Source organism: Eptatretus burgeri, chromosome 18 (genome assembly GCF_056783735.1).
Source record: "Eptatretus burgeri isolate ZD-2024b chromosome 18, Ebu_testis_v1, whole genome shotgun sequence".
NCBI lineage: Eukaryota > Metazoa > Chordata > Myxini > Myxiniformes > Myxinidae > Eptatretus > Eptatretus burgeri.
The window spans coordinates 17,068,886-17,213,064 of record NC_140978.1 but is presented as its reverse complement, the minus strand read 5'-3'; positions in this window follow the sequence as shown (position 1 = coordinate 17,213,064).

Sequence of the window (144,179 nt, the reverse complement as noted above, 5' to 3'; positions counted from 1 at the left end):
TGGCGCCCCGGGCCCCCGCACCAAGCAGGCGCACCCGTGCCCACTACTCTATCCCGGCCCCCCATGGGCCCATGGCCTACCGCGGCCGACTAGCCTGGTGCCCGGGGTACCCACTCAGCGATACTCACCTTTCGCAGCCACACTCCCAAGCCCGTCAACAGGGCTCCTGCACCCCTCCAAATGGGTCTCGATCCTACTTTCCCACCAACAACAAAACGACCTCCATTTTTCAATTTGACTAACCCAGCTAACTCACTTTACTCTGACCCCGGGGTCCCTTGGGCGGGAGTCACTCCTCCCCCCAATCACTCATCGCACCATGCATTCCCCATTCACTCCATACACACAGACCCGCTGGCCTCACTCACTCACAAAGCACATGCTTCCACTTCACTCACCAACTCTTCAACACACACACCACTGAACTCTGCCATCCTTCTAACTACATCCCCTAACTAACTCGTGCTCCCACGTCGTCCCTTAAACTACAGCACGTTCCTTTTAACCTACGTAGCTAAACTACGTCCCCTCTACACATCCACAAGTCTGTCACTGTCTCCTAACTCAAAAATTCATTTTATTTCCCAACCTAAATCTGGCTACAATCCCTCTAACTAATCCATTCCACGGGCCCCATGAGGACTTACCCCTGCCCCATGGAGCCGGTCTAGCTAAGCTAACCCTTCCCCCTAACTAGTTTCCATCCTGTGCCCCGGTAAGGGGGTCTTCCACCCCTTGCCCAGGAATCCTGTGCACCCGAAAGTGAGGCTTGTTTTTTTTTTTTTTTTCATGCGCAGCACCTGCGCGGCAACTCAGAGCTCGCGCACTTTGCACCTGCCCGTGACGTCATGCAGCTGCATGTGTTCCTCGTCCCTCCTTGGACGGTACCATCCGGCAGAGATACCCCTCCTGCCGGATTCCAACCACACGTGCAGCCATGACGTCACCGTGCGCAAAAAAAAAAAAAAACACAAGCCCCACGTCTCGAGGGGTTCCCCACGCGAACACATGTGCTTTGCCCGTTGGAGCTTAACACACACGATCGCGTGGAGAACCCGTCCGGTCCAAATCCATTTACCTGCCTAAACTTTGTCCGTCCGCGGGATCGGCAAATCCACCGCGTGCGTTTCCGGACCGGGACTTCACTCTCGCAAGCGAGCACGTGGCGGTCTCGTGCGTTGCACAGCACGAACCGCGTGCTCACTGCTGGGTGAACCCGGCACGGTCCCCGGAACAACTACAGCCGCTACTCGGCTTTCTTTCTTCTGTCGCCGTCGTCGTCGCCATTCGACCCACGCACACCTGCGTGTTACGACGCACACAGTCCACTCCATCACATTCACACCGGGAGACGCGGCTGCGTGCTCCCGCATGCCAACCGACATCTCCCTCACATACCGCTAACTCACACACACGGCCTCCCTTGCACTCGGCCGTTCACTCACGCGTGCCTCACGACTCACACAAACCATATTACTCACACACGCGGGGGCACTCAACCGCTGTGCCTCATCCACACACCGTGCCTCACTCATACACGCGGGGGCACTCAACCGCGGTGCCTCATCCACACACCGTGCCTCACTCATACACGCGGGGGCACTCAACCGCGCGCCTCATCCACACACCGTGCCTCACTCACACACGGTCCCTCATCCACACATGGCGTGCTGGGAAGCACGTACTCCGGCACCATCGCCACCACACCACTCACACACGGGGTCGCCTCCACACACGGGGACGCACTCACACCTTGCACCACACACACAGGGACAACCACACTGGGGATTCGTGTCCCCACAAGGGTCTCCGGGGCCTCTATACCCCCCAAGCTCTCCAAGCACCCGTTCGCAGCACTCCTCCCCTCAACCTCGCAAAGCACGACCGAACTCACCTGGTCGTGACTCTCCTCAAGGGGGCATACTCCCTCCCCTCGTTCGTGGAGGAGGCCATCCAGGTGCTCGCACTGGGTCCCTACACACTCCGTGAGCTCACCCCCATTGTCCTCCACTCCCTCCGTGTGTGTGTGCGCGTCACTTACCCCGTCTTCATCGTGTTTATTGGTCTCTGCTTCTTTCTGGCGTCTTTCCCTTATCTTTATGTAGGTCAACCTTGCTTTCTCTTTAAGTCGCTCCCGTCCTTCCCTGTTTTTCACTCCTTGCTCTTTCACGATCTCCGCGTACCTCATCCTTGCTCTCCGTATTAATTGTTCTTTTCTCTCCCTCGCAATTACTTTCACCTCGTCTCTTGTCTCCCGAATTACTTTTTCCTTACCCGCCTCCACCGCGGGCCTGTCAGCCGTTGCACCCCCTTCCAGCTCGTTCGTTCCGACACGTGGAGTCGCCATTTTAAGTTCCCTGCTCACGGCCTTCATGCCCGCCTGCAGGCATCGGCCCATGTTCTGCGTCTCACCCCGTAGTTCTTTCATTTCTTTTTTCATTTGCTTGCCCATGCTTTTCATTTCGTTTATAAATTCATTTGCGTTTGCATCCATTTTCGCTGTCATTGCCACCAGCATGGCGAATAGCTGAGCCATGTCGGGTGCGCTTGGGTGAGCCGTTTCGGCAAGGGTCGGCGGGTTTTGGTGGAGAGGGGGGGGGAGGTGTCATACACCGCGGCCGCTGCCGCTCCTATTTCGGGCTCTGGGTTCAGTTGGGCGAGTCCGTGTTCCTGCACAATCAACATTTCCTGCTCGGGGATTCCATCCTGGACCATGGATTCTACACATTCTACATCCATTTCTAATACCCCCGGCTCCCGCTCGCCTTGAGACGCCATCTTGCTTCTCTTAAAGGGTTAATTTCGCTCGCTCGTAATTTGGAGGGAATCGGGGGTCGCTTCTCTCACCCCTGGACCGATTCCCGTGAATTTAGCCGGAGACAGGAGAGCCTGTTTTCCTGTTCTCCGATACCAGTGCCGCGAGGAGGGCGATGAATTTGTATCGCACGACCTGACACCAGTGTTGCGGTTTCACGCCCGCCGGCGTGCCGACGGCCACGTAACTCGAATCGCGGCACGTCGCCCACCGGACGGACAATCCAGTCGTGACCCTCTCGGACTAACGCCGGGAACCAGTCACGGGTGGACCTTTCGGTCTCACCGCGATCGAGCCAATCAGCCCCGCGTGGGATAGGGTTGCTCGCCAAATTCGACCTACCTAAGTACCCACGCGGAGGGTAGACCGGGCGATCGCACCTCGCCGCAGGTCGACTTCGGACACGGGCCACTTAAGCGACCCGTTCCGTACTATCAGAATAACCGAGCGGTGTTATCGTCGACCTCGACGGTTCGATTAATTATCGGGCGTATTCAGCCCACTACCAACCCTTTACGTGAAGCAAGATGAGGATTCAATGGAGGAAAAGACGAAGCGAAGTGGGAAACAGTTCAACACAAAGCACATTTATTCGCGGCACACGGGAAGCACACACATTCAATTCCACCAAAAGCACATAGAAAAAACACAATGCAATTTACACAAAAAGCAAATGTAAAAACGAAAACACAATGCAGAGCTAATACCGACTACCGAGCACACGGCAACACTTATACAATTCTACTTCGCAGACGGCGCCGACAACACATACCCAAAACCAAGGAAAAGAATACCCTCAAGGATGAGGCGGGCCTGAGGCCGAGACCGGGTCGCGCCTATCCGTCTGGTGATGAGACGCGGAGCGGCGATGGCGCCTCAACTCCGCGGGCCTCGCGGACAGTGTCTGGTAGGGGGTGGGAAAGGGGCCCCCTTGGTCGCACTATCTCAGCGCGGGGGGAAACAGGAGGGGGTTGCTGATGCTCGGGGTATAGAGGATTTTTATTATCCCGCGACGAGCGTCTCCACCTCGGCCAGGTCGCGCTGTCGGCCTCCCTGGGGTGCAGCTCCCGACGCGAGCACCCCCTCGTCTGGTGTCGCTGCCTTTCCACAGCTCCGTCCCCTCCATTCCGACTCCAACGCACACGACGACCAGCTCCTTCTTGCCAACTCCACCGCCCGCGAAGTCTTGACTCTCTGTTTCCGACTTTCCTACTCTCCTACTCTCCGCCTCTGGACTCCCCTACTCTCCGCCTCTGGACTCTCCTACTCTCCGCCTCTGGACTCCCCTACTCTCCGCCTCTGGACTCTCCTACTCTCCGCCTCTGGACTCTCTGGACTGACGAACACGGTCCTTTTATCCGCCCCGTAGCTTCGCCCTCTCATCTTTGACCCCCTCCCTTCGACCTTTCACCTCGCTCCCCATTGGCCTGAGAAAAAGTGGGCGTGAAGGCTTTTTGATCCATAAATTTGCATATATCGATCGCCCTGGGGGCGGGGCCAATTCGCTCCTCGCTCACCGATTGGACGGCAAAAAGTGGGCGTGTGTCGTTTTTGATCCATTTTTGAAGCACAAAATCCGTGATTTTGTACACGCTGTTCGGCGCGCGCCCTGCACGAGTCCAACACCGGTACCCACAGCGGGGCAAGAACGGTGGCGATGCGACGGTTGCGAGGTGTGACGGGAAGGTCGTGGCGGTTGTGGTGAAGTGGCGTTGTGGTTGGTGGTTGATGTTGTGGTTGTGGTGGTAATCATGGCGGTTGGTCCAAAATAAAGATAGCAAAAGAAAAACGGCTATCCTGAAGAGTCGCAGCACGCATAAATGACATGTATTCCCACTAGACAACGGGTTTGGGCCTAACTACACATGTACTTACCGAGATACCTCACCTAAGGGACCTGAATGGTGGTTTGCGAATTTGGTAACCACAACAATATCTTCAATGTTAGAATCATTTAGGTTTTTTTGAAGTTTAAATAAACCGATTATATCTTCTTTTTGAAGACCACCATTAAAACCTTGTGAGAGAAGTTGATACTCTGGTTGAAAAATCGACTTTGTGAAAAGTATTAAATTATCATAATCTAAAAAGTTGGGAGTCAGGAACATCTTCAAAAGTAAGCAGGTTTTTCCACATCCACTTAAAACCATCTATGAGACATCTTAATGAATTTGGAAGATTTTTATGATTGTTAAATTTTATCTTATTTTCCCAAATGGGTAAAAAACTCATTCATTTATATATTTGGAAAACAGGTTATTTAATTTATTGTTGGCTTTTTTAGAAACTCTATATTTTATCCTAAGTTCAGGTTTAATTTCAAGATAATCCTGTATTTTATTTATGCAATATATTGTGTTGATATTTCCCTGAAAATCACATCCATGAATAATATAAAACAACAATCCTTTGAAAATTTCTCGAATACGTTCAGTATCTTCCCTTGTAAGGAAAGGTGTGTTATCACCCTCATACTTTACATTCATTTCTCTAATCAATCTTGTAAAGTAATTCATTTTTGGTCTAAATCTAAAAGAATTTTCCTTTTAAAATTTTTTATTATCATTAATTAGAAGATAATCACAAAATATACATTGTTTATAGGCTTTTGACTCTGTGTTTAATCCCTGTCTTTCACACGCAGGACAATTCTCAAATTTGTCATATGGAGAAGCAGGGAAGTCTATCTTATTTATAAAGTAAAACTTTACTTAAACTGAAATTCATCTTCGATACTTTCAGAGTCATCTATAAAACTACTTTCATAACTATCGTTTGAATGCAAATTCTCGGTATCATAATCACTCTCATAATCTTCAAAATCTTCAGTTGAATCTTGACTCATATTTAATTCGTAGAAAAAAACATTACCATCGATATCTATAAACTTTTTTTCATTAACAGATTCAACTGCTACATTTTTTTCTATTAAAGGTAATTTTAAAATGATCCTTAAATACTATTGAACGAAATGTCATTTCACCTGATATATTAACATCCTTTATTTCATCAGGATTTACATCTTTAGGGTTGTTGAAAAAAGTACAAATTTCTCCTTGCATATTACTGATGGTCTTATCTTTTCTTTCTAAAGCTTCATCCATTAGGTTTATATTTTTTGATACTTTTTCTTGTTTCATTGCTTTTTCTTCTTTTGAATATATTACCAGAAGTAGAGGAGAAACTTTTGTTAGAGATACTTTAATTGAGGTTCTTCCAGGTATACTAAAAACCCTTCCACTGATGGAAATTGAAGAACTCATATTATTTACCATAATTGTTTTTATCCAATATTATGTTATGTTGACCTTTGTTCAATTTTACATCCTTGACATATTTCTCAGTATCTTTAACAAATGAAGAGATTGATTGAAACTTGTCTTTTGTTTCTTGAAACATTGTATTTATTAAGTGAAAAAAGTTGGAGGATAAAGTTGTTTTAAGCACAGATTCACCTGTATAATAAACGAAATTTTCATCAAGAAAATTGTCGTTTAAGCAAAGTTTTATTATATTAATACGGTGAATACAACGTACTGCGATGTTTGCAATCACGAATATAAACATTATAAAAAACACCTCCGAACCAACAAACACACATTTAATCTATTTCATCAAATATCTCCTCTTGAGTTGGAAAGAAAACATTGTGATATCAGCTCAAAGGATGTTTTGAAGACTAGTTATAAGAATCACCTTCAATCACAAAAACACAAGAAAAATTAGTTTAAAGTAAAGGGAGACTATTATATTGAAAACACTGATGGGGCATTTAAAGGGCATATAAAAATAAGATTTTTCAACTTGGAGAACCCGCTCCATCATCACTAGCTGAATCAATTGATATAGTGAAACCTGATGTTGATAAAGTTCTTAAAAAGACATTAAAAGAAATGAAAACTTTAAAGTTTTATATGGGAGTGAAAATTAATATGAAAAGACAAGATGAAGAAGAAAGTCCTTATATGAGAACAGATCTTCATTTTTTAACATCATTTCAAGATTTTTTGAAGAACTATCAAGACAAGAGGAGGATGTTGACAATATAGTGGTAGGAAGTGGATTTAATATTTTAAAAAATCATCTTTTTAGATATGCACATTCTAAAATCAAACCCTCTTAAAGCTTCTTCTTATATTGAATTAACAAAATAAATTTAACTAAAAAAGGCAGTTGTTAATATTAAGAACAAAGATAATAAATGTTTTCTCTGGTCTGTTCTTGCTCACTTACATCCACCAAATTGTAATTCGGAAAGAGTAAAACAATATATGAAATATGAGAATACCTTGGAAATTAAAGATTTTAAATTCCCAATGCCACTAACAGATATTCCTAAATTTGAGAAAAAGAATAATCTTTCTATTAATGTATATGGATTAACGGATACAAACAAAGTTCAAATATTAAAAATTTCAAACAACAAGAAAGATGAAGAAACACATTAATCTTTTATATTTTAGTGTTGGAAAGAATTCACATTACACATACATCAATAATTTATCAAGATTAATCTCTTCTCAGGTATTCAGAACAGCAAACAAAATATATCCTTGTAAGCGATGTCTTAATTCAATTCATACAAAATAACGATGAGAACAACATTCAAAATATTGTAGTAATCATAACTCAGCTGTAATTACAATGCCTAAACCTGGTGAAAAGATTTCTTTTGAAGATTATAATAAATCTATCATGCACCCATTTGTGATATACGCTGATTTTGAATGTATCCTAAAAAAGATAAATACTGCTTCTCCTTAACCAAATGAATCACATACAAATAAATATCAAAAACATATTCCTTGTGGTTTCTGTTATTATATCAAATCATCTGTTGGAGAAAAGTAGAATAAACTTGAACATTGTAGTGGAAAAAAAGCTTCACAAGAGTTTGTAAAACGATTAGAAAAGGATTGTATAAGACTAACTAAATTAATGAAAGAAACAAATGAACCGATGAAATTAACGAAAGAAGAAAAATTAGAATTTAGAAAGAACAATATCTGTCATATTTGTGAGGAGGAAATTGAGGAGTCTAAAGTTAGGGATCATTGTCATCTTACTGGTAAATAGAGAGGTCCCGCTCATTCCTGTTGTCATCTTAATTATAAATTTCCTTCTTTTATTCCAGTCTTTCTTCACAACAGCGCCAACTATGACACACATCTATTTATAAATGAACTTTCAAAAACACCAGGGAATATTTTTGCCATCACAAAAACAAGTCAAAAGTATATTTCGTTTTCAAAAATGATATTCACAAAACCTTTAACTCGTATTAGGTTTCTAGATTCTTACAAGTTTATGGGAACACCACTAGCCGACCTTGCATCAAATCTAAGCTCCATGGGCTCTTTTCCAAATCTTAATTCATTCTTTCCAAAAGAGGAAATTCTAACTAAAGAGGAAATTCAGATTAAAGAGAGAATTTAAAGTAAAGAGGAAATTCTAATAAATGAGGAAATTAATGAAGATGAAATTCTAATTATAAAGAAAATTCAAACAATGAATGAAATTCTAACTAAAGAGGAAATTCTGATTAAAGAGGGAATTCTAACTGGAGAGGAAATTCAAACAAGGAATAAAATTCAAAGTAAAGAGAAAATTCTTACAAGTAAGGGAATTTATCCTTTTGATTATATGGATTCATTTATGAGATTTAAAGAAACACGACTTCCTTCAAAAGAAAGTTTCTATAATAACCTTTATGAAAAGGAGATCAGTGATAAGGAATATAAACACGCACAAGAAATTTGGAAAATATTTAAGATAAAGAACCTTGGAGAATATCATGATTTGTATCTAAAAACAAATGTTGTATTGTAAGCTGATGTGTTTGAAGCTTTTAGATCACTCTGTCATAATATAAATTGTTATGGATTAGATCCTGCCCACTATTTCACAGCTCCTGGTTTAGCTTGGAGTGCAATGTTGAAAATGACTAAACAAGATATAGATTTAATCAGTGATGTAGATATGCTTTTGATGATTGAGAAGTCTAAGAGAGGTGGAATATCACAAGTATGTTCAAAAAGATATGCTAAAGCAAATAATAAATATCTTCCAAATTATGATAGAGAAAAAGATAGTAATTATTTGATGTATTTTGATGCTAATAATTTGTATGGATGGGTAATGTCTCAATCTCTGCCGTATGGTGAATTAGAGTGGGTGGAAGAAAAGGATTATGAAAAGGCTTTGATGAATATTGTTATTTCTTCTCAAGAGGAATTGAATGAGGAAGAAGAAGGTTATTATCTTGAAGTTGATTTGAGGTACCCGAGTGATCTTCATAATAAGCATAAAGACCTTCCTTTTGCATGCGAGAAAGAAACCCCAAAAAAAGAATGGTTAAGTGATTATCATAAAAGTTTTAATATTAAAGGCAAATCAACAGAAAAGTTATTAACAACATTATATGATAAAGAAGGATATGTTTTGCATGAGAGAAGCTTGAAACAGTTTTTGAGAGAAGGATTGAGATTAGCTAAAATTCATAGAGTTTTAAAATAAAAACAAAGTCCTTGGATGAGAAAGTATATTAAATTCAATACAGATATGAGAACAAATACAAAAAGTAAAATTTGAAGGGGAATTCTATAAATTGATGAATAATGCTGTGTTTGCAAAGACAATGGAGAATGTGAGAAACATGCACAACATTAGATTTTTTTATTTTTATTTTTTTGTATACCTTGTCGAGGCTCGTATGAGAGCTAACACACAACTCACATCAAGGGGGCATGAGACAAGAGGGGCGGGAGTGGAAGGGACAAAACAGTGGGGAACAGACACATTAGGTGAACTGTGGAAGGGAGAGGGATGGGGATGGGACGGGGAACATGGCGAAGAGAAGATGGACATTACAGGGACTTTCAGGAAGGAAAGCAGGGGAATTGAAGGAAGTGGGCTTGGGTGGATTATCGGGGGTAGATAAGATCGAGGGTTTGGATGGGGGAAGATAAGAGGTGGTGGTGAACAGGTGTTTTGAAAGCCTGGAGGAAAGAATGGGAAAGAATAGAGTGAGGAAGTTTATTCCAAAGGCGGGATAAAAAGAGGAATGAAAGAGTGAAGATGAGCAGCGATTCGTGATTTTGGTAGTTTTACCAGAAGGGGGTTGTTGGCGGACCTTGAGCGCCCTGTGGAAATGTGGTGGGGACAAATCGCAGAGAGAGCAGGGGGGGCAAGGCTGGAGAGGAGTCGGTAGAAGACAGAAAGACCACCGACCAACTTGCGGTGATTGAGTGAGAGGCACAAAGACTCAGCTTCATTGCGGGAGATGCCGATGATCTTAAATGCCCTGGTTTCGACAACGTGAAGCCGAGAAAGGTGGGAGGCAGGAGCACCAGCCCATAGGGGAGAGCAGTACTCCATCAGGCTACGGCCAAAAGCTTTGTAAGTGGTCAGGAGCTCAAGAGGGCCGAGGAAGGACTTTGCACGACGGAGGATTCCCAGCTGGCGACTGGCTTTTGAGGCGAGGTTGATAATGTGACTTTCCCAGGAAAGGTCATGGCAGATAGTGAGACCCAGAAGCTTGAAAGAAAAGACTTCTTCGAGAGGATTGTTGAGAAAGTGGATGGGGGGGTTTTCTAAATGGTCTTTTCGAAGAGACATAGTGAGAGTGTGAGATTTGTCTGGATTGAAAGACATGTTCCACGTGTTGGACCAGTTTGTGATTTTATCCAGATCTGCAGTGAGCGAAGAAGCTGCTGCTTGCCGGTCTGAGGGATGACAGATGGTACGGCAGAGGGTGGAGTCGTCGGCAAAGAGAAATAGAGGATTTTCCAGAGAGTCGGAGAGATCATTGATGAAAACCAGAAAAATAACAGGGCCCAGAACGCTACTTTGAGGAACTCCAGCCACCACAGGAAGAGGGGATGAAAGAACTCCATTTAGGGCCACACTTTGACTGCGACAGGAGAGGAAATCTGCGAGCCATGAGTGGAGATGGCCTTGAATACCATGGGAAGAGAGTTTGGTGAGTAGTGCAGGGTGCCAGACTGTGTCAAAAGCACGTGATATGTCCAGGGATACGGCTCGGATTTCCTGTCTGGCATTGAGGACCTCCATCCATTTATGGGAGAGCAGAAGCAGCATATCCAGGGTAGAGTGACCTGGTCTGAAACCAAATTGATGATCGGAAATCAAGCCATTGGAGAAGAGGAAGGATTTCATGTCTGAAGCTATGATGAATTCCATAACCTTGCTGATGATTGGGAGAAGGCTGATTGGTCTGTCATTTTAGGGATCTGTTTTTGCACCTTTTTTATGCAGGGCAATGATGTTAGCAGATTTCCAAGCAGATGGCAGATGACTTTTGGCAAATTAGAGGGTGAATGGAACAGAGAGAGGGTGAGCAAGAGCAGAAGAGCAGGCTTTGAGGACACGTGGGCTGATACCGTCTGGACCGGTTGCAGAATCTGACTCGAGGTTTGAAAGCAAGCTCTCCACCTTGTCAGGAGAAAAGGATACTGAGTCCAGGGACGGTTGTGTGCGACTGGGTAAAGTGGGTAGAGAAAGTGATGTGTTTAGGACACAAGATTGAGCTGCAAACACCGAGTTTAGACATTCAGCTTTATCACGTGTGGTATCAGCAGTGTGGCCATTTGAGGTAAGGGAGGGATGGAGGGGGAACATACACCAGAAACAGATTTGATTAAACGCCACCAGGATTTTGAGGGGGGGGGGAGAGGTTTGAGAGTTCAGACTTGAGATGAGAAAGATGTTGTTTTCTGGCTCTCCTGAGAGTAGATACACACTTGTTCCGAGCTTTGTGGAAGGAACTTAGATTGCCCTTAGTTGGGTTTGCTTTCCATGAGGCAAAGGCAAGTTGTTTCAGGACAACTGCCACGCCACAAGCTTCAGTAAACCAAGGGCAGGAGGAAGGGTAGGACAACTGAACACGAGACGGGATAAATCTGTGCATGAAGAGAGCAAGTTTCTTTGAACGAATTCCCAGGATGAGTTGATGTTTGAGAAAGTAGTGATAGGAGAGCAGTCTGTAAGTTTGATGGATGCTCGGAGACCCTGCCAGTCGGCTTGAGTGAAATGCCAGACTCGACAGCGGTGAGGTGGTTCTCTGATAACAGCCAGAGAGATGTCCACTTTGACAAGGACGTGGTCAGAAGAACCGATTGGAGCGAAGGAAGAACAGCAGACATTGTCAGGGAAATTTGTCAAAATCAGATCCAGAAGAGATGGAGTACCATTGCTGTGTGTGTGTTCTTGGAAAGATTTGCAACATCTTGGAAAGAAGCTTCTAGATTGATAAATAAACCAAGTTTTAAGAGAGAAGAGGTTTTTTCAGAGAACTTTTCTGCTATTCATATGGAAAAGGAAAGTGTTGTAATGGATAAACCAATTTATATTGGAACAGCAGTTCTTGATTTATCAAAGATATTTATGTATGATTATTTGTATAATAGCTTAAAGAAAGACTATGGTGAAAATGTTTCATTGTTGTATGTGGACACTAATAGTTTTATCCTAGATATAAAAACTGATGATGTTTATAAAGATATGAAGAAAATATTGGAGTCTATGATACAAGTAATTTTAGTAAGAAGAGTGAGTTATTTTCAAAAAAGAATGAAAAGGTTATTGGTAAGTTTAAGGATGAGTTGGGTGGAAAAGTAATGAGTGAGTTTATTGGATTGAGAGCAAAGGCATATGCTTATAAGTATGGTGATCAGATTGATAAGAGGTTGAAGGGAATAAAGAAATATGTAATAAGGAAATCAATAACTTTTAGAAATTATTATAATTGTTTGATGAATCAGAAAGAAGAATATAGGAAAATGAATACAATAAGAAGTTATAAACATAAGATATATAGTGAAGAAATAAATAAAAAGGCATTAGGAGCCTTTGATGATGAGATTTATTTTAGATCATGGAACAGATTGTGTTCCATATTGATATTGTATGATAGAGTGAATATTTAATCATAGAGTATATAGAATACAATATGGGTTCGGGTTTTTAAGGGCTACAGCCGTCTTTTTCACAATATATAAATGGTCGAACCAAGTATTAATCAAACTAAAGAGTGGAGAAAATCTCAGTCTTGGTATATAAATGGAAAACATAATGAATGTGAAAAATATCAAATAACTTTTATTGAAAAAAATAACTAAAACAAAGGTAAATAAAACAAATAAGCGAATCAATTTAAAAACTTGTAAGTTAGAGGATGTAAAGAAAATAATAAATATCCTTGAATGGACTGAAAACTTTGATGGTTATCAATTGAACAATGGAAAAATAATTTACTACAATATCAAAATGATATGCAACTCAGGAGGTGGTCAGATGAGATCATTAAGAGAAGAATATCATCTCATAATGACACAAAAGGGGTATCTTGAAAAATATAAAGATTCAAATGTTTTATTTTTCAATATTTTAGATGGGGATTATTGTGCAAAAAAATTTCAACTATTGAAGGAATTTGAGAATGAACAAATCTTTATAGGTTCAATGAGTGAGCTAAACATTATGCACTGGTTATTTGAAAAAGAGTGTCCCTAGGCTTATATGTTTCAGATATTTCTTCAGAATCACCTTTAACAAATCACATTACTACTTTGCTACTTGAACAAATCTTTATCTTATTGCATTGGTTATTTGAATGAAGTTCCCCTTGGTTAAAAGGGGAGACAAATAAATATACCTTGAGATAAAAAGGGGGTTTACGTTTTAGGGGAAAAAAATACAAATCGCTGAAAATCCCCCATTCATTTACATGGGGAAAAGTGAGCCAGAATCAGTATATTCATCCTACTGTCATGGATATTCAAAAACATACTTCAAAATCAACGATTAAACTTAAAAATAACTACAAGGTTGATTTCACAATTGATAATTCATTTAGAGAGTTATTGGGTTTCTCCTCAAAAAAGATTGAAACTAATGGGATGTTTTACAGTGATAATGCCATTCAAATATCCTCAGGAATAAATTCAGTATTAATTCACTGTGATTTGATTGATGGTGCTTATAATGATAGAATAAGAACAAATACAATATTTTCATTCAGCGCAACTCAACCCCAATTGGTTATAAATTAATTATGGAACCCAAAAATCTGGTTCATCAACATGTGTCAGGAAAAACCATATACAGATTAAATTTTAGGATAAACGACCAAGATAATTGTATGATTTCTATTAATGGAGAAGTTATATCCATCAGAATTCACCTTCGTGAAGTTTTCCAATAAATAAATAAGATTGTAATTGTGAGGAAACAGGAGTTGGGAAAATATAAACTAATTACAGGGGACGGGATGTTCCTTTCTCCATACTACAAGGGTGAAGGTATGTATCTTGGTAGAGGATACTATAAACCTAAGAGACAAAGGGGTGTCGGACATCGATTTAGAGGAGATGGGATAATTTATACTCTAATGGGTATTGGTTCAACTGCTTCTGCTGTGGGAAATGTAGCAGGTGCTCTAAAGAGTATAAAAGGTGCCCAAAATGAATCTCATAAATTACAAGCAATAAAATAAATTGAGAAAGGCAAAACTCAATTGTCTCCCCAAGAAGGACAGAAAATAATTCAAATACTTAGTCAGGGTTTCAAAAGTTTTTACATCTTTTTTTTCCGAAATAAATGCAAGTATGGAAGCAATTCATAGTATCTATGATTTGGATGATACTATTATCTTCTCAATCTCTACTAAAAAAGAAGATTACTTCAAGGTAAATGCAATAACTGGAACAGACTGGAATGCAAATGGTACTAAAAGTTTTGAAATAAATAATCAACAAACTTAATTGAATATATCCTAAAGTTTCTTGTTGTGTAAATTTACATTCACTAAGGCTGGGAATAACACAAACGCTACACTCATCAATGATTTCTTCTGGAAAATGTTTGATAGTCTTCATTTGTACATTGGAACATAAGAAGTTGAAGCGATTGATTATGTCTCTGCAATGTCTGAAATGATGAAATCTACACTATATTCATTCAGTGATAGAATGGGAAAGGAGGCTGTTGTAGGTTTTATTCCTGATATGTCAACGGGAACAAACACAGACCCTGGATATAGGCAAAAGAAAGGAATGTATCATGATGATACAAAAGCAGTGAATAGTTTTACTGTGGCAGTTCCACTTAAAGGTATATTTGGATTTTGTGATCATGATAAAGTTCTGTATGGCCTTAAAATTAGATTTCAACTACAAAGGATAAATAATGAAAAAAGATTACTTTTTGATGTTGGTAATGCTTTTGGTGATCAGAATAAATTTGTAATTGATGAAATGAGTTGGTCTATTAGTGAATATTCTCATAATCTTAAAACAGAAGAGATGTTGAATAGAAGACTTAACTCAAAGAAACCACTCAATGTATCATACCTTAAAAGATGTCAACACGTTAAACTAAATCAAACCACGTACACGTGGAATTTGGGTGTTCTGGAAGGAAAGCCACGATATCTGTGGATCATTTTTAAAAAAAAAAAACAGATGGTGATACTGCTACTGATAAGCATAATGCATTGAGTGATAATGTAAAGGTGAAACAACTTCGTGTTTCTCTTGATGGAACATTTTATCCACGAGATCGATTGGAAATTAATTGGGAAAAAATGATTTTGCTGAAGCATACAAGTCTTACCAAAAGGTGTGTGAAAGTAATGGAAATAAAGACCCTATTTTGGATATGACAGCATTTAAAGGTTTGTATACAAGCTATGCGTTTGATCTGAGTGCTCAAAAGGAAACTATAAAGTCTAATCGAGTGGATACTTCCCTATGCATTGAAAGAGGAGAGAGTGAAGAAGTTGACACATATTGTTTGCTTTTGGAAGAAACAGAATTACAGATTAATGCAGATAATGGTGTTCTAATTCGTCTCACCTAATTTTTTTGTAAAATAAATGAGTGGTAAAGTACCAACTGGTGTATATGTTAATCAAATCAATCTTCATAAACTATCATCTTGTGTTCAAATTCAAAAGCCTTGTATGATTAATGTTAATACAATTCAGAGAAAAGGAGCAGTGAGAATTGATATTTTGCTCACAAGAGAACAGGTTAAAATCTTGAACGATACTGGCTCACTTAAAATTAAAATGAGAAAAACCAATGTTGAAAAAATATTCAATAAGAGAGACGAGTGGAGGATTTCTCCCATTTCTAATTCCTTTATTTGCTAGTTTAAGTGTGGTTGGAGTATTGACGGGTGGTATTTCATCAGCGCTGAAAACTGCCAACGAAAGGAAGGCTCAACTCCGGGCTCAAAAAGAATTGGAAAGATATAACAAAGAGTTGGAGAAACAAATTAGTGGAAATGGTGTAATTGTAGATTTTGCTGAAAAACTTAAAATTTGCATAAAAGCACCAAATTTGTACACATGTAGAATAATGTATTCCGAACAATTCTAGATATGGAACCACCCGAGATTGTGCCTTGGTCAGCTTCGGCGAACATTTTGAAAATGGCCTTCATTCTACCTTTGCGAAATTGGTGATATTCTCTTATTTTCTTATTGTATTGATGGTAGATATAAGGAAAGTGTAAAATTCAGTAAATTGACCATGAAAAGGTGTATTCAAATATTATGAGCCAGTATTTTCGGTAAAAAAGCCATTATTTGATTTGTAAATTGCTGCTCTCCTGAAACTTTTCACTGAAAAGTACCCATTATTGCCTGGAGAACAAGAGTCCAATGATATTCATCACATTAAATGGGATTGGAATCAATAAAAATTGCATTATAGATGACATACTTTACTCTATTTTGAAAAGGGAACTGATAATCGTGATAATAACAAACCCAGAAAATGTAGTAAAATTATTGCACACTTCACTTTGAAGCGGCTACGGTTTACTGTCTACTATCATTCTACCAGAACACATGGTGGACTCATACATCAGTCTCGTAAAATATGAGTTTCTGAGCTCAAGTGCACTGGCTCTGGATCAAGAACTCAACACTTTTACAAGCAATGCGACTTTGCATTTGCACATTCTAAGCTTGGCCGATATCTCAGTCTGTGTCTACTGCGTCTGTCTACTAGTATTTCCTTCACAAGCACACAGTCCAGTGCATTGCAGATTAGCCTTATTACTTTTGCAGCGGGTTCTACAGCCTTTTTTGCAGCTGCACGACACCAGCTCGAAGCAGCTTTTTGAAGCTTCAGGAAGTGTGGTCCAGAGCGGTTCTTAGGACCCATCCTCTGTTTGCCGCTAGCCCCAGCTTGTTGGTGATGGAAGCACGGGTCGAGGGACCAAGACCTGCCCCCAGACATAGCCAATCTGGAAGACTGATCTCTTCACATGCTGTTCCAAAGCATCGTAGGTAGGTGGGATACGCTGGACGGAGTTGCTCTTGGCGAAAAGTTTCTTTCTGGCCTCGTTGATGTCGGTATATGGACTGGTGTGGTCATAGAGGAGCACCACAAACCTTTCAATGCAGTGCATTGTGTCATCCTGGATGTTGACTGGCGTGGTGTTCAGGGTCACAAGAGAATCTGTCAGTTCTGGAAACGAGTTCCATGTGGCCCAGGCAGATTTCTTCCCATGCCCCACGAATGCTGATACCGTGTCACATCCAGTCATGGCGTGGAAGATAGGGAGGGCACGTGCCTTCTGTGGACCGAGGGAGGCAGCTATTTCATGAGCAAGGATGTAGCGGTAGTTCTTGCCCGTCCCAAAGGTAATTCAGAGATCATCCATGCATGGTAGTGCCTGGGCTAGCATCACCACCAAGACGACGTCGGTGTCTACGGTTCGAACTTGAATCTGACGGTGGTCATGTTCTGCAGCATGGGACACATGTAGCATGATGCGAGTATCCCAGATAGCGAACATATTTCGCTCTGACCCCACGACATGACACTAATCGCCCACACCGAAATTGGCACGCGAATCATCCCACACAAACCCCTGGGCCATGACCTGGCGACTGGCTGAGTGTCCCGCATGCCCGCTCGGGTGTCCGACCAGCACCGATGAATGTGCCCGCTCCGTGCATGCCAACGTGACCTGCACTGTACATTTCCCGGCTTGATCGCAGCTTTGCTGGCCATCGAGACGAGAAGACGTTCGCCATCCATGGAGAATCAGCTGCTGCCAGCGAGGGCCGAAGATACATTGTTATGGATAAATCCATGCATGTTTTCTGAGCGGCACGGATCCACCTTAGAGCACATTCCATACAGAGCACATGGTTCAGCCATTACGCACGTGGCCAGTACTCGCGTTCGCACGAATCTGCTGGAGAATGCGTGGGGTGAACACTAATATGGGTCAAATATTTGGTTGAAAAGGAACACGCCGCTTTTACTCCGCGCACTCGTATCCCACCTAACATGGCGTGGAGTTGCCTTTATCCACCTCCGTATGTGTTTCTTGCAGCGTGGACGTCATACTGGTTGTGTTTCCTGTGTTGTGAAAAATGCCATCCTTGCAGCCTCTTAAGAGGTATTCAGTTGTATGCCTTTTTAATGCAACCGGCAATCTTCCCCAGATCATTGGAAGCTTGAGTCGATAATCCCGCACTGCAAAGCACAATGTGTGACTTGCTGCACACGTTGGGTTTTGGGCTCGCTTTGGAACGAGGGCTCTGCACCGTGAGTTGTTTCCTCGCAGCGGCGGCACATGCGCTGGCCTCCATGAGGGCCCACCTCACAGCGAAGGTGCACGGGGCTCAGATTTACCTCAGGAATAATCAGAAGAGTAGAGTAGAAACGAAATGAAGAAAAAAATGATGTAAGCAAACCTAGCTATGAGATAATCGCAACGCACTCCATTGTTGTCCCGCTAGACAAAAGGAAAGGGACTATCTACACATATAATGGAATAACTGTCTTGGGACCATGTGGTTCCGAAAACCGCATCAATATGTATATATATACATATGTATATATATATATATATATATATATATATATATAATTTATGAATTAATGAGTAAAGAAAAATTAATGAGTCACGACACACACAAATTATATACAGTATATATATAAAAAAAATGATAAAAAAGAAAGATTTTTACATCATTAAGAAACGACATTCTGGAACCCAGTACCCTGTGTATGTGTATATATATATATATATATATATATATATATATATATATATATATATATATATATATATATATATATATATATATATATATATATATATATATATATATATATATATATATATATATATATATATATATATATATATATATATATATATATATATATATATATATATATATATATATATATATATATATATATACAGTGGGGAGAACAAGTATTTGATACACTGCCGATTTTGCAGGTTTTCCCACTTATAAAGTACGTCGAGGACTGTAATTTTTATCATAGGTACAGTTCAACTGTGAAAGATGGAATCTAAAACAAAAATCATGAAAATCACATTGTATGATTTTTAAATAATTAATTTGCATTTTATTGCATGAAATAGTATTTGATCACCTACCAACCAGTAAGAATTCCGACTCTCACAGACCTGTTTGTTTTGTCTTTAAGAAGCCCTCCCATTCTCCACTCATTACCTGTATTAACTGCACCTGTTTGAAGTAGTTATCTGCATAAAAGATAGCTGTCCACACTCAATCAATCAGACTCTAACCTCTCCACAATGGGCAAGACCAGAGAGTTGTCTAAGGACATCAGGGACAAAATTGTAGACATGCACAAGGCTGGGATGGGCTACAGGACAATACGCAAGCAGCTTGGTGAGAAGGCAACAACTGTTGGTGCAATTATTAGAAAATGGAAGAAGTTCAAGATAACAGTCAATCTCCCTCGGTCTGGGGCTCCATGCAAGATCTCACCTCGTGGAGCCTTAATGATCATGAGAAAGGTGAGGGATCAGCTGAGAACTACACGGCAGGACCTGGTCAATGACCTGAAGAGAGCTGGGACCACAGTATCAAAGAAAACCATAAGTAACACACTACGCCGTCATGGATTAAAATCCGACAGCGCACGCAAGGTCCCTCTGCTCAAGCCAGCGCATGTCCATGCCCGTCTGAAGTTTGCCAATGACCATCTGGATGATCCAGAGGAGGAATGGGAGAAGGTCATGTGGTCTGATGAGACCAAAATAGAGCTTTTTGGTTTAATCTCCACTCGCCGTGTTTGGAGGAAGAAGAAGGATGAGTACAACCCCAAGAACACCATCCCAACCGTGAAGCATGGAGGTGGAAACATCATTCTTTGGGGATGCTTTTCTGCAAAGGGGACAGGACCACTGCACCGTATTGAGAGGAGGATGGATGGGGCCATGTATCGCGAGATCTTGGCCAACAACCTACTTCCCTCAACAAGAGCAATGAAGATGGGGCGTGGCTGGGTCTTCCAGCATGACAACGACCCGAAACACAGCCAGGGCAACTAAGAAGTGGCTCCGTAAGAAGCATCTCAAGGTCCTGGAGTGGCCTAGCCAGTCTCCAGACCTGACCCCAATATAAAATCTTTGGAGGGAGCTGAAAGTCTGTGTTGCCCAGCGACAGCCCCGAAACCTGAAGGATCTGGAGAAGATCTGTATGGAGGAGTGGGCCAAAATCCCTGCTGCAGTCTGTGCAAACCTGGTTAAGAACAACAGGAAACGTCTGATCTCTGTAATTGCAAACAAATGTTTCTGTACCAAATATTAAGTTCTGTTTTTCTGATGTATCAAATACTTATTTCATGCAATAAAATGCAAATTAATTATTGAAAAATCATACAATGTGATTTTCCGGATTTTTGTTTTAGATTCCGTCTTTCACAGTTGAAGTGTACCGATGATAAAAATTACAGACCTCGACGTGCTTTGTAAGTGGGAAAACCTGCAAAATCGGCAGTGTATCAAATACTTGTTCTCCACACTGTATATATACACATTGCGACGGATTTCAGAATCGATCAACGTTGACTTTCTACGAAAGTTCTTTCATTCAAATGGTTACTCCAACAGTTTTGTGAGCAAGTTAATGTGGAGTAGGGTAAACGGCGATTCCACACAACCGAAACCAAAGTTCTGGCCCTTCCATATGTGACCAACATATGGGAAGCTTCCACTCACCTGTTGGTCCAGTTTGAAATCGGCAACGTACATCGTCCTGAGGCTGCCATGAAACGCAGGATCACGCAACCCGAGATCGATTGAATCGAGAGGACAAATCATACGTCATTTATAAAATGCATTGCAGCAACTGTGCAGCCCATTACATTGGAGAGGCCTCTAAGAGACCAAAAACAAGGCCAGATGAACACCAGTTAGCAGTACGAAGAAAGGATCCACCCTCCCAGGTGGCAATGCACAGTATCGGCCAAGACCGTCAATTCATGTTCACTGAGGCTAAATTGATGGGATAAACGAACAAGAGAACGTCCAGACAGCTGCAAGAAACATGGTATTCGAATGACAATTCAATTAATAGACATATCGATTTACAGTTCGGCATATCAAGCATTACGTCATCAGCTCAAATATCCGTAAACACGCCACACATGCTAATAACCCCGAGAACTTTCACAAAACGTATCAAGGAAGTAATTTGGAGTAATCAGTTAATTAATAAAGTGATGCCAATCCAGATGATGAATCTCTCAACGTTATATATAAATGGCACCGTATGTGGTTTTTTTTAAACCTACGTGTATGTATACGAATGTATATATGTATGTGTATATATATATATATATATATATATATATATATATATATATATATATATATATATATATATATATATATATATATATATATATATATATATATATATATATATATATATATATATATATATATTGTTACGAATTTGAAATTCAATCGTACACAACATACAGGTTCCCTTAGTCAGCTATGTCGAAAAGTGCATGTTCCCCAGATAGCTCACCTACCATTGTTTAAATGTTCAGAGATCGATTAGATGCGCTGCGGATCCATTTAATAGTTAGGGAACGAAACAATGGAGACGTCTCTCCCCCTCTTCTGCAAATTAGCTATGAGATAATCTATGAGATATGAGATATGATAAGCTATGAGATATGATAGAGGAAGAAGAACCTTGCCATTCCGTGACGTCAGCAACTCCCTCCCACCCGTATTTGAGCGGGGGGGGGGGGTGGATCACGAGGGCATGAGTCATGCCGGGTGCGGGGGAGGGGGTGAAAAGATTAAAGAGGACATCTTTTCTTTGTTCAAAAAGAGTCTCGTGAAAGTCCCGTATAAAGAGTTCGTGGGAGTCCCGTGGTAGGGCTGAGTTCGTGGGCGTCCCGTGGTAGGGCTGAGTTTGTGGGCTGAGTTTGTGTGAGTCCCGTGGCTGAGTTCGTGAAGAGTCCCGTTCTGAGTCCCGTGTGCAGAGTTCGGGTGCTGAGTCCCGCGGGAGGAGTAAGCTTTTTTGCTTCGGAGAGAGCAGTCTTTCAGCCGTCGGATCCTGCTTGGCTTGCTTGGTAGAGAACATTGTACTTTACGGTACTTCTACATATCGACGGTCCCCTGTGCCAGTGCGCATGCGCAGCCTGAGCCGGAGCCAGGGATGTTGTGGGCGTTTCAACCTATTCAATACTTGTTTGATTATTGTCGTTCCATGCTTATAAAGTGGTCGAACAAATTGAACTCTGTTCTTATTTATAACCAAACAACTTGATGCAGTCGAGTAAAGATCGTCGGTGCTGAGGAGGACAGGACTGGGTGAAAACGGACCACGAGAACGTCAACAGTGAGTTTGTATTTCTCGGGTACTGTTCCCAATCTTCGCCCCCAGGACACTGTACACACGTGTGCATCACCGAAAATAGAACGTTTACTCCAGAATAACTGTTCCTATGGCGCCGGTGGAAACAGAGTGCCCGATCGAGGGTTGTGACTATATGGCTACACATGCAGAGGCGGCAGTGGTGGCGGCCATGCTGAGTATACACGCCACTGTGCACGTCGCCGCCCCCAGGGCGGCGAGCTCGAATGCCAAGATGTAGAAACTCAAGCGTCCCTCCATAGCACTGGCCGGAACGGGCGAGGCCTGGTCGTACTTCATAACCCGCTAGGGCTAATACAAAACAGGTACTAAGCTTGTCGGACCCGACATAGTCGTGCAGCTCCTGGAGTGCTGTGAGGAGGAGCTGAGAAAGGACCTCAGTCACGCGGTGGGTAGGAGCCTCGTGGGCAGCGATGAAGAAGACGTCCTCGCCGCCATGAAGGCGCTCGCCGTCCGGACGGAGAACACGATGGTCGCTCGAGTGGCCCTGTCTAACATGCTGCAGAGACACGAGGAGCCCGTCCGGTCGTTCCACGCCCGCATCAAGGGGCAGGCGGACGCGTGCAAGTATGAAATGAAGTGCACCAAGGCGGGGTGCGATCAGGTCAACGATTTCACGGAAGAGATATTGCGCAATGTGGTTGCCCATGGCATCGCGGACCAAGCAATACAACTTGACCTACTCGGTTAGAAGAACCAGGACATGCCATTAAAGGACATGATAGAGTATATCGAGACCAAAGAGTCTGGAAAACGCTCGGCATCGCGCCTGCTTGACACTCAGAGCACGGACGCGATCAGTAGTTCGTATCGGCGGCGAAGGCAACAGGACGTCCGCGCCAGAGTAGGAGCCAGGCCGGAAAAACCGAAGGCCAAGCCCGAAGGAGTATGCATCTACTGCGGCGAGGTGGGCCACGGCAAAACGCCTCAATGGCGCGCCAGACGCGCCGAGTGCCCCGGATACGGTAAAAAGTGCTGGAAGTGTGACCGCCAGAATCACCTCGACAAGGCGTGCCTGGGCGGCCGATCGGCAAGACCCCCATCTAAGGAGACCGACGGGATGTACGACGAGCAGACGGCAGCCTTCGTCGAGCTATGCACGGTCACCATGGCCAGCACAGAGGATGAAATGCGCACGCTTCCCCTCGCTCACCACCTGTACGATGATATGTGCGATAAGTGGATGAAACGCATATCCGACCCGCAGCCATACGTCAACCTCACTCTCACCAACAAGCGCGAGGATTACAAAGCGCTGGGTTTTAACCTCCTGAAACACACCCGCGCGGTAACCCTACCCGCTATGGCAGACACGGGGTGCCAGAGCTGCCTGATCGGCATTAAAGTCGTCCAACAAATGGGCCTGAGTACTGATGACCTCATACCTGTATCCATGACCATGAAGGCCGCAAACAACAAAGGAATTCGTATCCTCGGAGCCGTGGTAGTCAGATTCGCCGGTAACAGTGACGACGCTCGGAGATTGGAGACGCGCCAAATCGCGTACATGACGGACTCTTCAGACCACATATTCCTCTCCCGCGCGGCCTGCATGGACCTGGGAATGATCTCGGACAGATTCCCGACACTCGGAGAGGTGAATCTGACGACCTCGGAATTGTGCGACTGCCCGCGACGCGCGGAGCCGCCGACCAAGCCGACCGCACTCCCCATGCCAGCGACCGAGGCCAACAGAGAGGCACTGCAGTCACATTTACTCAGGATGTATGCTCAGAGCACATTCAACACGTGCCCACACCAGCTACTACCGAGAATGACCGGCCCGCCACTACGTCTTATGCTCAGTGAGAACGCGACACCGGTTGCCCATCACACTCCCATCTCCGTGGCCATACATTGGCAAGATGAGGTAAAAGCGTAAAAGCAGGCCTCGACCAGGACGTTCGGCTCGGCGTGTTGGAGGAAGTACCCATCGGCACGCCGGTGACATGGTGTCACTGCATGGTAATTTGCGCGAAAAAGAATGGCAAGCCGCGACGCACCGTCGACTTTCAGGCCTTGAACAAGCATGCGTTCCGCGAGACCCACCACACCCAATCCCCGTTCCACCAGGTGAGACGCGTACCTAACGGGAAGCGCAAGACAGTATTCGACGCATGGAATGGTTACCATAGCGTTCGCCTACACGAGGACGACCGCCACAAGACGACCTTCATCACTCCATGGGGGCGCTACCGGTACCTATCTGCCCCACAAGGGTATATGGCATCGGGGGACGGGTACTCACGACGATACGATGAGATCGTCGCGGACATTGGTAACAAGACCAAGTGCGTAGATGACACGCTACTATGGTCAGACACGATTGAGGGGAGCTACTTCCAGGCGGTCCAATGGCTGGATATATGCGGCCGGAATGGAATCATCCTCAACCGGAGAAGTTTGTCTTCAGCGCACCCACGGTGGACTTCGTGGGCTTCACCATCGCCATGACCGATGTGCGACCGTGCAGCCGCTACCTGGAAGTAATCCACGATTTCCCACAACCGCGTTACATCACCGACGTCAGATCGTGGTTTGGGCTTGTCAACCAGGTGGCATACGCCTTTAGTATGGCAGAACGAATGCAACCATTCCGGAAGCTCCTGAAAAGTGGAGAACGCTTCCAGTGGTCCATGGAGTTAGAGGACATATTCCGCGAGTCGAAAGACGTGATCGTACAAGAAATCGAACACGGTGTCCGCATATTTGACAAAACTAAGCCAACATGCATCGCCATGGACTGGTCGAAGGAGGGAATCGGATTCTGGTTGCTTCAAAAGCACTGCCGATGCGTGCCAGTTAGACCATTCTGCTGCACTGATGGATGGAAAATAACCCTGGTCGGCAGCAGATTTACACACGCGACAGAATCCAGATACGCACCCATAGAGGGCGAGGCTCTCGCAGTCGCGGACGCCTTGGACAAGGCGCGCTACTTCGTACTGGGCTGCGAGAACCTGATCGTTGCGGTAGACCACAAACCACTGCTGAAACTCCTTTCGGACAGAGCACTTGACGACATACCCAACCCCCGCCTCAGGAACCTCAAGGAGAAGACCCTGCGTTATCGCTTCCACATCATACATATCCCGGGCATGAAGAACAAGGCGGCAGATGCCATGTCGCGCAGGCCGGTTGGCACCACGCGACCTCCACTCATGAACCTTCCAGATGACAATGCCACCATAGCGACCCACCTCCAACCAAGCACGCACACCGACGTCCTGTCTCTCCTACGCCAAACTGAGCCGGAGTATGACGACGACGTCGAGGAGGACAACCTGGCATGGTGCGCCGCGGGCCTCGAATCATTGCGATCAGTAACATGGGATCACGTCAGGGAAGCCACCAGCAGCGATGGCGATATGCACATATTGGAGGGAATGACAATGAACGGCATCCCCGACTCAAAAATCGAGATGCCAGAGACAATTCGCGACTATCTCCAGTACCGCGAGAACATTACATCGACAGATGGAGTGATCCTATACAAGGACCGAGTAGTCATACCACCCTCACTCCGCGGAGATGTGCTGAGCGCCCTACACGCTGCCCACCAGGGCGTATCAATGATGACCGCCCGCGCAGAATCGTGTGTATTCTGGCCAGGCATGTCGGCCGACATCAGCGCCACTCAGAAAAACTGCGAACACTGCCACCGGATGGCACCATCACAGCCTGGAGCGCCACCAACTCCACCTATCCCGGTCGTTTACCCCTTTCAGGCAGTGTGCTCGGACTTCTTTGTACACAGGGGTGCACACTACCTTGTGACGGTGGACAGATACTCGAACTGGCCGATCATCTCAAAGTCGACGGGTGGCGCCGCCGGACTCATAAACCACTTACGTCGCGCCTTCGTGACATACGGGACACCAGAAGAGCTCGCATCGGATGGGGGACCGGAGTTCACCTCCACCGAGACCAGGTCATTCCTGCACAGATGGGGCGTACACCACCGCTTGTCATCGGTGGCCTTCCCTCACAGCAACTGTCGCGCGGAGATTGGAATTAAGACAATGAAACGACTTATCATGGACAACACCAGCCCCCAGGGAGAACTTGACACTGACGCTGTGCAGAGAGTGATACTACAATATCGGAACACGCCTGACCCTGACATGAAGATCTCCCCGGCAATGTATGTCTTTGGCTGCCCGATACGCGATTTCATCCCAATTATCCCCGGGAAGTACAGACCGCACGACACTTGGCATGAGACCCTGAAAGCGAGGGAGGAGGCCCTCCGCAAACGTCATATCCGCACAGCCGACACCTGGGCAGAACACACCAAACGCCTTCCGCCACTTGCTGTAGGGGACCTAGTCCACGTACAGAACCAGACAGGATTCCACCCAAAAAAATGAGACAAGACAGGCAGTATCGTGGAGGTACGCCAACACGACCAATACGTGATCAAGATCGACGGCTCGGGCAGAGTTACACTTCGGAACAGGAAATTCCTGCGCAAGTTTAGCCCAGTTCGCAATGACCAGCTGCCACCCCGGTCTATCTATGATGATCTAGCAACCCGCATCACTGTACCTGCACCCATTGTAACACCGCAACTGCCTGACCTCGACAGCGAACCCGTGACATCTGCGACGCCAACGGGGCCTACGCCAGCACTGACGTCAGTATGCACACCCCGGCGCAAGACGACACCCGTTTCAGACACGCCAGCAGCACCAGGACGAGGCGCACCGAGGCGCGTGATCCTTCAGACGCCACCATCGGCCCCTGAAACCCCGAGAGCCCCATCCCCACTGGGGCCCGATGTGACACCACCAGCACCAGCAATAGGTCAACGCCGATCCACCAGAGCGACCAGCGTGCCTGCCTGGCATAAGGACTCTTCAGACCACATATTCCTCTCCCGAGCGGCCTGCGTGGACCTGGGAATGATCTCGGACAGATTCCCGACACTCGGAGAGGTGAATCTGACGACCTCGGAATTGTGCGACTGCCCGCGACACGCGGAGCCGCCGACCAAGCCGACCGCACTCCCCATGCCAGCGACCGAGGCCAACAGAGAGGCACTACAGTCACATTTACTCAGGATGTATGCTCAGAATGGCAGCCAACTGCGAACACTCTATGGAATAGTCACACGATGGGCGAGATAAACTTTTGTTCATTCATTAAACTTAATATTTTCTCAGCCTTTATCTATTAACATAATAAAGACTCGGAGGGAGATAGAGAACATTGTACTTTACGGTACTTCTACATATCGACGGTCCCCTGTGCCAGTACGCATGCGCAGCCTGAGCCGGAGCCAGGGATGTTGTGGGCGTTTCAAGCTGTTCAACACTTGTTTGATTATTGTCGTTCCACGCTAATAAAGTGGTCGAACAAATTGAACTCTGTTCTTATTTACTTGGCTTGAGGCCTTCGGAAGCTTTTTGCTTCGGCTGGCTCAGTGAGCTTCGGCTGCTGCTTTGTTTTGGAAGGAACTTGAGCCGGTTGTTCGGCTCGAGCTGCGAGTGGAGGCTTCTTCCTCCTCTTCCTCTTGGTTCGTGGAGCTTTTCGTTCTCCATTTTGTTTCCCGGCTTGGTGCGACGCGTCGGCCTCTTCTTGGAGTTGGTTCCTCGGGGAAGCGACGCATCGACAGGAAGGATCGGCGCCTCATCTCAGCGGCACGTGTTGAGAAGCGCGGGAGGATTCGCGGGAACTCGGGAAGGATCGCGGCGATTTGGATCCAGCTCGCTCTCGCTGGAGCCCGGGTCCGGACAAGTTGAAGACCACACGAGGTGGAAAGGTTCGAGTCAAGCTCTGAGTTTCAGCTCACCTGTCCTCCGAGCTGGAGCTCGTGATTAAAGACCTTAGACACCGTTTCTTGTCTGTGTGTCTGTGTGTGTCCGTGTCTGTGTGTGTGTGTGTGTGTACGTGTGTGTCTGTGTGTGTCCGTGTCTGTGTGTGTGTGTACGTGTGTGTCTGTGTACGTGTGTGTCTGTGGGCCCGTCGAATAAGTAAGAACTGCTGTGAAGTGTAAGTGACTGTACATAATAAGTAGACGGTTGTAGTTCTTTTGTCGTGCTTTTGTTGCTTGTATAATTGCATTGGTGTTTTGCCTTATTTAATTGCATAAGTGTTTCATTATAATAAATGTCCTTGTGTGGATGTAAACTGCTCGTTGCGTCCATTCCCTCATTGACTGAACATTTCGTGTTTTGGGAGTTAGAAAGCCGTTGGTTTGCCGTAATAGGGGGACATTTGGACCGACGGTTCTCGGCGATTACGCCGCTCGGAATCGCGCACGGACAAGCTCGCCTCGGCGGTTTGTTCCGTACGGGTTCCGTCGAGGGTGGAATACCCCGGTAGTTGTATCACGTGGGTATTTAGGTACATTGAAGATTGGCAATCGACCCTACCCCACATGATCTGCCGATTGACGTATTTCGGTTCTTGTACAAGGAGCCGTCGCTCGGAGTTATCCGAGCGGCGATCTATATTCCGGGCGATCGGTCGGGCCGACTCGACTTGCGGCTCCGTTCAGAGCGGTCTGTTGGCGGCCGACCCCTGGCCTGTAACTATATATGTATATATATATATATATATATATATATATATATATATATATATATATATATATATATATATATATATATATATATATATTGTTGTGGTTGACGAAATTCGCAAACCACCATTCAGGTCCCGTAGGTGAGATATCTCTGTAAGTATATGTGTAGTTAGGCCCAAACCCGTTGTTTAGAGGGAATAAATGTCATTCATTCAGGCTGCGACCCTTTTAGATTTTCTTTTACTATCTTTATTTTGGACCAGCCACCATTACTACCACCACAACCACCACCAATCACGTCTCAACAGCCATCACACAACAACCACCAACCGCAACGCCGCTTCACAACAACAGCCACGACCCTTGCCATCACATCTCGCTCTCGCAACCATCGCATCACCGCCATTCCCGCGCCGCTTGTGGGCACCGATCCTGGACTCGTACAGGGCGCGCACCGGGCAGCGGGTGCAAAAACACCAGCCTTTCCGAGAAATCGGATCAAGAACGATTCACGCCCACTTCTGTTCCGTCCTATCAGCGAGCGTGGGGCGATTTGGCCCCGCCTCCAGGTGCGTCGGAGTATAATCGCTATATGCAGATTCGCGGATCAAGAATCATTCACGCCCACTTTTCCTCTGTCCAATGGGGAGCGTGGCTCCGCCCCCGAGCGATTCCTGATCCAAAAATCTGCATATGATTTCTCCTGTCGCACTATAAAGCGCCGAGCGCGGAGCGAATCGAGGCAGTTGGTAGGAGTTGAGAAGAGTGGAGAGTGGGAGAGTTGGAGAGTTGTGGCGACGGCGAAGGCAGTCGAGAGAGTGTCTGTCGGGGTCCAGAGAGGCTGGAAAAGCCAAGAATCTTTGTGGAGGTCAGCGCTCGTGTCAGAGTCGGGGAGCTGCGGAGGGAGGCCGGTAATGCGACCGAGGTCGCGGTGGAGTCGCTCGTTGCGGGACCCAAGCCAGCGAGATATCCTCATTCCCCCGAGCATCAACAACCCCTTCCTGTTTCCCCCCGCACTGAGATAGTGTGAGAAGGGGGCCCCGTTCCCACCCCATTCCAGGCAGTGCCAGCAAGGCCGTGCGACGGAGTCGGGGCGCCGCCGCCATTTTGCGGCTCATCACCAGACGGGTAGGCTCGACGCGGTCTCGGCCCCAGGCCCGTCTGCCCCCTTGTCAATGAGGGTGGCCCCTTCCTTTTTCTTTTGCTTTGAGTATATGTGTTGTCGGCGCCGTCTGTGAAGTAAAACTGTATAAGTGTTGCCGTGTGCTCGGAAGTCGGTAGTAGATCTGCAGTGTGTTTTTCTTTTGTTGCATTTGCTTTTTGTGCAGAATTGTAGTGTTACTTTTACCTTTGCTTTTGGTGCATAATTGTATATGTGTGCTTTCCGTTTGCCGCGGAATAAATGTGCTTTATGTTGAACTGTTTTTCCCGTTTCGCTTCGTCTTTTCTGTAATTGAATCTCCATCTTACTTCACGTAAAGGGTTGGTCGTGGGCTAAATACGTCCGATAATTAATCGAACCGTCGAGGTTGACGATAACACCGCTTGGTTATCCCGATAGTACGGAACGAGTCGCTTAAAGTGGCCCGTGTCCGAAGTCGACCTGCGGCGAGGTGCGATCGTCCGGTCTACCCTCCGTGTGGGTACTTAGGTAGGTCGAATTTGGCGAGCAACCCTATCCCACGCGGGGGGCCGATTGGCACGATCGTGGTGAGGCCGAAAGGCCCACCCGTGACTAGTTCCCGGCGTTAGTCCAAGAGGGTCACGACGGGATTGTCCGTCCGGTGGGCGACGTGCCGCGATTCGAGTTTCGTGGCCGCTCGCACGCCTGCGGGCGCGAATACCGCAACACTGGTGTCAGGTCGTGAGATACAAACTCATCCCCCTCCTCGCGACACTGGTGTCGGAGAACGGGACAACGGGCTCTCCTGTCTCCAGCTAAATTCACGGGAATCGGTCCATGGGTGAGAGGAGCGACCCCCGATTCCCTCCAAATTACGAGCGATTCAAATTAACCCTTTACGAGAAGTGAGATGGCGTCTCAAGGCGAGCGGGAGCCGGGGGTATTAGAAATGGATTTAGAATGTGTAGAATGCATGGTCCAGGATGAAAACCCCGTGCAGGAAATGTTGGTTGTGCAGGAACATGAACTCCCCCAACTGAACCCAGAGTTCGAAATGGGCGCAGTGGCTGGGGTGGCGGACAAACGGCCCCCACGTGCGAATTCGCCCACGGATCGGACGATGGAAATGTTTGAGGCATTGATGAGGAAAATGGATACAAACACGAACAAAATAAAAGGCATGAACAAGCAAATGAACGAAGTGAAAACGAAAATGGATACAAACACGAACGAAATAAAAGGCATGAACAAGCAAATGAACGAAGTGAAAAAAAAATATGGAAACAAACGCACTCAAAATGAAGGAAGAAATGAAAGAGCTGCGGGGTGAGACGCAGAACATGGGCCGAAGCCTGCAGGCGGGCATGAAGGCAGTAACCGGGGAGTTTAAAATGGCGACTCCACGTGTGGGAGCGAATGAGCTGGGAGGGAGTGCAACGGCTGTCAGGCCCGCGGTGGAGGCGGGTAAGGAGAAAATAATTCGGGGGACGTGTTGGGCGAGAAGTGTGAAGGTGATGGAGAAAGCAACAGTGGCGGTAACCAAGAGGGAAAAACTAATTGGGGTGACGGAGACGTGCACGAGGGAGATAACAAGGGGGGAGACGGAAATAATAGTTGAGACAAGGGAGGTAAAGGGTGAAGAGGTGACTGAGTTGGCAGAGACACGGGAGATGGGAACGATAGAGGGAGGACTACACGATGAAGACGGGGTAAGTGACGCACACACACACACGGAGGTAGTGGAGGATAATGGGGGTGAGCTCGCGGACTGGGTAGAGACTTGGTGCGAGCAGTTGGATGGCCTCCTCCATGAACGAGGGGAGGGAGTATGCCCCCTTGAGGCGAGTCACGACCAGGTGAGTTCGGTCGTGCTTTGCGAGGTTGAGAGGAGGAGTGCTGTGGACAGGTGCACGGAAAGCTTGGGGGGTATAGTGGCCCCGGAGACCCTTGTGGGGACACTAATCCCCAGTGTGGTTGTCCCGGTGTGTGTGGTGTCGAGGTGTGTGTTCATGAGTGTGACGAAATACATGCTGCAACGCACGCATAGCATGGGTGCAAGGGCGTGTGTGAGAGCGACCGGGTGGGTGACAAAGACCCCGTGTGTGGAAGCGACCCCGTGTGTAAGTGGTGTGGTGGTAAGTGTGCAGAAGGGCGCGCTTCCCAGCGCGCCGTGTGTGAGTGAAACACCGCGGTTGAGTGCCCCCGCGTGTGTGAGTGAGGCATGGTGTATGAGTGAGACACCGCGGATGAGTGCCCCCGCGTGTGTGAGTGAGGCACGGTGTATGAGTGAGGAACCGCGGTTGAGTGCCCCCGCGTGTGTGAGTGAGGCACGGTGTATGAGTGAGGCACCGCGGATGAGTGCCCCCACATGTGTGAGTGAGGAACGCTGTATGAGTGAGGCACCGCGGGCGAGTTCCCCCGCGTGTGTGAGTGGTGTGGTTTGTGTGAGGGAAATGGCACGAGTGAGTGGAGCCACGTGTGCGAGGGAGGTGGCATGCGTGAGTAAACGGCCGAGTGCAAGGGAGACCGTGAGTGTGAGAGAGACAGCGTGTGCAAGGTCGCTGTATGTGAGGGAGATGTCAGTCGGCATGTGTGAACATGCAGCCGTGTCTCCCGGTGTGAGTTTAATGGAATGGAGTGTTAGCGTCGTAACACGCAGGTGTGGGTTGGTGGAATGGAGACGACGACAGCGACATGTGAGGGACAAAAGCCGAGTAGCGGCTGCAGCTGTTTCGGGGACTGTGCTGGGTTCACCCAGCAGCGAGCGCGAGGTCCGTGCTGTGCAACGCAAGAGGCCCCCACGTGCTCGCTTGCGAGAGTGAAGTCCCGGTCCGGAAACGCCAGCGGTGGATTTGCCGATCCCGCGGACGGACAAAGTTTAGGCAGGATTACGGATTTGGACCGTATGGGTTCTTCACGCAGGCGTGTGTGTGTGTTAAGCTCCAACGGGCAAAGCACATGTGTTCGCGTGGGGAACCCCTCGAGACGTGGGGCTTGTGTTTTTTTTATACGCACGGTGACGTCATGGCTGCACGTGGGGGTGGAATCCGGCAGGAGGGGTATCCCTGCCGGATGGTACCGTCCAAGGAGGGACGAGGTACACGTGCAGCTGCATGACGTCACGGGCAGGTGCAAAGTGCGCGAGCTGTGAGTTGCCGCGCTGGTGCTGCGCATGTGAAAAAAAAAAAAGAAAAAAAAGCAAGCCTCACTTTCGAGTGCACAGGATTCCCGGGCAAGGGGTGGAAGACTCCCTTGCTTGGGCACAGGATGGAAACTAGTTAGGGGGAAGGGTTAGCTTAGTTAGACCGACTTCATGGGGCAGGGGTAAGTCCTCATGGAGTCCGTGGAATGGATTAGTTAGAGGGATTGTAGCCAGATTTAGGTTGGGAAATAAAATGATTTTTTGATTTAAAAGACAGTGACAGACAGTGAATGTGTAGTGGGGACGTAGCTTAGCTACGTAGTGTTAAAAGGAACGTGCTGTAGTTTAAAGGACAACGTGGGAGCACGAGTTAGTTAGGGGATGTAGTTAGAAGGATGGCAGAGTTCAGCGGTGAGTGTGTTGAAGAGTTGTTGGTGAGTGAAGTGGAAGCATGTGCTTGGTGAGTGAGTGAGGCCAGCGGGTCTGTGTGAATGGAGCGAATGGGGACTGCATGGTGCGATGAGTGATTGGGGGGAGGAGTGACTCCCGCCCAAGGGACCCCGGGGTCAGTGTAGAGTGAGTTAGCTGGGTAAGTCAAATTAACAAAAATGGAGGTTGTTTTGTTGTTGGTGGGAGTGTAGGCTCGAAACGCGTTTGGAGGGGTGCAGGAGCCCTGTTGACGGGCTGGAAGCGTGGCTGCGAAAGGTGAGTATCGCTGAGTGGGTACCCCGGGCACCAGGCGAGTCGGCCGTGGTAGGCCAAGGGCCCATGGGGGGCCGGGATAGCGTAGTGGGCACGGGTGCGCCTGCTTGGTGCGGGGGCCTGGGGCGCCATTAGCCGCGTGGGCAGTGTTGTTGGCACGGGTGACCCTCGGAAAGGGGCCTGGGAAGCCAGCCTGCCACGTGTGTGTTTCAGGGGAGGTGCCATGGGGGGCACTCCCCGGTGTTTAGGGAGCTGGTAGGCTCAGAAGCAGTGTAGTGCCCGGGGGTGCCATAGCGGGAGATTCGGCAGAGGGTCGTGCCTGCCAAAGGGAGCCACGCGTCCCAGCCATGAGACCGTGTGAGGGCACGGAGAGAAAATTGGGGGGCGAGGCCCGAAATTGTGAGGACACCAATGCAGGCGACGGGAATCTGGGTTTATAGAACCAATAGTTTAAGCGAGTGGCGCTTGTTGAAAGCCCCGGGGTAGTTTAACAGTTAAATGGTTAGGGTAGATTAGGAAGTGTACCCCTCCGCACCATCCATCCCCTCGCTCTCGTTGTGGGCCGCTGGACCCACTTTGGTTATAGATCGCTGAACTCTGGGGAGGCCATCCTGAGGCTTCGTTGGGCCTCGACACAGGACGCTAGCTCTCCCTTATTCCCCTCCGGGAAGGGAACGTACGGGTTGGGAGTAGGCTAGGTGACAGGATAGGTTAGCCGAACAAGGACAGTACAGGGGGTTAGGGGACGATTTATAGTGGGGAAGTAAAACTAAAAAAATAAGTTGGGGCTAAATTGGGGTTTGACAAATTAAGGGAGTGGGTATAGCCAGTGACAGGCAAAGGCGATAGGTTGGGAGGGAGACCGTAGAGTAGGTCCGAGCCCGCCTTCCGAGTGGCCAGCACCACCGCACTCCCTCCACCAACCTCCACTGAATGGCAAAGGCTGGCCAGCTTCATCTGCTGGCTGCGTTGCTGCAAGGCAAAGGCTGGCCCACTTCATCGGCAGCTGTTGTTTTGCTGCAAGGCCTGTGCCGGCCAGTTCATCTGCCGGCTGTGTTTGCCTGCAGCGGCCTTGTTCTGCAGGCTGTGTTTGCCTGATCACCTTTGTCATGCCATGCCCACTGCCCCTGTTCACCAGCCCCGTTCAATTTTTGCTTTGCCCCCCCTGTTCATTGCCATGTGCGCCAGGATCAGAAAGCAACAGTTTGCAAGCTGCGAGAACTGCCCTGTTGGCAGCTACAACACGGGCCGGCAATGGCGGCCCGTGCACCGTGTTTGCGTCCATCCATTCATCCATTCATTCGTTGTGTTCATTGCGTGTGCCACTTGAGCTGGCACGGAGACTGCGTTTGTGCAGCCCATGCACCGTTGTGGTTCACTGCGTTCAGTTCAAAAGGGAAGGCCTTGGACTGCGTGTGAGCAGCCGGCCACGTTCCCTGTCACCTGCATTGTTTGAGCCAGAGACTGCATGCGAGCAGCCTGGCTCCCTGCTAACTGTTTTCTTTTTGCAGAGTTCATTGATCCTGGGCCATGGTTTAGTGTAAAATTTGTAAGTTAAGGTTAAGATGCACTGTACATATGAGTGCGCCCCCGGCATGTCTGTCTTAGTGCCGGCAATTTTATTTAAGTCGTCCGTGTGAGTGATTTTATTTAGGTAGTTACTCAGCCCTCAGGTTATTTATATTGGGGACACGAATACCATGAATGTCGCACTCAGGGATCCGTAGGTAAAATGTACTCGGGGAAAACTACACATGATGGCACATGAAAATTTGACGACTCGGGACGAGTCTGTAAAAAGGGGAGGGGGTAGTGTTGTGGTTGACGAAATTCGCAAACCACCATTCAGGTCCCGTAGGTGAGATATCTCTGTAAGTATATGTGTAGTTAGGCCCAAACCCGTTGTTTAGAGGGAATAAATGTCATTCATTCGGGCTGCAACCCTTTTAGATAGCCGTTTTTCTTTTACTATCTTTATTTTGGACCAGCCGCCATTACTACCACCACAACCACCACCAACCACGTCTCAACAGCCATCACACAACAACCACCAACCGCAACGCCACTTCACAACAACAGCCACGACCCTTGCCGTCACATCTCGCTCTCGCAACCATCGCATCACCGCCATTCCCGCGCCGCTTGTGGGCACCGATCCTGGACTCGTACAGGGCGCGCACCGAGCAGCGGGTGCAAAAACACCAGCCTTTCCGAGAAATCGGATCAAGAACGATTCACGCCCACTTCTGTTCCGTCCTATCAGCGAGCGTGGGGCGATTTGGCCCCGCCTCCAGGTGCGTCGGAGTATAATCGCGATATGCATATTCGCGGATCAAGAATCATTCACGCCCACTTTTCCTCTGTCCAATGGGGAGCGTGGCTCCGCCCCCGAGCGATTCCTGATCCAAAAATCTGCATATGATTTCTCCTGTCGCACTATAAAGCGCCGAGCGCGGAGCAAATTGAGGCAGTTGGACGGAGTTGAGAAGAGTGGAGAGTGGGAGAGTTGGAGAGTTGGAGAGTTGTGGTGGCGGCGAAGGCTGTCGAGAGAGTGTCTGTCGGGGTCCGGAGAGGCTGGAAAAGCCAAGAAACTTTGTGGAGGTCGGCGCTCGTGTCAGAGTCGGGGAGCTGCGGAGAGGGGAGGCCGGTAACGCGACTGAGGTCGCGGTGGAGTCGCTCGTCGCGGGACCCAAGCCAGTGAGATATCCTCATTCCCCCGAGCATCAACAACCCCCTCCTGTTTCCCCCCGTGCTGAGATAGTGTGAGAAGGGGGCCCCGTTCCCACCCCATTCCAGGCAGTGCCAGCGAGGCCCGCGGAGTCGGGGCGCCGCCGCCATTTTGCGGCTCATCACCAGACGGGTAGGCTCGACGCGGTCTCAGCCCCAGGCCCGTCTGCCCCCTTGTCGATGAGGGTGGCCCCTTCCTTTTTCTTTTGCTTTGAGTATATGTTTTGTCGGCGCCGTCTGTGAAGTAAAACTGTATAAGTGTTGCCGTGTGCTCGGTAGTCGGTAGTAGATCTGCAGTGTGTTTTTCTTTTGTTGCATTTGCTTTTTGTGCAGAATTGTAGTGTTACTTTTACATTTTCTTTTTGTGCAGAATTGTAGTGTTACTTTTACCTTTGCTTTTGGTGCATAATTGTTTATGTGTGCTTTCCGTTTGCGCGGAATAAATGTGCTTTATGTTGAACTGTTTTTCCCGTTTCGCTTCGTCTTTTCTTTAATTGAATCTCCATCTTACTTCACTCAAAGTGTTGGTCGTGGGCTAAATACGCCCGATAATTAATCGAACCGTCGAGGTTGACGATAACACTGCTCGGTTATCCCGATAGTACGGAACGGGTCGCTTAAAGTGGCCCGTGTCCGAAGTCGACCTGCGGCGAGGTGCGATCGCCCGGTCTACCCTCCGTGTGGGTACTTAGGTAGGTCGAATTTGGCGAGCAACCCTATCCCACGCGGGGGGCCGATTGGCACGATCGTGGTGAGGCTGAAAGGACCACCCGTGACTAGTTCCCGACGTTAGTCTGAGAGTGTCACGACGGGATTGTCCGTCCGTTGTGCGACGTGCCGCGATTCGAGTTACGTGGCCGCTCGCACGCCGGCGGGCGCGAATCCGCAACAATATATATATATATATATATATATATATATATATATATATATATATATATATATATATATATATATATATATATATATATATACATAGAGATATATATTTATATTTTATATATATATATATATATATATATATATATATATATATATATATATATATATATATATAAACATATATACAGTTTGTTTCTTTTAAGAAGAAGGCGTTTCCAACCAAAAGTAAAAAAAACTTGATCGGCTCTGCTAATTTGAGCAGACCCGTTTTTTGCTCAAATTAGTGGAGCCAATTAAGGTTTTTTTTTAACTTTTGGTTGGAAACTTCTTCTTTATAAATGTGTTATCCCAACCACTCCGATTGTATGTGTGTATATATATATATATATATATATATATATATATATATATATATATATATATATATATATATATATATATGTATATGTATATGTATATGTATATGTATATGTATATGTATATGTATATATATATATATATATATATATATATATATATATATATATATATATATATATATATATATATATATATATATATATGCACACCATTGTCTGTCTGTCTCTGTTTCTCATGCAGAGCCACATCTTTTAAGTTACAAACTCTGGGTGCGAATACAAGTGTGTGTGTGTGTGTGTCAATATATCTTCTTCTTCTTCTTTCGGGGTCGCCACAGCGGATCATCCGTATGATCCGCATAGTGATGTGGCACATGTTTTACGCCGGATGCCCTTCCTGACGCAACCCTGGTCGCCTCTTACGACACAGGGATATGGTACACCTATTTTACCCGGGGTATACACCGGCCCAGTACACTGGTACTCATTTCGCCGACCTCGGAAGGATGACAGGCTGAGTCAACCCCCTGGTGTATATATTCAGTGGCCCAACGGGGCTTGAACTCAGGACCTTTTGGATCCCAAGCCGCTGCCCTATCCACTGCGCCAACACCACCAGGCTACGTTTATCGATATATATCGATATATATATATATATATATATATATATATATATATATATATATATATATATATATATATATATATATATATATATATATATATATATATGGGGGAGGTAACCTCGGCGATTTGGTCATTGCCTCACACAGGGATGTGGGGGGTGTAAATTCTCTATGTGAATGTGTGCAGTGTCGCGCCACCTGCTGGTGGGGGCAAAGGTTACAACTTTCAAAACTACAATTTCCTTTTTTACCTGGGCAATGATGAGGTAAAAACACGCTTCACACAGATACATTTGTTCTAGTTCCCTTCACCGCCCCCCCAACCCCCCCCCCCCTCCTCCAAAAAAAATGGAGGGGCCTGTCAAAGCCTGTCATCATTTCTGAGACATTTATCATGGAAACAGACATCAGGACCAATGGGGGTCAAATTTGGGAGGAGCGGGATCTGAGGACTGTGACTGGGAGTGGTTAAAGCATCAATGCACAGGTAAATCCTTTCCTTCTAATTCTCACCCAAATTTTTGGTCAACATGATGACTAATTGGTCCATCAGTGAAGCAATGGGTAGGGTTTGCTCGTCTATTATAAATTAATTGTGTGTGTGTGTGTGTGTGTGTGTGTGTGTGTGTGTGTGTGTGTGTGTGTGTGTGTGTGTGTGTGTGTGTGTGTGTGTGTGATGCTTGTTGTTGAGTTCTACTGTAACTGAGGTGGAGTGTGATGCATCGAAATGATCATCATGACCTCCTGAGTTGATTAGGCCAATTGGCTACAAAGAACCCAGAATAACACTAAACAACAAATTTCAAAATTTGTTTTTTACTGGAGATGTGTAAAGTGATTAAGACTAATTTGGGTACGCTGATTTCAAAAATCATAACCGTTTTGCTGTATCACGTCAGTATTTTCAGGAACAGAAATATTCCCATTGCCTCGAAGTCAGGATTTCAATGAAATTTACATATGTCTTTAACATGTCTATTTCGTACAATTGTTGTTAACTTGTGTTATATTTCTTTCTTTCAGATAAAGATGAGTAGGCGTTCCTGTACCAATCATCCTGACAACTTCTGTTATGTCTGTGGTCGGTATACCAAAAAAGATCAACAGCGAAGTATATCTACAGCAGTGAAAATGAAGGCCGCCTACTTTCACTACTTCGGGTGTAAGGTGGGGGACCAAGAACAGAGCTGGGCACCACACATCTGCTGCACAAGCTGTCACACAACCTTGACTCAGTGGTTGGTGGGCAAGCGCGCGAGCATGCCATTTGCGGTGCCCATGATATGGCGTGAGCCGCAGAATCATCATGATGATTGTTATTTCTGCTGCACAAGCATCGCCGGCTTCAACAAGAAGAATAAAGGTCACATCAAGTACGCTGACTGCGTCTCTGCTCGTAAACCTGTGCCTCATGATGACGAGAACCCCGTTCCAACACCTCCAGCTGATCAGAACATAGCTGTAAGCAGTGGTGAAGAGGATGGTGATGATGAACCTTTTGAACCCGACACTCAAGAATCACACCTTCTGAACCAAGGAGACTTAAATGATCTTGTAAGAGATCTCTCGCTGTCAAAGGCGAAGGCAGAGCTGCTTGGATCAAGGCTGCAGCAGTGGAATCTACTTGAACCTAACACCAAGATATCCTTGTTCAGAGCACGTCACAGAGACATGGCTGAGTTCTTTGAGATGGAAGACACGATGACATTCTGCAGTGACATCAACGGTCTGTTGAAAGAACTTGGGTGTGATCACGATCCTGCAGACTGGCGACTCTTCATCGACTCGGGGAAGAACAGCTTGAAGGCTGTTTTGCTCCACAATGGCAATGAGAAACCATCAGTCCCACTGGCTCACACGTTCGGCATGACAGAGACCTATGAGACTATGCGGCAGCTGCTTGATTCCATCAAGTACAATGACTTCAACTGGCACATCTGCGGAGACTTGAAAGTGGTGGCGCTGTTGTTAGGGCTGCAGTCAGGCTACACGAAATACATGTGCTTCCTTTGTCTCTGGGATAGCAGAGACGACAAGAATCACTGGACGAAGAAAGATTGGGAAGAGCGAAAAGAGCATGTACCTGGTCGACACAACGTGAAGCATGTCGCCCTTGTCGACCCAGCCAAGGTTTTCCTTCCACCACTCCACATAAAGCTCGGCTTGATGAAAAGTTTTGTACGGGCAATGGATCTGAATGGGCGTGGGTTTTTATACCTCAAGGAAAAGTTTGGCAACACTTTGTCGGAGGCCAAGATCAAGGCTGGTGTCTTTGTTGGACCGCAAATCCGACAGATTATGAAGGACGAAACTTTTCCGACAACTCTAAACCCCAAAGAGCTGGCAGCGTGGAGGAGCTTCAAAGCTGTGACGGACAACTTCTTGGGGAACGAGCGCGCGGACAACTATGAAGAAATAGTGCAGCAGCTGCTGGAGTCCTTCAGGAAACTTGGCTCCAGGATGTCCCTGAAAATCCATTTCCTACACCAGCACCTGAACTTCTTCCCTGACAACTTGGGAGCAGTCTCGGACGAGCACGGCGAGCGATTCCACCAAGAGATTTCACTCATGGAGACGCATTACCAAGGGTGGCACAACCCGAACATGATGGGCGATTTCTGCTGGTTCCTGCATCGTGAAACTGACACAGAGCAGCACAAACGCAAAGCCAAATGCCTAAAGCATTTTTAATTACATTCTAGTGGAGTTTTTCTGTAATTTCTATAATTTTGAAGCATTCGTGATGAAATAAATGAATAAATGAATTTTTGTAAATTTCATTGAAATCCTGACTTCTAGGCAATGGGAATATTTCTGCTCCTGAAAATCCTGACGTGATACAGCAAAACGGTTATGATTTTTGAAATCAGCGTACCCAAATTAGTCTAAATCACTTTACACATCTCCAGTAAAAAATTTTTGTTGTTCAGTGTAATTCCCACGTTTTCAATGCACGCCATGTTTAGGTGTATAGAGCAGCTTGATGGGACCTTCCATGGCCTGGCATTAAAATTACAAAAATAAATAACAAAAATAATGATAACTTTGTCACAAAGCATATATAAATTAACAACAATAATAATCGCAGCTTCATTTGGCAATAATAATAATGAACGTAAAATGTCCGCCCTGGCCGAAGCTCATCTTGGGTTGGTGAAAAGGCAAGGTCATGCTCAAGCAGTACAGCAGGGACGAATGCTGCAAGACTGTGAAACCACCTCGGAGTGGTCTCCACAGGCAGATATGCTACAAGACTGTGAAGACCAATGAAAATTTGGCCCGATGGACCCACTATTTCATTTAACTGGTCTCCATCCGACCCAAAATTAACATCTCCAACATATTTCCCATCATGCCAGTCGGTCACTAACACATTTCATTGGGTGGCGGGATACATCTTCCAGCAAGACTGCAATGACCCCAAGCATACATCCAATGTGCTGACAAACTATCTGGAAAGTAAGGAGACTGCTAGAATACTCACAAAGACGCCTTGGCCTGCACAAAGTCCTGATATGAATATCATTGAGGCAGTATGGGGTTATATGGAGCCTGAGAATGCCAAACAGCAATCAAACACCATGTATTAATTGTGCAAAGTGCTCCAGGATACTTGGAACAACATTCCATAGTCTTCCATTAATAAACTGGACGGTACGGGATCACGAAAGCAAGGCGTCATGCTCGATATAAATTAAAAGTCTCCGAACCAAATACTAATGCACTTTCTGCTACCTCATTATTGATTTATGTACTTAATTGGGATTTCATTTTACTCGCTATGCACTTTGAAATCTCCATGCAATATTTGCTTTGGGATGTTTATGCACAAGATTATTTCCGTTGTTATTGGGATTCAGTTGGTTTGCATCTGGGATGTTGGAAATGGTCTCAAACGAGACACTCAACATATTGGAAAAACTACAATTTTTTAAATATTGCCAAGAGTATGAAAGTACAGTGGACAGAGTTTGTAAGGAAGTATGATACAGATCATCGACACACTTATCTTTGAGCTGTGTAGTCTGGGTTGCATTCTCTACCAGGCATTGACACATCCCTCCAATGGACCATTCTCACAACGTGTGACATCCCGCCAATGGACGTCAAGCTGGATGCCCCATTTTCTCACATAAACTCGTAGACATTAAGACCCTACAGTGACTTTTGCCAAGAACATAGATGAGTTACTTGACTTGGTGGTCTAAGTATGGAGAATCCCCTCTGAATCTGGAGCATCAGTGGTTCTAAACTCTTCTTCTTCTTCTTCTTCTTTCAGCTGCTCCCGTTAGGGGTCGCCACAGCGGATCATCGGTATGATCCACATAGTGATTTGGCACATGTTTTACGCCGGATGCCCTTCCTGACGCAACCCTGGTCGCCTCTTACGACACAGGGATATGGTACACCTATTTTAACTGGGGTATACACCAGCCCAGTATACTGGTACTCATTTCGCCGACCTCGGAAGGATGACAGGCTGAGTCAACCCCCTGGTGTATTAATTCAGTGGCTCAACGGGGCTTGAACTCAGGACCTCTTGGATCCCAAGCCGCTGCCCTTACCACTGCGCCAACACCAGGCATCATCAGTGGTTCTAAACCTCAGCCAAATAAAACCAAATAATTTATTAAAAAAATAAATGCTGATTCCTTGCTTGATGCTAATCTTTTATTGTCTCTGATGATCCCGTTCATCCATTGGACCAAATTTTCATTGGTCTTCACGGCCTTGTAGCATACCTGCCTGCTGCACAGCTTGAGCATGAACTTGCCTTTCACCAAGTCCAGATGTGCGAGGATTATATATTCGTTATTATTATTGTTGTTAATATTGTTAGAATTAATTAACATATGCTTTGTTACAATGTTTTCATTATTATTGTTATTATTATTTTTGTAATTGGAAAGCCATGCTGCGGAAGGACCGAGTAAACTGATTCTTGCACCTTAACATAGTGTGTAACAGCATATCTAACGCCATGTAATAGCATCGACTATGCACACGTCTCTGACTCAAGCGGAAGTGCCGCTTCATTTATTGGCCCACAAAAGGAACACTATATACATTCTGTTAGAGCATGCATTTAAAACATGGGAATTATTCCAGATTCTTCATAGCCAATTAGTCTAATCAACTCAGAAGATCATGATGATCATTCCGGTGTATCACATTCCACATCAGAATGCTCCAGTGGAACTCCACAAAAAACATGACACACACACACACACACACACACACACACACACACACACACACACACACACACACACACACACACACACACACACACACACACCTCATCCTTTTATAACGGATAGAGAACCACCTTGTATAATCATTGCCAAGAACATGCTTTGTCAGCAACAACACTGTAAAGAGTATTCTACAGTACATAAAATTAAATCAAATCGGTGAGTAATCATAGGTACCCTGAACAAATGATAAAGTCCTGCCGAAATCACCTTCGGAATTGAACATCAGATTTCAGCAGATAGTTCTTGAAACACCTGGACAAAAAAAACTCCACAGCCAGTGCCCAAAATAATTTGGTGATCAATGTATACTGTCTGTAGTGATATTCCCCTTTATTGTGCTGGGTATGAAATGGTGTATAAACCGGGCCAAAAAGAAAACTCACTCAGTTAAAAAGTTATGATGTGCTTCAAATGAAATCCGGTTGATGAAAAATCCTTTCCGTCATCTCTCCTACTGTTTCCGAAGAAGGAAGGATTCCTTGGTGTCAAGAAGCCGAGGCCTCAAGATGACATCGGATGCAAAAAAAGTGCTCGTTTGTTGTCGTCATGGTTTCTCAGCTAATCAAATGACTTCAGCCAATCAAAGTCCGCTTCACTCAATGATCATGGTGGTGTGGAATAAAACTCACTACAGTAGTTGAATATTGACATGTTGTTTGACTTCTGAAAAAAACGAAAATGGAGAAGGTATATCATTTAGCGAAAACTTGTCATGAGATGAGCTCAGGAACTTCTCCATCCCAAGTACCCATTGGCTCTCAAGGACTTCACGGAACGGCTTGCATTATGTAGTCCCTATGTATAAATATAATGGACATTATGTAGTGCATTCTTGACATTATGTCGGTAATGGACAGGATGTTGTCCATTATGTAGCTTGGGCCAAGACAGGGAATAATATTCACACGTTTTTCTCATCATGAACTGATTACAGCCAATAGCAAATGTAAAGAAAAAATAACGAGGCTTTGCACTCGCTCCCACCAAGATCAACACCCAAACATAGACGATTGATGATTATTGAGACTTCAGCCCGAATTCAATGCCTGCACAAATTTCTTAAGCCAATGGACATCTCTTCCTGGAACGAGTTTTCCTCATGTCAACGCAGTTGGCAGTGGCAAATAAGGTGATGCAGAAGTTGATTGGACTGAAATTGGTGCTGTTGTGTGTGGGCTCACGGGGAGCATTTTGAGTCGATGTAGCTGAAGCTTATTCTGCTATAGCAGTTGGATGATTGGAACAGTCTCTTTGCAGCTCTATATCTCTATCTCTCTATATCTCCAAATCTATCTCAATCTCTATCTCTTTTTCAGTCTCTCTCTCTCTCTCTCTCTCTCTCTCTCTCTCTCTCTCTCTCTCTCTCTCTCTCTCTCTCTCTCTCTCTCTCTCTCTCTCTCTCTCTCTCTCTCTCTCTCTCTCTCTCTCTCTCTGTCTCTGTCTCTGTCTCTGTCTCTGTCTCTGTCTCTGTCTCTGTCTCTGTCTCTGTCTCTGTCTCTCTCTCTCTCTGTCTCTGTCTCTGTCTCTGTCTCTGTCTCTGTCTCTGTCTCTGTCTCTCTCTCTGTCTCTCTCTCTGTCTCTCTCTCTCTGTCTCTCTCTCTCTCTGTCTCTCTCTCTCTGTCTCTCTCTCTCTGTCTCTCTCTCTCTGTCTGTCTCTCTCTCTCTGTCTCTCTCTCTCTGTCTCTCTCTCTCTGTCTGTCTCTCTCTCTCTCTCTCTCTCTCTCTCTCTCTCTCTCTCTCTCTCTCTCTCTCTCTCTCTCTCTTTCTCTCTCTCCAATTTAGGATTTCATATTTAAATACATGATGAAGTAATTGTCCTTGTGGGTAATGACTCAAAAAAGGCCCTGGTAAGGAGGTTGCAGGGAATCCCTGAAAGTGTTGTTGCATACACAAGCATGCGTACAAGACAAAATATCCTTGTGCAGTGGTATAGAACTCTGCTGAACTGTGCTGGGGGTGTGCTATAACTCACTCATTTTCCTTCAGAGTCTGTCCACATAATTGCTTGGGTCAAAGTGTTGTGAATATTAGTTTTCTAACAAATTGCCCAGGAAGGTGAAGTGTTGATCCAAAAATGAACTTGACTGCATTGCAACCCATATCAGCTTTCACCGTGGCACAAATGCCACAAATCCTCACTTTCCATGCACTGCCCTCACTCCTCTACACCCCCAGGAATACCTCTGGCTCCGGCTTCCCCTCAGCTCCCACCTCTTGTTTATGTGTTGTACTGTCCATCAAACAGTGATGACTCCATTTACATCTTACTCGCCGAAAACGTGGACCAATTTCTTTCCACTCATCCAAACTCTCTTCCTCATATGTGGTGCCTTCAAGTGCCATCATGCTAGTTGACTGGGTGTGGGTATTTCTCTCACCAGCCATGGCATTTCAGAGAAGGACTTCTGCGACTCATTGGGACTGACTCAATCTGTCAACTTCCCTACCCGGTTATCAGCCAACTGTCCTCCATCTCTTTTGGATTTGGTTTTGACCAATTTCCCTGAAAATATCTGTTCTTCTTTTGCTCCAATCGGTCCATCTGACCATATGCTTGTTAAATTGGTGATATCTCTGACTGTTATTAGAGAACCACCTCAGCACCGCCGAGTCTGGAAATTCACTCAGGCCGACGGGCAGGGACTACAAGCAGCCATCAAAGTATTCGACTGGTCTTAATGCATCAGCTAGGGGGGGTCCTCGTGTGCAAAAAATGTACCCTAAGTTACTCACTGGAATTTTGAAGTTGACCACTTCCCTTCACAGAAAAACTTGGTTACCATTTCCATAACCCGGCAATAAGTGCGAAAATGGTGCCTCTTTTGGAGTGGCAGTTTTTGTTTATTGTTTAGGCCCTATGGTGGTCATTAAGTACATTCCATTCATATCTGTCCATTCATATCTGTATTTTTTGTATCTATTCCAAAAAATTTGACCCCAATAGAGGGCAAAAATATGGATCTGGCATGTGCTGTTGTGCATTTTCCACAGAATTTTTCACTTGCCCCAATTTCCGTGAACTTTTGACCTCTACTGACCTCATTATTGGCCCAATCTCCATAAAGGTGATATCACATGGAAGAGTCTTCTAAGGCAAACATTTTAAGGGTTAACTTGTCTATCTAGGGTGAACAGTGACATAATAACCATTTAAGTTTCCTAACAGGAAATCGTTTAAGCGGTGGCCAAAAAGTGATCAGACTGAAAGTGGACCACTTTCCATTCTGTGCTGTTTTCATTTTATTGCAACAAATTCCACTTTATTCATATGATTGTGTTCCTTGGCACCTATGGTGATGGGATAGACCCTCAGAGAGGGTAAAATATGGATGTGGCATGTTCTGTGGGGCATGTTTCAGAGATAGGTCAGATTTTCACTTGACCCAAATTTTCGTGACCTTTTGACCTCGACTGACCTTATTCTTGAACCAATGAACCTAATTTGCATATCTTATGAAAGAGGGTGTCAACACCGACATTTTGAGGGGTAGTTTGTGTTTCTCGAGTGTAAGACTGCGAAGTAACAGTCGTTTTCATTTCCACTACCCCTAGTAATTGGACCGACAATTTCCGTCGGAACCCCCAAAAGAGGCACTATTTTCGCACTTATTGCCGGGTTATGGAAATGGTAACCAACTTTTTCTATTAAGGGAAGTGATCAACTTCAAAATTCCAGTGAGTAACTTAGGGTACATTTTTTGCACACAAGGTCACAGCTGATGCATTATCTCTCATTTCTACTCTTTCTGACATCAACTCACCTGGGAATTTTACCAAAGAAACTTGCTCTCCCTCATGCACAGATTTATCCCCTCTTGTCTTCAGTTTTCCTACCCTTCCTCCCATCCATGGTACATTGAAGCTTGTGGTGAGGCAGGTGTCCCAAAACAACTTGCTTTCACCACATGGAAGGCAAATCCAACTGAAGGCAATCTCAGTTCTTTCCACACAGCTTGTGAAACAAATATGTGTCAACCCTCAGGAGAACCAAGAAATAACATCTTTCCAATCTCAAGTCTGAACTCTCAAACCTGTATCCCTCCTCCAAATCCTGGAGGCATCTGGTTAAGTCTGTTTCTGGTGTATGTTCCTCCTCCATCCCTTCCCTTACCTCAAAAAGCTGCACAGCTGACACTTCATGCAAAAAGGCTGAATGCCTAAACTCTGTGTTCGCTTCTAAATCTTGTGTCCCAAACCCATCACTTTCTGTCCCCACCTGACCCAGCACCCACCTGTTCCTGGACTCCATATCCTTTTTCCTGACAAGTTTGCTGTGAAACCTCAACTCAGATTGTGCAACTGGTCCAGATGGCATCAGCCCTCATGTCCCAAAAACTTGCTCTGCTGTTCTTCCACCCTCTCAGTTCACCCTCTCAGTTACACAAGATCATCTGCCATCTGCTTGGATATCAGCAAATATTACCGCTCTGCATTAAAAGGTGCAAAAACTGATCCTTGCAACTACAGACAAATCAGCCTGCTCCCAATGATCAGCAAGGTCATGGAATCCATCATCGCTTCAGACATGAAATCCTTCCTCTTCTCTAATGGCTTGATTTACGATCATCAATTTGGTTTCAGACCAGGTCACTCTACCCTGGATATGCTGCTTCTGCTTTCCCAACAATGGATGAACGCTCTCAATGCCTGACATGAGATCAGAGCAATCTCCCTCGACATATCGTGAGCTTTCCATTCAGTCTGGTACCCCACCCTGCTGACCAAACTCTCTTCCTTTGGTATACATGGCAATCTCAACTCATGGCTCACATAGTTCCTTTCCTGTCACAGTCAACGTGTAGCCCTTCATGGAATTCTCTCATCCCCCCTTCTTGTCCAGGCTGGAGTGCCTCAAGGCACTGTTCTGGGCCTTGTGCTTCTTCTGGTTTTCATCAATGATCTCTCCAACTCTCTGGAAAATCCTCTTTATTTCTTTGCTGATGACTTCACCCTCTGCCGTACCATCTGTCATCCCTCCGATCAGCAGGGAGCAGCCTCTTCACTCTCTGCATATCTGGATAAAATCACAAGCTGGTGCAACACTTGGAATATGTCTTTCAATCCTGACAAATCTCACACTCTCACTATGTCTTTCTGATGGACCATCTGGAAACCTCCCAACTATGTTCTTAACAATCCTCTTGATGAAGTCCTCCCATTCAAACCTTTGGGTCTCACGATTTGCCATGATCTTTCCTGGGAAAGCCACATATAAAAGCTGGCCTCCAAAGCCAGTCACCGACTGGGCATCCTACGTCATGCATAGTCCTTCCTTGCACACCTGAGTTCCTGACCATATACAAAGCTTTCATCCACAGCTTGATTGAGTACTGCTCTCCCCTTTGGGCTGGTGCTCCCTCCTCACACCTCTCTCAGCTTCATACTGTAGAAACCAAGGCATTTCGGATCATTTGTATCTCCCATGATGAAGCTGAGTCTTTGGGTGTCTCACTCTCAAACCACAGGCTTGCCATTGGTCTTTCTGTCTTCTACCATCTCCTCTCTGGCTTCACTCACCCTGCTCTGTCTGTGATCTGTCTCCTCCATATTTCCACATGGCGCTCAAGGTCCGCCCAACTCTCCCCCTTCTGGTGAAACTACCAAAATCAAGAATCACTGCTCACCTTCACTCTTCCATTCCTCTTATTATCTGCCACTAGGACAAACTCCCATACTCTCTTCAATCCCACTCTTCCCTCCAGGTCTTTAAAATAGCTGTTCACCACCATCTCTTATCTGCTCCAATCCAAAACCATGATCTTTTCAACTCCCCCTTAATCTACCCCAAACCCACATCCTTGAAATTCCCTGCTTGTCTTCCTGAAAATCCCTGTGGTATCTGTCTTGTTTTCCCCGTGTACCCCGTCCCATCCTTCATCCTTCCACAGATCTCCTGGTGTCTATGTTCCCCACTGTTTTCGGCTTCCCTCTCCCACCCCTCTTGTCTCCTGCTCCCTTTGTTATAGATTTTGTGTGTTAGCTCTTACACGAGCCTCAAAATTATCAAAAAAGCCCTATCAGTTGGGTTTCCATCCAGTGATGTGGGTCTTCTTGTGTTCTGAGTGAGGACTTAAGTTGTTCATGGAACCATTCGACTATCCCGTTTGCAGTCGGGTGGTAAGAAGTAGTTCTGTTATATTTACTTCCAAGTAACTCAGTCAGTGTTTTGAAAAGTGTGGACTGAACCTTTCATCCTCTCAGTAGTGATAAGAGATGGGGCACAAAACACTGCAACCCATCTGGAAATTAAAGCTTTGGCTACAGTCTTCACCACTATGTTGTGCATTGGAATAGCTTCTGGCCACCTCGTAAAATGGTCAACACATGTGAGTAGCAATGTGTTTCCGCCAGATAGTGGGCATCTTAATCAATGTGCATATGATCGAAACAGGAATCAGGGAGATACAAGGATACTTTATGGTGTCACCTTGTGACAATATACTTTCGCTCTTTGACACTGTAGACAGGCCCTGGATCAGTTTCTCACATCCCAATTCATTCCACAGCAGACAAAATGTTGAGAGAGTAGGTGCTGCGTTGCTCTGATACCAGGGTGAGATCGATTGTGTAATGCATCACTTCTGAGCATCTGAACTTGGCAGGAACTACTTCAGGATAAGGAGTTCTAGGGGATAAGTCAGAAGCAATAGTGCTTTCAGAAATAGGGAGAGGCATTTTACTAAACTTTAGCAAACCAGATGGTGGAGTCATTAGGCCAAAAAGGAGGTAGCTTCAGACGAACAAGCTGTGATGGGAAGTGCGACGAAAGGAAGACTATCATTTGGCATGATGGAATACGTAATGAATCACTCACGTGGATCACTTCTTAGTTGTTTTTCAGATTAGAATCGTATCGGAGTCATCAATTGTGGTGATGTTCCCTTTTGTTGTGCTAGGTATGAAATGGTGCATAAACCAGGTTAAAAAGAAAACGCACTCATATTTTAAACGCAATGACGTGCATCAAATTAAGTCTGGTTGATGGAAATTCCTTACCGTCGTCTCTCCTGCTGTTTCTGAAGAAGGATGGATTCCTTGGTGTCAAGAAGCAGAGGCTTCAAGACGACATCAGATGCAAACAAATAAAGTACTCATTTGTTGTCATCATGGTTGCTCAGCCAATCAAACGACTAGTCCACTTCACTCAATGATCATGGTGGTGTGGAATAAAACTTATTACTTAAATCGTGACATGCTGGTTCACTCCTTAAAAAAATGAAAATTTCCTGCACAGAAATGGTACCTTGTTGGGCTAAAACTTGGCGTGAGATGAGTTCAGGGACCTCTATATCCCTCATGCCCATTGGCTCTCAAGAACTCCACCAATTGACCAATAATATTCATATGAAGTTGTTTCTTATCAAGAATTGATTGCGGGGAATAGCAAATGTAAAGAAACACAGGGGCAAATCCCCTGGACGCTCACCTGGTAGTGGCTGGATAAGATAATCAGGGAACCATTGGTAGGCATGGATGACCCACAAAATATATAATGGAGAAGAAAGTAAATGCCAACGGATTTATTTTTTCTTAATGCCAAGAACAAACTTTGCTACATCGTGGGTGATAAAGGTTGGGGTAAAGTTTCATCGAAGTTGTGTGTGTCGTTTCAGAAAAGAAAGCAAATACATATTTGGGGGGGGGCAATCCCCCCCCCCTGCACACCCCCTTCGACCACAATTTTTTCCATGCCTTGAACAATATTTGGTACATCGCGGGTGATGAAAGTTGTGGTAAAATTTCATCAAAACTGTATGTGTAGTTTCAGAGAGGAAGTTGCAAGTATTTGTGGACGGACGAAGGGGCGAACAACGCGCCATCCCATAAGCTCCCTGGAACTAAGTTCCTTCCAGGTGAGCTAAAAATCAACGACTCACAACAGATATGCCTCAAAGGCAGAATACAGTAGGCCTAGAGTAATTGCACTCGATATCAATGTAAGGAAACATTTTTTCTTACCAATAAAGGACTCTCATAGATCAAAAATGTTTAAAAGGTGGAGTTCCTTGGACATTTGAGGTCATATCTTGTCCGAAGGACATTTTGAATGACCCTTGCAGCCGACATAGCGCTTCATGATTTAGGATTTACACAGGGGCGCCAAAGTACGCTTTGGGATCTATCTGTGCAAGATGATTTGGGATCCCCACACCACACGCTGGCAGTTGTTCCAATAACAACTTTCTTTCGTGTCTTATTTCTCTTTGCTGAACACATGCTCGTTCCACTCGGTTCACAGCGCGTGTCGTTGCCTCAAATCTTCTCACCGGGACTCGGTCGCTCCATGCCTGGCATTCATGGTCATACAGCCAAATTGCTTCCTTTACTCCCGGGCCCACTGGAAAATGCGCTGCCGAAGCAAGCCACCAATAAAACTGACACTTTCTTTCCATTATACGCTAATGGCATGCCCTAATGATGTGTAGGCAAAAATAATTCCCTTTAGCGCTCACCTCCAGCACAGGGTTTTAAACTTGGTTTGCAGACTGTTTTTAATGGTGCAGTTTTGCCTGTTTTCTTCTGCTTTTTTCGCATCAATGCAGAGACAACGAGCCGTGACATTGAACTTCCATCAAAGTTGTTCCATTTTTAATCATGGATTACTGCGAGGGCTTCTGCCAACAATATAAATGAGGAGATAATGTGCAGAGACCAGGAATTTGAATGTGATAATCATGTTTCCCCTTCGTTCCAACGCTTCCACATTGTTTGCTCTCGGCATGACCCTCCTCCACCCACCTCCCCCAAGCTACCACCAACCACCCCACCCCGTTTCTCCTTCTAAACGCATCATTTTCGTTTCGATTATGATTACTCCACTGACTCAAGAGCATCTCCTTTTCGTGAAAGATAATGTTGACGAAGATGGAGATGCTGGGAGAGAGAGAGTTAACAATATAACATTTCCAGCTAGGAATTGGAATGTTCTAACTGCACGTACATGACACAGTAATTTAAGATTCTATAAATGCAGGAAAACTCTAATTTTCTATCAATGCCAAAGCCATTCGCTGCCTGTGCATCCTCCTTCGATCTCAGTACTTCCTTGGCACACCTGAACTCCAATCCACCAACAAGGCTTTCAACCGCAACTTGATGGAATACTGCTCTCCACTCTGGGCTGGCACTCCTGCCCCAAATCTTGCTCACCTTGACGCCGTGGAAACCAAGGCCTTCAAGATCATTGGAATCTCCCACGATGAAGTTGAGTCGATGTGCATATCACTTTTCCATCACAGACAGGTCGGTGGTCTCTTTGTCTTCTCTATTTTTCTGGTCTTGCACCACCGTCTGCCCTCTCTGTGCTTTGTCCCCTCCACCGCACACCATGTTTATGCAAAGTACACACGGTCCACCAGAAACCCCCTTGTGAAACTCCAAAAATCCAGAATCAATGCCAACCTCCACTCATTAGTTCCTCTTTTTGTTTTTCTCCACCTGTGGAACCAACTTCCACATTCTCTTCAACATCATTCTTCCCTCCAGGTCTTCAAGACAGTTTTTAACCACCATCTCTGATCATCCTCCATCCAAAGCCATGATATTTTCTACCACCGCTAAACTGCCCTAATTCCTCCACCAAATTTTCCTTCTGGAGCCATCTTATCCACCCCCTGCATTCTCCCCTACCCATCATCCGTACCTGCGCAATCCCTTGTTGTCGGTCTCCGGTTATTTTTCTTGCATCCCTGCTGTTGGAATTTCCCCCTTCTCTTTCTGCTGTTCCTTTTGTTATGTTGCATCCTGATCCGTTCTGTGTTCTCACTCTTCCACGAGCCTTGACTATTTATACAAAAAAACGCGCACTCGAATCTGGCTCCTTGAAAATTCTCGCAGTCGGAGTTTTGTCATTATTTATTATTGACCGCAAAAGTCATAGAGTTAAAATTCTGTGCAAATTACATCAATATTGGAACAGTCATTAACATATGGATGGAAAACAATACCCCTTACTCGGACACTGACCTTTTTAAATCGAAAAAAAAGAAAGAAACATTTTAAAATCAGAACATTTAAATTACATTCCTGAATGCACAGTTTAACAACAGGGTATTCGTGAGGTTATAAGCTTCTTATACAACTCTGTCGCATGCTGAACATGGCTGAGGGTTGCATCATTTGCTGGTGAAAACTGTGCCACTGATGCAGTGCCCCCTGTAGCTTGGAGTCGGAATTTTTTAACTTGGTCAGTACCTGCGCAATAGCTCGTCTACTTTTCATGGAGGCCAATTTGGGATTTTTCAAGTTCACCAAATAATATGCTGGCAGACGGGATACCGTTTACAGCACACACACACATTGATGAATCGCTCTGCAGGTGAAACAGCAGGGTGACAGTTATAACTTGATCGGTATTCGAACCAAAGCTCGACAGCTCACAGGTGAATGTCCATCCCTCCAGTCTACGCTACTCTGTCAGGCCAGGTTCTTTAAAATCCTAGTTATAAAACATTGTACCAAGACAATTGAGTATGAGTCGAATTTCCTCACTAGCATTCAAATGTTTTATTTACCAATCCTAGTAAGTATTATGGCAGTGTTAAAGATCTCTAATCCACTCCAGAAAAACAAAAAGTCAAAGGCTCCACTTGATCAAGGAAATCGAGCCCTTTTTTCACTCAACCTGGAATAAATCACAACAGAATATTTTTTCACAATGCATTCGTTTGAGGTCCCCAGGACAGCAGACTAAAAGTCCGAAGAAATCTGTCTTGAAAATATGAAAATTTGCATAAATCCAATATGGCCACCAAATATCGACATTTTCATCACATTTTAATTTGCTCTCAGATGGCATATCCATGCGCTGACTCGCATTTACTTTCCATACAAGCTCACTCACATTTCCATTTATACATTCATTCTGGCACCATCTACCGAACTAATTCCCACACGAACTCGCTCAAGCTCACCCCATCATCACTTACATTACACACGTCCCTTTTAACTCTACATCGCTAAACGCCCTGTCACACCTTGACGATTTAGCCAGCGTATGCCTGACGTATGCAAAATTTGGCTAAAACGCTGGCACACTCGAATACGTTATGGGTAAGTTTGTATACGTTAAGAGCACGTTGGCATACGTCGTAGTACTCTGGCATACGTCGTAGTATGCCGAGGTGTTAGACAAATTTTCCATGCTTGAAATTTTTCAACGTATACCAGCGTATGACTCACATGTTCTGCATAATACTGGCCATAAAGTTGTAGGCACGTTACACGATCGTTGACACACGTCGACACACATTACTTGTAAGTTACTCATAAGTCGAAACACGTCGAGGTAATGTTTATCGTACCCGGAACTTATTTATAACCTATGAGTAACATGTTGTAGGCACATTACGCGATCGTTGACACATGTCAACACACGCTACTTGTACGTTACTCATAAGTCGAAACACGTCAATGTAATGGATAGCGTCAGTGTTCCAGACTCCCTGGTTTTTTTTCTTCTTCTTCTTCGGTATGACAGTGATGTTAACACTTCGATTTCTAGTGCAGTTATAATATAATATAATTAATAGGCTGCCGCTCAACAATTTAAATCATAACCGCACTAGAAATCGAAGTGTCAACATCACCGTCATACCGAAGAAGAAGAAGAAAAAAAAACAGGGAGTCTGGAACACTGACGCTAACCATTACCTTGACGCGTTTCGACTTATGAGTCAGGTGTGTCGAAGTGTGTCAACGATCGCATAACGTGCCTACAATTTATGGCCAGCATATGCGGAACGTGTGTCATACGCAGAGTACGTCGAATTTTACAACATGCCGAAAATTACTCGGCGTATGATGACATGCCAGCGTAATACGACATATGCCAATGTACTACGACATATGCCAGTGTGCTCTTAACGTATACAAAACTTACCCATAACGTATTCGACGTGTGCCAGCTTGGTTCGGCAAATTTTTCATACGTCGGCATACACTGGCTAAAACGTCAAGGTGTGACAGCAGCTTCACACTTCGATGTGTTGTGTGGTTATGATTTGAATCGTCGAGCCGCAGCCTATTAATAGCTTATGCCACGTGATCGTCGGCAATACGCTGCCGTGCGCTATGCATAAGTTAGACTATCGTTGGGCATAGGTTGTGAACACTGACAACACGCTCAGCATTCGTTGGTATAAGTTATCTATATGTGATTGAAACGTTCTGTGTACATTACTAATACGTTATGCCTACGTCCTATATGTTATTATATGCCCAAAACTTAAAAAAAATCAATAGTTCAGTGTACGCCAGCGTTTTACATACATTTTTGAGACCTTGCCATACACTGGCTAAAACGTCAAGGTGTGACAGGGCCCTAAGCTTGCTACGTCTCCACTACATGTCAACATTCTCTATCACTGTCTCTAACACTCTCTCTCATACTCCCATCTAACCAAAACCCCTTCTCAGACCAATGCTCATGTGTAAGGTAAGGGCCACTTATCATGCCATCACTGGCAAAATTATGTTTTTTTTTTTAACTCCCCCCCCTAACTAATTTATCCTAATGCTGCTTTGCATGGGGAGGAAGGAGGGGTTGTTCACCCACACCCACATGGGCACAAAAACTCTCTACCCTTCTGTAACGAGCCCCCTGTGCCCATGGAGTTGCTTGGCCTTGCCTCCGCCATCCAGGCTGAAGTGATCAATGAGGACGTTTCGTCACCTCTGTAAGGTTGTAGTTAGTCGGCGTGGACGATTTCGGGAAGGGCCTGTGGCCCCATTTTGATCTTGATCAGCACATCACAGATTTGCGACAGAATGACCCCCGGGCCCTGCCAAGGCGACGTGAGTTTTGGGCATTTGTCCTTCCTTCTCCAGGGATTAAAGACCCAAATCTTCATCCCTGGAGAGTACACACTCACCTGACTCTGATGATCATACCTGCGCTTCATCTTTATGCCTGCCAGATGGAGTTGGCAGTGTGCGAAGGCATGGACCCGTTCCATGCCTTCCTCCAAGTGATGTGCATAACCCTCCCTCGCTGGTCTACCAGGGTACTCTGGCACTGGACCACATAACAGATTGACGGGAGTCCATACATGAGCAGTGCTGGGCTGCATGCGGTCGCTCTGTGCTGACTGGTCTGGTAGGCCATCAAAAATACGGGAGATATTTGTCCCAGTCATCCTGACAGGTGTTGGTGAATAAGCCTGATTGTTGGATCAAGGTCTTGTTGAACCTTTCCACCATCCCCTGAGATTATTGCCTTAAGGGCGTTGTCCTGGTTTTCCAAATTTACAAGAGACTGCACACTTCTTTTAGCAATCAGCTTTCAAAATGTTGTTCCTGATCTGTGTGCAGCTCTTCCTGAATCCCATGTCGATATACAAATCCTTCCCTGAAGGCCTGTGCCACAACCCGTACTTCTTGGTTGGGAAGTGCATAGGCCTCCGGCCATTTGGTAAAATAGTCCATGACCACGAGGATGTATTTGTTACCTTGGTGGGTGCGGGGTAGCGGTCCTAAAATGTCCATAGCCACCCACTCAAGAGGGCCCCCCACCTGGTGTAATTTAAGGGGGGCCCTCATCCTCTGTGCCAGTCCCTTTTTAGCAGGCCAGGCGTTGCATGCTTGACACCAGTGCTGTAGATCGCACCCCATATTAACCCAATAGAACCACCAGCAGATGTGAGATGTTGTCTTTGTCCTGTCCAAATGTCCACCGGGGCGGGTATGGTGCACCTGTTGTAAAATTGTGGTTTTAAATTTATCTGGGACTATTACCAGCTCGGAAGTTTTTCAGACGGAACTTCCACCCACTTGTGAGATAAGATGTTGTCTTTCAATTCCATGGTCTTCCAATGAGCCCAGTCTGTCTTTGTCTTTGTTCGTTCTTCGAGGGAGGTAGCTATCCCCACTGCGTCTTTTACCTTCCCAGACCCAATTGTACACCGGTCGCACTGCTGGATCCTCCAGCTGTGCTGTGCTCCATGCCAAAGTTCCAAATTACTCATCCGCAGTTAGTGGCAAAAGTATCCCTATTACCCAGGCTGCATGGACTAGAATCTTATGGGCAGTGTCTGATAAATTTGTCCCTGTCCTCATGCCTCATGCAGAATTTACAGTTTTCCCCCAGAAAAGGGTGTCGCAAGAGTGCGCCGGCATTCCCATGAGCTTTTCTGGCTCTATGGGCCAAATTGAAATCGCAGTGCTGCAACTTCTCCAACCACCTTGCAATCTGGCCCTCAGGCTAATTGAACCGTTGGAACCATTGAAAAGAGCAATGGTCTGTTCTCACTAAAAATTTTCGCCCATACAACTACGGGTGGAAATGAGTCTTCACAGACAGCACAGCCCATAACTCTTTGCGAGTTGTGCAATAATTTTGCTCCGGCCTTCTGATGGCCTAACTGTAATACGCGATCACTCTTTACATGCCCCCTGTGTCTGAGACAAGACTTCACCCAATCCTTCCTGGCTTGCATCTGTATCCAAGGTAAAGATGCCGTCATCGGTGGGGTAAGCTAAAATGGGTGCAGATGTCAAATTCCACTTCAATTTGAGGAAGGCATTGCTGCACTCCTTTGTCCAATTAAACCTCGTTCCCTTCTCTGCAAGCCGGTGAAGGGGCCTGGCTGTCTCCGCAAATTTTTCCACAAAATGCCGTAATAGGAGGAGAGTCCCAAAAAAACCCACGTCTCTTTGATGTTGCAAGGTACAGGCCACTCCTCTACTGCCGATAATTTATCTGGATCAGTTTTCACCCCTCTCTTGACCTATCACATGACTGAGATAGGCCACCTCTTTTGTGAACAAAGTGCATTTTTCCGGACTCGATTTCATACCCGCTTGTTTGAGGCACCCAAACACCTGGTCCCAATTGCTTATAGCTTGGTCAAATGTTTTAGCATGCACCAGGACGTCATCCAAGTACACCAGGCATGACTGCCATGGCATGCCGCCTGGTACACCCTCGATCAATCTCTCAAATGTGGCCTGAGCATTACATAAACCAAACGGCATCACAATGAACCGATACAGTCCCTTACCTGAGGAAAGTGCCGTTTTCTCCTTCCCTGCCTTATCCATCTCCACCTACCAATATCCACTCTTGAGGTCCAAAGTTGAGAACCAATTTGAGCCTTCAACGACATCGAGGGTATCGCCAATTCTAGGCAGGATAGAGGAGTCTTTGAGTGTCACGTTGTTAAGCTGGCGATAATCCACACAGAAACGCATGGTCCCATCTTTATTTTGAACCAACACAACCGGTGGCATCCAAGGACTTCCCGAGGACTCAATAACACCTGCTTCAAGCATCTTTTCTTCCTGTTCGTCAGCTTCCTCCCTCTTGCTCCAGAGGAGCCATCGGGCAGGCTGACAAATAGGCTGAGCCTCACTGGTGTGGATCTGATGTTTCATGTGCCAATACCGACTCTTGACTTGTCCTCGGATGTCCTCGGAAGACTCTGAAGCCCAATGTCCTCGGTAGACAAAGCGACGATGTCTAAATGACAGTTAATTAATTTATGTAAGGCGTCCCACTGGGTTTTCCTCTAAATCTACTCGACTCCAATTTACCATCTGACAAATGAGATCCGGCTAATTACAATTCTAGAGATTTGCTCTGGGGTTGGTCCGGCTGGTTGTTTTTGTCTGTCATTTCCGCAATGTTTACAACTTTGATGCAGCCGGCTACCTTTGTGCCATGTTCAATATTATCTGGTTCTGTACTTACGTTAATTATTCTTACCACCACAATGGGGCTCTTGGTGCTCACGAGGGCATGGCCCACAACTAAGTCAGGGATGGTCTGTCCACACGTGGCTCAACCAGGCCACAGGGCTATCGCCTTTTCAGGTGAGCCCGCCATTGTGCTGGAACTATTGCCTCAGTGCCTGGAGGGATGGTTGCGGGATCAAGAGCATCTCGGTCCACTCTCTCGTCTGTTCTCTTGCCCCCTAATGGCAGCTTTTCAAACCCCACTTGAAGAATGCAATTGACCTGGCCCAGGTCAATCACCCACCCACCAGCTGTCAACATATCCAACCTGATTCGACAAGGGCCGCACACCTCAGCCACCCATACTTCCATTCGCCATTTCAACAGCCCAAACGGATTAAAAAACCATGTCCTATGATGGGGGCCATTGCCCCGGTAGCCAGCTGCAAACTATAGTTTTGCAAATGCTGGATCTGATCCCAACAGTTTGCACTCAAATTCAGGATCACAGCGCTGATGATCGTGGCACTTGCTCCCATGCCCATAATGGCATCGGCCCCATGCCTTCAATTTTGTACTGAATCATCAAAATACTCTTGCCAATTTGCCCACAATAAATGACTTGCCACAGAGGCGAGAGCTCTGGCCCATCTACCACTGCCCAACATGGCCCTGTATCCTCTGCACTTATTGGTTTCCCCGGGCCTGGCCGGCTAGTCCAGGGTGCATTGGTAGGAGTTGGCAGGCCGGTGGGTCGGGGTCTATCTCGACGGGGATATCTACAGTCCCACTCTATGTGACCAAACTGGTCACAGTTAGAATGCCTCACCGGGCACAGTGTATATGCCTCCTAAATTTCAAATTTCTCCTTATGTACTATAGTTCTGAGTTGGAGTATTCCCTGGTGACTTTCCCCATGCCATCACTCGAGCTGCCTGCCATGGCTCTGCTCTTATTAATTGCCTGTTTACCCCCTCCTGAACCATTTTCTCCAGGTTCGCCACACTCCATGCGACGCCCTCCCTGGACCCGCCATTGTTTTCAGGGCCCACCTTCCTCACGGTCACCGGACGATACTCACCCCCACATGCCAGTGACATTGCTGCCTCCCAACGGGCTGCAATGTCAGCTGCTTCACTCGTACTGTTTGGGTTAGTGGTTAGGTTGTGGTGGTTAGAACCTCTTTCGCCACATTGCACAATGCTGCCACCGCACCCTACTTTAGTCTGGGTTCTGCCTGTTGCCTTGAGCCACGCACTCAAACTGCACCAAAAATGCCCTCAAGTCACTCATACAATCATACAGGGCGAAAGGCATCACTCTGTTTCCTAGGGTTTGAATGCCACACACAAGTCCTTGTGGGGCCAATGCATGGGCAAATCCTCTGAATGCCTGTGGTTCTGCATACACTGGGGGCTCACCCGTTCCGTCAGTCAAGTTAATGGCTACCCCTGTCTGTGTCAGTGCATGTCCTGTGCTCTTGCACTCGCTGATGCACTCCGCACCTCTCGTTCCTAGCACACACTCCGTCATACTCACTTTTTGCACACTCGGCACACAATCCATGCCTCTCAGCATTCTAAGAAACCCTGGGTCTTTTATTCCCCACAAGCTCGACACACACCCATTCACACCATGCAACCGTGTCGGCTCACACTGTCTTACCTTGACCGGACTCACCTTCTTCTGGTTTTCCTCAAGGCCTCACATCCTCTCCACCTGTACCTGCAATGTGTTATCTTGATCCTTAAGCCTTATTTCAACACATTCCACATCAATTCTGCCTTAATTTGACCCTCCCCCCCACCGTCTCCACTCGTTCTTCCTTCACTTTTATCTCTCTCATCTCTCATCTTTATGATCTTCCGCTTGGTTCCCTTAAGTTCCTCCTCCAGAATTATTTTTGTGTCTTCGAAACTCTTTTTCATTTTCCATTCCCTCATCACTGTATGTTCCTTTATCTGTCATTCATTTGTTTCTATCATTTGTCCCATCTCCTCTATTTTCTGGGTCACCTTGTCCTGTCTCACTTTACATTCCTTCTTGATTGCTATCAGTTCACCCTTGGTTTCTTTTCGGGTCTTTTACAATTGTTTTATCACCTCCATATGACCCCCTATTTCTATTTATAGTTGTTTCTGCTTTCTCAAGTTCTTTTATCTCCGTCTGTATGAAATTTATTTTATCTGTCATTTGAACAGACCCACCTTCATCTGTTCCCGGACACCATCCACACAGCTCTTTACTCCATTCACCTCATCCCATACAGCCTGGAATTTCACTGCCACATCATCGCCCATTGCCTTCATGTTATTACTCAAGCCATCGGCCATTGCTTCAATGTCACGCTTTAAGCCATCGCCCTTTGCATTTGATTCTGCTTGTCCTGCATCCATTTTGTTGCCCATTGCTTCCAGCCTGTTGCCCATTGCCACCATCTCATGCCTTAAACCATTGCCCATCACTTCCAGCTCTAACTTCATCTTTCCCATCATCTGTCTAATGATCAGCATCATCTGATCGTTGCCGGACTGCGATTATAATGCCAATCCGCTATCCCATGCCAGGTTTTCCGGGGAATGGGGATGGGAATCTTTGAGCTCTGTTGGTATTTCCATGGCACCCCCTACTGCGCCCTCTCCCTCAATGTCAGATACAATTCCCTGTACCATAGGTTCCGAACTCATATCATCATCCTCATCAAAACCCACCTGGATGATCTGCTCGCCTTGGTCTGACAAAGCTGCACAATTACTTTTTAAATAAAATTTTGGCTAACCAGCTGTTTATAATTTTGGGGGTGTGCTAATCGCTCTCCAGGACCGAATCCCACTCCTGACACCAAATTTGTCGTGGATCCAGGGTTTGAGGCTTGCCATGACAGATTGGAAAAGTAACAGGACTGACTTCACAGAAATTTTATTCCAAAAATATATTGAAATCACAGCTTGTCCCCTTCAAAATAGTTTCCCTTCAGTCTCACACACTTGTCCATCCTCTTCTTATATTCTTTGATGCACCCCCGGAAGGCTTCTTCTAGAATCCTCCGGAGCTCCGTCGTCACGGCCCTTTTGATAGCCTCCAAATGAGGTAATCGGGTCCCCTTGATCACCCCCTCGAGCTTGGGGAATAGGAAAAAAACCAGAAGGGGCCAAATCTCGCGAATATGGGTGTTGCTCCATAGTTGGCACGTTCCTCTCTGCCAGAAACTCAGATGCTCAGGGCACTGTGAGCAGGAGCATTGTCATGCAGGAGCACCCAGGACTTGTTCTCCCATAGATCCCTCCTCTTGTCCCGGACTGATCTCATGAGGTGCTGGAGGATCTCCTTGTACACGTATTGATTCAGTCTTTGACCCTGTGTTAGAAACTCGAAGTGGACGATGTCCTTGATGTTAAAAACACGATAAGCATCACCTTGACCTTAGACTTCGACATCCTTGCTTTCTTTTGTCTCGATAATGCCGGACTTTTCCACTAACGACTCTGCTATTTGGTATCGGGATCGAATTCAAATATCCACAATTCATCGCCAGTAATGACTCTCCTAAGCAGGTATGGATCGTCCTCGAGGCGCTCGATAATGTCTTGACAGACAGGGACTCTTTGCTGTTTCTGGTCCTCGGACAACAGCTTGGGGACCATCTTTATGCACACCTTGCGCATTTCGAGATTTTCAGTGATGATGCTCCAGACAGTGTCCTTGTTAATGGAAAGTTCCTCAGCAATCATCCGCACCGTGAGTCGACGATCTACGCGCACCATCTGCTTGACACGCTCGATGTTGTCCACTGTTCTGCTCATTGAAGGACTTCCAGACCGTGGAATGTCTTCAACCTCCTCTTGTCTCTCTTTATACCTCTTGTGCGATTCAAATGTACGTGTACGTGACATCGTATCTTCCGCGTAGACTTGCTGCAGCAATGCGAAGGACTCGAAAGGTGTTTTGCCAAGCTTGGCAAGAAACTTCAGATTTAGACGAGAGGCAGAGGCAACAAATTAGGATTTAAAAATCATTGAGAGGTAGAAAATGTCATCCACCATAGTTAGTTAGAAAATGGGTTGGGGCATATGACCAGGTAGGATGACATCAATTTTTGTCCCAAAAATGGCCCTTTTTAACCCTTTTTCTGTCAAAATTATATTTCCCAAAATCACTGATTTTAGGGGTAGAGAAAGAAGATTTGCTCATAAAATGCTCATTTTTGATGGTAGAATGTATATTTACCACTTACAATGAAGCATTTGATGTGCTCTAAAGGGTTAAATATGAAAAGGTTGCAAAATATTCCTGTAAGGGGTCAGCAGCAGTCCAAAAGGGCAAATGGCCCTTCCACCCCAAAAACTTGGCCCTTTTTCAGAATGGCCCCCCTAATCACAACTTCTGGGAGAACTGTAGACAAACTTCACCATTCCTCAGCATGTAGACATATTCCTGTAGTTTTTACGAAGTTTTGAGGATGATAGGTCAATCAGGGAGTGATTACTGGGGGTTTGAACTTGTACCCTTTTTGCCGCGAAGTGAATTCCAGCATTTTTCAGGACACAGCACTAATGAACAAAATAATACATGAATAATGCTCAATATTTGGACTTCAGTGACAAGTTGCCCATTCTAAATGATGATATATGTTGGGGTTGGGGTGGTTGGAATATTGTGATACTTCTACCCCCCCCACCCCTCCTATCTTTAGCCATAACACAACAATCATATAACTGTCTGATGAAGTTTATCAAATGTCGGCATCAGAGGTGCAATAACCTGAAACCACAAAGTATTCACAATTGTGCTCCCTGTATCATAATGAATGTTTCTATTCAATGTGATCCTTCTGACAAAGTCTACCACCAAGACAGGCACTGATGCAAGCCCCTATTGTCTTCAAGCAGCCACATCTTGTCTCAGTACATCCGGCTTTGCAGGAACAAGTGACCAGGTCAGCGCATTTTTGGGGAATGGGACCAGTGTCATAAGTTTTGGTTTCAGTTTCCCCTTTTCAAGGATCCATCCACAACTTTTGGGAGGAGGACACTCTGGGTTTAGCACTTGCATTCTTCCAAATGAGGGTTTGGTAATTTGCTCGGTCTAAGTGCAACTGGAGGGCATCCTATGATGGTGGTAATGATTCCACAGAGCTCTTGCCCTTTACAAACATCTTCAATCTAACTTCGTTTATTGAGGAGATGCTCCCATACCCATAGAGATGGCATATGGAATGTTCTGCATAATTCCTGGCTTCATCAGTCAGCTCGGGGGACTCTCCAAACTGTCAGTAAGCCTGGCTCTTTCGTATAGACTTTCCATGTTCTTCGTTTAGGTTTTCCAGACAACTGACTTGTGTCGCAGCCCGATACCGAATGGTATACAATGACATTGTCCATAGTCAGAGGTGGATAGTCAATGGCATGAACGGGAATGTATTTTGGCTTCTGTGAAGTTCCACAACTCATCCATACTTCAGAAGGAAGGTGTTTACGGTGGCCAACAGCAAGAACAAGGACATCCGTGTCACGACACTGGATAACAATACGGTTGTACCCAACATCAGTTGCCTCTTTCGCATGGAGTATTAGCCTTGTATCTGCTTCCTCATGGTTCGATTTCAGCTGTGAGATGTTATCTCAGCTCGAGGACCAAATACCACTGGCATCCTCAACCCCCCCCCCCCCCCCCAGCGAGAACAAGCTCATGACCTTGTGACAAGTCACTGGAATTTCTGATAAGTTCACTGCTTAGAAATGAAGTAACTGATGGAAAATATCTCTTTCTGATTTGACTTAAACCACTTTGTCCTTTTGGACAGTGACTTTCACTTTGTACATTGTAGCAAGAGTTTGAGCTTTGTTCTGAGGCAACCTTGAATAAAAGTCTGTGGACTGTTCAATGAGACGTGATTTGACCAAGTCTTGCACTAGGGTTACACCCTTCTTCTCAACAGACAGTAGCCCTTCCCTCACATCATCAGGGGCCATGTCACCTGTGGACAAACACATGAGGTCTTCAGTTGTGTTGGAAAAAACCCGAAGACGATGGAATTCACTGACAAGTTTAGCTATGTCTGATTGATCATGTCGTATCCCTGCTGAACCAGTGTCACTGTGGCTAAAGTCATCATTGCTGTCTGTCTGCTGTAGGTTGCAGAGAGAAAGGGTATCATCAGCAATCCGAGAACATTCATTGTATATTAAACACCATCTGTCCCGTGTTGATTCAAGGTCTGTTATGCCCACAATTCCTCCATTGACCTTGGCAATCCGATTGATCTGCTCTAGTGCCTGATCACTTGGTATTTGGCAGAATTTGCTGCTTGTTCTCTTTGTTGAAAACTGTCCTGCCATGAACTCTGCATGCACCTCTGGTGCTGTGGTGACAAGGTTTCGCATATCAGCCAGATAAACTGGACCCCACCGAGCATAGTTAGTGTGGTCATACAGGGCAAAGTAGAGTAATATTCTTGAAAACATCTCCAGATGCAGTTCTCAGTTGCCCTCTCGCTCAGCCCGAATTGATCCCATCAGAATGGAAACCATTTCCATGTATTGTCTCCAGTAGGTAAACGTTGGACAATTCCTATGCGAAGAATCAAACTCCTCTAGCAGACCGAAGATTCTGGAAGTTGACTCAACAAGCATTTTGAAACACTTGGTTGCTTTATCAGTATCCTGGTCCATGAACTTGTTTATGACACAGTCCACTTGTGTCCTTAAACTGTCCTCCAGAACGTTGCCATTCAGACTTGTCCAATTCTCGAAGTCTGGCCACAATATTCCCCAAAAGGCTTCGAATGTTACTTTATGTCCTCGCACGGCTTTGTTATAAGCATGGCCAGATAGCATGTGCACAGTAGAATTTTCCCCGAAAATCCCACTTTCTACCCAAATGTTCTTGAGTCCAGAGGCTTCCATTTGCTGGCCGATAGCTTTCATGAAGTTCATTGTTGTGTGAAAGCCTCCAAACCGAATGATCACATCACAGAATTCATTCTCATGAAGCCAAATTATTTATTTTGCCCTGCAGTAAAGGGCCTGATCAAAGGTCATGACTGTGTTTTTCCCATAACTTTTCTGATATTAGTTTGCACCTAGAAATGACTGTTTTCACTGTGTCCATGTCATCAGCTGGGGCTGGAATGATTGGCATATGCCTGACTGTTGTAACCTCAGACTCAAATGGGGGAAATTACATGGTTAAAACCTGCCCACGCTGGAATGTTTTGTTCATCGGTGTTACTTAAACGACACAGAATCCATGCAATGTCCTTTGCCTTAGCGACTGTCAGGGGATCTCTGCTTGGTTTGTACCATTCCATGGCCACCAAAGGGAATATTGGTGCAGTGCGTTGATTACTTCGATAACCCGAGGGGAAAAAATCTCATGGAAATCCTCTGGAAGGGATGGGCCAAAGCTCCTTTGTTTTCCAATATCTTTGCTTGGGGTATGTTCGTCTACATCTTGTGGGTGATCTACATGGTTTTCTATAGAGCCATACTGAAAAGCAGCGCACTGAGTGGCATTGAACATGCCTTTGCCATTAAGTGTTTCTACCTTGATATTAATGTTGTCTCCGGTGAACTGAGAACTTGCCAGGCACTAGATTTGGTGGAACAACCAACTTTCCATTTTTCTTCCATCTTTCCACCTCACTATTTGCGATAGAAGTGTCAGTTTTTTTCAACCGTTTCATAACTACTACAGTGACCTTCAGCGTGGAGAAGTTTAACCAGAGACTTGTTTAGTGACATGGTGGATTGTGGAAGCTATTCCTACATGCTTTGGTGTGAGGGTTCTTCCTCCTGAGGATACATACACAATATCTTGCGCAATACTTAATGTCTTTTCATATTGTTCCACTTTCTGATTGCTACCTATTATCATGCTCAACTACATAAACAGATTTGGGGGAACACAATTTTCTATGTGCTTCTGGTCTATATCATCATAATGCTTGTGGGATTGTACACACTTTAAATATGACCTAATTTTCAAACTTGCATGGTGCATACTTCGAAGAAACTCTGTGTCAAGATTTGCCGCAGTCAGTGTTTTCAAAAGTTGGTGTTCAGCTTTTTTGACTACAAGTTCTTAAACATTTTCTCTTAATGTCCTAATAATAGATTCTGTTGGAGTACTAGGTAAAATCAGTAAAGAATCACATTTACGCTCCTGTGCTATGAATTATATCTCGTCTCCGAAATGCTCCTGAATCTTCAATCTAAATTGTCGCAGCGCATTATTGCTCTCTACATTTTTTGATACGGTTTCAGGCTGTGTCACAGTCACTAATTCACAGTACCGATTCCACACAGTTTTAACCGAATAAATGTTCCCTTTCTTTATTCCACTGTCCAGTTCTTCTATTACACAGTTAAAACATGCTTGGTTCAGTGTCCACAGCGACGAATCAACGCACACCTTAGATTTTTCGAAATTAAACCGGTTTTACAAACTTAGAATAACACTTCAGGTGGTATTTACCCTCAGAAGCCACAAGGTCTGAAATACCTGAAAGGCGGTACTGCAGCAAGAGATGATTTTTTGAACCCTTGATAATTTTATCCGATGTTTCTAGAGTTTTTACTTGATTGAGGGTACCTGCTGGTTCTTGACAAAATATGCATTTGTCCCATTGCATTCGTCGAACATCACTCCTTGATAAGACTCTGGTTGTCTTATCGATGGGATCCCCTTCATTTGCCATCAGGCATGAGGGTGCGTTAGCCTTTTTGAATTTAGTTTTCAATCTTTCTAAATGAAGTGAACTCATAAAACATGAAAAACAGTCTTTATGCCACTTCAGTTTCTTGGATTCGTTGTCTAAGTCAATTGCACTGTTCATAACATCAGTGTATTTTTCACATCTGTACTTGATTCTTGTCTCCAATTTTTCTTGAAATCTGCTAATCCTTTCGAGGTAGCTTCTCTTAGGTCTAAACTAGGCTGCCCTTTCTGACAAATAGCACACTTCTCGAACACAAAACCACATGGTCGTTTGCGAACGTTCAGTGTTGACTCCAAAACCTGCAAAGCAAAGAACATCGATTAGAATCTCTGCGGCCAATGCTAATAAATGACGATACCAGCATGAATAACCCCACCTTTAATGGGAGAAGAGCCTGATCAGTAAAGCTAACAATGATGAATGCATCTTTCCTTTTACATTTGGTGATAAATTCATCATTGAGATGGCCCCTTTTTCAGATTCAAGACAATTCACATTTGTTGACACACAACATATTACAGCCTTATTGTTTTAGTAAATACTAGCAAAGTACCCGCCCATGGGTGGGTACAGTTATCTGTTGAATGGCGTTGGTCCCATCTCGATCGGATGAAATTGAGAAATTGACGTTATCCGGTGACCTTGACCCCGTTACCTTTGACCTTGACCTTGATCCCCTTATGTCCGTTCCCAAGGATCACATATGCCAAGTTTCATCTCATTCTATCCAATGGTTTGGCCATCTATAAAGGACAAACAAACATGAAAAATTGACGTTTTAGTCAATATATGACGTCATAACTCAAACTGGAAGTCGGAAGTGAATGTCGTCAATCAACTGTGTCATTTAATTTTGATTATCTGTCGAATGGCGTTGGTCCCGTCTCGATCGGGAGAAATTGAAGTTACCCGTTAACCTTGACCCCTTGACGCCGCGACCTTTGACGTTGAACTTGACCCCCCCCCCACCCCTCCCCATGTCCGTTCTCATGTCCCAAGGATCACTCATGCCAAAGTTTCATCTCATTCCATCCAACGGTTCGGCCACCTATAAAGGACGAACAAACAAACAAACAAACAAACAAACACACATACATACAAACATATTCTATTTTTTTTGTATAGTAGATTATCAGGTTACCTTTTTATCTCTTGTGAAACACCATAGTTTATGTACCATGAGGTGTACTTCATTTGACTTGTCAATGAATATCAAGGAATTGGGAGGGATTAAATCAATGATTTTGATGAAATGTCAAACTTCATTTACAGTGCTGCCATCTTTTTTTCAGGACGAGGTCCTAAGGGACCATCTCAAAGGTTTAGAAAGGACATGAAAAAAAACAAAAGAATACCTCAGTCTATGGAGGAAGTTTTAAAATACTATAGATTACTTCAGTTTCTGGCCTTTTATTTTTCCAACCAGACCCAATCTCAGGCTGGGGTATGAGGGGTTGGGTGGGGGGGAAGAAGCGTCACAATATTCTAACCACCCCAACCCCATCATATATCATCATTTAGAATGTGCAATTTGTCACTGAAGTCCAAATATTGAGCATTATTCATGTATTATTTTGTTCATTAGTGCTGTGTCCTGAAAAATGCTGGAATTCGCTTTGTGGCAAAAAGGGTACAAGTTCAAACCCCCAGTAATCAATCCCTGATTGACCTATCATGCTCAAAACTTCCTAAAAACTACATGAATATATCCACATGCTGAATAATGGTGAAGTTTGTCTACAGTTCTACCAGAAGTTGTGATTAGGGTGCCATTCTGAAAAAGGGCCTAGTTTTCGGGGTGGAAGGGCCATTTGTCCTTTTGGACTACTGCTGACCCTTTACATTAAACGTTTGTACCTTTTTCATATTTTATCCTGTAGAGCACATCAAATGCTTCATCTTAAGTGGTAAATAAACATTCTAGCATCAAAAATGAGCATTTTATGAGAAAATCTCCTTTCTCTACCCCTAAAATCATTGATTTTTTGGAAATCGAATTTTGATAGAAAAGGAGTTAAAAAGGGCCATTTTTGTGACAAAAATTGTGTCATCCTACCTGGTCATATGTCCCAACCCATTTCCTAACTAACTAACTATGGTGGATGACATTTTCTTCCTCTCAATGATTTTTAAATCCTTATCTAGGCCAGTTTTTAATTTCTGCCTCTCTACTAATTGGCTTTCTGCTCACGAATCATAGTGCGATGACTCAGGCTAGACAATGTGTAAAGCATGACATGTAAAAAAATCACACAATGAGCGCAGTCAACCATCACCAATCAAAAATAATGCTGTAATGTTGCGAAAGACTGTGACGCAACCGGTTCATTCAAGTAGTGAAAGTGAAGCACACAGCAGGCTCATTCCCTTTACTTTATAGACGGATCTCGCATATATATGTATATATATATATATATATATATATATATATATATATATATATATATATATATATATATGTATATATATATATATATATATATATATATATATATATATATATATATATATATATATATATATATTCTTCTTTTTCTTCTTCTTTTTCTTCTTCTTTTTCTTCTTCTTCTTTCAGCTGTTCCCGTTAGGGGTCGCCACAGCGGATCATCCGTTATGATCTGCATAATGATTTGGCATAGGTTTTATGCCGGATGCCCTTCCTGACGCAACCCTGGTCGCCTCTTACAACACAAGGAGATGGTACACTTATTCTACCCGGGGCCCAGTACACTGGTATTCTTTTTTTTTTGGTACTGGGGTACCAGTGGCCAGTACATTTTTTTGGGGCCCAGTACACTGGTACCCCAGTAACCGGGGCATGCCCAAGGATGACAGGCTGAGTCAACCTCCTGGTGTGTATTAATTCAAGCGGCCAACGTGGCTTGAACTCAGGACCTTTTGGATCCCAAGCAGCTACCGTAATAGTACAGTCAAAATGTCGGATGACCTCCCACAAAATGAAACAAAAGCAAACTCAACAGATTTTGATTCCTGGATATACCCTCAGTGACAAAAAAAGTCCTCAGGGATCCTCCGGGGGGGAAAGTCTTGAAATCATGGAAATCCAATGTGGCTGCCACCCGGTTTCAGGGAAAATGAGAAAATTGTAAAGATTGATATTTTAAGATGTAAATATATATTTTTCTGCATTCTAATTGTTTCTTTTTATGGTCAGTATATTGATATACTAGAATAAATATAAAAAAGTGAAATCTATTGTGGGTAAAATAAAAAATTATAGATTTTTTGTCGAAAAATGTCAATTTTTTGTCCCGGAAAAAAAATATTTACCTGATAGTGATTTTGGCTCCTGGACCAAAAAAAAAAGAAATGTTGAAGAAACAAGATGAAATCAAGTCTATGGCAATACAATATAATTATGTAAATCATTGAAAAAATAACAAAATTCACAATTCCACTTGGGGCAATCACATCTGCCTGACGAAGGTTTCAAAATGAAAATGAAAATTCGCATTAAACTCAAACTCCATCCATTATAAACTTACTATACATGTTGAGAAAAATCAAGCGTATTAAAGTTAGAACTCGACAATGTCGTCATCATCCTCATCATTGTCACATGGAGTGTTTGTGCAGCCAGAGCCCCTGCAGTTTCCACAATCTGGAGTGCACTCAATGTTCTGCTTCTTGCATTTGCATCTCATAATGCTACATTTAGCCTGGCGGATTCACCTAATGACACATAACATCTTTTCAGGAGCTGGAGCTATTGATGTCTGAAGTGGCACAAAACCCTCGTCACACTTCTGCCAACCCCAGTCTGTCAGAAGAAGTTCATCTGCACATCCCTTCCATTCTTGGACTTGCAGATACACGTGCAGGCTATGATACTTTGCTGCTTCTGATGTTGGTGGTAACGTCTGTGATTCAACGTGAGAGGAGCTCCAAGCCACCTTGTCCCAATACCGCTGATACCGTAGGGTGTCCAGGGTGTCAGTTGACTTTCCATTGTAGATTATCACCAATGTTTATTCTCCTGCATCTGCCACATCACATACGGAAGCTGGATATGTATCAAAAAACTTGGCCTGCTCACGGAATGTGTTGTTTGCTTTGAATTCTTTGAGGGAAGCTCCCTTTCCAATCCCATGAAGATGAGATGTCGTGTCACACCCAAGAACTGCATGTAGAAACAGTATGTGCTTGCATATGTCTGTACCAATGATTTTCTTTGTAGCCTTGATGTTCCAGATGTGAGGCTTCTTCATGTTCTTCTTTTAGCTCGGGACAAAAGAAGGTCATGGGATTCTAAGCTTGCATGGTAGCATAGGAGGACGAGGTGGTCTGTGTCATCACCAACTAACACAGTGTTGGTGATAGTACCAGACTGCATGGCCTTCAGTACAATCAGGAGATCAGCATCCCCTGAGGTATGGTGTGCTCACAGTTCTTCTTCTGAAGCTCTTCACTCAACATAAAAATGAATCACTGTTTATTCTGCCTATTGGCAAGAAACTGTTCCTTCTTCATTATGAGACACATGTCAGCTGCAAATGTCACAGTAGTGCCAGCATTCCCTTTAGACTTTCTCTGGTGTGCCATGTCCTTCGTGTTGGTACTCTCATAACCATCAAACACGACTATGGCATCTCCGTACTTCTTTGTTACATAATCAGTGTACTGGTCGCATATGTCTCTGTATGCAGATCCACGAGACCAGGGAATGGGTTGAACAAGTGCCCCGCCATCCAAAACATACTGTTGCCCATCATTGGGGATATCAGCTGGGACATCGGATCCAAGAAGATCCCAGATGGCATCAGCAAAGACTGGCTTGTGTACTTCTCGGACATGAAGAGAAGAATCAAAGAGGGCTGGTGGATAGCTGCACAGTTCATATTTGAAGGCCGACTCCAGTTCTTCTGCTGTCTGTGCAACAGTGATCAGTCGCTGAAAGAGGAGTTGTGGGTCAACCTGGACTTACTCTCCATCAATCTTGACAGATGACTTCATGCCGAGGGTGACAACTTAGTCTTTCCTTTTAAGTGTGTACCCGGCAGGTGTTTTCCCATCATAGATTTCAGTATTTTGGCTCCTACAGCATGTTCTTTATCGACGTTGACGGTGGGGTGTGCATGAACTCCAGTGGAAATGTTCCTCAGACGTGGATCACTACTGAACGGATTCCATTCCTGTAAATACTGAAGAGCTGACAGTGTGTCCTTCCAGTCACGAGATTGTCTTGCCTTGGTCATGTCCTTCTTCTGCTCTCCAGTGTTGTAGTTCATGCCTGTGAGCTCTTGCATTGCCTGGTTTATTTCTGCACAGGCAGGCATTGATATTAGCCATACCAGCAATTGTTGCTCTGTCATTCCTCGCCCTCATGTGAGCCCCCCGCTGGTCTTCAAACTTCTCATCAGAACTTGTTCGATGATCAGGTCAGATGAAAGACCTGCCCACAGGCGATCACTTTGTCGAACCACATGGAACCCCTCATCAAAATGATGCTGGACATTGGGATGTTGAGTTTTGAGGTTGGACATCTGCTGCAGATACACCCTCACAGATTTGGCATACAGGTTGTGGCCCGAGGCTGCCAGGTAAGGCAGCATTTCCTGGATGGCCTGGAGATGTAGTGCCCAGTTCCCAGTGCGCTCTGCCCAGATGTATTTGCGTAGAATGTCTAGCATGTCCATATACTGAATCCAGAGCTCTGAAGTTCTAGAGGATATCTTTGCAGACTCGGCATGCTTCTGAAGGTGGTCTTTGACTCGTTTCAAGACGTCAGACTTGCATACTTCTTCCACAGACTGGGGTTGGCAAAAGTGTGATGAGGGTTTTGTGCCACTTCAGACATCAATAGCTCCAGCTCCTGAAAAGGTGTTACGTGTCATTAGGTGCAACTGCCAGGCTGAATGTAGCACCATGAGATGCACATGCAAGAAGCACAACATTGAGTGCACTCCAGCTTGTGGAAACTGAAGGGGCTCTGGCTGCACAAACACTCCATGTGACAATGATGAGGACGATGACGACATTGTCGAGTTCTAACTTTAATACGCTTGATTTTTCTCAACATGTATAGTAAGTTTCTAATGGATGTAGTTTCTGAGTTTAATGCAAGTTTTCATTTTCATTTCGAAACCTTCGTCAGTCAGATGTGATTGCCCTGAGTGGAATTGTGAATTTTGTCATGTTTCAATGATTAACACAATTATATTGTATTGCCATAGACCTGATTTCATCTTGTGTCTTCTACGTTTCTTTTTTATGTCCAGGAGCCAAAATCAGTATCAGGTAAATTTTTTTTTTTTTCGGGACAAAAAATTGACATTGTTGGACAAAAAAGCTATAATTTTTAATTTTACCCTCAATACATTTCATTTTTTTACAATTATTCTTGTGTAACTAGAAACAATTAGAATGCAGATACACAAGAATAATTGATACATCTTAAAGTATCACAAGAATAATTGATACATCTTAAAGTATCAATCTTTACAATTTTCTCATTTTCCCCGAAGCTGGGTGGCGGCCATATTGGATTTCCATGATTTCAGGACTTTCCCCCCGGAGGATCCCTTAGGACTTTTTTTTCTGTCACTGAGGACATATCCAGGAATCAAAATCTGTTGAGTTTGCTTTTGTTGCAATTTGTGGGAGGTTGACCAAATATTTCTGCTAAAATGCCTGTACTATAACCACTTCGCTAACACCAGGCTTATAATATATATATATATATATATATATATATATATATATATATATATATATATATATATATATATATATATATATATATATATATATATATATATATATATATATATATATATATATATATATATATATATATATATATATATATATATATATATATATATATATATATATATATATATATATACATATATCTTCTTCTTTCGGCTGCTCTCATTCGGGGTCGCCACAGAGGATCATCGTATGATCCGCATAGTGATTTGGCACATGTTTTACACTGGATGCCCTTCCTGATGCAACCCTGGTCGCCTCTTATGACGCAGGGATATGGTACACCTGTTTTAACCGGGGTATACACCGGCCCAGTATACTGGTACTCATTTCGCCGACCTCGGAAGGATGACAGGCTGAGTCAACCCCCTACATAAATATGTGTGTATATATATATATATATATATATATATATATATATATATATATATATATATATATATATATATATATATATATATATATATATATATATATATCTTCTTCCTCTTTCGGCTTGCTCCCGTTAGGGGTCGCCACAGCGGACCAACCGTCTCCATTTCGCTCTATCCTCCACATCTTCCATTGACACTCCAACCACCTGCATGTCCGCCCTCACCGCATCCATGAACCTCTTCTTTGGCCTTCCTCTTCTCCTCCTGCCTGGCGGCTCCATCTTCAACATCCTTCTCCCGATATACTCCGTTTCCCTCCTGTGCACATGTCCAAACCATCTCAATCTCGCCTCTCTCACTTTGTCTCCAAACCGTCCTACCTGCGCTGTCCCTCTAATATACTCATTCCTTATCCTGTCCATCCTCATCACTCCCAACGACAATCGCAGCATCTTTAACTCTGCCACCTCCAGCTCTGCTTCCTGTCTTTTTGTTAGTGCCACCGCCTCCAAACCATACAACATAGCTGGTCTCACTACCGTCTTGTATACTTTCCCCTTCACTCTTGCAGCTACCCTTCTGTCACAAATCACTCCTGCAACTCTTCTCCACCCACTCCATCCTGCCTGCACTCTCTTTTTCACTTCTCTCCCACACTCTCCGTTACTTTGGACAGTTGATCCCAAGTATTTGAACCAATCCACCTTCCCCACCTCAACTCCTTGCAACCGCACCATATCACCACCCTCCCTCTCATTTACGCACATGTACTCCGTCTTACTCCTACTGACTAACATTCCCCTTCTCTCCAGTGCGTACCTCCACCTCTCAAGGCTCGATTCAGCCTGCTCCCTACTCTCCCTACAGATCATGATGTCATCCGCGAACATCATAGTCCATGGAGACTCCAGTCTGATCTCGTCCGTCAACCTGTCCATCACCATTGCAAACAAGAGAGGGCTCAGAGTCGATCCTTGGTGCAATCCCACTTTTACCTTAAACCGGTCCGTCATTCCTACCGCACACCTCACCGCTGTCACACTTACCTCATACATATCCTGCACGATCCTCACATACTTCTCCAACACTCCTGACTTCCTCATACAATACCACAACTCCTCTCTTGGCACCCTATCATAAGCTTTCTCTAAATCCACAAACACACAATGTAACTCTTTCTGGCCTTCCCTATACTTCTCCATCAACATTCTCAAAGCAAACATCGCATCAGTGGTGCTCTTTCCTGGCATAAACCCATATTGCTGCTCACAGATCATCACCTCTCCTCTCAACCTAGTTTCCACTACTCTTTCCCACAACTTCATGGTGTGGCTTAACAACTTTAGCCCTCTGTAATTTCCACAGCTCTGCACATCACCCTTATTCTTGAAAATCGGAACCAGTACACTTAATCACCACTCCTCCGGCATCCTCTCACTTTCCAAGACTTTATTAAACAATCTGGTTAACAACCCCACTGCCATCTCTCCTAAGCACTTCCATGCCTCCACTGGTATACCATCTGGGCCAACCGCCTTTCCACTTTTCATCTTCTTCATAGCAGTCCTCACTTCATCCTTACTGATCCACCCCACTTCCAGATTCACTATCTCCACCTCTTCCAACCTTCTCTCTCTCTCATTTTCTTCATTCATCAGCTCCTCAAAGTACTCCATCCACCTTCTCAACACACTCTCCTCGCTCGTCAGCACATTCCCATTTGCGTCCTTTATCACCCGAACCTGCAGCACATCCTTCCCAGCTCGGTCCCTCTGTCTTGCCAATCGGTATAAATCCTTTTCCCCTTCATTTGTATCCAACTTCTCATACAGCTCGTCATATGCCTTTTCCTTGGCCTTTGCCACCTCTCTTTTTGCTTTTCGACGCCACTCCTTGTACTCCTGCCGACTTTCTTCATCTCTCTGACTATCCCACTTCTTTTTCGCCAACCCCTTCTTCCTTATACTTTCCTGTACTTCCTCATTCCACCACCAAGTCTCCTTATCTTCCTTCCTCTGTCCAGATGTCACACCAAGTACCTTCCTAGCTATCTCCCTCACAACTTCTGCTGTCGTTGCCCAATCATCCCACCCATCTTTACCACCATCCAACGCCTGTCTCACCTCCTCCCTAAATTTCACGCAACAGTCTTCCTCCTTCAGCTTCCACCATCTTGTCCTTGGTTCAGCCCTCACTCTCTTCCTCAACCTCACCTCAAAAGTCATCCTACAGACCACCAATCGATGCTGTCGAGCCACACTCTCCCCTGCCACAACCTTACAGTCACTAATCTCTTTCAGGTTGCATCTCCTACTTAAGATGTAATCCACCTGTGTGCACTTTCCTCCACTCTTGTATGTCACCCTGTGTTCCTCCTTCTTCTTGAAATACGTGTTTACCACTGCCATTTCCATTCTTTTTGCAAACTCTACCACCATTTGCCCTTCCACATTTCTCTTGTTGAGACCGTACCTCCACATCACCTCCTCATCCTCTTTATTCCCTTCCCCAACATGTCCATTGAAATCTGCTCCAATCACCACTCTTTCATCCTTGGATACACTCTCCACCACTTCATCTAACTCACTCCAGAAATCTTCTTTATATTCCATCTCACACCCCATATGTGGGGCATATGCACTGATGACATTCATCATCACCCCTTCAATTTCCAACTTCACACTCATCACTCGGTCAGACACCCTCCTCACCTCCAATACCCTCTTGACATGATCTTCCTTCAGGATTATCCCGACACCATTTCTCCTCCCATCCACACCATGGTAGAACAGTTTGAAACCACCTCCAATGCTCCTCGCCTTACTCCCCATCCACTTGGTCTCTTGTACACACAGTATGTCCACCTTTCTTCTCTCCATCATATCAGCCAACTCTCGCCCTTTGCCAGTCATCATCCCAACATTCAGAGTTCCAACTCTCACCTCCACACTTCTACCCTTCCCCCTCTCCCACTGCCTCCGGACTCGCCTTCCCCGTCTCCTTCTCCTCCTTCGCCCAGCAGTAGCACAATTTCCACTGGTACCCTGCTGACCACCGGTACCGGTGGCGGTCGTTGGTAACCCGGGCCTCGACCGATCCGGTATGGAAATTAGTTTTGTTGTCCGCATAATGATTTGGCATAGGTTTTTATGCCGGATGCCCTTCCTGACGCAACCCTGGTCGCCTCTTACGACACACAGGGATATGGTACACCTATTCTAACCGGGGCATATATATATATATATATATATATATATATATATATATATATATATATATATATATATATATATATATATATATATATATATATATATATATATATATATATATATGTATTTATATATTATGGCAAGGGATATGGTAATAAAATAGTAATTTTTTTGTTCAAACTCCTGGATTAGAAAGTCCAATTATATTACTTGTATAAGAGTTTATGCCAATATGGATAATTTGAACTTGAGAGAACATTGTATTTTGAAAAGGATTATATAACATAAATGCGGGTTTGTAGAAATAGCAATTGGAGTGAAAGAAATATTATTTTCATAAAAGTAGATTATTTTCATTGAATAAAAAAAATGTATTTGACCTTCAAGAAGGAATAATTTGTATATTAGATTTAAAAAATATATTTGGAGTACCATGTTTTATTGCATGCATTGCAAATGATTTCAGCATCCTTGAGCAGTTGTCCGATGTTTTGCATCGTCTGAAATATGTGAAAACAGAATGCAAGTGTTGTTTCGTTGCTCAGGCAAGACATGTCACCTGGATTTATCTAAATGAGATAGTCATCCAATCAAGTTTTAAAGTATTCCAAAAGCATCTTTTTGTCCAAAAATCCAATGCTAGAATTTTAAATCACTTAAATATGCCATCTGAGAGCAAGGATGTGGCAAAGATTGATATTTGGTGGCCATATTGAATTTTTTCAAATTATACACATTTCCCCAAAAGAAATTTTTTTTCGGACTTTTAGTATGGTGTTCTGGGGATACCATACAAATGCATTGTGGTAAAAATATTAACAAAGGGAAAAAAAGGGAAAAACAAAGGCTGAATTTATCTTTGTGACACATTCACTCCATACACATCATGTGCAAAAATTTTGAAGCACACCACCCTCGTCCTCCTCTCCCTTACCCTCCCTTCCTCCCCAGCTCGATTTTTTTCCTTCATGTTTGGGTCAACTTACCAGAATGTTATAAAATCAAGATAAGAAAAAGTTTTCAGAAAAATATTTTCAAATCTCAGGATTGTCACTCAGACATCTATCTGCTCCTGCCTCAAACCCCTCCCCCAACTAACAACCTTTGCTGCTCTTGATGCATACTTAATAAGTTTATGATCTCCAAAGTCATAAACTTTGCATCATGAATTGTCTAAATTGATCGGTTAATTTCAGATAAGATTCTAATATTGTGTTTGTACATATTGTGGGCTCTCTCCCTCTCCCTCCCTCTTTGTCTTCTGTCTCTGTCTCTTTTGCCATACTGATCACATCCAATATGACGAGCAGCTACGATATTTTAATCGGGCCCAAAGTAAATACAATCACTGACTGTCGGACATGATGGAGCAAAATCGTAACGTTATATCATGACTATGTTGTGTGTAACAAGAATGATGTGCGATAAAATCGGGAAGGTTTTACTATATCAGGGTGATGCAGAGAGAGAAAGAGAGAATGCTCTCTTCTTACAAGCTATATACGAGTACACGAAGGGAATTTTATTTTATTGTGAAGAATTATTGTTTAATTTAAGTGATTTAAAAAGTTAGTGCTGAATTACTTGCAGTATTTACAACATGCTGTTTATCATGCCACCACAATCAACTCAGATATTTCTTTCTTCTGGCACTTGCTGAAATCTTGTTCCACATTCAAACAAATCAAGGTACAGTATAGAGTTGAGTATCATCAAGACATTTATACCTTCCACGTCTCTACAATATTTTATTTTCATTGCTGCATCGCAGGAATATCATAGGCTTTTGCTGGCTTATATAAATGAAACGGCTTATATAAATGATAGCTACTTCGAAGCTGGTTGTTTAATGATTGGATGAATTGTTAAGATTTTACAACACACACAATTTCAATATCTTTAAGGCAGTATAAAATTAATAAGAGCAATATGGCAGGATAGCTTTGAGCTGTGGGTATGAATCTTGACCGAGCTAAAAACTGTAATCATGGTGCTTCGTGTGCAGGATGATGTTTCAATGAGTGTGTCATCCATTGGAAGGATGTTAAGCTGGAGGGTCTCTCTTCCAGCACTGGTTATTAAATATCATTAATTATAATCCATCAGTGGCTCTCACAAAGAGTAAGTGAGTTATTACCAGAATACCAGCACCCTGGCCAAAATTCCCAAATTCTTGTTCTCACCTACAGGGTGTATTGCATCAGCGGCATGGCCGCACCACCAGCAAGTAATGCAACCCATAGACATGTGCTGAATACGAAAGAATTAGAAGAAGGAAGCATAGCACAAGTTGGCAAAAGTTGACTGTCGTCAAGATGGTAGTTGGTAGTTTGTGCAGAGCTGGGATAATATAATGTTATCTGATGAGTCTTGTTTCAACGTCATACATAGAGATGGTGTAACCGAGCTCTAGACTATTTAGATATCACTGAAAGCAATACTTATAGCGCAGGTGCCAATAAGACTGCTATGTTGGAGGCACATTGATGATGAGCTGACATAACTGCACATGATGGAACTAAACAATGGTGTAGTGATAGGTTTCTGTTTCTGGTAATCAAATTGACAGATTTTGGAAGTATTTGTATGTTTTCAATTATTACTCTGTGCAAGTGAAGCAAAAGGCAACTGGTTAAGCATTGGTTCACTTCTGTCTGTCTGTCTGTCTCCACAAATGTCATTTTATGATTGAGAAACAACTTGTTTAAATTGAATGTTATATTTTGAACGTGAATTGGAACATGAATAGGAAGACGATTTTCTAGTTTTGCCGTACTTTGGATTTGAATTTGTCCTGCTCGCATGTGCGCAGAGAGGAGTGAGAATTTTTTTTTACTGTCTGCCAGGCTGGCAGTGAAACATAATTGAAAATAATTCTAAACAGGAAACGTGCTGTTTCTAAGGACCTCATAAAGTACACAAATAAGCATGAACAACTGTACTGGCATCAGTTAACGTGTCGCGTACACTTAACATGCAGCGTTAATTCCACCAGCAAGTTTCAACGCATCGTACAGAGATTGTTACGGATAGGCAAAGGCACAGGAGGTTCTTGACTGCTCTCTTTAATACTATGGTAACTGTAGACACAAATAAATGAATAAATAATTATATGCTTGCAAAGTCACAAAGCTAATCGAACATAAACAGATCAAAGGTTAAATAGTACAAATCGTAATGGAATGAAATGGTTAAATCATGTGTTTTATCACCGTCATCATAATAAGACAATCATCCGCCATTAAAACATAATCAAACTGAGAGACAATAATTACTCACTTTACTATGATTCTGTGGTGGGTGAAAACAAGAAATAGTTGTTATATGTATTAGTATAACTCGGGGAAAATCGAAAGAAGGTCGAGGTTTGGCTGTCTCAGTTGCTTCTCCAAAATGTCTCGTTTCTTGCTCGCCTGAGCAAACAATTTCTGCCTTGTCGTCCTCGTAGTTGTCCTCATCCTCCTCCTCCTTGTCCTCATCCTCGTCCTCCTCGTCCTCCTCCTCCTCCTCCTCCGATGAAATTCCGCCCACCTGGGTGGTTTTGTACATCTTTTGTCGTTGTTGTTCCATCGTCACAGTTCTGTCCATATGTACACTTCAAACCATGAAGGCAATAAGCACAAAACAACCTTACTCACAGAGTAAGGTTTAGATACATCTCGGTAAAATTATTATCATGATCATTACAACAACTGATGCAACATCTTAAATAAAGTGGTGTCAAAGATGCTGCACAATGGCAGTAAACTTCTGAATTCTTTTTTTCTACGACCTTCAAAATATTTATTTTATTTCAATTGAATTATACACTTGAACACAGGAGAGCACAAATCGCCTTTTTGTCACTTTTTCAAAAACCTTCCGTTTAAGGCCCAGTCACACCTTGACGTTTTAGCCAGCAATGGCAACGTATTAAAATGTATGTAAAACGCTGGCTTACGTTGAACTTTTGATGTTTTTTTTAAAGATTCGGACGTATTAATAACGAGTTGGTCATATGCATAACATATTAGTAATGGACACAGAACGTTTCGTTGTGTTATAGCTAACATATACCAACGAATGCTGAGCCTGTTGTCAGCGTTCACAACCTATGCCCAACGATAGTCTAACTTATGCATAGCACACTGTACGTATCGCCGACGATGACATGACGTAGCTTTTTAAAAGGCTGCCGCACAACGATTCAAATCCTAACCACCGCAGAAATGGAAGTGTCAACAACGCAGTCACACCTTGGCGATCTTGCCAGCGTATGCCGACCTCTGAAAAATGCGTCTAAAACGCTGGCGCACGTCGAATACTGTATGGGTAAGTTTGGTATGCGTGAATAAAACGCTAAAGTACGCTATCACACGTCGTATTAAGTGGAGTATGTCTTGTAATTATAAACGTGTTAAACATTTTACGACGTACTTGCCATATGACACACGTTCCGCATGCGATGGGAATAAGTTGTACGCATGATATGCTAACGTTGACACACGTCAACAAAAGTTACTTGTAAGGTGCTCACAAGTTGAAACACTTAAGGTAATGGTTTGCATCAGTGTTCCAGACTCCATGGTTTTTTTTTTTTTAACTCGGTATGATGGTGATGTCGACACTTCAATTTCTAGTGTGGTTATGATTTAAATCGTTGAGCGGCAGCCTTTTAATTATATTATATTATAACCGCACTAGAAATCGAAGTGTCGACATCACCATCATACCGAAGAAGAAGAAGAAGAAGAAAAAAACCCCAAGGGAGTCTGGAACACTGACGCTAACCATTACCCTGACGTGTTTCGACTTATGAGTACCTTACAAGTAACGTGTGTCAACGATCGCGTAACGTGCCTACAACACGTTACTCATAGGTTAGAAATAAGTTTCGGGTACGCTGAACATTAACTCGACGTGTTTCGACTTTTGAGTAACTTACAAGTAACGTGTGTCAACGATCGTGTAACGTGGCTACAACTTATGGCCAGTGTTATGCGTAATGTGTGAGTCATACGCTGGCATAAGTCTTACAATTTCAAGCATGGAAAATTTGAGGACAACCAAAAAGTACAACGTTTAAATCCACCGTACTACGACGTATGGCAGTGTTTTTCAGCGTGCTCTCAATGTTATCAAAACTTACCCATAACGTATTCGACGTGTACCAGCGTTTTACACAAATTTTCCAAAAATCGGCAATAAGCTGACTAAAACGTCAAGGTGTGACTGGGCCTTTAGCAGGGCAAGTATTGATGTCCTGAGGGTAGAGTAACTATGAGGAAAGCTTTGAGAATCAGCATTCATGCTATCATGCCGTGCGAGCAGAATAACTCAGAGTCTGCATTCTGACAAATATGGTGATGCATGCAACTGCCTGGTTGCCATCACACCTGTTATGCAAGGTTCACAAACAAAACAAATGAAGGTCGTGCTCGGAAGCGCAAAGCATGAGTCTAAAATGCTCTTCCCATGTCCTTGTTCTCCAGACTGCGTGGGGTAAGGTGTTCTACAAACTAGTTTTCGCTGGATTTGGAAACCTTCCTGTTGTTCTAAATACTTCCACTTTCGATTGTGAGGGGTTGAGGGGTGGGGGTTGATCTGTAATGAACACCATGAGATCAATCAGTGCATTGGTTCATAATTATGGTTGCACCTGTCATGACAATTCATTGAAATAATGGGATTGGAAACTCTCTGCGATGTTCCGAAAATGTTGCACAGACCATTAAATGACACCAACAATTTCCTCCTCACCAGAAAGAAACACTCGAATAATTCAATAACATACACATCAGGTTAGCCGGCCTGATGTGTAACTTATTAGAACACAATTATAATTATTTATTTATTTTTTCTTTGCCATTTTTATGTGGTCTTTCAGAATTATTTGATTTACCTTTACAGACATTACCATGTTTTGCTGTTTTAGTCCCATCACTGTGTACGGTACTGTAAATGTAAATCCATAGTTGTTGCAGTTATGTGCATGGTATTAAATTTATCGATCATAAAAAATATTGAACCCATAAAAAAATCCCAAGTAAAAGAAATTTCTGACATCCCTCCACTAATTTTCCAGATAACAAGTTAATGGAAGCATAATTTATCACTCTACACTGAAACATCACGATGGAATTCTTGAGTGCTGTATTATTACTGACATAGCACCATTCAGCCAATCAACATGCCATTCATACAGCATCATGGAGAACAAATTCAAAAGAAAAAGATAAAAAAATCTCAAAAATCAAAAAAAAAATGGAGAACAGAAAAAGAAAAATCGAAAAGGAGTGTTCATATCTGCACTGACCAGGACTGTTGCCTCAGCAGCCCTATTTAGAGGTATACACATAATAGAATATCTCTGGGGAGAGATTATCAAATGAAGGTATGTTTCTGTGAAAATCAAGGACATTAACAGATCAGAGACAAATTCAAATATCCTGTGGGATTTTAGTCTTTGATTAGAGCATGAGGAAGCAACTCAGTTGGGAGCACTAAACCAACTAAGCTCAAAGTGCATTAAAGTAGTATGATAGCAACTGCACACTTTTAGTAGTCAAAATTTTGTTTGTCAACAGACAATGACACGATTTTGAAATATAAATAACAATGTTTCAAGTTAGTTTACCTGATTTAGTAGTTCTCAACAAGTCTGCAGTTACCAATAATAAAGATCTTGCAGATAGTTTGCATGTGGATAGGTGCTGGTTTCTGGGGTCGATGCAGCAAAGGCATCATGAGCCGAATGACTTCCTGCCCGAAAGTTCCATGTGTATATCCTCGTGCATCTCAAACTAATGTGCAATAAATGGAAGAGGTGTGTGTGTGTGTGTGTGTGTGTGTGTGTGTGTGTGTGTGTGTGTGTGTGTGTGTGTGTGTGTGTGTGTGTGTGTGTGTGTGTGTGTGTGTGTGTGTGTGGCATGTTTTTGTGGAGTTTGAATCGAGCTTTCTGATTTGGAATGTGATACACCAAAATGATCGTCATGATCTGAGTTGATTAGGCTAAATAACTACAAAAAATCCATTATAATTCAGATGTTTTAAACGCACGCTATGTTCAGGTGTATAATAGAGCAGCTTAATAGATCCTTCCACAGCATGGCATTCTAATTACAAAATATATAACAAAAATTATGATAACATTGTAACAAAGGAAATAAATTCATTTGTATTAATAATATTAACAACAATAATAATAATAGTAGTATAGTTTCGCATATAATCCCCACCATGGCCCAAGCACATCTGGACTTAGTGAAAGGTAAGCCAATGCTCAAGCAGTGCAGCAGCACGGGTATGCAACAATGCCATGAACACCAATGAAAATTTGGTCCAATGGACCATCAGGCCCACGAGTGGTTTTAAATAGCCCAGCACACATTTGATGACTAACTCATATGAGCAAAGAGCAAAAATTATCATCTTACCATTTTCAGAGTACTGCAGTTTTATCTCAGAGGTATATATTGCACAGCCAAACCATGGTGCTGAAATGGAAACTCATCATAAAAGCACTCGATGAGAAAAATGACAACATTCACATCTAACATCAGTTATTTCGGATTACAAGTTTCTTTTTTGATTATTTAGTAATTATTTGGAAATTCGGACAATGATGGTCCTTTTGAGAAATTCGTCCTTGAGGCATTTGTCCCTGAGTTTTGTTTTCGGCAAAACCCCAATTCCGTTTCAGTATCATATTTCTTTAGACAAGACGATTTTTTTTTTTTAGAGAAAACGAGTTATCGTCGTCACCCTCGCCAATTTCCAAAATATTGCCACCTTCAGTTGAATGAACATTCGGCATGGTCAACCAGTTCATGAAAGATAAAAAAACAAAAAATCCCACAATAAGTTGTCCCACAATTGTGGCTATTAAATAGATTCTGCTACTATTAGTATTGCATCACATTTTAGATATGTACAGGGAAGTATGCTTTCATAATTATGCAAGATATTTGGTCATGTCCCGCATGGGCCAGCCGTGTAGTACAACGACAATGCATGTCCATGTCATATCCCATCACATCCTATGATACACCCCATGACATTTCTTTCCTCAAATACATTTCCATGAAGCAAACCAACCTTCGTGAAAAATGCAAGAGACAAGCCAGTGACAACCATTGGATGAATGGAGCACCTTTCTGGATAGAAAAACAAACAAACAATGATTACGTTGCTCAGGGATAAGAAGAAAGAAGTAATGAACTGTTTTCCATCCTTTGCAAGTCAGTAAAATGTCGCTTTTTCCCCATCGTCATAAAAACATTTACAGTTGTGATGCTCCAAAATGTACTGTATTATATAAAGCATTTCTTTAAGGAAGATCCAGATTTATACAACTCTAATTCATCAATTTATTGAGCTTCATGAGGGTTTTCCAATTGAACTATGCTGGCACACACTCGAGCAGCACACGAGAAACATGTTGGCAGAGTGGGTGGGCAGATGGCGAAAAAGGAGGAAGGTGGGATTGAGTTAGAATATGGCGTTCAGGAAGCAGCTGTAATGCTGCAGTAAAATAATATTCACACTTGAATGCTTGCATGGTCTCTACAATGCATTGAACTGTTTGGGCTCCAGTGTGAGAAATACAGGCACATTAGCATATATTTTAATCCATGGGCCATTGAATGCAATGCAGAACTGTGTGAGCAATCGTTCGAATCGCAAGTGCATGGCAAAAGTTCCTTGCCCTTTCTCAGCAGTGGCAGCTTTGAGCTGAAGACCTCCATCGGGTGCTGTCCGAGCATGACTGTTGGTTCAGCGATTTGGTTACAATTGTTTTTGAATAATTTCTCAATGGATGGATCTGATTGTTTTTAAATGTATGCATTTGTGTTTTATAAATTTATATTGCATGTAATAGTTATGCAAATTTGGCGTGCGTGCATCTGTGTGCGCGTGTGTGCGTGCATTCACACGCGTAAGATGAGCAAGAGTGAAAGTTATAGGGGGGAGTGGAGTGAAGGGGATAGTGGGAGGTTTTTTCATGAATGGCAATTCATATATGTAACAAGACTAATGGTCAGAGCATCTGATCTGAGTCAGGGAGGTTGGTGGTTCAAACCCCAGGCAAGTCATAACAAAGGTTTTAAAATTGTACGTGCTGCTTCCTTGCTTGATTCTCAGCATTAAAAAGGATATGCCTCATGTTGGCTTGATGGTTAGGGTGGTGGGCTTGGGATCCTAGGATCCTGAGTTCAAATTCCCTTCGGCTGTTGAATTAATACCAGGTTGGGTGTTATGCCTGTCATCCTTCTGAGGTTGGCAAAATGAGTGCCAGCTTGCTGGTATCCTGTGTCTGAGTGGTGACCCATCCGGGATTGTGTTCGATAGCCAAGGAGACTGCTTAGGCAGCACCAATGCTCTGCACAGAGTATGGTCCCAATGGATGGATTAAAAAGGATAGAGCACGGACAAGTAACCATACGTTGGCAAGACTAATACATACTTTGATAGCCTTTAATGGCCTCCACTTGTATCAAAGTTCTTTGTAAGGGAACTTGTGTTATTATTGTTATTGTTATTATTATTAATTATTATACACGTACTTTCATTGTATACTATCATCCAACAATAATTCCGTCAATTTAGAAATAATTTTGAAGAAGTTATATTTCTAGGGATACAGGCAAGAATAATACAATGGTTGCTCCACGCCAATTTGACGCTCCACGTTTTTTTCTTCTTCATTAAGTTTTAAGATTTGACTTTTCGCACAGGCCCATTTTCAAAAGCCCAACAATCTTTGGCTGACCCATATTCATGCATATTCATCTGTACTCATTCATTTGAATAGTATGAGAGACCCAATATACTAGGAATAGTGAAAACTTGCAATTAGAAGCCATTTTGTATCCATTGAGCCGCCCATTGTGTGTGAAGTGTATAATGTGTCCGTTTCTCATCAAACTGTCTTTATCTGTGTGAAAAAGGTGATTATATTACTCAATGCTTTATTTTTATTCTTCGTACGCATCACAATAAACATGGAATCAGAGAGGATTGATTTTAGCATAAACGTACAGCAGTCTTCTTCTTATTCTTTCGGCTGCTCCCGTTAGGGGTCGCCACAGCGGATCATCCGTATGATCCGCATAGTGATTTGGCACATGTTTTACGCCGGATGCCCTTCCTGACGCAACCCTGGTCGCCTCTTACGACACAGGGATATGGTACACCTATTTTAACCGGGGTATACACCGGCCCAGTACACTGGTACTCATTTCGCCGACCTCGGAAGGATGACAGGCTGAGTCAACCCCCTGGTGTATTAATTCAATGGCCCAACGGGGTTTGAACTCAGGACCTTTTGGATCCCAAGCCACTGCCCTAACCACTGCGCCAACACCAGGCTCCATAAACGTACAGCAGTAACGGTGGCAAAATGAAGTGTCGTGCTCGAGTATAGGTGCACATTAATGAGTGCCTAATTTGAGGTGTACACAGCAAATGAGAAGAAACACACAGGTAGCGAAAGAATGTAAGACTTTGAAAGAATTGGAAGAAAGAAAGTGAAAGACAGAAATGGAAGCACAACATCCACATCAGATGCGCACACCATCAAGAGAGGAGATCATTAGAAAACGTAAGAATTGAGTGAAACAATCGACCAATAGCTTGAGAAAATTGATTGATTCATTCATTGTGTGTTCTGTCTGAAGGCAGGTCCTTGGCAAGGGTGACACTGCTTGGCTTGCCATTGCCTTCCCAGCAGTTAGTCAGGGCAGGAATTTGTAATTTGAGCAGGATGCTGGCGATATCTCACCTCTTTTGGTGAAGGACAACGTGCGATCTTTCTCACATCCACCAACTAATGATAGCATACAGGAAACCAGTCTTTGCTTCCATTCAAAGGATGGAACACACATCAATGAATTACCCTGCCTGTGAAGCACTGGGATGACAGTTTATAGCTGGGCCAGGATTCAAACCCAGGCTCAGCAGTGAAGGGACAAGTATTTGAACATCTAGGCAATCCTGCCAGGCGATTGAGAACATATGGATCGGGAAAGTTTTTCTTTGCAATCAAAAGGAACAGGAAGGAAGAAATTTAGAAAGAACAAAGTAAGAATAAAAGAGGGCTGCATTAAAATGTAGATGAGCAATAATTGAAGGGGTTATGTTTTTTTCCAACTCTTCATTTCTTTTAACATAAGTACTGTGCCACTGAAAACACACATGTGCCTGTAATCCTTCATATGTACTGAAAACATGAATGTACATGTAATCCTTCACATGTAAGTGTCATCCTTCAAATGTACTGAAAACATGAATGTACATGTAATCATTCACATGTAACTGTAATCCTTCAAATGTACTGAAAACATGAATGTACATGTAATCATTCACATGCACTGAAAACATGAATGTACATGTAATCCTTCAATTGTACTGAAAACATGAATGTACATCTAATCATTCACATGCACATGTAATCCTTCACATCTACTGAAAACATGAACGTACATGTAATCCTTCACATGTAACTGTAATCCTTCAAATGTACTGAAAACATGAATGTACATGTAATCATTCACATGCACTGAAAACATGAATGTACATGTAATCCTTCACATGTACCTGTAATCCTTCTAATGTACTGAAAAAATGAATGTACATGTAATCATTCACATGTACTGAAAACATTAATGTGCATGTAATTCTTCACATATAGTGAAAACGTGAATGTACATTGTACATGTAATCCTTCACATGTACTGAAAAAATGAAGGTCCATGTAATCCTTTACATGTACTGAAAACATGAATGTACATGTAATCCTTCACATGCACTGAAAACATGAATGTACATGTAATCCTTCACATGTACTGAAAACAAGAATGTACATGTAATCCTTCAAATGTACCTGTAATCCTTCAAATGTACTGAAAAAATGAATGTTCATGTAATCATTCACATGCAGTGAAAACATGAATGTACATTGTACATGTAATCCTTTACATGCACTGAAAACATGAATGTACATGTAATTCTTCACATGTACTGAAAACATGAATGTACGTTGTACATGTAATCCTTCACATGTACTGAAAACATGAATGCACATGTAATAATTCAAATGTACTGAAAACATGAATGTACATGTAATCCTTCATATGTAGTGAAAACATGAATACATGTAATCCTTCACATGTAACTGTAATCCTTCAAATGTACTGAAAACATGAATGTACATGTAATCATTCACATGCACATTTAATCCTTCACATGTACTGAAAACATGAATGTACATGTAATCAATCACATGCACTGAAAACATGAATGTACATGTAATCCTTCACATGTACCTGTAATCCTTCTAATGTACTGAAAAAATGAATGTACATGTAATCATTCACATGTACTGAAAACATTAATGTACATGTAATTCTTCACATGTAGTGAAAACATGAATGTACATTGTACATGTAATCCTTCACATGTACTGAAAACATGAATGTACATTGTACATGTAATCCTTCACATGTACTGAAAACATGAATGCACATGTAATAATTCAAATACACTGAAAACATGAATGTACATGTAATCTTCACATGTACTGAAGACATGAATGTACATGTAATCCTGCACATGTAACTGTAATCCTTCATATGTACTGAAAACATAAACATAAATGTAATCCTTCACATGTACCTGTAATCATTCAAAGGTACTGAAAACATGAATGTACATGTAATCATTCAAATGTACTGAAAACATGAATGTACATGTAATCCTTCACATGTACTGAAAACAGGAATGTGCATGTAATCCTTCACATGTACCTATAATCCTTCATATGTACTAAAAACATGAATGTACATGTAATCCTTCGCATGTCCTGAAAACATGAATGTACATGTAATCCTTCAAATGTACCTGTAATCCTTCAAATGTACTGAAAACATGAATGTACATGTAATCCTTCACATGTACCTGTAATCCTTCACATGTACTGAAAACATGAATTTACATGTAATCCTTGACATGTACTGAAAACATGAATGTACATTTAATCATTCACATGTGCTGAAAACATGAATGTACATGTAATCCTTCACATGTACCTGTAATCATTCACATGTACTGAAAACACGAATGTACATGTAATCCTTCATATGTACTGAAAACATGAATGAACCTGTAATCCTTCAAATGTACTGAAAACATGAATGTACAATTGTACATGTAATTCTTCACATGTGCCGGAAACATAAATGCACTGTACATGTAATCCTTCACATGTGCTGGAAACATAAATGCACTGTACATGTAATCCTTCACATGTGCCGGAAACATACATATTACATATACTGTACATGTAATCAATCCTACACATGTGCCAGAAACATGCATGTACTGTAAATGTAATCTTTCACATGTGCCGGAAACATACATGTACTGTACATGAAATACACATGTGCCAGAAACATAATGTACTGTACATGTAATCTTTCACATGTGCCAGAGATATACATGCACTGTACATGTAATTAATCCTTCACATGTGCCAGAAATATACACGTACTGTACATGTGATCCTTCACATGTGTTGGAAATTTACATGTACTGTACATGCAATCCTTCACATGTGCCAGAAACATACATGTACTGTACATGTAATACACATGTGCAGGAAACATAAAGTACTGTTCACGTAATCTTTCACATGTGCCAGAGATATACATGCACTGTACATGTAATTAATCCTTCACATGTGCTGGAAATATACATGTACTGTACATGTAATCCTTCATGGGTGGGAAACATACATGTACTGTACATGTAATCCTTCACATGTGCCAGAAACACATGTACTGTTCATTTAATCCTTCACATATTTCAGAAAAATGCATGTACTGTGTATGTACTCCTTCACATGTGCCAGAAACATGCATGTACTGTGCATGTAATCCTTCATTATTCTCCATTTTCAGTGAAGGTCTAATTGACCAGGTAATGGACCATGACGTATGATGTTGTTAATCAATGTTACCTGCAACACTTTGACAAATTCAAATAAATATGCAAACAAACTTTGGTTACACATCCTCAAGTGACATGTTTACTTCAAAGCAACTTTTCCATGATGTTCTTCACATGCCATAAATTATCTGCAGATGTTTTGCTGTTGATTTATGTCTGCTTATGAGTTGTATACCCAACTACCAACTACAATATGACTGCAAAACCACACATAGGACTACAACTTACCTGGCATAACGACACTGAAGCCGGTTTCCATCTCAGACGAATGACTTTATTTTCCCATTTTTTTCTTCTTCCAGCATCTCCAGGGAATCTATACATTTTGAAATCCTTCTGTGATCGATTGGTGCATCCAGTGGCACAGCATCCTGCCATTTTAAAAAGAGTGATGAGCTATCGTGTGCTCATTCAATGAACTATACTGTCGATGGATACAAATAGTGCCCATACCATGACCCACGTGACCAGAAATATCCGGGACATGCCATGTCGCTACTCCGAGCATATAGGCACTCTCGATAGCATTTGCCCCAATCTGTTGTTCAATAGCATTCAGTCTCATTATGTTGAACAGCATTCTGTCCCACACTATCGTATCCACAGCGCTTGGTAATGCTTTCTTCACAAATAAGTGAAGTGTTTGATGTCATCAATTTCATTATTGGTGTAAGCCGAAGAATTTAAGTGACTTCACAAGGGTTGAGATGATAGTAACCCTTTGCAACTTAACTACCATATATAATAAGGAAGATCTCAGTTGAGCCTTGCAACCCAGCTATCTCATAAATAATTGAGAAAGGTGTACATCTTGCAATATTTCAGGTTTGCTTTGAATGGGAATTAACTAGGGATGCACCAGGCAATGCAATGATATATATGAAGAATTCTTTAAATTTTTTTGGCCGTTGACTGTGGGAATTTGCTTTGTATTTCGTTGCATCCCTCTCAAATAACAAATCATTGCAGAGAACATATTCAAGTCCTGCAGTGGTGAATTATTTAGCAGACCTCCAATGATCAGCCAGCCACTGAGAAGTGGGTGTGGAGATGTTATTTTATTCTTCCTAGAAATCATTTTCACACAAAACAAAACAAAAAAAAAACATCAACCCAAAGACATTTCAGTCCAATGTAGGACAAAGATCTCTGTCTAAACATTTTGGGGGAGGGTTGGTATATTCACTACACTTGTCAAGTGTGGTGTACAGGATTGAGTCATCATGGGAATCAAACAGCATGCAGTGGAGGATTACATAAACTTTTAACCACTCAACCAAACAGCCAGCACAATAGAAAGTATAGTACATCTTGGAATATCAATGGAAAAGAGAAGGCACAATGAAAACACAAAGAAAATCCCAACTGCTTTCCAGTGGTATAAATGCCGACCACTCGGAATATAAAATTAATAAAGACTTGACATGATAATGCCGAACAATTTTCAAGGGTTCCTGTCAAAATCACCGAGAAGGATAGTGATTTGTGGGAGTTCTGCCATTAATGCATTAGAGCAAGGGAGGGATATCAATGCACTGAGGGTAATGCGCATTGTTTTATTGCAAGCAAATTAGTTACATTAGCTAAAATAGCACAATAAATTAGCAGTGGCATAAATAATAGAAAACAAAATAACGTCGTGTTGTGTGTAAATGGAATTGCTGCTTGTATTTTAATTTAGATACCCTTGGCAATCTGACTACTGCACTAAAAGGACAATCAGCTTAGAGCATTTGGCAGCCCTGCCTTTCCTGACATTGCTTCAACATCTCTGGCTCCATCAGTTTGGCAGTGGATATAGATAGTCTGTTTGCTTGCTTATTTCAGATAAACACACAATCCTAGCGAAATGCATTGCCATTTGGTCTGGGAAATCTCATCAAACAATGATGGAGTCAACCCGAAGGCAGCTGCCCGCGTGCCTGGGCAAATCACCGTGGATTTCGGACACTTGTTAGTATACGTGGCACCAAATTCGGTGTCTTTGAGATTTGAGGTTACATTCTCTTTGGTCAAATCTCATAGTAACCACGGTTTTGTAAATTATGGAACATACATAAAACAATGGAGCTGCAGGGGAGCTCAAATTTTCGTGCAGAAAACTATTGAGTGATCTTTTTTTAAAGCGCTATCGGTCTAATGCACTATCTTGTCACCAGCTGAAAGGTAACTGTCAGCCTGAGGCCAGAAACCCAGTCTTTTCATTAAAATGATTTCAAATATGACTCCTCTGGCAAAGTTCACTTACAACGTTTTGATTTTACTTTCCTCTGCGAAATAATCATTCTTAGGCTTTAACTCGATGGAGCTGGTCAGCACAACCTGCAAGACAGGATTGCGGATTAAATCCAGGAGACTTGGTTTCATTGCAAATATCAGCCATCGCGTGCAGGCCGTGCTGGGAGCCGATGATGGAAGCAATCCGCTCAGTGTAAAGCCGCAAGCCTGGCCATCTAACAAAGCAACGTAAAATTGAATTTACCCACCTAGTGCTTCATCTGTACAAATTCATAAACGGACTTGTGAATATGGCAATGTACTCTGGCAATGATGCCCGCCATCTAAATTCCATTCCTCTTGCAGGCTGACATGCGAATTGCAATCTGAGGCAAGAGCAAGTATTCAATCAGGGTACAATCTGCAGTAAAGACCAAGTTCCGCACTGCTGGTCAGCTCTAACATGATGTGTGGTCCCTGCAGTGCACTGTGGTGAATTCAAAATGGTTCACTTAACTATTTATACCTTTGGACTGAATGAGGAATATGTAAGGATTTTCAGAAGGTAAAATGTTATCATTTTATGAAATCGGAACAATGCATTGTTGGACTATTAAATTGATTCTTTATCAGTACCTTCCTCCAACTAAGCAAGCTTTGAACATACAGTCGTCGTGCATGAGCTATGTCAGATCTGTCGTCAGATGTTTTAATTTATGAGAACTCCTCTGAAAACAGGTAAGTTGTGGCCATCATCGCTTTTCATTCTACTGCCCTTGATGTAGCTTACCCCAGGCAAAGTGATGTGCAGTGCTTGTCCTTTTGTTTATACCTTTCCACATAATGAAATCGTGTCAGTATATTGAGACATACACTAAGTGACTAAGGCAATGGTGGGAGGAAATAAAGATGTCCAAATGCCAAGATCATGAACCAAATTTCATCCAAAAGAAGGAAAATTTTAAAATGGGTTGGCAAAGACTGATATCAACACCAACATTTTGTTGCATTTTTGACTTGTACCCTTGTGGAAACTTCTATTTTTTCATTAATTAATACATGTACAGCACCTGGCTGCTGGTTACCACAATTTCTGGAGATAGAGATATTCTGCTGATGCAAAGCACCCCATAAATCAGGACAGTAACTTATAAATCGGAGTATAATAGCACCAGTATAATGATACACGACGGCCTCCTATGTGGAAAGATACCGAGGGCTTTTCAACATCCACCAGTGAATTCTAACAGATAGGATAACTGGCATAGCTTTCTCTCCAAATAATGGACTTATCAATGCAATCAATGCCCCAATTGCAAAACACAAAGATAATAGTGGGGCTTGGAATCAAATCCAGGCAAGCTATCTCAAAGGTGAGAAAGCTACCTCCAAGCTAACTTGTCATGCTAAATTTATTTTTATTTATGAACAGGTAAAAAAGAATGACTAAACCATGTCACACAAAAAATAATCAAAATCATTTGGGGATACTACTACCACAAATGGCTGTTATATTGGTTGGACTGACAGGGGACCTTAAAAGTAGCTTTTTTGCACTAAGTTCTCCACTCTTGGTTCAATTCCCACTGCAATAGGATCTAACTATAAGGTGTTATCCTGGTGTGGAGGTGGGAGATAACATCATGAAATGCACCATCTTTTTGACAGAGTGTTAGATGTTATGTATCCAATGATATTGTTACAGTCTATGAAGGCCGTTGTGCACCCCTGGTGGGTAAGGGTCGAAAAGGTCCCTGCGTCCGCTGGTTAATTTGGGTGCGAATCAGCATCTCAGACACACAGCCACAGAAAATTGGCAAGGAATGCAAGCAGTCATCTCTTTTCAGAACTGAACTCCTATATCTACTGCCCCTGGCATGAACCCAGCCTGGGAATTCTTCCACAGAAACCTTTCCCTTTCTTTCTCTCTCTCTCTCTCTCTCTCTCTCTCTCTCTCTCTCTCTCTCTCTCTCTCTCTCTCTCTCTCTCTCTCTCTCTCTCTCTCTCTCTCTCTCTCTCTCTCTCTCTCTCTCTCTCTCTCTCTCTCTCTCTCTCTCTCTCTCTCTCTCTCTCATGCACAGAGTCATCCCATCTCATCTCCACTTATCCTACCCTTCTTACTACCCATGGTACACTATCTCCGGTGGTGAGACATTTTCTCTGAAACAACTTGACATCTCTTCCTGGAAGGCTAATATGACTGAAGGCAATCTCAGATCATTCCAAAAAGTCCACAACAAGTGTGTATCCACTCGAAAGAGAGCCAGAAAACAACATCTGCCTCACCTTAAAAATGAATTTTCAAATGTGTCTCCCTCCTCTAAAACCTTGTGGCACCTTGTTATGTCTGTCTCTGGAGTATTCTCCTCTTCCATCCCTTCCCTCTCCACAAATGGCATTACAGCCAACTCCGCTCATGAGAAGGGTGAATGCCTCAATTTTGTGTTTGCTTCCAAAAATTGTGTCAACAACCCCTTCATCCCGGTACCCATTCTTCCCTATCATACTCAACTGCTCCTGGACTCTCGGTCATTTGCCCAGAGAATGTGGAGAAGGTTCTTTTTATCCCTCGACTTTGACTCTGCAACTTGCTTGGACGACATCAGCCCACATGTCCTAAAAACCTGCTCTGCTGCTCTTTCACATCCTCTCTCTGCCTTTTTCAGCCTATCATTTTCCCAAGGTCATCTTACAACTGCTTGGAAATCCACAAACATCATTGCATTACATAAAAAGGTGCAAAAACTGATCCCCATAACTGCAAACCTCTCAGCTTCCTTCCAATCATCAGCAAGGTTATGGAATCCATCATCGCAGTTGATATGAAATTTGTCCTTTTCTCCAACAACCAGCAAAAGGTTTGTTACTGTCACATCTCTGTGGTTTCTGTTTTCTCCCATATATTCTACAACATTGCTCCCTCTGCTCTCTGAGTCATCTGGGCCTCCTCAACAACTCCAGGATACACACATTTTTTTTCCAGTTAACCCCTCTTGGTTTAAACTTCCAATATCCAGGGTGACTGCACACTGTAACCATTTTATTCCTCACTTCTCTCATTTATGGAACCACCTTCTGGAGACTATTCTGTCTCTTTCTTCCCTTCAGGACTTCAAGCAAACAGTGCACCACCATCTCTAATAATCACCAATTCTGACTCATGATCTTTATTGCCCCCCATTAACCTTTCCTAACTCAACCATTTTACTTTCTAATTTCGGTATTTTCTCCCCCTCCTTCCTTTCCGATTCTCCTCTCCTGGTTGTTCATTACCTTAATGTTTGACCCACTTGTCAGTTGTCGGCCTACTTTGTTCTTCCATGAGCCTCACTCCTGTAAAGAAAGAAAAAATACACACACAACGTAACAAATTGCTTTGGCAATTTGTACAAAGTCATTGGCCACACAAATTTGTGTTATGTGCCAGGATTCAGACAAGCATTTTGTATGCAACTCCCAGAGCATCACTTCTGGGAGAATGGCATCCCACTGATACAGTGCTGCCATAAACGGATGGTGGAGGGTCAGAAATTTGGAATTTATCTCTGGTCGTCGTTAAACAGTGCACATCGGACCAGGATTCAATTCAGAATTTGGTCTACTGTTTGTGTCAATATATATTTTGGGGGAGTTTTGGCAGGTTGCATGAGTAAAATTGCTTCCTTTTGTGAAAGTCGTTGTGGTATCATTAGCTTCCACTATAAAATGCTGGCGGAGTTCATCCCAGATTCATCTCATAACGTCTGGCAGACGGGCCTTATATTAGGATATTTTATTTGTTCAATTTTATTTATACTACCTTGGAGTTGAGTCAGAAATCGAACAAGGACTAGACCTCAAAGACGAGTATGCTTCCTTTGTGCCTTCTTGTCAGTACTGTCATTTTAATGAAAAATATTTTTCCATTGGCATGCTATAAGTCAATTTAAATCTCGAAACTTTGAATTTCAATGATAGTTGGTACAGTCTTATTACACCACTGCATTGGAAAAGAAAAGTCATTTTGTTGTCAGTTCAGACAGCCTATCATAAACTGGCACAATTTACCCACATCAAGAAAAGGCAGGAGAGAGATTGAAATTCACCTGGGAATGAAAGAAACTGTGGAAGTTTTTGAAATACAAATCTGTTGTTTGTGCCCTACGTGCTGCCAAAGCAATATAGCACGCTTGGTTGGCTTGCCAAACAGACATCTATTCTTCTGAGCTGTATGTGTAGCAGGTCTGGGACTTTGACCACAGGCCCTTGGGTTCATAAGCAGATGCTCTACAAACCACATTAACCTTGTCACCGAATATAATTATCTGTCTGTAGAGATGACTCAGAAATGCGTGGTTTATTTTCTGGAATGCTGCCATGAGCAACTCTCTGGGAACTTTGTCACAGGTCACTTCATTTAATTTAGTATGCAAACAAAAGGCAATGAAATCATCATCTTTATATTCTCATAAGGAAGCAAAACTCTAAGCTAAATGAATAATATCACCTCTTTTTATAAATCCTTTTTACATGGTTTCCTAAAAAGGGTCATTCTGTTTATTTCGTATGCAAAAGGAAAGGTAGTGCAAGGGGAGAAGGTGGGGGTGTAAAATGAAAATGAAATTAAAATAGGGAAGAGAAGAGATGGTGCAGGAGAGAGAAATGAGGGTCTTCATATTTCGTATGCAGCACAAGGCTGCGGAGTCACATCATCGGCTGAGGGTGCGGCTCTGTTGCTGATGCAATGCCCTCTGTAGGTTAGGGCAGCATGCCAGCAATAGCTAGCCCACACTTCATGAAGGACACCGTGGGGTCTTAATGTCCACCAACTAATATTGACAGACGGACACCCAGTTTAACATCCATCCAAGGGACGGCACACACATCGCGCTGCCTGTGAAACACCGGGATGAAAGGTTATAGCTAGATCAAGATTCAAACCCAGGATAGACAGCCTAGATGCAAGTGTGCATACCTCGAGGCCAACCTGCCAGCCCAGAAAAGGGAAGGGGCATGCACAGTATAGATAGACCATACAGGAAGAATTTAGAGGGTCAACAATTCCACCCTAATAAATGGATGTCCCCAATTGCAATCTTTAAGTCAGACATATATTGTCGAGGTTATTTCATAGGCATCCACCTGAAAATGTGAATTAACTGTGCTGCTTTACTCTTTGTGAAGAGTAGATAGAAAAATGTAAACAAAATTTACTGAATTGCTGATGCATGAGTGATTCCAGAACAAGTGAGATATGTTTGTCGTTAACACCTCTGGGTCCCGAAATCTTTTAAGATGTTACAAAGCCGTTTTTGAATCACCATCTCATAAGATGAAATCCACTTCTCTGTTGAGGTTGCTGTTCGAGTTGGATTGTATTGTACACTTAGACTTCCTGCTCTTATCTGTATTTACTGATTTCTACTCATGTTTTACGAGCAAACATATTCTAAGTGAAAACAGTTTTCCAAAGTCATCATTAATGATTGATTGACTCAAGTATTCATTTGTTTGTTTGTTTGTTTTTTTCAGAAAATCCAGGCTCATGGAAGAACAATGTGCCAAAGATTATGAACTGACAGTGGGGCACTCAGGTCACTCTTAGAAACGATGAGCAAGATATAATGAAAATGCATGACCAGATGAGAGAGAGAGTGAGAAACATTGCAACTTGCAAGTATGAGGATTGGGTTAGGAGCTGTTAATGGGGGTAACATGAAGATAATGAGTAAGGATGGGTATGACGTGAGATTCCGTTGCACCACCTGCTGGAAGCCCTGGAGAGAAGAGTACTATAGCCCAGATTCTGGAAAACAGTTCCACTGTATTGGAGAATGGGTTGAGGTGTGAACAAAAAACACACAAATATACCACAGAGAAAGAAGGTGGAATAAAAGAGGAGGTGTGCAGTCAGCCTGCATTGTTTAATTTTCATTAGGAATGAGTTACTGGAAGAACACGTACATCCTATAGTTAGTGGAGATGGTCATAAGGCTGAGAGAGTAGAGGGAACTTCAAAAGGAGAGACGGTAAAAAAACAGACCACTGACCTGCTTGAGATGTGAGAGCAGCAGACCTTGTGCTTTGGCCTCATCATGGGAGATTCCAATAATGTTGAGAGCTTGAGATTGCACAGAATCCGGGACAGACACATTTAAGTCTGGGGCCAGAGCCAATAAGAGAGAGCAGTACTCTATTGGGTGAAAGAAAAAGGCCAATTTTCCATAGAACCACTCGGAATGATAGAGGATTCCCTATCTGAGGTTGGCTTCAGAGGCCAGATTTGCTATATCAGTGAACAAGGAGAGGCAGACAATGAGGCCTCCAAGTTCATTAGATTGCACCTCTTTCAGTGGCTGATCATAGAAATAGAGGATAGTTCGCTTGACAATTCTTCCAGAGTGATACGGTGAGTGTGAAATTTTCCAAGATTAAAGTACAGATTCCATTAATCATACCAGAATTTTATCATATCCAGTTTAGCAGAGAATGAGGGACTTTATTTCTGCTTAAAAGTGAGGTGGGGGTAGTGCACGATAGTGTGGTCATCTGCAAAGGGGGAGGGAGGCTTTTCAGAGCATCGAAGAGGTCATTTATGTATCTGAGTAACTAGAGTGGGTGCATCACACTATCTTGGAAATATCAGTCTCCACAAGGAGAGGAGAGTGCGCTGACTGACCTTTGGTCAAACAACCATATGTTTGCAATCATAGTGCAGTCTTTATGGGTCTATTGTCCTCCTTTGTTCAAGTTCATTGTAAGGGAACCCATGTTTTAAAAATATATCATGGATTATGGCGCTTCTCCATATGGAGGGATGGCATGTGAATAAAATGGAAGCCCCATCAAATATGAATTAAATTTATGCTGAAAAGCTACGGTAGATTTATTCTGATCGCGTTTTTATAACTACCAAGACAGATAATGATGCCAGAATACATCGCTAAAGTACCAAATTGGGAGATCACTAAGGTGCCAAATTGTACCTCTTCCATCTTCTCTCGTTCCTCAGCCAGACCAGTTCAATAACACTGAACAACAAAAATTTTTTACTGGAGATGTGTAAAGTGATTTAGACTAATTTGGGTACGCTGATTTCAAAAATCATAACCGTTTTGCTGTATCACGTCAGGATTTTCAGGAACAGAAATATTCCCATTGCCTAGAAGTCAGGATTTCAATGAAATTTACAAAAATTCATTTATTCATTTATTTCATCATGAATGCTTCAAAATTATAGAAATTACAGAAAAACTCCACTAGAATGTAATTAAAAATGCTTTAGGCATTTGGCTTTGCGTTTGTGCTGCTCTGTGTCAGTTTCACGATGCAGGAACCAGCAGAAATCGCCCATCATGTTCGGGTTGTGCCGCCCTTTGTAACGCGCCTCCATGAGTGAAATCTCTTGGTGGAATCGCTCGCCGTGCTCGTCCGAGACTGCTCCCAAGTTGTCAGGGAAGAAGTTCAGGTGCTGGTGTAGGAAATGGATTTTCAGGGACATCCTGGAGCCAAGTTTCCTGAAGGACTCCAGCAGCTGCTGCACTATTTCTTCATAGTTGTCCGCGCGCTCGTTCCCCAAGAAGTTGTCCGTCACAGCTTTGAAGCTCCTCCACGCTGCCAGCTCTTTGGGGTTTAGAGTTGTCGGAAAAGTTTCGTCCTTCATAATCTGTCGGATTTGCGGTCCAACAAAGACACCAGCCTTGATCTTGGCCTCCGACAAGGTGTTGCCAAACTTTTCCTTGAGGTATAAAAACCCACGCCCATTCAGATCCATTGCCCGTACAAAACTTTTCATCAAGCCGAGCTTTATGTGGAGTGGTGGAAGGAAAACCTTGGCTGGGTCGACAAGGGCGACATGCTTCACGTTGTATCGACCAGGTACATGCTCTTTTCGCTCTTCCCAATCTTTCTTCGTCCAGTGATTCTTGTCGTCTCTGCTATCCCAGAGACAAAGGAAGCACATGTATTTCGTGTAGCCTGACTGCAGCCCTAACAACAGCGCCACCACTTTCAAGTCTCCGCAGATGTGCCAGTTGAAGTCATTGTACTTGATGGAATCAAGCAGCTGCCGCATAGTCTCATAGGTCTCTGGCATGCCGAACGCGTGAGCCAGTGGGACTGATGGTTTCTCGTTGCCATTGTGGAGCAAAACAGCCTTCAAGCTGTTCTTCCCCGAGTCGATGAAGAGGCGCCAGTCTGCAGGATCGTGATCACACCCAAGTTCTTTCAACAGACCGTTGATGTCACTGCAGAATGTCATCGTGTCTTCCATCTCAAAGAACTCAGCCATGTCTCTGTGACGTGCTCTGAACAAGGATATCTTGGTGTGAGGTTCAAGTAGATTCCACTGCTGCAGCCTTGATCCAAGCAGCTCTGCCTTCGCCTTTGACAGCGAGAGATCTCTTACAAGATCATTTAAGTCTCCTTGGTTCAGAAGGTGTGATTCTTGAGTGTCGGGTTCAAAAGGTTCATCATCACCATCCTCTTCACCACTGCTTACAGCTATGTTCTGATCAGCTGGAAGTGTTGGAACGGGGTTCTCGTCATCATGAGGCACAGGTTTACGAGCAGAGACGCAGTCAGCGTACTTGATGTGACCTTTATTCTTCTTGTTGAAGCCGGCGATGCTTGTGCAGCAGAAATAACAATCATCATGATGATTCTGCGGCTCACGCCATATCATGGGCACCGCAAATGGCATGCTCGCGCGCTTGCCCACCAACCACTGAGTCAAGGTTGTGTGACAGCTTGTGCAGCAGATGTGTGGTGCCCAGCTCTGTTCTTGGTCCCCTACCTTACACCCGAAGTAGTGAAAGTAGGCGGCCTTCATTTTCACTGCTGTAGATATACTTCGCTGTTGATCTTTTTTGGTATACCGACCACAGACATAACAGAAGTTGTCAGGATGATTGGTACAGGAACGCCTACTCATCTTTATCTGAAAGAAAGAAATATAACACAAGTTAACAACAATTGTACGAAATAGACATGTTAAAGACATATGTAAATTTCATTGAAATCCTGACTTCTAGGCAATGGGAATATTTCTGTTCCTGAAAATCCTGACGTGATACAGCAAAACGGCTATGATTTTTGAAATCAGCGTACCCAAATTAGTCTTAATCACTTTACACATCTCCAGTAAAAAAAAAAAATTTGAAATTTGTTGTTCAGTGTAATTAACTCTGCCACCGAATATGGACGGAGGTTACGTTTTCACTCCTGTCTGTCTGTCTGTCTGTCTGTGAGCAGGATATCTCAAAAAGTTATGGATGGATTCGGACAATATTTTGTGGACAGGTTGGGTATGTGACATTTACGAATTGATTCGATTTTGGTGAAGATCCAGATCCAGATACGAGAATTCTTTATTTTTATTGTGAATCCTCATAATTAAGAGATAGGGCCAAAAATGATATGTACCATGGTATTTGAAAAAGTTTTGGATGGATTTGACAAAACTTGGTGGAAGAGTTGGGTAGGTGACAAGAACAAGCAGATGACATTTTGATGTGTGATGATGACCAATGGACCGGATGCAGATGCGGCCTATCAGTGGGAAACTCTGCTGTAATAATGTCTGCCATAGTAAAGTTTGTCTAAAGTGTGCCATGGTTGGAAGGACCACATGGTTTGCAAGGCAACGTGGCTTGCAAAGTATTACAAAATGCATAATTATCCTGCGCACGTGAAGCAAAAAGCAGGATAAGCAATTGCTTCATTCCATCCGTCCATCTTACTGGCTTATAAGTTGACAATCGCCAGTTGATGAACGAGGAACAACTTATTTAATTTGAGTGTTATATTTTGAGCTTTAATCGGAAGACAAGTCTGCCATTTTACCGTATTTTGGCTTTGAATTCGTCCCGACCGCACATGCGTAGAAAGGAGTGAGATTTTTTTCTTCACTCAGTCTACCTGCCTGTCATAAAATCATTCCAAACAGGAAAGTTACTGTTTCTTAACGATATTATAAAGGACATAAACAACAGGTACGAATAACTGATGTAATGTGTTCGATAGGGTGATGTAATAGACACTGGGGGGAAATAGCGCAAAACCCAGAATTAATTTATTTATATGCCTTAAAATCTCTTTAAACCCATATATTCAATTGAACAACATACTTGAATACTGTTGAACACAAATTGGCACCTTCATAATACTTCCAATAACTATGCTATATATCGATACACAGGGTGTGTCAATAAAAGGTTAACCACATCAAAACTTTATAAAACAAAACATTGAACAACTAGAAGGGAACTCGGTCGAGCACATACCTCCGCCAGACAATGCCTGATTCACGAGAACATATCAGGCCCAATACATTTTGAAATATCATTCTATGTATCGTTTTTGCCCCGATCTCTCAATGGTGTATAATCACTTAAAAAAAATTAAATAACTATCTGATCCAGATCTTCAACAAAATCGAAAGAATTGCTTCTTGCCTCACACTGAAACTGCTCAGCAAGTTTCATCCAAATCTGTCAACAAATGTTTGAGATGTCGTGCTATATATCGTATTTTGGCCCAATCTCTCAATGGGGAAGAATCACTTAAAAAATTCTAGTAGTCGGATCCGCATCCAGATCTTCACCAAAATCCACTCAATTTGTTTTTGTCACACACGCAACCTATCCATAAAGTTTCATCTGGATCCATCTACAATTTTTTGAAATATCCTGCACACAAACAAACAAATGAAATTGCTCGTTGAGCAAGGAATTGCTGGAATAACTTTGTCATATCTCCATGATCTCTGAAAAAACAAAAACCTGGAAATCAATTTGGTTCTTATAAGTCGATAGTGCTACTGTTTAATGAGTTATAGTACTTAGTTTGGTTATGATCATAACTTGGAAGTCAATCGGACTTGAAATTGCGTTTTTATTGCAATTTGAAAGTTTTGACCCGACCCTCCTGACATTCGACCCCTGATCGCTAAGAAGGGTGTTGGCATGACACCCCAATGAGACAGATGGTTGGATGCAGAATTGGAAGCTGCACATTTTGGATTTGGATTGAAGACAATACGACCATTTTACCAGACGTAATTGCGAAAATAAGAATTTTGGGTTTTCGGCGACCTTGACCTTTGACCTAGATTCACCAAAAACGACAAGTGTCTAAGTTGGACCATGGTCGACATCTCTACCCAGTTTGGTTATGATCGCTGAAACAGTGTGGCTGCTACAGGGTAAACAAACACACAAACAAACTGAAAGTCAGACAGACACAAAATGACACACACAACCGACAAACGTAATTGTCGAAATCCGAAGGATTCTGGCAATTAACAAACAAGAAGACGTCATGCAGAGCATGACATTGCAAAATCCATAAAACAAATTTGACCTCAAAAATAATTGGTGGTTGAATTCAATGACCAAATGTGCAACTCCTCTTCAAATTTCAAGTGAATCGGATAAAAATTGAAAATTTCAGAAATCTGGCCTATGTTGACCTTTTGGCCGAAGTGGACCTCAAAAATACTTGGTGGTTGAATTCAGTGACCTGAAATATACATCCTCTTCAAATTTCAAGTCAATCGGAAGAAATTGAGGATTTTAGAAACACCACCTTAATTGTTGACCTTGGAACTATGTTGACAATTTGTACACGTTGATCTCAAAAATAATTGGCTAATTTAATTCATTGACATAAAATATATATCCTCTTCACATTTCAAGTCAATCAAATGAAATTTGAGGATTTTAGAAATCTCACTGAAGTTGTTGACCTTTGACCTATGTTGACCTTTTGACTTCACAAACAATAAGCTTCCTCCTTATGACAAACTCTACCATGTGGTGAAGTTTTTTGAAGATCGGTTTAAAATTGTGACCTGTAGGTGACAAACAGACAGAATAACAAAATCGACTGACCAATACACTTGAAAAAATCTTCGATTTTGCAAGTAACAAACAGAAAGGGGTGAAAACATAACCTCGTTCACCTTTGGTGGCAGAGGTAATAAATCAAAAAATTAACTCAGGAAATGAAAACCAAATCATGGAGAAACCAGAGGGGGAGCACTCGAGAGAGTGCAAAACCTCCGCCGCCAATACTGCTGGGTCACTCAAGTGAACCTTATATCTTATTCATTAAATATGATGTCAACAGTGCTTACAGTTATAGTTCTTTTCTCCAACACTTTTTTGGGGGGGGGGGGGGGGTTGGAAATTACTTAAAACATGTAGAAATGCAAAAATAAGAAATCGAAATTTTGTTGAAAAAAAGTTGCAAAATTTTTTTTTTTCTCGAACAATTTTTTTTTTTTGGGGGGGGGGGTTGGAAATAACTTATAACATGTAAAAATGCAAAAAAAACATTTTTTTTCTCTAACAATTTTTTGGGGGAGGGGTTGGAAATCACTTAAAACATGTAGAAATGCAAAAATAAGAAATCGAAATTTTGTTGAAAAAAAGTTGCAAAATTTTTTTTTTTCTCGAACAATTTTTTTTTTTTGGGGGGGGGGTTGGAAATCACTTAAAACATGTAGAAATGCAAAAAAAAACATTTTTTTTCTCTAACAATTTTTTGGGGGAGGGGTTGGAAATCACTTAAAACATGTAGAATTGCAAAAAAAAATAAATTTCTCGAACAATTTTTTTTTTGGGGGGGGACCAAGTGCAAAATTTAATGGCATGATCCTTGGACCAGACCTAACCCCCCCCCACCAAGTTTCGTCGAAATCCGTTGAGGAGTTTTTCCGTAATACTGTTCACAAACAAACAAACAAACAAACAGAAAGGGGTGAAAACAGTAACCTCCATCCATCTTCGAAGATGGCGGAGGTTAATTAAAACTCATTACGCATTAATGCACTTATCGTTGAGGTTTTCGATGTTAGCACCCCCACACACAACATGCATTCAGACGAATTGCGAAGTTTTCAATGACGTTTCTGCAAGTTTTAGTGGTTATTTTCTGCACATAAGCCTCAACTGCTGCCTTCAGATCAGGTTGAGATCTGGGGTGTTCCTTGTAGACGTTATCCTTACAAGCTCCCAAGAGGAAAAAATCCAGAGGATTGATGTCGGGGCTGTGTGGAGACCATTTATTTTTCCTATGCAAACTGAGAATGCGTTGTCCGAATTTTTGACACAGAAAGGCAATTGCTTCGTTGGCTGTATGCGGGGTAGCACCATCTCGCATGAACTGCTGTTGCCAGAGGGCTACAGTGCTCATCGATTGCTTCAAGTCTTCCTAAAAAGCATTGACAATCAATGGGTTTCGTACTTGATTGATGGTAAGCGTTCTTCCGTTTATGTCTTCAAACCAATATGGCCCAAACACACCTCTGTTGTTGACAGCCAGAAAAGCAGTGACTTTCCGACCCTTAAGCGAATTCTCTTCAACCTCATCTGGACGTTGACTTCCCCAGAAAATGTTGTTGTGTGAATTGACAGCACCATTGACGTGAAAATGTGCCTTGTCACAAATACACACATCACAAATCCTGTTTGGGTTTGTTCCCATCTTCTGCTGCAGCATCTCACACATAGCGACTTGTGCTGCTTTATCCCCTTCGGTCAATTTATGGGCTGTTGAGATGGGGTATCCTGTGTTGGAGTGGTGACCTGTCCAGGATTTTGCCCAATAGTCCAGGAGACTGCTTTGGCAGCACCAACGCTCTGTACAGTATATAGTCCCAATGGATGGATGTATGGATGTATGGATGGAAGTGTGCACATTGCAGATTTGCAGTGCATGGGGATTTTCAAGAATTTTACCTCCGTGAACAGCAAGGCCCTTCTGTATATATTTGAACACTGTGCGCGGTATTGTGTTCCATGAACTCTCTAGTTTATGAAGGAAAACGGCACAGAATAAAAATTATCTGCAAAACTAAGAAAGAAAGAATGCAACCTCTCATGCCAAGTATAGGGCTGACTTTGAGAGAAAAAAGACAGCTTCTTGCTTTGCCTCCCATGCCAGTTATAATCGTGATCCTGACAGAAACAAGGAAAATAGACATAACATGTCATCGTCCCCATTGTTTCAGTAATTTTGTTGCACGGAGTTAAAAGGCTAGCCCATATTCATGTACAACTAAAATGGCCGAGTGACATTTGGCGAAACGGAACGGCACTCGGTCGAAAGAGTGCATACCTCCGCTAGGCTGCACAGTTTAAATTTTGCATCCCACTGATAGGTCAGCTTGTTCTTGTCACCTTAACCAAAATCTAATCCGCTTGTTCTTGTCACCTAACCAACTCATCTACCTTGTTTTGTCAAAAGTTGTTCACAAATTTTAGACATATCATGCTCTGCAAAGTTTTTGGCCCCATCTCTCAATGGTGAAGAATCACTTCAAAATTTTTTCGTATCTGGATCCAGATTAGAATCTTCACCATAATCGAAACAATTAGTCCTTTTCACACACCCAACATGTCCACGAAGTTTAATCCGAATACGTCCACAACATTTTGAGATATGCGTATCGTTTGAAGCTCCATCTCTTAATGGTGAAGAATCGCTTCAAAATTCTCAGATCCGGATCCAGTTTTATATCTTCACCAAAATTAAGTGTTGCTGTCCTTGGCTGGAAATCTACATACACAAAATATTTCAGAACGATTGCTTGAAAACTGTGGCCAAAAATTGCGTGACAGACAAACAAACAAACGGACACAAATGCAATACCCTCTCCATCAGCGAGGATAACTAGAAAGCATCTCAAAATGCCAAGCCCGTCAAGTTAAGTTTGCTTTGTACTTGAACTAAACTTGATGAAAATGACAGAAAAAAAATCTACATTTTATTCGCCCCCTTTGGACTTAGACCGAAATGGGGGCTGATGGATTTAGTCTCGATATTTGTGTCCATGTGTTCGTGTGTGTGGGTATGTCCGCAACCATATTTCGGACATGATGGACCAATTTTATTCGTACTTGCTGCAAAGACAACACATGATGGCATACATATAAATATCATTTTCTTTCGTGATGCAATCAAAGATGGCGGACTGGCGGTCATTGAGTTGTAAAAAAACACCCCAATGTTGAACACGTCCTCAACCATTTCTTGGACATGCATTTACTGATGTTATTTAAACTTGGTAGTCAGATAATTAGTGATGGCTTACATATGCACCTCATTTTCTTTCAATATAAAGTCCAATATGGCTGACTGGTGGCCATTTTAGTTGTAAAAAAACCCTTTGTTGAACACGTCCTCAACCATTTCTCGGCCATACATTTACCAATATTGTTAAAACTTTTCTCACAGAAAAATAATGATGGCTTACAAAAATTTTTTTTTTTTCGAGATCCGTTCCAAGATGGCCGACTAGTGGCCATTTTGTTACTTAAATGTGTCCCAACCATTTCTCAGACATACATGGCCCAATTTTTTCAAACTTGGCAAAAACACCATACACGATGGCATACATGTCCATCTCGCTTTATTTTGCAATCTGTTCAAAGATAGCCGACTGATATCCTGGCAGCCATTTTAGTTGTACATAAATATATATGAGCTAGCCCTTTAACTCCACACAATGACATTTTATGTCTTTTTTACTTATTAATTTGTATTCTGCTTATTCTCATAATACAGGTTTGTTGATGATTTGATGAGAAAAACTTGATTGGTAAAAATGTTATGGCCTGGACAGACACACTGAAGCTCAATGGTAAATAAATAAAGAAACATGGAAGAGATTTTTTTTCTAAATGGCATTTCGTGATTAACACAATGCAGCTGGGATAATAAGGGCTATTTATCGTCACTGTGACTTTACCCTTTCACATTTTGACCCAATTTTAATTATTTTCTCCATATATTCTCATAATAAAGGTTAATTGTTGAAGATTTCATGACAAAAGCTCGATTAGTAAAAAAAAAGGACAAATGTGTCCAAGAGCAACGTCCTAAAGGTTTTGTCGGCTAAAAAAAATAATTCAAAAACAACAACAACTTCTGATATTTCGTCACGTGCCTTGATTAAGCCAATAGCGAGACCCGTCATAGTGTATTTACTTACTTACAAAATATAGTGTATTTACGAAATAAATAATGTATTTACGAAATTACAATATATTAAATGGAATAATCTTTAAATAGTAACGTGAACTTTTCGAAACTTTAAAGCAAATGTCCGAATATATTTAAAAGTTCATGATAGACGCTCTCAAAAGGCACCCTCAATGCGAGGATGTGTACAAGTGTTTAGTATTTATGGAGATCCGGATCGTGTATACAAAAGCGCCGAGTCCTAATATAAAGGTTTTGTCTTCAGAAGAAGAAGAAGAAGAAGAAGAAGAAGAAGAAGAAGAAGAAGAAGAAGAAGAAGAAGAAGAAGAGATAGAACACCGAGCTCTCTTACAGCAGCGTTTGCTACGTGAGACGCTGCTAAAAAATGGATCACACACTGAAGCTCAAAGTAACCAAGGAAAAAAGACAAAAAATGTCATAGCTCCCATTGTTTTAGTCATTTTGCTGCACGGAGATAAAGGGCTCGCCCATATTTATTGACAACTAAAATAGTCATCATTCTACCAGTCGGTCATCTTTGATCAGATCACAAAATAAAGTTAGATGCAAGTTTAGGCCATCGTGTACTGTGCTTGTGCCATGTTTGAACAAAATTGGACCATGCATCTCCAATAAATGGTTGGGGACGTGTTCGGTACCATTTTTTTTTTACAACTAAAATGGCTGCCATTCTACAAATCGGCCATCTTTGATCAGATCACAAAATAAAGTGTTTTTTTGTGTACACTGTCTGGGCTCGTATGAGAGCTAACACACAGAAACACACAAGGGGAGCAGGAGACAAAGAGGGACGGGAGAGGGAAGCCGAAAACAGTGGGGAACAGAGACATGAGGAGATCTGGGGAAGGGAGAGGGATGGGGTAGAGCAGGGGTTCTTAACCGGGGGTATCCATACCCCTTGGGGGTATGGGAACTAAATACTGGGGGTATGGGACTCCATCTCTGAATATTTGTGAAACAGGGTCCTCTGCATTATTAAATCTCAAATGAAAGTGGAGAAATCGACTTGATGTATCAGATGACATGCGAGTAGCATTGTCAGTAACTGTACCCCGATTCCATATTTTGATTGCACAAAAACAACATCAAATATCTCACTAGATTAGTAAGAGTGTGTTATGTCGTCGAGATATTGAAAAACTTGCACATTCAAGTTTGTTTTCTTCTTTTGTGTAATAAAACTCAACTATAAGAAGTAAAGTTGCTGATTTATAATCTGAAATAGGTGAATCAAAGTTATATTGTAAAATACTTGTTGCTGTTTGTATATTTGTAATTTCTTGGTTATTTTTTATTTATTTCTTTGTAAATATGTATAATAAATGCTTATGATTGCCTTTCATGTTTTATTCCTCGCTATCCATATCTAAAATAAATTCAAGCTATTGACATCTTTGGAATTCATACTGTCAACTAATATCACTGGTGATGATGATGATTTCGACAGTCAAGCGGAGGGGGTATGGGACCATGTTGGGAAATCCATTGGGGGTCTGGAATCATCAAAAGGTTAAGAACCCCTGAGGTGGAGGGTACACAGGGTAAATAAGATGGATACTACAGGGACTTTCAGGTCCTTACATGACAGGGACTTTCAGGGAGGAAAGCAGGGAATTTGAAGGAGGTGGGTTTGGGGTGCATTAGCGGGGGTAGAAAATATCATGGTTTTGGATGAGGGAAGATAAGAGATTGTCGTGAACAGCTCTTTTGAAGATCTGCAGGGAAGCGTGGGATTGAAGAGAGGGTGTGATTCTTGATTTTGGTAGTTTTACCAGAAGGGGGTTGTTGGCAGACCTTGAGTGCCCTGCGGAAATGTGGGGGGGGGGTGAGAGAGTGAGAGACCCAAAGACTCAGCCTCATCACAGGACATGCCAATGATCCTAAATGCCTTGGTTTCCACAGCGTGAAGCTGAGAAAGGTGAGAGGCGGGCGCACCAGCCCCTAGGGGAGAGCAGTACTCCATCAGGCTACTGCCAAAAGCTTTGTATGTGGTCAGGAGCTCAGGTGTGCCAAAGAAGAACTTTGCACAATGGAGGATGTCTAGTCTTGCAACTGGCTTTGGAGGCCAGCTTGGAAATGTCGCTTTACCAGGAAAGAAGATGGCAGATACTGAGACCCAGAAGCTTGAGTGAAAGGAATTCTTCAACAGGATTGTTAGGCAGTCCTTTTGGAGAGATATTGTGAGAGTGTGAGATTTTTCAGGGTTGAAAGACATGTTCCACGTGCTGGACTAGCTTGTGATTTTATCCAGATCTGCAGACAGTGAAGAGGATGCTGCTTGCCAATCTCAAATCTCAAATGAAGAGAGCAACTCCACCGCCAGGATGAGGCTCAGGTCTGTCTTACCGGAGGAGGGAGTAACCAGAGAGATATGCGGGAGTCATAGACATGTTGAAGGTGGAAAGTGTCTGTTAAGCAGATTATGTCTGGTTTGTCAGTGGAAACCTGTATGGAAAGATCTGTCAGGTTTGAGCAAAGGACCCAGATGTTTGAGGTCCACAATGTTAAGAAAGAGGGTAGGAAGGAGGTTTTGGGTGCAGTGGAAGGGAGTGGGGGGGTAGGGTAGGATGAGGGAGGAGAGGGGAGGTAAGGAGGGTTGTTGAAAGTGTGGGGATTGCAGAATAGCTAGAGGAGGGGCCAGATGAGGAGGAGAAAGGGCCCTGCGGTGATGGGTTGAGGTACCATGGGGAGAAATATAAGAGGGTGCAGATGGCAGTTGAAGATTGAAGCAGATGGAGTGATGAGGTGGAATAGAGAGGATTGGGGGAGGAGGGACCTTTGTGGATGTTTGGGGGGGAACTTTGGGAAGGGTGCGTGAGGGGTAAGATTGGAGGGAGAAGGGTGGGAGGGGAGAGTTTAGGGAGAAGCGTGAGGGAGGAGAGTTGAGGGAAAAGGGTGAGGTGGATTTTTTGAGAAAGGTGAGAGGGAAGCTTGGAGGGGGAAGAGTGTGAAGCTTGCTTTGCGAGGGAGGGTTGAGAGGGAAGCTTTGAGAGGAATGGGAGATGCTGAGAGCTGGCATGGCCAAGGGGCAAGACGGTGATGGGAAAGGTTGGGAGAGGGTAAGGATGAGACTTGTTCGAGGTATGGTGAAGAAGGGAGCGGGCAGGGGAGGTACAAGATTTGAGGGGTTGGGAAGAAGGCGAGGTGTGCTGAGAGGAAGGAAGGAGCATGTTTGTGGTGATGAGTGTACTGATGGAAAGAGTGCGATATCCGTTAGGTTAGAATGGAGCCCACAGATGTTACAACACCACAGACTTTGGGACAACAGAGGAGGAGCTGATACTGAGCAGAAGACAGTGAATGGGGTGCAAAGAGTGGAGGGAGGACGAGGGGCAAGATGGGAGGGGTAAGGAGAGGGGGTTAGGTGAGGGGTTAGGAGGAGGTAGATTTATGGAGGTAGGGTGAATTGGCCCTGAAGTTGGGGGAAAAATGATGATTGATGGAACACGAACATGCATTGCAAACTGGGATTTAAATTTTTTTCAACGTCAGAGATGCAATTAAAGCCATTACATGAGGGATTCAATAAAGAAGAATGAAGAGAATTGAGAAAATAAACGATGTAACAGTGGGACTTTTTCGACATGGGATGAAGGAAAGGTCGGATTGAAAAGTCTTTTGAAGAAGAAAAAGAATAGTGAATTATTATGCAATACTGAGAACCACACATGTGAAAGAGTAAGTTGTAACATTTAAAGAAGCCATTTTTTTTTGAGGAGGATAACGTAAGATTAGGGAAAGGAAAGGTTGAAAAAAAAAATCACAAAGGTGTTGATGAATTTGGATCAGCAAACGCAGAAGGAAGCTGGAAGTTCGACGAAGGCTCCAGGAAGACAAAGAGCGGTTAGAGAAAACATGTGGTTACATGAGGTGTAACGTGAGAGGTTAAAAGAATAAAGAATTATTAATATTATTATTATTATTATTATTATTATTATTATTATTATTTTAAAGATTAGTTAAGATTAGGAAAAGGAAAGGTTGAGGAAAAAATTCTGGTGTGTGGTTAGTTTTGCTTGAAAAAAGTCGATGGTATATCGACAGCAGAAGGAGGAAGAAGAGTCACGTGTTCACGTGGGGAACAACGTGAGGTAAAAGGAATTTTTTCGTTGTATTTTTTATATATTTTAAGACATGAAACAGAAGGTATAGTTGAGAGGGATAGAAGGAAGGTGGAGGGACAAGTAGAGAAAATGTACACTCATGGTAATAAGGTGAACATAAGTTAATCACGAACAGGCACATGAATGGGAATAAGGGTAGGCCTCATGGAAGCCCGATGTGAAAAGACGACGAAAACTCAACAATGAGCATGGGTGTTAACACAAGACCGAACTAGAAACATACAGTAAACACAGATAACAAAATGACAGTAAAAATGTGACAAAAACGATCTGAAAACTTATATTTGAGAAATTCAGCAAAGACCCCGAACAGAACCGCCAGCATCGCTCAAGAACCGGAACGGGAAGTCAAAACACCACCGTCGCCGAAGAACCAGAACCAGAACTGGAGATGCAAGTGTATGACATCATCTGCTGTGCTGGTGCCAAGTTTGAACAAATTTGGACAATGCACGTCTGAGAATTGTTGGGGAAACATTAAAATAATAAAAATGGCTGCCAGCCGGCCATCTTGGATCTGATCTCGAAAAAGGAATGCTATCCATATGTGTACCATTATTCCTTATCAAGTTGCCAAGTTTGATCAACATCGGTAAATGCATGCCCGATAAATGGTTGAGGACGTGTTAAACATTGGGTTGTTTTACAACTAAAATGGCTGTCATTCGGCCATATTAGATTTGTTATTGAAAGAAAATGAGGTTTATATGTATAACATCATTCTCTATCTGTCTGCTAAGTTTGAACAAAATCGGTAAATGCATGTTCGAGAAATGCTTGAGGACGTGTTTAACATCAAGTTTTTTTTTCCAACAAAAGTGGCCGCCAGTCAGCCGTCTTTCATCAGATCAGAAAAGAAAGCGAACTGCGCATGCATTTCATCATTTTCTGTGCTTTTCTGAAGTTTGAACAAATTCGAACCATGTATGTCTTGGTGAAATGGATGGGGAGACATTTAAATAACAAAATAGGTGCCAGTCGGCCATCTTGGATCTGATCTCGAAAAAAAATGATGTGTTTATGTTATCTAAGCTTCTTTATCTTTGTGCTAAGTTTGAACAGGATTTGTGAATGCATTTCCAAGAAATGTTTGAGGATGTGTTTGATACTGTTTTTATTTTACAACGAAACAATCCACCAGTCGGCCATCTTTGATTGCATCGCAAAACAAAATGATGTGCATTTGCATACCATCATGTGTTGCCTTTATGCTAAGTATGTGTAAAATCGGACCACACATGTCCGAGATGTGGTTGTGGATGTGCGCACACACACGCATGCACGCATGGACAGACACGAAAATCGAGACATCCATACGCCCCCATTTCGGAATAAGTCCAATGAGAGCTAATAAATAAACATAGAAGCGATGAAAAAAAAACTTGGGCGTCTCATGCTTACCACCTTGTGGTAGGGCTGATGAGAGGTTTTATAGTCACTGTGACTTTGGCTTTTCAAATTTGACCCAATTTTTTATTATTCTCTCCATATCATACCTGGTGTTGGCTTAATGGTGAGGGTGGCGGGCTTTGTGTCCTTGGAACCAGAGTTCAAATCCCGTTCAGCTGTTGAATTGATACCAGGCTGGGTTAACTCGGCCTGTCATCCTTCCTAGGTCACTAAAAATGAGTGCCAGCATGCTGGTATACTGTGTCGGAGTGGTGACCCATTCAGGATTGTGCCTAATAACCAAGGAGACTACTTAAGCAGCACCAACGCTCTGCACAGAGTATGGTCACAATCTCCTCCTCTTCTGGCTCAAGCACATCTGGGCTTGGTGAAAGGCAAGCTAATGCTCCAGCAGTACAGCAGGTGGGTATGCGACAAGGCCATGAAGACCAATGAAAATTTGGTCCAATGGACCAATGGGCCCACTAGTTCTCAGAAAGGTTTGTTGAAAATTTGGCGGCAAAATCTCAAATGTAAGAAAGGTATGGCGTGGACCATTGAACTGAAAATACATAGAATGCTCAATGCCATTCACAACACACAGACCACGGTGGAGCTACCAGGCACCATCTTGGTTTGCACTCGATGCTGAGTGAAGGCGATTTCCATCATGCATTTACGTATAATTTAGAATGAAAAACGATTGCGTTTTTTTCACCTTTTGTGCAATCGTATTTCAGTAGTAAACTTATCAGAGTAAATACTAGCAAACGTATCCCGTGTTGCCAGGCAACGTCGAGTCCCTTCTCCCTTCCCCTCCCCTCCCTCCTCCCACCCATGCCCCATCTCTCTGAACTCACAACCCACCCCACCCCATTCTTTCCCCACCTCCTCTCACCCCTCCTTCTGGAATTCCACCCCCTCTCTCCGGACACCCACCACCTTTTCTGCACCCTCCTCCCAAACCTCCCTCATGCTACCCCTCCCCTGTCTCCATTCGCACCCCCACCACACCTCATCCCTCCCTTTCCCCACCTCCTCTCACCCTCCCTCCGAACTACCATCCCACCCCTTCCCCTCCCATCCACCCCCCTCCAGACTCCCGCCTCACCCTTTCCCCTCTCACTCTTTGCAACTCCTCGTAGCCCCCCCCCACCCCCACCAGTGATGGGAAACGTGAACGGGCATTTCAAGTCCCATTTCTACCAACACCCTTCCTTTCCACTTCCCGCTGTGAAAGCTTGTTCTGGACCTGCTCATCAGATCGAAAGGCTTGTTTGCTGACGATCTCTTTTGCCTCCATGCTGTATCTCATGCTTATTCAAATTCTCAGGTTTCTGGATTTTTCACACTCACTTATTTTGGCTGCAGTGTTGGACAGTCATATGGTAGTGAGTCAACATGCAGCTTTTGAAATACATTGTTGTGGACCCGGGGTATGGGCGAGAAGTCCACGAGGGGGGGGGGGGGAGCTACCTTAGGTTCCCACCAGACTCTCTGGAATCGCAGGCTATCACGCACCGATAAATCCGTAATGCGGTGGGTCGCTAATCGACCGTGAACGCCAATAACTCAATCACGTGACTTAGAGTCCTCTGTCTACTGGATACTGGTTACCGAATGGTCATGTGATCTAATTACCGGGGGACCCACCCTCGGTATGCATTGTTCAAAGCGGATCACCTTACTGGATCAGATGCAGTCGAGCGTAACTACCAAGGACATACCGGCGAGAATATAGATAATTTGGGGATAACGTCCCAGCTAAGCTAGGAAACGGACCATGCTGGACCAATGAAGGAAAATACGAAAACGAGTTGGGAACATTTCTCAACACAGCATATATTTACAATTAGGCGATGAAAGGTATGTGGCACAGTGAATGGACTTTATTATGATGTAAATCAGAGATAGGAAGGAATTTGTGGGGTGTGACAAAAGGCAAGCAATTTACAAAAGCAGACACTGAGCAGACTTCTCCCATTATATGTTCCATAATCTTAACTTCCACTACGACAGGCGCCATCACATACACACACACACACACACACACACACACACACACACACACACACACACACACACACACACACACACACACACACACACACAATGAAGATTAGATAGCCAGAAGGAAGGAGAGCAGATATGGACTAACAGCCTCGCAATACCTGGCACTGTTGGCCGACCATGCAATCCAGTATGCTCTGGTGATGCTTCGCTTGAGCGATCCCGCCTTAAGAGTCGGCCATTATCTCCTGCTTAATCACTTTGCCGGGGCTCGTGGAAATGTGTGCTCTGGTCCAGAAGGACATTTGTCACACACCAACCACGAGTGTAGATGCAGGGACAGGCAGACAATGAGGAGTGGTGAAGAGAGGGCGGAGCAGAGTGGCGAAGAAGACGGTGAGGCAGGCAGGCGGGGAAGTGCAGAGAGAGCGAGAGGGTGGACGGCTTCGCAATCTGCCTTTTATAAGCCCTGGGTGAAGGATGGCATGATGACCCGAAGCGACATGCCGTCACCTGAATCGTGCTCCCCTATTGGGTCCCGACCATGCCCTGCCAGGCTCCTGGGGCCAGAAGCGGTCTCATTCGCACACATGGCGCAACATGGCCCACAGCCTCGCACCACCCCGCGAACACGCCACGACCCCCATCCCTCGCCACCCATTCTGCTCTGTTCTCGTGACTGGACGAGGGTCATGTCGCTCCCATGCGCCCATTCGGGGCATCCCCGGCGAAACAGGGATGGCACTGCCAATGCGCCTGGCCCGTCCCCGTGCCATGCGGCCCGAGCAGCCTGGGCTGTGCAGCATGCCTCTGTTTGGTGGCAAATTGTATCAATGCAGAGGTGCGAGGAGGCGCGTGATGATTCTTCCCATGTGCGGGAAATATTGGTGGTCGATGTGGTGAACTTTTGGTGAGCGAAGGTTGAGCAAGGTGAGAAACCGTTGTAAATTGGCATGCAGATTTGAATGAAAGGGTGCCCCATGTGCGCACTGGGCAACGAGTTTGTTCATGTGGTAATTATCTCACAGGTGGCTGCCTGGGTGCTGTGCCTGCTTCAATTTGCATCATGGATAAAAGGAAAGGGTTGGATGGAAATCAAGATTGAAAAGAAGACAGAGATATAATTATTAGACCTAGCTATAAGACCCACACAACGTACTTCATCCCATTGACCCATTAGACATGAGGGGAAGGTCTGACTGCATGAAGACAAATTAAATAACTGCCTGGGGATCACTATATGTTGGGTGTCATTGCCTTAGAGCCAAGCGGTTTTGCAGAACCGCAACATAATTAGCGCAAAATTTCTGGGTAAACATTTCATGTTCTCCAATTTGGAGCCAAAACAATCAAAGCTTTAGAAGTTCCGACACGAAAGACTAAACATGAGAAATATGCATAATAAAAGAATACTGGATGTATTTTTTTGTGCATCATCGAGGCTCATTGAAGAATAAGAACACAGAACAGACAATGTCGTTCACGGGAGCCACAAAAGTTAAACAAAAAGTAGAATCCCAAAAGATAACCACTGGTGTTCCTGGGTTGTGGAAGTGTGGAACCTATTATTTAATTATATTCGGTTATAAAAAAAAAAATCGTTTTTTGCAATTTTTTTTTCCAATTAAACTCTAGATTTCGACATAATTATTTAGGCCATGAGTTCCGCATGTCAAATATGGAATCAGATTCGGAATATCAGCTTTTAATAAGCCTGACCGATGCATTATTCAATCTTGCCGAGAGCCAATCACATTGCACCTATCCTCACACTGCCAATCAGCATAAAGGGCGAACAGACCAACGGACAGCCAGAAAACACTTTTTGGTTCACGAGTCAGTAAGTGACCACTATATTCGTAATGAGTGTGTGCCTATCTGTCTCTGTCTATCTGTCTGTCCCGAGCATAGCTCCGTGGGTTTTAATCCGATCCTGATAAAAAATTTGGGTGGGAGGTTTATATCCTGACCTAGTTGTGTTTTCCTGAGAATGGGCGTGCTGCGCCCATTATGGGCGGAGCCACGCCCAAAAAGCATCTATTTTTAGGGGGTGGCCGATTTCAAGTTACATCTTCTCCGAGGGGGTTTGTCGAATCTGGCAGGGGTTTTGGTATTTGGTTAGCCCAATGGCACCTGCATAGCCCCACGGAGCTCGATTTTTCATTTTCGTCCCAAGGTCAAGGTCACAAGGTCACGCACTTAGAAAATGTCAAAAAAATCAATAAATTGGGCATCGAGCTCCTGAGTTTTCAACTGTTTCGAATGAAAGTTGGTATGCAAGTAGTGCTCTTCGAGTACTACAACTTTCATCATTTACGTTTTTCCCGATTCCCGCCAGTTTGCCCGTGGATCCCCTCGAAGGTCAAAAAATAAAAAGGCGAACCGTGTACATTGGTCGTGAACCATTGCCATCTCCAGACTTGTCTTTATCCTTTCCTTTTCACCACAAAGTTTGAGAACAAATTTTGTTCATTTTGGAGCGTCAAGAACTCAGGCCATGTTCATGTAACTTCTGAAGATTGAGTCTGCCTGTTGATTTCACAATGATTTTTTTGGTCAAAATTGAAAACATGAAAGTACCTGTTGTTTTTTTTATTACGTACCAAAGTGATTAAATGTAACCGAGGTTATTATGTAGGACCAAATCGTTGGCAAAGTGAGCAGCCGAGAGAATGAGACATGTTTGCTGCAGGCAGGGTGATTAATCAATGATTGTGCCGTCCCTCGGATGAACGTTAGACTGGCCTCCCATCGCACACACACATCCAAGCTGTCTATCCTCGGTTCAAATCTCGATTCAGATAGAAACTGTTCTCTTGGTGTTTCACAGGCAGGGTGATTAATCAATGTGTGTGCCGTCCCTCGGATGGACGCTAAACCGGACATCCCGTCACACACTTGCCTCAAAGCTGTCTAGTCTGGGTTTGAATCCTGACCCAGCTATAAACTGTCAGCTCCTGTAACCGATCAGAGCAGTTTATTGCCGCACAAAAATGCATTTTAATATTTATTTAGCTTTTTCAATCTGAGACATGTTCAAAACGAACAAGATCCACAATGCAAGCTAGCCGAGTAGTGCTAACCAAGATGGCGCTAGTCACGTGACTTCAAGTTCATGCGGGTACACTTTTCATGAGTTATAAGCATGCTATGTATTTTCAGTTCAGTGGACTAGACACAGATACACACACGTGCACACAATTACAAAACCTCACCTCCAGCTGATCTGGGGGAAGGAGGTGGGGTATGGACTAACTAGTAATAGGTGTCTACAACCATCCATAACTATGTTGTGGAATGTTGGCCAAGGCCCTCACTTTTTTTCCTTCCTTACTTTTTCATCTTTATTCGCTTTTAAATTTGTTTTCTCCGCAACCGCTTGAGCGATTGACACAAAACTTTCAACATTGGAGTGCCGACCCAGTGAGAATGTTTCAAAAATGTTGCATGATGACTGGATGGAAAATGCAGCTGGTATTCCAAAAAGTCTGTTTTCTGTAGACATGGGATGCTGAGTGTTTCATACATCAGGAATAAAAGATTACACCAAGCCACACTAAAAAAGGTACAACTCCCTCCCACATAGATAACTTCATACAATTGTTACTGGGCTGGCAGGATGGCCTCGAGGTCGGCACACTTGCCTTTGAGCCGTCTAGCCTAGGTTTGAATCTCGGCCCAGAAACAAACTGTTCGTCATGGTGTCTCGCAGGCAGGTCGGGTGTGCCAACCCTCAGATCAATGTTCCCCCAGAGATGTTGTCCCATGTGCCATCATTAGTTAGTGGATGTTAAAGATTTCCAGTGTCCTTCACTCACACGAGTTGAGTTGTTGCTTGCACCCTGAACAACTTCCAAATTCCTGCCCTATCTTCCAGGAAGCACAGCATCGGTGGCATATCCATGCTCCCAGCAATGATGCAAACAGCAGCCTATGACAAAATTGTCAAAATATGTCGTCATGGTGAATCATAAAGGATTGTGGTGTTGTATTCTGGTTTCATTTTTATCTTGTTCGATCGTTTTTTTGTGGGGGATTCCATCCTGACACGTTTCTTTATTGAAAAAAAATTTCTGACTTGTTCTATAGAAAAAAAACAAAGGGGAAATATCTGCTCGAAATGATAAGCTGCTACATTAATTACCCCACACACGTGACGCGAAAAGTGGAGTTAAGCAATTGGTTAACTTTGTCTGTCGGTCTGTCTCTCTCTCTCTCTGTCTACAAACATGTTTATGATCGAGGAACAAAATAATTCAAATGAATGCTATATTCTGAACATGAATCGGAACATGAATCAGAAAACGAACCTGTAATTTAGTCGTACTTCGGCTCTGAATTCGTCCTGATTGCACATGCACAGAGATCAGTGACATATATACATATATATATATATATATATATATATATATATATATATATATATATATATATATATATATATATATATATATATATATATATATATATATATATATATATATATATATATATGCTCTCTACCAGTCTGGCACTCAAACAAAATTGAAAATCATTCCAACAAGGAATCTTGCTGTTTTTAAGTACATCATAAAAGACATGAAGAACTAATATAACATCCTAAGGTGATGTTATCTTCGGAAAAAAGTTTTTCTACAGCCTGTAAAATCTGTATTTTATTTCAATTGAATTAGATACTTGAACACTGAAGAACACAAATTGCCTTTTTGTCACTTTCAAAACCCTTCCGTTTCGCAGTACTTGGACAAAATATTACGGCATTTTGCATCATCACGACCAATCACATTTGCCATTCACAGATCCCGCCAACATCCTTGTTTCTCAAGACTGTGGGATAAGGTGTTCTCTGAACTCTCTAGTTTTAGCGAAGATATTTGCAACAAACATGCCAGTTGTGTGCATTATAATATATCTGATGAATTGACGAATCAAGAAACCAGACAATGTGAAATCCATATGAAGTATTTTGCTAAGCAACAGATGAGTCAGTGCATATTGGTATCTTTTTATAAAGTCAAAATTAAGGCTTTGGTAACAACTGCAATTTTTGAAAAAGTCTCATTAAGGAAAGGTTTACAAGGTGTATGGAGTGCGATTTCATTTCAATGCACTTGTCTTTCTTGTTGAAGGGCATTCTTAAATCTCGAACGATAATATGAACCTAATTATGTGATCAGTTTATAATGTCATCACCATCACCACCTCCATACTTTCCCATTTCAACCAAAGTCAGTCTTCACACGTGACATGTGAACAACCAAGCAACATTAATTTTTATTATAGTATCGGACCTGCAGCACGTACAGCAATATGAGACATTCGAAATGACGTATGAATGCTAACAAGGCATTTTGCGCATGTGCTGTGTGTGTATCTTCAGCTCTTCACATCTGCCGTTGTTAGCGTGAAATATGCAATTCGAATAGTCTTTTAAACGTATTTTTCAGCATTTAAACGAAAGAGTGGCAATTTCAAGATTGTGGCAAGTGGCAAGAAATATCCATTGATGAGAGGTGTCGATTCCCCATCATTTCTTCGAAATAAAAGTGAGCGGCAGCAGTGGATCTATTACACGCATGCACACACACACACACACACACACACACACACACACACACACACACACACACACACACACACACACACACACACACACACACACACACACACACACACACACACACACACTTTTGTCCTTCTTTCATGGATGATAAAATGAATACAACTGTATAAGATCAACCCCATGTAATCTAACTGATTGGGAAAGCAATGGAGCTTTGGACTACACTACCACATTGATGTTACAGCACTCGGAACGAAAGATAGAAATACCAGGACTGAAGAGGCGTTACAGGGCATTTAGGGATTTGGCCTTTCACCACTCCTGTTTTGCCTGCCTCTGGACCCACTGAACAACCTCATTAATGAGAAACGACATGGATACACCCGAACATGCAACAAGAGAATGTCCAAAGAAACAGGAAAGATGACATCTCCTGGACATGGATGATATAAAACTATTCTTACCAAATGATGACAATTGATAGAATAAGTGAAATTCGTGAAACGGTGCTCCAACAACATCCAAGTGGAATTTTGCTGAGATAAGTGTGCCAAATGCACATTCATACAAGGTAAACAAACAAAAATGGACAACATAAAAATTCACCTAAATACAACAAACGGGAGTATTGTACTAATATTATAACCTCATACTAATATTATTATTAAATCATATTAAATTAATACGGGAGCATCATACAAATACCTCGGAGTTGAAGAGGGCCACAAAATATGTCACAACCAAATGCGCAAAACATTTCCTGAAGAGTACCTGCACATAACGTGCAGATCCTGAAAAGATATCTTTCTCCAAGGAACAAAATGAAAGCCATAAACTAGCAGTACCAGCATTCCAATACAGTTGCAGAATAATGAACTGGCCACGATCGTAAATCAACAAAAATAGATTTCAAAAACAAGGAAACTCCTCACCATCCACAAATTGTTCTACAAACAGCAATTCATCCCGAGAATGTACCTGCCGAGGCGAGAAGGAGGTTGTGGTCGGATGGAGCTCAACAAAGTGCAAATAATGACAACTGTAGGATTGGCTGAATCCATGAAAAGTTCAACAGATTACACAATCAAATTTGTAAGCAAACACAATAACCCTCCTGGCAAAATTTTTACAAAAGCAGGTGCAAATGGAAGGTGTCACACATGCCCATCAGTAATCATGAAACCAAAAAAAAGAACGAATACAGCCCTAATAATTGCCAAAAATAAGACAAAAGAAAAAATTTAAGCAAAATATCAAGATATATACACTGTCAACTGGAGAATGATAAAAGAACAAAGAGTTGGACCAATTGGACAGAGACAAAGAAGGCTCATAGGAATGGCTAAGAATCGGGTTGGGTAAATAGGGAAGTTTTTTCGGTTGTGTCTTCATATAGCATTTTATATGGCCATTTTCGATGCTGAATCTGAAAACGTTGGAATTTTTTTTTTTTACCTCCGATGACTTTTGACCCCCGGAACTTTAATTTATTCAAAATGGCGACCAAAAATGATATTTTTATGAATTTCTGACCAAATGAGAGAAATTAAGGCTTGTAAATATCAATTTATAGGTTTTTCCGATCAGGAAATATGAAAATGACACTTATGCAACGATTTGATGATTTTTCAAACACAATTTTTGAAAACAGCACAATATTTTGCTAAAATTGAACTGTTTTTGTCATTCTCATATCAACATAAGACTGAGATCACACCAGTGCCGCCAACAAAAGTTCATTAATGTTATCCTGCATAGATTAATCGGGTTTGATAGCATTCTTTATAGAGTTGTGTAGCTCGGTCAAACTGAATTTTTGATTGCGGAATGTCCTTACTCCATCCTTCACACATCTTTGTTAGCATATGTCTGGGGCTACAGTTAAGCGTAAATATGTCACTTCCGCTAGAAGTTCCTTCTCTGATAGTGTACTCAGTAAATCTAGACTGTCTGGGGTAAAAGGTCCTTTATGCGTTTTGCAAGTTTGTATAGTATTCAATAGCCCAGGAATTTTCTTTTTCTTCAAGTCTTCCTTCTTCCTTAGGACCAGTCCTTTTGATGCCCATACAGTCAAAATGAAATCTTTCTCCAGCTTTCTAACACTGTATACACTTGCAGCTAGGAAAGACATTGCTCAAGTCTCTGCAACTTTTTCGTTGACTTTTCTTTGAAGGTCCTGCTGAGTCAACAATATGTTCTTAATCATCGCTACTTTCCTCATCATCATCAAAATATTCTGCTTCTGATGACAAGTACCACTCTTGATTGAAGACCATATTGGCAGTACGAATAATTCCAGCTACGTCATTTTGACTCACTTTAAATTCTGAGAGACACTGAACTACACACGCCATGAGCTTTTCATTAATAGTCTTGTGAGCAGTTCTGACATTGATTATTGGAAATTTTGTTGGCTGGTCTTCTTCAATCTCTTCGTCTCTATGCAAACCCCTGGTTGACGGCCTTGATGATGTTGGCGTATCTAATGACGGCATACTCATAAGTTGCTGTGAATCTTCATAAGTTTGATTGGATAACTACTGGGTCCACTACAGGTTCATGTGTTTCATCTTCGAAATCTAGTGACCTTGAGATGAGTTCCTATTTTTGTTTCTCAGCTTCATTGAGTTTTTTCTCCGCTGAATTCTTCCTTTACTTGTTTATTCTCGCTTCTTATTTTTCTTCCAGTCTCCAGGTACTGTGTCGGTATAGATCGCCACGTACTCCCCATGACAATTATCTAAATAAAAGTTCTCATCATCCAGGTCATTTTCACATCATATTGGTCTTCCAATCTCTTCTGCTGATCTCTAGCTTTTGATCCAATATCATATGCCTTCATTGTAATTCTATCATTAAATGATTTTGCCTTTTCACACCACAAATCTGTTTTCGGTTTACTTGTATTTCCTTCATATTTAGTCATCATTAGGAAAGTATCATAGTCCGATTTGATTTGTTTTGCCACACTACGTACATTTTTGGGACATACATTCTTTAAAATCCAATCATCACACACTTCTTCTGCTACCACATTAGTTGCATCATTCTTGCTAATTTGATGCTGTCCCTTTTCTACAGTCCTGCATAAATGAATCATTCGACCTAGCAAGTATATTCCAGGGGGTAGTTTAGATTTTAGTTCATATTCAGGCACTTCTTTGTACGTTTCACCAAACAGTTCTTTCTGAGCGCTGCTCCTCATTTTTGAAACACTGATCTTGGTCCGTCAGTCATGATTGATGATTCTGCAATGATAAAAAGTATTCTTCATTTTTATTGTGTTTAGTAAACAGTTTGGTTAGCATCCGATTCTGGAAAGACAAAATGGATCATTAAAATATTCATAATCAGGATAGTTTTTGTCAAAAATCATTTGAGATCACATTTTTGGCCCTAAATTACTTGATTTCGGTCCTATGCAACATCCAATCAATTTGAAAATATGATGAGCGTATTCCTTGACCTGAAAAGCATATGAAATGATATATTACAAGCCTTATTAGTCACATTGGAGAAGGAAAACATGAAAAAGGTCAATTTTTGGCCACCATTTTGAATAAATTAAGGTTCCGGGGGTCAAAGGTCATCGGGGATTAAAAAAACATTGACCGGATTCGGATTCAGCATGGAAAAGGGCTGTAGAAAATGCTATGCACAAAATTTCAATCATATTTACCCAACCCTACTAAGAAGAGGTCAACTCAACTGGGATGGAGAAGGAATCATAATAAATACTAAAGACTATGGACAATATACAAATGACTTCAAGAAAATGGTACGACTGAGTCAAGCAAACAGGTGGAGGTTCTTCAAGGTAGAAACAGAAAGCACAAGTCATCTCCTATCGAGATATAAAAAAAAAATATCAGAACAACTGTCCAGTCAGTCCTAGCTTAACATCATCCCGGTTAACATCGTTCTGTTTTTAAGTCGCTGATTTATGAGAGAATATCCTTATTTAAAGTCGTTCACCATTCGGTTATAAAGTCATTTTACCTCTAATTTAGTACCAAACTAATGGTGATCCTGGTTTTAATAAAGGTTCAGTATAAACCTTACAATAAATAACAGTGTATAAGCTGTAAAGTAAATACTAGTGTATAAGCCCACTCAGAGTATGTATAGTATAGGCCTTATATATACACTGAGTTGTGCATCGATAACATTGGTGGGTCTTGGGCTGAAGTTACTTGGGTATGCATGAATGGTGTTTGGAGGAAGTTGTGGCCCGAATGTGTCAATGACTTGTATGGATTTAAAGATGATGTCACCACTACGAAGAAAGTTATCTTTGGCGTGACAAAGAAAGTGGGTTTTGATGAGTTGGAAGAAGACGACGTTACACAACTTCAGCATTCACATGGAGAAGAGCTAACCAATGTAGATCTGAAGCAACTAGAGATGATAACAAAAAGCAACTGGAGATGATGACATTCTATTGTTTGTTTAAATATTATCCTCTAAATGTAAATAATGTCTATTGTTTGATGATAAAATATTTCCCTGGAGCCCCCCCCCCCTCCGGCAGGCCCCTTTCTATTTACATTCTATTTATTTACAATTATTCTGTGGAAATTTGATTCGCTTAAAGTCGTTTCAGTAAAAGTCACATTTTTCAAGAATGTAACTACAATATTAAGCGAGAACTGACTCACCCAAAGGTACAACAAGATATGTGGAGTGTTCCACTGACACTTCTACAAAAACGTCAATACCCCAGTTTTGGAAAACTTATGGAAACATGAATGAAAAGTGATCATTGTAAACAAGGATTAAAAAAAAAAGTTGAACATTTAGCTTTAAAATAGCAAATATCTATTCCTCATCATATTATCTCAACTTGATTAGATAATGGCTGTGATTGGCTGAATTATGGTGTTTTCTCATGAAAAAAAACATTTTTTTGGAAACATTTGATTTCGTAAATTAGTTTTGGGGTAGGTGTATTTTCAAAACTTCTGGTCAAAGCAGCCCATCGTTTTATTGTTTTTTTAATGATTATCATCCACTTGTCCCAGAAGGTTGTTTTTAGGAACAATCAACAGAATGCATAATATTAGGAAAAATGTAAAGAAAACCTTTCACGTAATCACTATCTCATTTCATATCTCTCTGCTGCTCACAAGCTTTGTCATGTTGGCTTATTCTCAAGAACTGTAGGAATCTGCTGAACAGCAAAGCTGACAACAAAATGTCTCTTTAATAGAAAAAGAAAATTCGCGAAACAACAGCTGCCTTCTGGAGACGCTCGATTTTGATGAGACAGTGACATGTGGCTCAAAGCAATTCACAACCAATTGCTAAGAGAAGTTAACAGTGGATGCGCACAAGAACGTTGTAACGGCAGATCATACAAATACCCTATAATTTATTTATTTTAAACAAAAGCAGTGTATAGTAAGTAGATGGTGTACATTGTTTACAATGCTGTATATATGCTCTCTTTTTCTCAAAGCTCTTTATACTTCACCATGATCATGGACAAATGCAGCTCTGTGTCACCAACATTGATTTACATGCAACAAACCATTGTATATTTTACTGCTGCACCTTCTGGGCCTGGCAGCAGGAATGCAAACGACTTCACTATTCTAACCTTCCTGGCATAATCTCTTCCATAAACTCAATTTCTTCATTTAACTAACTTTATGAATTTTCCAGGAACATATTTAGCCCGACGTCTCCAGATGCTAAAAGAATACTTTTTCAGTATTACAAAATGTAGCCTCTTCAATTGTGATTCTGTCAATAGATTGTCATTTACAGCTTAAGACATGGTGTGACAAAAGGGAAAAGGTCTGAAATAAATCTCCCATTTGGGGCTCAGCGGTCACAAAGGTCCAAGAGGCAACCATAATGCTTATAGACCAGGAATAATTCCGACAAGGCAAAGTGTTTGACCTAAAGATCAACACATACAGGGAGTCATGGGTCACTGGCTCAAAGATCAACTCTTCCATTGGGATCTCAGCATTGGCAGGTGAATGCAGGCAGATGGGAAAATCGTTTTAAAAGTACATTTTGTAAGAGAAAAGGAAAACATTTCCATGACTGGATTTTAAATAATAAATGAAAATACCTTCTCTGCATATTCAACATTGATAAATAACATTCCCAAACTAGAAGGCACTTGGGAGAGTGCATACCTCCGCCAAGCTGAACAGTTTACATTTTGTATCTCACTGATAGGGTGGATTCTCATCCGGACCTGAACCAAAATCTAATCGGCTTGTTCTTGTCACCTGCCCAACTCATCCACCAAGTTTTGTAATAATTCGTTCACAAGTTTTTGAAAATAAATAAATCATGCTGCACATAATTTTTGGCCATATCTCTCAATGATGAAGAATCATTAAAAAAAAAATTCTCGGATTTGAATTGCAGATCCAGATCTTCACCAAAATCGAATCAATTCGTCCTTGTCACATACTTAACCTGTCCACCAATTTTCGTCTGAAACCATCATAATTTTTTGAGATATCCTGCTCACAGACAGAAAAACAGACAAATTAACAGACAAACGGACAGACAAACAGACAGCGGTAAAAACATAACCTCCCTCCACCTTCGGTGGCAGAGGTAGTTATAGAAAAAACAAAATCATTTTTGTCTGAACGAGGCAGTAATTTTTCAAACACTTTCACCACAAACCTGTTTGCTCATTGCATCGATCTGTTCACAAGACGAGTTCCTAAATGTCCACAGGGCCAAAATGAAACATGTCGATACATATGTACATTTGTGTGCTTCTTCTTGCCCCTTTATGGGGCTGGTGGGATCGCCAAAAGATGTACACACTTGACTCTGAGCTTTCTTGCCGAGGTTCAAATCTTGGCCCAGCTATAAACTGTCATCCTGGATTTTCGCAGGCAGGATGAGGCATCAAAGAGTGTGCTGTCCCTCGAATGGACAATGAATTGGACATCCCATCCACGCAATAGTTGGTGGACGTTAAATATCCCAGTGTTCTTCACAAAGAGGAGGTGAGCTGTCACTGGCACCCTGGCCAAATTCCAATTTCCTGCTCTTACATACATTGGCTACTATATCAGGGGCCTGGCCAGGCTCCAATCGATGATGTAAACCAGCAGCCACGTGCTGCATATGATATTAAAAATGCCCCTTTATGGGTAACCTACATACTACGTACACAAAAGGTCAGTATTTTGACACCTGCAAGAAAAATCCAATTTCTTCACTACTCTTATTGCTGTTTCCTCCCATTTCCCAAACTCATTTTTCTTTTCAAATGTACCACGAAACTGCCTTGAGATCAAATATATGATGGCAAACAAGTCAGAAACAACATTTTATAGAAATGAAAAAAGTCATCTATGGATGGAATCCCTCAAAAAACAACCAAAACAATGTAGGAAGGAAGGACAGGAAAGGGATGACTATATATATATATATATATATATATATATATATATATATATATATATATATATATATATATATATATATATATATACAGCGCAGGTAGGAGACATGGGTGGTCGCTATATAATTGCATACTAGTCATAGTTTTTGACGGATCGGGCTGAAAATTTTGACAAAGATGTTGATTATAGTGTGCATAAAAGCGCGGAAGCCGATTTTTTATTTTCGAATTTTTTTTTTCGGATTAAAAAAAAATTCAAAGTCCCGTTGCTAGGCAACGGTGGTGTGCATAGCAACGGTGCTCAAAAACATACAACGCGATCCTGGTATGAACCGACCAGTCAAGTTTCATCAAAATCGGTTGACTCCTCTGGCTTCCAGAGCTGTCCATTACATACATACAGACAGACAGAAAACCTGAGAATAACGGTCGTCTCGCGACCACCCAAGATATATATATATATATATATATATATATATATATATATATATATATATATATATATATATATATATATATATATATATATATATATCTTCTTATTTTTCTTTCGGCTGCTCCCGATAGGGGTTGCCACAGTGGATCATCCGTATGATCCACATCGTGATTTGGCACATGTTTTATGCCGGATGCCCTTCCTGACGCAACCCTGGTCGCCTCTTACGACACAGGGATATGGTACACCTATTATTAACCGGGGTATACACCGGCCCAGTATACTGGTACTCATTTCGCCGACCTCGGAAGGATGACAGGCTGAGTCAACCCCCTGGTGTATTAATTCAGTGGCCCAACGGGGCTTGAACTCAGGACCTTTTGGATCCCAAGCCGCTGCCCCAACCACTGCACCGACACCAGGATATATATATATATATATATATATATATATATATATATATATATATATATATATATATATATATATATATATATATATATATATATATATATATATATATATATATATATATATATATATATATATATATATATATATATATATATATATATCTTCTTCATCTTCTTTCGGCTCGCTCACGTTAGGGGTCGCCACAGCGGATCAACCGTCTCCATTTCGCTCTATCCTCCACATCTTCCATTGACACTCCAACCACCTGCATGTCCGCCCTCACCGTATCCATGAACCTCTTCTTTGGCCTTCCTCTTCTCCTCCTGCCTGGCGGCTCCATCTTCAACATCCTTCTCCCGATATACTCCGCCTCCCTCCTGAGCACATGTCCAAACCATCGCAATCTTGACTCTCTCACTTTGTCTCCAAACCGTCCTACCTGCGCTGTCCCTCGAATATACTCATTCATTATCCTGTCCATCATCGTCACTCCCAACGAGAATCGCAGCATCTTTAACTCTGCCACCTCCAGCTCCGCTTCCTGTCTTTTTGTTAGTGCCACCGCCTCCAAACCATACAACATAGCTGGTCTCACTACCGTCTTATATACTTTCCCCTTCACTCTTGCAGCTACCCTTCTGTCACAAATCACTCCTGCAACTCTTCTCCACCCACTCCATCCTGCCTGCACTCTCTTTTTCACTTCTCTCCCACACTCTCCGTTACTTTGGACAGTTGATCCCAAGTATTTAAACCCATCCACCTTCCCCACCTCAACTCCTTGCAACCGCACCATACCACCACCCTCCCTCTCATTTACGCACATGTACTCCGTCTTACTCCGACTGACTATCATAGATATATAGATATATATATATATATATATATATATATATATATATATATATATATATATATATATATATATATATATATATATATATATATATATATATACAGTATATACTGACCAAGATATATATATATATACATATACATATATATATATATATATATATACATATACATATATATATATATATATATATATATATATATATATATATATATATATATATATATATATATATATATATATATATATATGAGCCTGGTGTTGGCGCAGTGGTTAGGGCAGCGTCTTGGGATCCAAAAGGTCCTGAGTTCAAGCCCCGTTGGGCCACTGAATTAATACACCAGGGGGTTGACTCAGCCTGTCATCCTTCCGAGGTCGGCGAAATGAGTACCAGTATACTGGGCCGGTGTATACCCCGGTTAAAATAGGTGTACCTTAGCCCTGTGTCGTAAGAGGCGACCAGGGTTGCGTCAGGAAGGGCATCCGGCGTAAAACATGTGCCAAATCACTATGCGGATCAAAGGTATGATCTGCTGTGGCGACCCCTAACAGGAGCAGCCAGAAGAAGAAGAAGATATATATATATATATATATATATATATATATATATATATATATATATATATATATATATATATATATATATATATATATATATATATATCCGGGCATAATGGCGTGTGCCTGTAATCCTGCTACTCGGAGGCTTGGGTTGGAGGATCGCTAGAGGACCGTAACCCTGCACTGGGCCATGCTATGAGAGGGTGTAGGGCAGCCCGGAATCATGGCGAAACCCAATCCTTATCCCTATGTCCTAAGAGGCGACCAGGGTTGCGTCAGGAAGGGCATCCGGTGTAAAACCTATGCCAAATCAGTATGTGGATCATAACGGATGATTCACTGCGGCGACCCCCTAACGGAAGCAGCCGAAAGAAGATATATATATGTATATATATATATATATATATATATATATATATATATATATATATATATATATATATATATATATATATATATATATATATATATATATATATATAGATATATATATATATATATATATATATATATATATATATATATATATATATATATATATATGTATATATATATATATATATTGTTGCGATTTCGCGCCCGCCGGCCTGCGATCGGCCGATCGACTCGAATGGCGGCCGCCTCGCCCACCGGAACCGACAATTCTGTCGTGACCCTCTCGGAACAACGCCGGAAGCTAGTCACGGGTGGGGGTTTAACCCCACCACGACCGTGCCAATTGCCCACCCACGCAGGATAGAGTTGCTCGCCAAATTCGATCTACCTATGTACTTGCGTGGATGGTCGACCGGGCGATCGTACCTCGCCGCAGGCCGACTCCGGATACGAAACGCTTAAGTGGTCCGTTCCGTGCTATCAGGATAACCGAGCGGTGTTATCATTGGCCTCGACGGTTCCGATTAATTATCGGGCCCTTTAAGCCCAATACGAACCCTTTACGTGAAGCAGGATGAAGGGTCAATTAAGAAAAGACGAAGCGAAACGGGAAAACAGTTCACACAATGCACATTTATTACGCGACACACGGAGAGCACACATATACAGCCAAATAGTCAAAATGCACATATAGCGGTTACAACAGAAGAAACAACGACGCAGAGTTACTACCGACTACGCGCACACACGGCAACACTTATACAGTTCTACTTTACAGACGGCGCCAACACACATTTACTCAAAAGCAAAGGAAAGAAGCCCCCCTCATAGACAAGGGGGCAGACGGGCCTGTAGGCCAATATGCGCGTGTGACCTGAAGGAGCGGCCAGGTCCGCGAGACCGGGTGGGTCCTACCCGCGTCCTCGTGACGTGTTGGCGGATGAGCCACAGATGTGGCCGCGTGGCTGTGCCCTGACTCTGTGCTCCTTCGCGGGTTTCGTTGGCACGACGTTTGGAGTGGGGTGGGAATGGTGCCCCCTTTGTTGCACTATGTCTGCGCGGGGGAAAAGGGGGAATTGTTGATGCCCTGGGGCAGGGAGAATGGCTGGCTGGCTTGGGTCCCGCGACGAGCGATCTCCCCCCGTGACCTCGTCGCCGACCGCCGTCCTTGTCGCCTCGGACCCGAGCTCCTTTTCCTCTTCCCACAACTCTCCTCAGCTGACTGCAGAACCCAACTCGATGCCTTCGCCACCCGACTCCACTCTCTGCCACACTCTGCTGCTGCCACACTCTGCTGCTGCCACACTCTGCTCTTCCAACCAAAAACTGACTCTGCCACGATTTGCCTTGCGCTCGCTGTTTTATAGGCCGGCAGGAGAAAACAATATGCAAATTTCAGGATCAGGATCGGAGCCATGCTCGCCAATTGGACGGAGGAAAAGTGGGCGTGAACCTCCCCTGATCCTAGAATTTGCATATATGGATTTCACACAGACGCGCCTGGAGGCGGGGCCAAGCCGCTCCGCGCTTGCTAATTGGATGGATCAGAAGTGGACGTGTAGCGTTCTTGATCCGAATTCTCCCTCGGAAAGGCCGCTATTTGCACTCGCGGCTCGGTGCGTTTCTTGAACGAGCCCAAGACAGCCCGACGCTCAGTGTTCACAGGTGGTGCGGGAATGGCCGTAGAAGGAGAGAGGTGAGGGTGGCGGAGGGTTTATTGGTGGTGGATTGATGGCCATGGTGGTTGAGACGTGGTTGGTTCAAAATAAAGATAGAACAGAAAAACGGCTATCTCAAAGCGTCGCAGCCCGAATGAATCTCATTTTTCCCTCCAAACAACGGGTTTGGGGCTAACTACACATAGAGTTATCTCACCTACGGGCCCTGAATGGTGATTTGAGATTTCCATAGCCGTAACAAAATATATATATATATATATATATATATATATATATATATATATATATATATATATATATATATATATATATATATATATATATATATATATATTTGAAGGGAATTACAATAAGAATAATGAAACTTCCAGAAAGTTTGGTATACCTACATTACAAAATATCCTCCTTACAACCAAGACACCAGAACCAAGACAAATGTGAAGTTCCAACCTTGATTCTTCAATCGGGATGGCACCAAATTATGTAAGACATGACATAACGTACGAGTTTGAGCCATGAGAGGCGCACATTCACATGTTGTTTGTGAAATTATTTTTATAGCCTGGGCCTCGATGGCCTTTGCAGAAATCCATCCCAGACTATTGGACCTCAACCATTATATCACGGGAAGATACGGAAGATGAAGAATAAAAGTGATGAATCACCTTATTTGTTCAATCCATTGTTGATTAACACTTGGTCTTTCAGTAAATGATAAATGCTGCAGGTATGACCGATTGGTGGCGAGCGACCACCTGAACGAAACACTGTACCATCCTTTTTTTTTTGTATACCCTGTCGAGGCTCGCATGAGAGCTAACACACAATGCACAGCAAGGGGGGCATGAGACAAGAGGTGCGGGAGTGAGAAGGACAGTGTGAAACAGAGACATAAGGAGATCTGTGGAAGGGAGAGGGATGGGGCAGGGAACATGGGGAAGACAAGATGGACATTACAGAGACTTTCAGGAAGGAAAGCAGGGAATTTGAAGGAGGTGGGCTTGGGTGGATTATAGGGGGTTGAAAAGATCGAGGATTTGGATGGAGGATGATAAGAGGTGTTGGTGAACAGCTGTTTTGAAGGCCTGGAGTGAAGAATGGGATTGACTAGAGTGAGGGAGTTTATTCCAAGAGCAGGGAAAAAGAGGAATGAAAGAGTGAAGGTGAGCAGTGATTCGAGATTTTGGTAGTTTTACCAGAAGGTGGTTGTTGGCGGACCTTGAGCGCCCTGTGAAAATGTGGTTGGAACAAATCTCAGAGAGAGCAGGAGTGGGGGGCGAAGCTGGAGAGGAGACGCTAGAAGACAGAAAGACCACCGACCAGCCTGCAGTGAGAGAGTGAGAGACCCAAAGGCTTTGAAAGTGGTCAGGAGCTCAGGTGGGCCGAGCAAGGACTTTTCACGATGGAGGATTCCCAGTTGGCGACTGGCTTTGGAGGCGAGGTTTGAAATGTGGCTTTCCCAGGAAAGGTCATGGAAGATAGTGAGACCCATAAGCTTGAAAGAAAGGACTTCTTCCAGAGGATTGTTGAGAAAGTGGATGGGGGGGGGGAGATGGTTTCTAAGCGGATCTTTCGGAGAGACATCGTGAGAGTGTGAGATTTGTCCGGATTGAAAGACATGTTCCATGTGTTGGATCAGTTTGTGATTGTATCCACATTTGCAGAGAGTGAAGAGGTTGCTGCATGCCGGTCTGAGGGATGACAGATTGTACGGCAGAGGGTGGAGTCATCAGTAAAGAGATATAGAGGATTTTCCAGAGAGTCAGAGAGATTATTGATGAAAACCAGAAAAAGAACAGGGCCCAGAACACTACCTTTAGGAACTCCAGCCTGGACAGGAAGAGGGGATGAAAGAACTCCATTTCGGGCCACACGTTGACTGTGACAGGAGAGGAAGACTGCGAGCCGTGAGTGGAGATGGCCTTGGATACCATAGGAAGAGAGTTTGTTTCAGCAGGGCAGGGTGCCAGGTCATATCAAAAGCACACAATATGTCTTGGGATATGGTTCTGATTCCATGTCCGGCATTGAGGACCTCCATCCATTGTTGGGAGAGCAGAAACAGCATATCCAGTGTAGAGTGACCTGGTCTGAAACCAAATTCATGATCAGAAATTAAGCCATTGAAGAAGAGGAATGATTTAATGTCTGAAGCAATGATGGATTCCATAACCTTGCTGATGATTGGGAGAAATCTGATTGGTCTGTAGTTGCAGGAATCTGTTTTCGCAACTTTTTTATGCAGGACAGTAATGTTTGCTGATTTCCAAGCAGATGGCAGGTGACCTTGGGCAAATGAGAAGGTGAATATATTATAGAGAAGGTGAGCAAGAGCAGAATAGCAGGTTTTTATGGCACGTGGGCTGATGCCGTCTGGACCGGTTGCAGAATCTGAGTCGAGGTTTGACAGCAAGCTCTCCACCTTGTCAGGAGAAAAGAGCACAGAGTCCACGGACAGTTGGGTGCGACTGAGTAAGGTGGGTAGAGATAGTGATGGATTTTGGACACAAGATTAGCTGCAACCACCGAGTTTAGGCATTCAGCCTTTTCACGTGTGGTATCAGCAGTGCGACCATTTGAGGTAAGAGAGGGGATGGAGGGGGAACATACACCAGAAACAGATTTGATTAGATGCCACCAGAAATTTGAGGAGGGAGAGAGGTTTGAAAGTTCGGACTTGAGCTAAGATAGATGTTGTTTTCTGGCTCTCCTGGGGGTAGTTGCACACTTGTTCCGAGCTTTATGGAAGGAAATGAGATTACCCTCAGTTTGGTTTGCTTTCCATGAGGCAAAGGCAAGTTGTTTCCGGACAACTGCCTCGCCACAAGCTTCAGTGAACCAATGGCGGGAGGAAGGGGAGGACAACCAAAGACGAGAGGGGATAAATCTGTGCATGAGGAAGAGTAAATTTATTTGAAAGAATTCCCAGGATGAGTTGATGTTGGAGAAAGTAGCGATCTTCACAATGCTACAGCGGCCATTTTCTACTCGAATGTAAAACCAGGCAGTGCGTTGTCATGTCATTGCTTCAGAGCTCTTTTAGGGTGTATTAATTTTTAATTCTGATTTAAATTTCTTTTTGTTATGGTACGGTTGCAATACTTGAGAGAGAATGTTGCTTCCTTCATTGGAAATCATTGTAATTGCTTTAGCCGTTGTTTTGCTCTGCATCGTGACATTTATTAACATTTTGAGGATGAACAAATGCGCGATTTTGCAATCTCTCGATCTGATACTTAAATGATGTATTTTGGAATATTTTTCATTCTTGTTTGTTATAAAAATGTTCAAAAATAAAAGGTATCCTACATACTCCATGATAATAAATGGGATCTATCTTTTACTGTTCCCTTTCTTATTTTCTGAACGTATTGTGTAGATCCTGTATCTGTTTTTGGTACTCAACAAGAATCTCTACAATTATCACCTTTCCAAGTTCTGCACTCTAAACTTTCAGGTATGAAGTATTAAATCGTGTGAAAAAAACATTGTCAAGACAAAGACAAGGCTCATGGAGGAGCAAAATGATAGAGGATCAGATGGTTTATGCCGATTAAAAAAGCCGAAGGAAACAAATATGTAAGACAATCGATGGCCATAGAAACATAATGTGTAAGAAAAGTGGGGCATGGCAGCAGTTGAGTCATAATAAGAAAATAACATCAATGATAATGGGAGACAACAAGAGTTTGTGCTGAGCTGAAACATTGAAGCCATGGACCCAAAAACAGGACCGAACAGACAGTCAGGCTATTCCACAAGTGAGAAAAGAGAGAATGAAGGAATGCAGGTAACATGAGGACTAGGCTGTGAAAGGTTGACAAAGAGGGGGTTTCTCAATGAATTCACTCACACTGTTAGAGCTGGGTAGTGGCAGATATCTGAAAAAATCAGGAAGAGCAAGGTTGTGGAGGAGAGACAGTAGACAATTGAAAGAGTGCCATCCAGTCCACAGTGGAAAAGCAGGATGCCCTGTGCATCACCCTCTTGATGGGTAATGGCAATCATTTTTAAAGCCAAGCTTTCCACAGCTTCCAGTGAAAAAAAAGTATCTAGTAGCATGGAGCATGTTAGAGAACTAGTCTTTCAGCTGTCTAATCTTGGTTCAGTTATCATCCAAACTCTAACCTGTCAGATTGGTGCTTCACATGCAGGGAATCACATCATTGAACCCATCGTCTCTCAGAGCAACGTGAAAATGGGGACCTGCCGTCTAACATCAGGTTATGGATGAAAAATATCCCACGGTGTCTTTTGCAAAGTGTAGGCGATTGTTGCGAGCATCCTGACAAAACTATAAATTTGTGTCCTAATGTGTCAGGGAAAGGCTATGTCTCATATGTTGCAAGTGTTGGTTTGTTTTAAACTATTCTAACTGTGGAGGCGAATGTGCCTCCACAGCTAAAGGGGAAAATAATGATGTAACAAATACGACACATGAAGCATAGCTTTACATCCAAACATGATGAAGGTATGTACAACACGTACTCAAGTAGCTTGGTGGTGGAGTGGATAAAACCTTGTTGCATTTCTCTCATGGATATGAGTTTGATTCCCATGGCTTTTCAGAATTATACCTTGGAGATGAGATGGGCAGGTATAATTGCCAAAAGAAACGTCACTGTCGCGCCCTAATGACCCATGTAAAGAAATGGGATATCCTCTACCAATATGCGTTGGTTAATGATGACAAGGGGTAAGAGGAGAAATGTCGGTGTGCCAACCCAGAAGGGAGAATAATATTCCATTGAGCATCAAATAAATTATTTATAGGCCATGAGAAGCTCTACAGAACCAATAAAAGACTGACCAATGCAGAATGCCCATACTGCAGCTGGCTTTATTGACCAGCTTTGCGATGTGGTTGACCCACAGGACCTCATGGTTGATTGTTAGGCCCAAAAGTTTAATGGACTGAACTTATTCTAAAAATCAATCAAAGGATTATAGTTTGATTGGTGGCCCTTGTGGAGAGAAATTTTGAGGATGAGGGGTATCAGATGAAGTTTGGGAATCGGATTTTCAAGGTCAACTGTCAAAGTAATAGCTGCTGCCACTGTCTCCAGCATGGAGAGATAGTTGACAGAATGTTGATTCATCTGCAAGAAGGCAAAGATAATTTTTCAAGGAAGTAGGTCATCAATGAAAACCAAGAAGAGAAGTTGTCTGAGATTCAGCAACATGATACAGCAGTTGAAAACTAACCAACAAGTGCAATGTGCTGTTTGCATGCATGGAGGAAGTCAGTTCGCAAGTCTTGAATAAAGCCTTGAACGCCACAGGCAGGAAGCTTAGCAAGTAGAGCCGTTTGAAAGACTGTTTATACCAAAAAAAACGTTTGTCTGTCTGTGTGTGTCACCATTTTTCTCAGAGATGGCCAAACAGATCTTCTTCACACTTTCAGAGGTTCATCATTGAGAGCCGCGGCGTGTTTTCAGCACAATTATTAATTTTCTTTCAAAAAAAAGTTGGATTTTTATGGATTTTTTTTTAATCGCTCTATGGTGCCTTCACCTTTGCAGATACATGAAAGGAAATATTAAATGATTCCCGACCCCATTCCTTGGTGGGTGTTGGGAAGTGTTTTAGGCCCCCACAAAAAATTTTTTAGACACAGCCCTAACAAATCTGTTTCTGATTCAAGGCCTACATCCATTGTCACACGAGAAGAAGCCGCATGTTCAGAGCTGAGTGGCCAGGACAGAGACCAAATTGGTGATCGGTTTCACACAACAGAGAAAAGTAATGATGACATTAACAGTGATTCCATCGTTCACTAGTTTGCCTCTTTCTTCATTGAAAAAAAATAAAATCTCCAAAGATTAATCAATACATTTTTTAATGTATATTTAAGAAAGTAACCTGCAAGATTTCCTTAGTTTTTCATTCTAAAATGCAGAACCTTATCCAGACATACAAAATGAGTGAAATAAACAAGACACCAAATACTGAATCCAGCCAGTGATGTAATTGTGAAACCCGCTGTGTGTTTAATTTTTGAACAAGGTCTGTGTCTACTCTCTTTGCATAAAAATACGAAATATCCATCAGTCTGAAATGGAAGACAAGGAAGGAACCTCAAGAAGTAAAGAGCAAAGATGAGTCACCAGGAGGAACCTGGATAGGATTCGAGTTTCAACCGCGACTCCGTAACCCTCAAACCCATCCAGAAGCAGCCAAGTGAGCCTTACAGAAAAAAATTCCGCAAGAATGCAAGAATAACTGACCTGAAGAGTGTGCAGTGGAAGACACGTTTTATATGATTCAAAATAAGCAAAGACCTTAGAGTGATATCACATTATGTACAATGAATCTCAACACCCATAATCTAATAGAAACATTGGTGGTTGAAACTTTTTTTCTAATCTTCAACAACATTAATGGAAAAAATTCCCGACTAGAACGACACTCGGTAGAGCGCATACCTCCGCGAGACTGAACAGTTTACGTTTCTATCTCACTGATAGGCCGGATCTGCATCCGGACCTTGACCCAAATTGAATCTGTCTGCTTGTTCTTGTCACCTACCAAATTCTCATCCATCTCGTTTTGTTTCATGGTCATATATTGACTGCCCATGAAAAACTCAGAGCAGAGGAAAGTTTGATGGTGGATTTTGATTCTTTGGAGTACTTAGAAAATAAGCCCCATGTCTTTGCGAAAATGTGGGGAAATGCCACTGGAGGGACAAATAAAGGATGGCCACCGCCAGCATGAGCAAAAAAGTAGAACATGGTCTAAATTTTGAACCAATGGACATAGAAATACATTTCATCGATCATTTTGTCTTGACTTGAGGACAAGAAAGCCAATGGAAGACTCGTTTTTATGTTTCAGGGTATAGTTAAAGGTGAAAATACATAATTGTTTCAAACAAATGGTTAAAAAATGGGTTTTAATTTGTAAAACACATTTCTTTCTTTGCCATTTTTTCTTCTCCAACTTAGATGAATATTATGGCCTAGAATGTTATAAATTATGCTGTCATACTAATGAGCTTAATTATGGAGCCATACCTATGATCTGTGATTGCTTCCATTATGTGTGAGAATCACTATCTGACTCGGATGAAAATTCATCACTGGTTTGAGTGGTGAGAGTCGGACGATTCAGCATCCTCAGGTACCTCCATTGGTGCCAATGTGATGGGTAGAGCAGGTTTGGTGTATCATACCAGTATACATCTGCAATTCATGAGGTGCCAGCCTTGAGTGAGCGGTGATGGGTGCAATTTCCGGAGGAATTTCTTCTGCACGAAGGCCAGGTAGTTAGCATGCACAATGTGCATCATTGAGGAGTCTTTATCAGGTGGGAGGTACAGTGTTGTCTTGTTATTCAAATTCTTCTCATGGGCGTTTCAGCCATGTGAGTAGCTTCAATAAGAGCCTTCAAGGTCCTCTTCATCATCAAGCTCGGTGATATGCGTCAGTCATGGTATGGTCATGGTGCGTTGGATCTGCTCTCTCCGGTGCCCCACCACATTCAGGCCCAGATTCTCGTCACTAATGCCCCATGAAAAGATGGCGGCTTTGATGTATGTGCCTCCCACTGCCACGTCGTACACCAGCTCACTCATATTCCTCTGCTCCCTTACATGGAACCCGATGCTGTAATCAAACTCCTTCACCAATATTTCCTTTGCATAGCTAGACTTAGTACCTAAAGTGTCAAAGCCGAAGTTTGCCATGATCCGCTTGTAGTTGGTGAAGAGGCTTTGTACTGTTCACAGCTCATGCTCCTCGAAGATGACCATATGCACATCATCTTAGAACACGTGCTAAGCCTCACCCAATTGGTCACCTTGGAGGTATAAGTGTACTATCATTAATTACTTTATTCATTATATTAATGAGCCAACAGCATGATGATAGCAAATTTCTGTGGCAAATGGATCAACAGTGGCATCAACAAGTTTAACAAGTCGATTCCTTATTTCAGGGTCGGCCAAGAAGACAGTGTGCCTTTTAAACTGATTCCATGGTGCCATTTACGATATCACATACCATTGACTTCTGGTGCAACCACTATGTTTCGTGTCCTTCGCCTTTATGCACCAGACACAGAGATGCTTCTCGTGCAGTAAACCTGTTCTCGAGCACAACTTCTTTGGGGCACTTAGCTCACATTACTTGGCTCATATTATATTGTTGCGAATTCGCGCCTGCCAGCGTGCGAACGGCCACGTGACTCAAATCGCGGCATGTCGCCCACCGGATGGACAATTCTGTCGTGACCCTCTCGGACTAACGCCGGGAGCTAGTCACGGGTGGGCCTTTCGGCCTCACCACGATCGTGCCAATCGGCCACCCGCGTGGGATAGGGTTGTTCGCCAAACTCGACCTACCTAAGTACCCACGCGGAGGGTAGACCGGGCGATCGCACCTCGCCACAGGTCGACTCCGGACACGGGCCGCTTAAGCGATCCGTTCCATACTATCGGGATAACTGAGCGGTGTTATCGTCAGCCTCGACGGTTCTGATTAATTATCGGGCGTATTCAGCCCACTACCAACCCTTTATGTGAAGCAAGATGGAGATTCAATTAAAGAAAAGACGAAGCGAAACGGGAAAACAGTTCAACATAAGTAGGG